The sequence below is a fragment of the Pteropus vampyrus genome, unplaced genomic scaffold, assembly GCF_000151845.1.
Source record: "Pteropus vampyrus isolate Shadow unplaced genomic scaffold, Pvam_2.0 Scaffold383, whole genome shotgun sequence".
NCBI lineage: Eukaryota > Metazoa > Chordata > Mammalia > Chiroptera > Pteropodidae > Pteropus > Pteropus vampyrus.
This window is the reverse complement of record NW_011889164.1, coordinates 1,487,075-1,611,118: the sequence shown is the minus strand read 5'-3', so window position 1 is coordinate 1,611,118 and position 124,044 is coordinate 1,487,075. Positions and strand designations below refer to the sequence as shown.

General features: G+C 36.9%; 2 protein-coding genes and 1 pseudogene across 3 annotated transcripts in view; 2 read left to right on the top strand and 1 right to left on the bottom strand.

The window, feature by feature from the left end:
• FMN2 (formin 2) overlaps window positions 1–7,049 on the top strand; it is a 402,924-nt gene extending 395,875 nt beyond the window's left edge. Inside the window, exons 17-18 of the mRNA XM_011380009.2 lie at window positions 4,001–4,082; window positions 5,526–7,049. Coding sequence (XP_011378311.1) covers window positions 4,001–4,082; window positions 5,526–5,552 — 109 coding nt within the window. The 3' untranslated portion in view covers window positions 5,553–7,049. The remainder of the gene's footprint in view (window positions 1–4,000; window positions 4,083–5,525) is intronic.
• Window positions 7,050–22,178: 15,129 nt separating this feature from the next.
• On the bottom strand, window positions 22,179–102,917 carry GREM2 (gremlin 2, DAN family BMP antagonist). Of its 2 annotated transcripts, none has more exons than XM_023523203.1 (2): window positions 102,906–102,917; window positions 22,179–22,699 (listed from the first exon to the last, which is right to left on the bottom strand). In XM_023523203.1, exon 2 carries the CDS (start codon window positions 22,696–22,698, stop codon window positions 22,192–22,194), a length of 507 nt encoding a protein of 168 aa, XP_023378971.1. In that variant the 5' UTR covers window position 22,699; window positions 102,906–102,917; the 3' UTR covers window positions 22,179–22,191. The 2 variants fall into 2 exon arrangements, with proteins under 2 accessions (XP_023378971.1, XP_011378310.1); XM_011380008.2 differs by lacking the exon at window positions 102,906–102,917 and adding an exon at window positions 100,642–100,703.
• LOC111731544 lies at window positions 57,512–57,630 on the top strand (annotated as a pseudogene).
• Window positions 102,918–124,044: the final 21,127 nt, after the last annotated feature.

Here is a 124,044-nt window from a genome sequence, read left to right as displayed (position 1 = left end):
AGGAAGGGAGGAAGGAGGGAAGGAAGGAAAGAAGGAAGGAAGGAAGGAAGGAAGGAGGGAAGGAAGGAAGGGAGGAAAGAAATGAGTTTTCTCAAATTTCTCAAAACAGAGTCATCTACTCTGTTTGCCAAATCTATTCCATATGTTCTTTTGGTTATTTTCCATAATTAAATTCTTCTTTAAAAGATAACACCTTTAATTATCATATTCTTTAATTACTTTTGGTTCTCCATTTAAGGAGTAAGTACATACTTTTGAAATTTATTCGACATAGCTTTTTTTCTGAAGTTTCATGGACAATAAAAGATATTAGAGCAAAATAGTAACATAAACATCAAATTTCATAGCCATTATATACCGTTTTGTATCTTTCTGTCTGAAAGATAATGCTACATTTCCTGCTTTCTAGTCTCTGCTTGCTGTGTTGTTGTTTTCCCGCAATCATTAAAAGTGCTGAGTGAAGCGTTTTCTTTTCATTATCATATGATTTGGTTTTGTTCACCTTTTCCTTCTGTTATGTAGATTGCTGATTAGAAGTTGCAATTGTTAGAATAAGCTTATCGAAGACATCATCCAAAAAATTCTTTCTTCCTTTTTCAGTTCTCTGAAAGGGTAAAATCTTGATTAAGAAATGCCTTGCCTGTCCCCTTTGTGTGAATGCAGCCATATTAAAAAGAAAGTTATCTTCACGAGTCTTGCACGAGAGAGAGCCACGTCTGTGTCTGCACCACCCACAGACCTCTCCCAGACAGAGTTTAAACTCAGGTACAGGCAAAATTTGGAAGCCAAGGACTCTCTTCCTTAAACCAGCCACGTTTTCCTCTCTGCATGGTGACTGCTTTCTTTCTTTATGAACAAAGTATTATTCCTCTTTTTACTCCTTTTCAAACAGAGTAATTGCTCACTTCTATTTATTACTTGAAATGTTATCACCGCCATGCCTTTTACTTAGCCTTTTCTGCCTAGTTGTGAGATGAGCATCTTTTTCCTGCTCGATTTAGGAAATTTTAGTCGTCACTGAATGAGGGGTGAGGCAGGAGAGACAGAGGATGGGACACATACAAGTCGTCACTCATAAACTTGTAGCTGACGACTTTGCCACAGTCACCCAAGGAGGAAACACAGGCTCACAGCTGGCTTGGTCCCTCCTCCCAGCTTCTCCCTCATTATCTTTCTCATTCCTCCCAACTCCGGCAGCGTATCTCGCCTCCAGGGACACATTCTTTTTTCCTCCCTAAAGTGTGGGGAAAAAATTTCTAGTTGTCAGAGTTTTATTGAAATGAGATTGGCATTCGGAAGAAGCAGCATTCTTTCCGGAGGAGCGGGACTCGCTCAGTTTCAGAGAGAGCAGGTTTTCGTAGTTTGGGGTTGTGACCCTAGTGCTGACACTGGAAAGGAGAGAAGGGTGAGGGGGTGTGGTTTTCCGGGGGCACAGTGTGGCCACCCAGTCCAGGCCTCGGAGAGAAGACCTGAGTTCCGGAGTGCTGTTTCTCAAAGTGTTGCCCACAGGCCACCCACATCTGAGTCTCCTGGGTGTTGCTTATAAATGCGTCCCAGGAGGACTAAACCAGAATATAGAAGAATGAGCCTGGAGAACTGAATTTTAAGAAATTCTCAGTGATTCTTCTCCTAAATTTTAAGAGCGAGTGCCCAAGATTCTGATGTTCAGTTTTCCAGCTCCCCAGATCATTTGGTTGTGCATATCAAGAGGTGCTCAGGATGCAGTGACTGACCCACCCCAGCCACACGCATAAGAAACTGAAGCATAAACCGGAAAGGCGGTTTGAACTTCAATCATTTACTGGTGTGGGGTGGGATCCTGTGGCAGCAGAAGGGAGAAGTGTTTCTAGTTCTTCAAGCTTTGGCCTTTGCATGTTGTTCTGGATGTAGTTCTCTCCTGTCACACTCAGTACTATTTCCCCTTCCGAGAAAAGTATGAAAAATTGAAAATTATCTTTAAAGCAAGGCTCGGCCATCAACATGCTCCAGAAGGGTTTCCATCACCCCTGCCCGCCCACCACAGACACCTCTGCCACCCCAGGTGTTGTGCTTCGTACACCGTTGTAAATCACTTGCTCCTCTGTGTATCTCTCCTATGAGATGCTGAACTTAATTGAGCCAGTCCCAGTGCCCAACCTAGAGTTACTGCTCTATAAATGATTGTCAGATGAATGGGTGAGCACGAGATCTTTTAGACCTTGTGAGGGTTTGTTGACGTACATTCTCTTTAGTTTTCACCGTCTCTGCTGTAAGGAATGGCCTAATTTGCTTTTGTATAATGTTAAATATATGTGACCTAAACTCGGCTTCCTGTGATCCTTGCAAAAATGTGTTTTAAGAACAAAATAAATAAGATAGTGAGAAAATTAAGATGCTTTGGTGATCTTAATACTTGTGAAGTACATTTTTTTAAATATCACAAAATGCTTTAAAAGCACTCCAAGTAAATTTAAGAGATCTACTAGATTTTGACTAAGTGCTTAAAAGAAAGTTTTCTTAATTCCCTGTCCAAATACTTCAAATTAAATTTACTCGTAGCAATTTCACTGGAAGATGGGGACTCTGCAATCCTTGGTTTGTTATAAAGAAAATATTTTTGTCTTCAGATGTTTGGAGGACAGATTAAAGGCAATTTATGACTCACGTAGAAAGTAATAAAAGTGGTAATACTGGAGTGTCTTCTAAATTGTCATCATTTTCTGGAATTACTAACAATGTTTCATGTCCGAAGGGAATTACATGCATTTGTCATACTTTAAGATAAACTATAACATCAATCTTATAGCTTCTATACTGGATTATTTGTTTCATTCTGTTGTTTAAAAAAAGGGATTCATTTAGCTGTATAGAAGATGAATTCTCTCATTAGATCTTTTGCCACAGGGCACAAGAAAATATATCTATAATTTATTTCTCTGAGGAAATAGGCTTTAAGATCTACATACAAAAAGTCTTTTATTAAGATCCATCATGGCCTTTTTAGTTTCTCCAGAAATACTCCATTTTCAAGGTAAATCATAACAAAAAATAAATTAACCTAATAATTTATTTTCCTTCTTATGGTATACTTTTTATTAATAGAAGTCCAGTTTGCAGATTTCTTATGATATGTTTAAAGTAATCACGTATAACTTTTTATAGTATTTTACAACTTATAAAGAACTATTTAAATAATTTTTTCCAATCTTTGCCACAACTCTGTGTAGTAATAATAGTAATGCTATTATATGTTATTGAGCCCTTGTACTATTAAGGGACTACAAGGGCCGGTGGTATCAGGACATTACCCAATGTCAAATAGCAAAGCCAGAACTTAATGCGGAACTTATCTCCAAATAACACCCTCTTTTAACTCCACCCCTGGTAAATGCAACACTGTTTTCCTTGGAGTTTGTGTTTAAAAAGAAACCCTAGTGGTATTACAATGTTATTGTTGCTCATTCTCTATTTTCTGTTTTCAATTAAATGATGGGTTCCCACGCTTGATGAAGTTCAATTTTTTAAAAACTACCCAAGTATTCATTGCAAATGACTTTCTTGCATGAGTAAGTGTGATGTAGAAAGTGAATCTGAAATCATTTTAAATATGCATTTGAGTTTTTATATAATGCGGCTAATTTAATTATTTTAATGCTCTGAGTGTTTTAATAGTGCCGATCCTATTTGTGTAATAGAGCCAATCTCAGTATACTCACCTGAAAATGAGGGATATTTCTTTACTTTCTTGTATATGAGTCCTTTAATATAAAATGAAATGTATACATAAAAATATTTACCTGTTTATATACTATTCCATTCTACTTCCTTTGATTCCAAGTTCAGAACCCCTGGATGACTTTGCTTCCAGCTCTAACAGTCTATGTTTTTAAGTCAAATGTCAGATAACATTCCTGTGTATGTGGTATGATTTTCTCCAATAAGTCACATGCTTCATGAGTTGATGCTCACTGACTAGAAGGTGGCTCGCAGTGATGAAATGCACGTGTCTTCTCCCACTCAGGGTAAAAGAAGCTGAAGAGGTGTGTAGGCAGAAAAAGGGAAAATCACTTTATAAGATAAAACCCAGACATGACTCTGGAATCGTAAGTATTTAACTTTTCTGTTCTTTAAACTGTGATTTTCTTTGGCTTTTAAACACTGTTTTCACTATATATACAAAAACATATAATAAATAATATTTTTCTCTTAAGTTTGAATAAATAATGAGCTTCTGACTTAAAGAATTTCCAATTCCTGATGTCTTTAATCAGGCCCAAAAGGCTAAGAGAATCTCAGTACTCAGCATTCGAAGCTTAAGAATTAAGATCTACTCAGGGAGTGCTTATTCGCGGGTATCTATGTGTACGCAAGAGAATCTCAGTACTCAGCATTCGAAGCTTAAGAATTAAGATAGATCTACTCAGGGAGTGCTTATTTGCGGGTATCTATGTGTACACACTTACTCATTGCCATCTTTCGTACACATAGATACCCGCGGGCCATCTTTCACTTTCTTCATTACCCATGATCACAGGGCTGCTTTTGAACCCAGAGTGGCTGTTATAATTGGATTAATGCCATTGGGACCTAAAACATAACGGGAAATGCCAAGTGTGGTGTTGTCCTTTGCTAAGACACAGGACTCAGACCTGGTTTGTACCCATAAATGGCTCTACGGAGTTGGCTGCTCAACATCATCAGTCAGTAAACTGAGTTTAACAAGCTGTTTAAGTTTTCTCCTTGCCCACTTCTTCCTTGAAAATGAAATGCCAGGTTTTGCACCCTGAGAGGGAAGGGTTTGGTGAAGATGATAAGTTTTCCCTTGTCAATGTTTTGTTGAACATTTTTAGGGATTATCACTTGGTGTCACAGAGTAAGCTGTTTTAAATGAAAAGTTGGATTAAGCCTTAAAATAAGAGCATTTTGAATTGGATTAGTCTAACATAGTCTAAATGAAAAAGATTAACATAACCCAAATTGGTATATAAATAAATAGCTCTATTTAGAAAAAGTTATAAATTATGTCTTTATTTAATAGCTGTTTTCCCTTCAGTTTCTCCGTATCAAAACTTAATGAATGACAAGTATTATATTATGGTTTACTATATTTTCTGTCTTACTGATTAAAATACACATTTAAAGTGTATTGAATGAGGAGGAGTAATTATTTATTAGTCAACCCCAATCATGCTCTTATAAGGATGAAAATGAAACAGCCAGTGATTCAGTTTTCATCTAAATGTATTTGCACAGAAAACAGAACAAGGAAGCTGAGTTGGCACTCTTTCACGTCAATAAGAAATTAAATTTTAAAACTTTTTTTTTTCTCAAAACATTTAGTGGTTTGTCTTGGTAAAAATTTCTAAAAGAGAAAAACATATTTTACTTATAAATATTATTTTTCCTTTATGGGTTGGTTGATCTTTAACCTTTCCCAGAGAATTTGATCCAAATGAAAAGGTCTTGTTTGGGCTACTCTAAACTCCATACATTTTTTAAACTTCTTGTTTCTAACTATAACTCTTATCTGGTGCATTTATTTTTAGAAAGCAAAGATAAGCATGAAAACCTGAACACAGGAAAGCAGAATGAATACAAGTCGCTCTAAGCACTTCCACAAAATTTAGCTGACCTGAACACGGGAAGGAAACTACATCATTTCGATCATTTTTCTTCTTGACCTCTTGCATAATCTTTGTGTTTTCTAGACAATTCACTGTTGAATTTTACTGTACATTCATATAAAAATGTAAAAGCAGTAGACCAGTGGAGAATTTAACACCTTTTCTTTTTGTAAAAGTTTATGATATTATACTGATAGGCTGAAACAGCATGTATTAGAGGCAGTATCTGCATTAATTCTGAACATGCTAAACTTTAACCTAAAATTTTCTTTTGTAAGAATATTTCTTTTCTTTCTACTGACAACCAGTACTTCACATCAGTGCATTTAGGTTTATGGTTAAAATGTTATTTCTAGTGAATTGTTGTATCAGTTTCACACCTACGTATACATTTTTATTCTAAAATTTAAATACTGTTTATATATTATAATTAAGGCTTTCCCAACTCTTTGGGTTGCTCTCCATAACTATATATTTGTGAAAGGAGATTATAGTTTTTCTCACTTGTTAGATAATGAAAGAAAAAAAAATATAGCAAAAGGAAACCCTTTTCCGATAAATCATTTAATATAGGCAGGAATCAGAGTTTAAGTTTAATGAAGGCTCCTATCAGACTGTGTCCTCTGAGACCCCAGGTAAAGGAATCTGTGGCAGAAGTAAATAAAACTGAAGGTGTGCCTCCCTGTAACTTTTGCCATTGCCTTTCACAAAGAAAATATGACTCAATATGTTGAAGGGATTTAAATAAATGGTACTCATAAAATCGCCAACATGACTAATTGTTGACATGAAAAAAAGTAATTTTTTGGATGGATTGGCATCTACCTAGAACCTGTTAATTAAACATACCTGCCCAAGTATTTTGACATAATTGGGGTTTTCTTTCTGTGTTATGGCAGGTGATTAAAAGCTGAAAAAATGAGTATGTAATGATTCATTATCTGAAGGGGTTTAGGAAAGGATTTTATATTACAACGAGGGAGAAAACATCAATATCCTCTTCTGAGAGTACTTTAAAGTTGACTTATGATGCATTGTGATGGTTTTGTCTAACAGTAATAGGTGCAGTTTTTTAAAATAATTTTAATGACATTTGTTGAAGGTTTTGGTTGTGGATAAAGGGGAGAGTTTATTGCTATTACAAACCAATTATGGAAAGCAACTTAAAAAGAAAGTTCCGAATCATAACTATGTTTGTATTTATATAAAATATGGTCTCTTACCTTTTAATTTGTAGTTTAAGTGCAAAGAAACAGTAGTGGTTTTTTGGTTGTAGTTCCGTAGTCTTCCTGTCCCTTTCACTCCCTCTAATGTGTATATTAACATTCTTCAATGAAGTAATAGGGCATTTAACAAAGATCGCTATGTGCAATACTGTATTTAGTGTTTCTATTCCAATTTTTTAGGATGTTAATTTATATGAAAATAAAGTGAGTAATAAAAGAGTTCTGTGTCTATTGTGTGCATTTGCCTAAGGATACTTGCAAAATGAAACCAGCATTTTTAAAACTGGAAGAAACATAAGTTAGATAGTCTGTGTTTAAAGATTTTTAAAAGTTCTTATTTCAGGCTTAACAGTTGTTAGTAAAGTGTTTAATGAGTGCTTGTTTTTAGAGATAAAATATTTATTATGCTACTTCAAAACATATTTGGATAAAGGTTGAAATTTTCCTAATGCAATTTTAAGGAAAAAGTGTTTTCTACTTATGAGCAACAATATATTAATATTTGAGAAGTCTTTTAAAATTTAGAAATTGGATGCAAAAATTCATTTGATACAGATTAAGTGGTGAAGGACTATTGAGAGATGATAAGTCAGAAGAAAAATGGTACAGAAGAGATGGATATAGAAGAGGAAATGTAAGAAATGAAAACTAAGCATGATGCTAATGGAGATGCATGAAAAGTTTTTTATATATATATAAATAAGCATTGCATTTAGATCTGATCTAATTTTTTAATGTAATGATCAATTTTTCTTTCATCACTTGCTTATTGGCTTATTACCTACTCTTTGCCAAGCCGTTGTGCTAATAACTGCACATTTAAACAGGAAAAGAGCTGAATGTTCTTAAAGAACTTAATACCAAGTTGTGGGAAAAGAGTGTAAAGTAACAATTGCAATTCATTGTAATATCCGATTCAGAACAAACAAAAAGCTAAATCTCAAGGTATTGAGTGGGAGTTAGGCAAGTGAAGGGGGAGAGGAGAAATCACAAGTGCAAATACAGTGCTCAAATGCACATGGAAACATCATCTCTTTTAGGAGTTGTAACTCCTTCAGATTATATGGAGGGAGCAGAGTGTAAAGGAGAAAGAATGGGGGAAATGTTGCTAGAGACATACAAAGGGATTTTGTGGTAAATACTAATGTAACTTTATTATAGTTTGGGGTCAGGAGTATCTCAGAGTCATCTGTGCCCTTGCGCCTCATAGCGGGGTGGCAGACTAGCAGCAATGATGTCATCTGAGAGCTTGTTTGGAATGCAGTCTTAAAAGTTTTCCAGATGGTTAGTGGGAAGGGGACGATGGCATATTTCTAAGAGAGGTAGCAAGGGAAGAAAAAGCATGGAAAACAGAGATGCGAAATAGCCTCCATGCCTGCAAAAGAATTAACTCTCCACAAATAATAAGGAGGTAGAGTATAAGGCAGAGTAAGGGATGCAGACAAACGTACGAGTAGTAATCAGGAGGATCAGGGGTTAGATTGTTAGACTCTAATAATAAGAAATGCTATACAGTAGATTACGAAGCTAATCATTTTAAGTTGCAACATGACCTGTTTTTTTGTTTATTAAAGCCCACTCTGGTACCATTGTGAAGGACAGAATGGAGGAGTATAAGCCTTGAGGCAGGAAGGCCTTTAAAGAGATTATTATAATTAAAAGAAAGATAAGGGAATTATGTAAGATATTGCTAGTAGAGATGGAAACTTGGAGCTGAAAAAAAAGATGTGTTCAGGAGGTAAAATATATGAGAACTTCTTGAACATTTAGATATGAGAAAAAAGAAAGCAGAATGAATTTAAGATGACAGTATGGTTTCTGGAATAAGTTATTTGGGGAGGAGTGCCTCTATGCCTTAACAAAGGTGATACAGGGGAAGTGCTTCAGTCACATTTCTTATAAATTTCAGTGCCTCAGAGAAGCCTTCTCTGATAAGCCTACCAAGAAAGGCAACTCCTGAGTCTTTATACCCTTAATCAGCTTTATTCTCTTTATAGGACTTATCAGTATCTGATATTATATAGTTATATGGTTATGAGTATATGGTCTGTCATCCACTCAAATTTAAATCCAGAAGGACACTGAATATTTATTAATTTAGTGAATAAGTAAATGAGAAGAGAAGGGGAAAAAATTCGTGAGTTACAGGGAATGAAGGATCCACAGTGTGTGCTGGACATTCAGTTGAGTATTTCTAGTAGATGGAGGATATTAATCAGGAACTCGAAAGAGGTTCAGTTCTGGAAATTTTTATATAAGAGCCATCTGCTTTCAAGTGATAGTGGAAATCAAGGAGATTGTTGAAATTGCCTAGGAAAACAGGAATAGATTTTTAAAAACAAAAATGCTACATTAAACTAAAAAGTTTTGCACATCAGACAAAACCATCAAAAAAAGATGACAACCTACCAAATGGGAGAAGATATCTGCCAAATGATACATTCTATATGGTGTTAATATCCAAAATTTATAAAGAACTCATACAGCTCAAACCAAAAACAACAGACAATCCAATTTAAAAATGGACAGAGGTAAGATTTCATTTTATATGGCTGAGCTATATTATATATATACATATAGCATATATATATGTATTTACCACTTTATCCAGTCATCTATTGATGGGCACTTAGGTTGCTTCCATATCTTGACTATTGTAAATAGTGCTGCAGTGATCATAGACGTTCATATATCTTTTCAAATTAGTGTTTTGATTTTCTTGGGATAAATACCCAGAGTGCAATTGCTGGGTCATAAGGTAATTTTATTTTTCATTTTTTGAGGAACCTCCATACTATTTTCCATAGTGGCTGTACCAATTTGCATTCCCATCAATTGTGCACGAGGGTTCCTTTTTCTCCACATTCTCACCAAAACTTGTTATTTTGCAGGGAGGTTCACTGAAAAAGGTGAAGGGATTAAAAGTACAAATTGGTAGTTAGAAAATAGTCACGGCGATGTAAAGTACAGCATAGGGAATATAGGAAATAATATTGTAATAGCTGTGTGTTTTGCCAGGTGGGTACTATAGCAATCAGGGGGATCACTTCATAAATTATACAAATGTGTAACCTCTATGCTATATACCTGAAACAAATATAAAATTAAAAAAAAAATGAAAAAGTAAAAGCAAAAGAAAAAAAAATAGGCAGAGGACCTATGTTGACATATCTCCAAAGAGGACATACAGATAGCCAATCGAAATATGAAAAGATGCTCGACATAATCATCAGAAAAATGCAAATTAAAACCACAATGAGCTATCACTTCACACCTGTCAAATGGCTATCATCAATAAGTCAACAAACAACAAGTGCTGGCCTGGCGAGGATGTGAAGGAAAGGGAACTCTTGCTTAGCGTTGGTGGCATTGCAAATTGGTGCAGCCACTGTGGAAAATAGAATGGAGGTTCTTCAAAAAATTAAATTCCATTTCTGGGTATTTATCTGAAGAAATCCAAAACACTAATTTGAAAAGATATATTCATTTCTATGTTCATTGCAGCACTATTTACAAAAGGCAAGATATGTGAGCAACCTAACTGTCCATCAATAGATGATTGAATAAAGAGGTGTGGTACATATATACAATGAAATATTAGCCATAAAAAAGAATGAAATCTTACCATTTGTGACAACATGGATGGACCTAGATGTTATTACATTTAGTGAAATTAGAGAGACAAAAAAACATAAGATTTCACTTGTAAGTGGAATCTAAAGAGGAAAAGCAAGCCAACAAAACAGAAACAGACTCAGAAACCGAGAACAAACTCATGTTTGCCAGATGAGAGTGGGGTTAGGGGACTGGGTGAAAAAGGTGAAGAGATTAAGAAGTACAAAATAGTCAAGGGGATGTAAATTACAGCATTGGGCATATATTCAATAATATTGTAATAGCTGTGTATAGTGTCACATGAGTACTAGACTAATCTCGGGAATCGCTTCATAAATTTTATAAATGTCTAATCACTGTGTTGTTCATCTGAAACTAATATAAAATAATACTGAATGTCAACTGTAATTGAAAAATAAACATGAGAAGCGACCGTGATGGAAGATAGGATGACTTGGGGAAGAAAAGGAACCGTTACTAATAATCTCTAGAAACCCTGAGCGACCAGTCTTCATTTCACTCCAGCTTGTCATCAGCATTTCCACTTCCCAGCCAACTAATGATCTCGGATTTTTTTAAGCCGTAGTTTTGGGGTTTTGTTTCCCATGAAATATATCTTCAATTACACAATCAAAAAAAACAATGGGAAAAGTTTTAATGTTTTAAAATGGTGTGATAAAGGAACATTTAGCTCTTCTCCTCTCAGAAATTATTCTAAACAAGGAGCAAGGATGTGAACTTCATCTTTCATGAAAAGTAGAAGTATCAATAACTCAAATCACAAAATATATAGAAGATCTTCCAAATGCGTGGGGATGGCAGAAGGCAGAGAGAGAATGCTCATGGAGGCAGATCTCAGAAAAAGTCAGTGGAGTCAGCTTCTCCAAGATGAGGTCATAGCCTCAGGTCCTATCACAAAACCCTTTGTTTGCTGTAGTGGACCTTGGTGCACCAATTGATATCAGGAGCTTCTCTGTATGTTTCACTTTTTTTTTTTTTTTTTTTCAAAGCAGGAAAGCGGCCTAAATGAGAAATCACAGACAAATCAGATTTGCAGGAAGACATGTATCAATAAAACAAGAGTGGGGAAAGAGACCCTGAATTGGAGTAGTAAATTGTAGAACAAGTCATGTTCTTCACCCTACTTCATAATGGAATATTTGCTAGCCTGAAACACAGCCTAGTCCTCTCCTTACTACAGCCTACCTGCAAGTAGTTGGTGAGCATAACAGTGCTACCAAGGCAACAAAGATTATTCAAAAACTCGTTTATGCATAACATTGCAAAAATACCAAGCAAAATATTAGCAAACACCAGAAGGACCATAAAAAAGTGGGACATATTCCTGGAATGCTAGGATGATCATAAGGTTTTGGCTTTGCATATTATAATATGTTTATTTAAAAATATTCCTATGTGGAGAAAAATTATGTGATTTCTTCTGGCTGCTGAAAAATCATTTAAGCAATTCAATGTCGTTCTTGAGGGATAAAGTCTGAATAATATGAGTTTATCCTTAAATGATCAAACACCTCCAGGCAAAGTCAGCCTGGAGCATAATGGGAGCATTAGAAGTGTCCCCATTAAAATCAGGGACAATCATTGCTATTTTTATCATTGTTCTGACAATGAAAGAAAAAATGGTATAAAATTGAAAGGGAGAAGGTAAAATAATTTCTATTTTGCTGTTTATGACATTACATACTTAGAAAACAGAAAATAATCAACCAAAAGTTATTTGTAACAATAACAGAATGTGGTAAATTACTAAGCAAAAGATTAATATATAGAAATTAAGAGATTTGATGTATACAATGTCTTATTGGAAGATACAACTGGGAAATGTCCCATTTAAACTAGCAACTAAAAATGATGAATAGCATGGAATAAATTTAATAAGAAATGTGTAAGATCTATATGAAAACAATTGAGAGACACAAAAAATAGAAAGGCCTATCACCAACTTCAGTACACCCTAAATGAATCTATAAATTTAATGCAACCCAGATGAAAATAGCAACAGAATAGAGGTTTGTTTTTCTGTTATTGTTGGGTTTTTTTGAGGGGGGAGGGGGGAGGTACATAAAAATAAATAAACAAGAACAGTCATGAAGGTTTTGGGAGAAAAAGAAAAATGTAAAGAAGAACTGGCCCAACTATATTAAACATATCAGAAAGTGACAGTATTTGTAATAGGAAAATATTGGATACTTCTAAATAATGAGGTAATATGCAAGATTTTAAAAAGAGAATGAGGAGTACTTTATGTACTGATATAGAAGATGTACAACATTTTGTTAAAGGGTAAAAATCCATGAAAAAGTTTGTGTCTGTCATGTTCGTGTGGAAAAAAAAGCAAAACTGTATAGTGCACACCCCTTTGTGTAAAAATGGGGGCAACGCGATTACTGAATCCGGAAATTTACACACGTAGAATATCTCTGGAGGCGTTTACGGGAAACTGCTAACTCTAGTCGCTCTGGAGGAGGGAAACTGGCAGCTGTGGGATAGGTGAGAGAAAGATCTCACTGTCATCTCCTTTTGTTCTTTTGGGTTTTGTGCAATTTTGAAGAGCAAGTCAATAAAGAGAGATTTCACAATTCACTTTCGAGAATGTATCTCACTTCAAATATCAAATGACACCCATCTGGTCAATTACGTTGAATCAAGGAGACGATGTGCTTTGGGCAGTTTATGATGCTTGCACATTATTACAGAATCTCTATCAGATATCCACCCCAAGGAAGAGCAGGGAAGTTCTCATGCTAGACCGCTATGCAGATTTGTAAGAGCAGGAAGCCAGCCCTGCTTGTCTGTTGCAGGAATGAAAAAAAAAAAGTCAGGGTGGTCTGTGGGCCACTTGACACATTTTCTCCTATGGTGGTCTGATTGTTACCGTAACACTAGGCCTTTTATTTCACAATGGCCTATTTTGGTAATTCTTACGCAAAACTCCTTTCACCTCAATTTTGGAGTTATTTCATACTGCCCTCACTAACTTTATGTAAATGTTTCTAATTTATGGCTATAATTCTATAATATACTGTTAAGTTTTCCAGAGATTAACAACAATTTCTATTCCATGCAATGGATCACAGAACCAACCCATACCTTACAGGCTAATCAACAATGAGATTTTTCTGTTGGTTTTAGGCTTTCAGAGTCAGAAACTGGCAATATGCTTTAACCAGGTTATAGTAAGCAATATTATAATGGGATTCGATTAACCCAAAATTGACCCCACAATACGTATTTCATATGTTTATTTCACTTTGTAAATGCTGTCTGTAACTTGTTAGCATATTCTTAAGGAGCTCATTTTTTTCAAGCAAAGAGTGAGAATCAATAATTTTAATATTTAGCTTACAGAATTCCAAAAGATATCCAGAAATAGACCCCATCAACACAGTGCCTCTAGCACATGGAAAAACAGACATGTGGTGCCTATGATAACACGAGTTGTATATTCTTTTGGCTTCTCAAATGATATATCACCATAAAATTATATATATAATTTATATATATATATATAAATTATACATAATTATATATATGATATATTTAAATTATATATAATTATATATAAATTATATATATAATTTTATGGTGATATATCACCATAAAAACAAACAGAAAACAAGAAGTACAGATGTAAATACCTGGATAATTCTCAAACCTTTTTGCTGAAATTTCAAACACAAAATTTTAGGTTTCAGTCTTGATTAGACACTCAATTTATAATTCGATTTTCTTCACCTCCTCCCTGCACATCAGCAATTGCATCCTTTTACAAAGCTGCAGTATTGTTAGATGAAGAATGTCCTGTCCGCAGACTTTTACAGGTGGCAGTGCTGGACAGGAAGACTTCGCATGCACCCGGTTTATTAAACATCTTTCTCCCTTCAGGAATTGGAGTTGGGGGTGGAGCTTAGGCCATTAGTACTTCATTAGGAAGAAATGACACTGCTCAAAGAACAGAAAGATTCATGGGGGAAGGGAAGGATTAGAGGCACTGTATCAGACAAGAAGAAATCAGTGAAGTAAAGGGTAAAAAGGCCCTACTTTTTATTCCAGGCAGTGGGAAAACATTGCCTAAGGAATGCCACTGATTTCTTCTTCTTCCTGTTCTTTTTAAGGAGTAGTGTCTCAGGTTAGTTTGTCTTCTATTCTCCTTTTAAAAGTCTCATCTATGTTATTGGATTTAGTCATGATCTCTGTTTCTTTATCAGTTTCTCCAAGTCCAGCTTCTCACTCAGATTCCAGTCCTATTTCTTCAAATGGGACCAATTTATTTAGATTATTTCACTATCACTTTGTGAGGTAGCTAGGCAGGCATGAGTGACAGGAGCGAAGGCCCAGCTCTGTAACCATAGAAACTTCCCTTGAAGATCTTCCTTAAGGAACTCCCAGAAATGCAACCCCCCTCTCCATTTACAGTTATAAATTGCCCCAAATCCTAAGGTACAAAGACTATAAAAGCTGCTGGCTTAAGCTACAAACACATGCACAGAAAGTACTACCCCAACCTTCCCATATCCTCGGCCTCTTTATACCATCATTATAATATCATGTGTATGCCTGGAAGATCGTGAATCTAATTATAACAGACTGGATTCTGGGTAAGCACATACTCAGTAGGCAAAGTGTTTTAGAGCAGCCAACTGTCAGTCAAGGTGACCTCCCTACTGATCATCTAGTACTGCTCTTGTACCCTTCCATCATAGCCCAAACATAAACAGACCTTCCTACTTTCTGTGCTGTTATAGCCCTCCTCGCTGAAAACCCACTCCTCCATTGGAGCATACTCTGTCTTTTATCTTTTATCTTTTCATCTCGAATTCTACAGGGGTGCAGCCTTCCTTAGAATGGGCCGTCTCCTTCTAAAATATTCTTTTAATAAATCTTACTTTTTCTACGTCTCTCCGACCTGTAATTTTTTACTGCATTGGCAAGGAAGAACTGAGCATCCCCTCCATGCTGCTGGAGTAGTACTGGATTTCACATCACCCCAGCGGTAACAACTGCAGACACAACAACTATAAAAACCCACGTCATCACCTTCTAATACCAGATTCTCACTTGGATTGACCTCTCCATCTCTTTCACTAACACATTTCTCTTTAGTCACCAAATTCTGCAAATATTTTGCATATTTGTCTCTTTCTCTCAGATTGAATTCTATTACCTTGCCTGACTCTAATCTTCAATCTAAATTCTTGCAAGAGCCACTGAACTGGCCTGTCTGGATGTGGATTCTGTTCCTTCCAATCATCTTGCATACTGTGACTAGAACAACCCTCAATCAAATTTATAAGCAATTTTGTATTTCCTATAAAATCAATGGAACTTCCTTTGCCTCTCTTTCAGTGTCATCCATATTCTTTACTTTCTCTTTTCATCCTCTCAACTTCATTTCCCCCATCGCCAACACACATGCTAAGGTGAATAATATGGTGTTCCACCCAGATACTCTCTTCAGAGTTGATGTGCCCATCCCATCTCATCCCACCCACTGACCCCACTAAAAAAATTAGCGGCTGATGGCTCACAACTGGATCCCTAAGCATCGTCCTTAGCGGGGAAAATGCATGCCCCCTCCTGAGAATAACCTGAAGCCAATGGCTAGCTGATGTGGGATATAAAAGCCTCTTCTCCTTGCTTCAATTTAGGATGACTCTAATATACCATTCCAGATTCAAAACTTACTACAGAATCAGATGATACCTCAATTGCAATCAGTTTGCTTTTTCTACCACACGCTCCTCTTCTCCTTGCTTCCTTATAGTTCTATGTTCTCAAGTTCTTCCCCAATAAACCTTCTGCATACAGTCTTTGTCTCAGAGTTTGAGAAACCAATCTAAGGTAGTTCCAGGAATGGTTCAAAGAAGTGTACTTTAAAACAGGATTTGAAGATAGATTTCTCGCTGGCCAGTTGCCATGATGGCCCTTGCCTGCTGTAGCAGTGCACCGTTAATATTTTTCCCAAGGATAAACAGAGGCGAGATGCTGGTGGGGGTACTCCTAGCTGGCGCAGTACTTTTAGTGCTCAAGAATTGTGAGGGATAGCATGACTATAAGGAGTTCGGAATTGAGTACCAACTTCCAAGTGGCATTGATTTTTTTAAGAGATTAAAAACAGACTCAGTGATTGATGACAAATTTGTCAGAACGTGAAAGCCATAGGATCTCTGGCAGCATTTAATTAAGCCATAGTCTCCTGCAGTCAGGCAGACTCAACTGTAGAAGTGGTGCTATTTCAGAGAAGCTTCAGCAAGTCTGTGCCAAAGTTAGGGTCCTAATATGAAAGGAGCAAAGCCTCTAAAATTGGGATGAGATGCCTGGGTAGATGCAGTTGAAATTGCAAACTCCCTAATTCCCCTGAACCTGATAGGCCTGTTATTAGCTTCCAGCCTTACTGGAGATGTACGGGTCAGCTAAGCGATGAGAGTAAAGTTGCGGTAGGAACCAGGAAAATGAGTGCGAGATTGTGTTCTCAAGGTGCTGAATCAAGGAGTGGGGGCAGACCACCAAGCTGGACATCACCATGAGAACATTCCTGTGATTCAGGATCTGACATTGTGGCAAATCCTCCGGGGATGGCGATCATGAGGTGCTAGCATAATTCTTGGTGGATCACAAAAACTATGATCCATACTTAATGAAATTCAAGTGCAGGCATTTCCATGGGGGGTGGTGGAGGAAAGGACCCACAGGCTCAGGGAAGTAGGCATCCTAGAGCGAATGTTCTACATAAAGCTAAAACCCCACCAGCCAACCATGATCACAGGAAGTCCTCTGTTTACCAAAGCGACGATGCCTGTGCTTGCGACAGGGGCAGCAGCAGCAGCACAGAGAAGCTCAGCCATGCCCATCACCCTCTGATGGACCTGAGAAATGTAAGATCTCAAAATAATATAAGCTAGGTACTAGTCCTTAGCTTTCTGGAGGAACATAGGTATAGTTGTTGCAAAGAGTGTTGGAACTGGAGTGACAGCCACAAGGTCTCAACAGGAGATCATTACTAGAACATGGTATTCCTGGAGGCAAGACAGATGGGCTGCCAACAAGGGCATTGTTTAATTTATACAGCCAAAAAAAAAAAAAAAAATCAGTGGTGGATAATCAAAGGCAGAGAACAGTATCTCAAAAAAAAAAATCACAATCCCTCACTCAGTTTCCAGATCAGATTTAGAATCCACTGGCTGAAGGAGAGGCTAATTCTTGATGAGTAAGGACTATAATACCAGGGCAGATATATTCATCTGTTACTCCCTTGGTACTTAACCAGGGAACTTAGGACTAGTTATTCGGGTAAATGCAATGCAGAAGAAATAGGAATACTCATAACTTTTGAGGATTATTTCATAGTGGGTCCGAATTGAAACTAATACCTGGAGACCCAATGGACCACCATGGCTCCCTATTAAAGTAGAAGCATATAAGGGCTACAAGAGTCCTAGGCAAAGTCTGGCTCTCAGAGGCCCCATTGGCCCATGGACAAAACTGGTGCTCCTTTCCCTCACCTCCAAATGCATAATTGAAAGGAATACCCTTAGTCCTCACATTGATTTTTTTTTTTTGACTTCTTGATAAGAACTATTGTGGTAGCAAGGGGCAAGTGGAGGCTTCTGAAGAGTCCAACATCAACAAAAAGAGTAAATCAAAAACAATGCTAAATTCCAGAGGGAATAGGGAAGATTAGTGAAATTTTCAAAGACTTTAAAACTGCAGCAGCCACTGTCATGTTCCCATGTATTTCACCAAGCCAGCCCCTGCAAAACTCAAATAGAACATGACAGGGCAAATAGAACATGAGGGCGGTTGTTTCTTTGCTATGGCAGATTAAAATAGCCTTAGCACTTCAACTAGCAAATTGTTTTCTGCCGTACCTATGAGGAAGGAGAAGCAAATGCCACTTATCAAGTTATAATCTGAAGTGACCTGGATTTTATGAATATTCTGTAAAATATCATATTAAACTATCATATAATTGACATATTGACATCAGATAAGAGAGATGGCGTCTTGGCTTATATTTCATATATACTCCATATTCTAGGGCATAAATCTTAGAGAATAGGTAATAAAACTTATAAAGATTCAGAAGACACCTGATTCCATACAAGATGGAGTAGACTCATTTTCCCTATTCATTCACTAAAGACTCTGGAGATTTTATGTATATATTCTAAAAGATGGAGAAAAGAAGGCAGACCAGGTGGGAATCTCAGGACTCGAGAAATAATATGGCAGTGGCTTTGTTTATTCCCTAATATATCCCAGACTGAGTACTAGAGAAGCCAGCAAGCAAAAAAATGCCAATGGATACAAACAACAACAACAACGAACTGCATGGGTTCATATATTTCACTTTGGGGAAAGGGCACCGGCTGCCCGCTGTGCTCCAGAAGCAGTGGCAGTGGGACTGAGTGACGAGGGGGCAGGGCGGGGTTAAAAACAATTCAGAAGATTAACTGATTACCAACAAGTTTTAATTGTTATCATTTATGATTTGGTCTTATTGGTTATCTCTCATGCAGACATTAATAATCAGTGGTGATAAGTCGATCATCACATAAGCTTTCTAGGAATACATACATTCTGAGTTGTTCACTCAATGGCAAAAATTCATTTTCATTGACTTCATAACGTAAAAATCAATCAGCCAACTTCAGAAACAAGTGAATTGGAATATCTTAGTCTCATTCAAGTGGAATATTGGGTCCCATTTAATAAACCGAAATGATTTATTCATTAAAGTTAAATTAAATTTCTATTAAATCAATACAGTGAATAGACCATATGTGATTTTATTAAAATTTTATTTTTTATTGGTAATTGTTTCTTGAATGACAGATAAGTCACTCTGTAGAAAATTAAGACACTGTGGAACTAAGAAATATTTAACTTAAGAAATATTAAAACTAGTGAACAGTGAATGTGAAAATGGACAAAACTCAGGACAAGTTCCGGCTTATGGAAGAGACGAGTGTGGTTCCCTAGCTGCTAAGGGGAAGGTGAGGTTTACAGCAGACTTCTCTTTGCAGCAGTTTCTAACGGCCTCCTCATTCAGTATTTCTTATTCAGAGAACACAATGAGACTGGGTTAAGAACCCTGGCTTCAGCTGCCTGGGTTCTGTAAGAGGCTTGGGAACTTCCCAAGACCAGGATCGAGAGCCGTCCCCATCACCTCTGCTCCATGGATGCCTGACTTTAATTCTCTTTTAAGATGCCAGACCCCAAAGCTGATTGCGTGACATAAGCTAGGCGTCATAACCTCTCCAAGGCTGGACAAAAGTACTCATAATGCACGATGCTCCTATGCTGCCCATTGAATCATGTTCACAATCCCACTTTTATGGCACATCACACCAGGATCACATATAATCCTAGAGTATCTTTATTTGTTCTATAATTTAATAGTACACCTATAAAATAATTATACTTATAGCTTTTCTTCATTTATAAACAACAACAAGACAATTAAATACAATTTGAGCCATTATAAAGTAAACTTTGTACATAGAAGAACCCCCAGAAGGAACTTCACACTGCAGCATTTCATATTGCTTCCCTTGCTATACCCTCAACTGGGTTCAAAGAGTGAGCTCATGTTTGTATTCTGTGTGTTCAGAGCTTAATCCTTCCCTTATCTGCTTGGGTTCTGGATTAATAAAATGACAGGGGTTCGCTTTGCAGTTTGGGAAGAGACTGCCTTCCTCTCCCCTGCGAGAGGCACTCCACTGGCCTCTCTCGCAATCCCATGGACCTCCTTCCCTCACAGCGTTTCTGCCGTGTGTTCTGCCTGAGTCTGATTTGAGGTTTTCCACTAAATAAAAATTTCCTGACTTAGGGCGTATATGCCCATTTTTGAAGCCAAGACCCCCTTTGGAACTGTACGTTCTGCTCAGGTCACATGGTGTTAACAGAAGTGACCGAAATGAAGCCTGCAGCACAGAGGCAGGACGTGGATTTGCCTACACAGCACATCCCACCCTATCCTTGCTCTCTAGGTGGGTGTCTCTAGATCCTCCACCACTGTCTCGTGTCAGGTGTCAGGAAGCTTCAGTTCCAAGAGTAGCCCCTCAGGGGGTTCTCACACCCTGAAATCGGGCCTTCCTGAGTCCGCTTGGCAGAGCTCTTGAGACTGAGTGCTTGGGAATGACCCGTGAGGAGTTTTCTGAGTACGCTTATACCACCAATCAGATTGGGATCTCATTCGCATCTATTAGATTCCACAAACATTCCTCACAGAGAAGCTTTCGGTGGGGCAATTTAACAAAAGGATTCAAAGTATAATTTTGCAGGAAAATAAATTATGTCGACTTCCTTATATCAAGAGACCGCAACATGAAAACCTCAAGTTTTTTATAAAAATGAAAGCTGACTTAATGTTTGTCCATCTTTTTTTTTTTAGTCCATTCTTTGAAAAGGAAGCTCATTTCTTTCTGTAGGTCATTTCAACTAGATTTTTATTCAATATATTTCAACTTTTATTTTCTCCTACACCACAAAGTGACTCGACTCCTTATATTTTTAAATATTTCTCTCTTAACAGGAAATAGTTTTTGCTTAGTGTCATGGCAGCGAAATAGTATGCCTTCTCGCTCCACGTGCGCATGTTAAATATTAAAGAGGCTTTTGAGTTTCAGGTTAACAACTTCTTGGTGAATCCCCCTCCCTAGGCCCATCCATCCCAACCTGTTCCTACAATGAGCTGCAATGCCTTACTATCTTCAACGAAATACTATTCGATGTAAAATCGCAACTCCGCCCGTCTCCCTTCCCAGGCTAAGAATAAAGGTACAAAACAGTGAGCTGCCGCCAGGCTTTCATTCTAAGTAACACACCTTTGGGGCCATCATCCCCTGCTCTGGTCCTTATTCAGAACGCTGCTGCAAAGCCAGAGTCAAAACAAGTGAAACAATACATGGATAGGTCTATAATACTTTTTAACAGCTCTTTACAACATAGGTCAATTACAAAACCAGCGTTAATATGGAGACCTTTGTGTGTAATAATATTCTAATTGCAGCGATAACAGCATGCACACCAGAGTTCATCTTTAGTACATAAACGGGTGGAGGAAGTGAGGGCGAAGGGGTGGTGGTGGCTGAGGGTGATAACGTGGCTCGCTGTGAGCAAGTAAGTCCCCAGGGAAGCCCACTTCGTGACCCAAGTGGCCTAAGTTCTCTTCTTGGGATCAGATTAGGAGAACCCGACAGCTTCATCACAGACCGTGTCCGCATCCGCAGCACAGCAGCGAGAGGTCAGCCCCGGCTCCCCTGCAGGGAAAGCTCCCGCCAGAGGTACACGCCCAGCAGCAGAGGGGTGCGGGGTGCTCGGAAGACTGACGCGTCCTTCACTTCGCGGAGGCGGGGGGCTAGCTGGAGTGCAGGACGAGGCCAGGAGATGCCTTTCCACATGGTGGAAACATCAGTGCGGGCTTCACAGTGCGTCACCTGAGATTCCTCTCCGACGGCTGGGTGGTGTGTGGTGCTTTTCCAGCATCTTCCTTCGGGCCTGAAACAGCCTGATTTGGGAGGCACAGGTGAAGCCCGGGGTCCGTCAAGAACACATCAGCAAAGTTCCACTTGCGGTCCGCGCGTGTGACGGGGACACCATCAGCTCCAAGAAACGTGCTCGCTGCCGGGGGCTGAGGGGGCGCAGCAGGCAGCGTGCGGGTGACCGGAGGCCAGGGACAGGGGCAGCGCGCGCGGAGCGGGGTCGCGTCCTGCCCGGGGCGCTCACTGCTTGTCTGAGTCGCTCAGGTTCACGGACATGCACCGGCACTGCTTCACCTTCTGGATTTTTTTGAGTCGGAAGGGAGGGTCCAGCCCGGGGCATTCGAGCTCCACAAGGACCGAGGTGACGCGCTGGGGCTTGCAGAAGGCGCAGGACTGGAAGGACTCCTCCTCCTTCTTCACGTGCCGCGGGATGTAGAAGGAGTTGCACTGGCCGTAGCAGAAGCGGTTGAGCACCGTGCGGCTGCGGCAGCCCTCCTCTCCCACCGTCTGCCGCAGCGGCTGCGTCTTGCACCAGTCACTCTTGAGGTACTTGCGCTCGGTGACCACCAGGGCCTCCTGGCTGGAGGCCAGCACCTCTTTGATTTGGTGCTGCCATCTCTCCGAGGTGTTACTGCTGCCGTCCTTGTAAGGCGACGGGATGGCGCCCGCGGGCCGGTTCTTCCGCGCATCCCCCACCTTCACCAGCACCGCCACCAGCAGCAAGGACAGGGAAAGCTTCCAGAACATCCTGCAATGAGAAAAGAATTAGAGGGGTTGGTTGGGACGGGTGATCGCGTGTGACATCGTTTCCCTTTTAACGTTTTATAGTTTTCTTAAGAGGAGCTGCGGTCAGGTGGGGCGAGGCTGGATGCTGGATGCCCAGGGGCAGCTGGAGATTAGAAATGGTTAAACAGCAAACTTACAGACAGCAATGACGCTGTCCTGAATACTGCTCGAAGGCAAGGAGGTGGACAGAACAGAAAACATCCATACGTTGAATAACTAGAATAGAATAGCAAAGCAAAGGCTGTCAAAATTGGCTCAGGCCAGTTTGCCCGAATATCAGGGATAGTTAACATCCAACATTTCCTGTGTTTCGGTGCATGCCAATTGCTGTCCTAAGTGCTTTACATGTATAGCTCATTTGATCCTCAAAGCAGCTTTCAGATGACATTATTTATTATCCCCACTTCATGGTGAAGGAAACTGAGACCCACAGACGTTGAGGAATTTGCCTGAGGCTGCACAGTTACTAAGTAAAGGCCCAGGATTTAGAGTCAGGCATCTGCCTCCAGAGCCATCAAAATTAAGCATTAGATGTGGATATGATCAGGAAAATTAATAAAAAGCAAAGGAAAGGTGAACATGGTTCACAAGTCTCTTAAAAATGAGTGTAGAAGTTAGAAATGGACATAGATTAGGAAAATTAATATTTGCACTTTGTGCCTCTGTTAATTGTTAACAAATAATAAATAACATTTAACATCTGCACAAAGATATTCAAATAACTCAAATGAGTCATGAACTAGATTCTTGCATGGGAAACCACTACCCAGGTATGAATTAAGATGTGTCCATGGCTATATGAAAACTGCCTTAGGCCGACGTGATGGTGACCCACATGGATGAATGACTTGGTCCATGACTCGGTCCAGCAAATACTTGATGGTCGGACTAGAGAGAAACTATTCTTACTCTAAACCACGTCTTGTAGAAAGCAAACCAAAGTCTGACTGACATGGACTTCTTTCGAGTTTAAGTCATAGTTTTCATTGTTTTACTTTCATTAATAGCATTGAGGAACAGCAGTACTCCTCAATAGGTGCTGGATGTTCGCTGTTGTGTTCTATGAGACAGGTGTTACTTCCTTTTACAAGTGGAACTCTCATTTCCACTCTTGTCACCATCGCCATCACCATCATACTCACATTTACACACCCCGTCTCTGTGGAAGTACATGAAACGCTCATTCCTTTAGCATGTGCAACCCAAAATGGCAGGTATATGCATAAGCATATATAATGACTAAGTTTTAATATTAAATATATTAAACTTCTTAAATTATTACAGATTTAAACATATTCATGCTAATGATAATAGTTAATATTTATTGGTGCTTGAAACATCAGACACTCTTACTTTCATGTATAAACAATTATCAGTGTTCTACGAAATAGGTATTATTTCCCCCATTTTATGAATGAGAAAATTTATGCATTGAGAGGGTGCATAAATTTCCAAGATCACACCGCTGGTATATTTGAGTATGCATCTTGGCTCCAGGAGAATATAGTTGCCTCTTTGTTAAAAAATAAAAATATTTGCGTTGAAATATCTAAGCTAGACAGATAGCATGATAGGAGGTCAAAAGGTACAAACTTTCCGTTATAAGATAAATAAATTCTGGAGATGTAATGTGCAGCATAAAAACATCTAAGCTAAGCTATTTCCCCGTGTCACTGTTATTAGTCTATGTTTAAGCCACAAGAGTCTTTTGCATGTCACCAGCAGGTGATTCCTTTAGTCATCAAGTATTTGTTGAGTATTTAATCTATAGCAAGCACTATGATAAGCCTTGTGAATTCCAGTAACTCCCCAGAGACAGAGTTCTTCCAGTGTCACGTGAACCCTTCCTTGCAAGATCTGCCCTCCTCACCCTGTTCCCGCAGGGCCTTCTCAGCGACTCTCACCTCCTTGCCAGCTTTCTGTTTCTAGAGTGCACTCAGCATTCTTCTGCTCTAGAGCCTTACATTGCCTTTCCCCCAGAATAGTATGGCCTCCAGTGCATGGCCTTCTCCCACGCAGTCTTCAAGTCTTTGCTCAATTATCACCTACTAGTTAGGCCTTAGTGGGCAATTTCCCACAGCCCTGGCATTCACGGTCTCCTTCCCTGCTTTGTTTTACTCCATGACACGTCACACGTTATAAGACAGTATTTAATGATATTTTTTCTTCTTTTTGTATTGTCTGACTCCCCCACTGGCATGTAAGGTCCAAGAGAGAAGACTACCTGTTTTGTTCATTGCTGTAGCACCTGCGTTCAGAACAGTGTCTGGTTCATGAGAGGAACTCAGATATGTGTTGAATGAAATAGGATTACCATTTGTTTCCGTGCCTTCAACGAGCTTGTAATTGAGAAGATAAAGGCATGCAAATGACAATGTGACAGTTACACAGAAACAATGGCACAGGCTCTCCGGGTAGCGATCCTGGAACCAATAATGTCTGAATCACCTGGGATGTTTTAGAATGTACATTCCTGAGTTCTACCCCAAAACGTCTGAATCGGCAGAGCTGGGGCAGAGTTTGAGATCTGTATCTTAAAGAAGTGCTCCAGGCGATTTCACGGCGCCCCAGAGGGTAGTGAAGGAGCGAGAAAAGAGCATCAGCTCTTCCCAGAGAGGGAGCAGGAGATGCTTAGAAAGCATCCCCCTTTTTAAACTATTTTTGGGGTGACATGGATTACTAAAATGATACAAACTAAAAAGCTTCTGCGTAGAAGGCATCTCTTAAGATCCTCCAGATGATGACACTGCCCAAAGTGCAGGAGCCAGGTCAACGTAAGTGACATGGACAAGGAAAGTAAAACAATTAAGATCAGAAGGAGGGAAAAAAAAAAGAGATGGTTTTCTTTTTTCTTGTGTAGAAACATTTTGTCCAATACAATTATTGCAATTTTAAGACCAAGTTTTTAAAGAGTTGTTCTCATGCCTCCTTATTTCCACACATGCAGTGTCGTATAAAAATGGCCACACTTCCAGCAGGCTCATGGCAAGCATCGAGTATGAGACTTGCTCAGCTTACACAACTTATTTTATATTTGCAGAATGATTTGTGATCTCAGTAGTCTCTTAAAAATAAAATATGTTGGTTCCATTTTAATAATTTCTGAAATTATTAATGTTCTGAGCAAACACAACCAAAAATTTGCAAGTCCCAGCCAGGAAAGATTTTCAGACTCAGCCTGGTCCTCAACTCCTCTTTCTAGTATCCGCTTCATGTGCATCTTCGATAGGCTCAAAAATGTGTGCTTTCACTCACAGGTCCTAGTTGTCATCAGGGAGAACAGAGCTAAAACATGTTCAGATTGATTTGGGGCAAAAGCTCTTAAGAGTTGACAGTATTAGATATGGTGATTAACAGCATGCATTTCAAACATTTTCAAAACATCTGGCAATCACGCTTAGAAGTTATGCCTCATAAGAACCTAAGAAGAAAAGCAAACTTCCCATTTTCAGGACCTGGAGAGGAGGCTGATTAAAGCTAGGCGACTGCCAGGCTCCTCTCTCTTTCCTTCCCACATCTTATTTCTTTTCTCTTTCACACACAGCAACGGTAAGATTGCCAATATTCTGGAGTCTCAATATCAAAACATGTAAGAAAGCAAGAGGTATTTTGCAGTGGTGACCGTTAGGCTGAATTCTCTTTGCTTCAAGGATACTAAAGCAATTGAGCCAGCTCTTGCTCACAGCACATAGTCAATTGACCCTTCGTTGGGTGGGGCTCATCTGGGGAGAGAATGTGCATGCCGCTTTCTTTGGTTCTCCAACCACCCATGCAGACACATGTCGGTGGCCCCACCAGGACCTGCTATGTCCTGAACCACTTTGCTACTCAGAGAAATGACTGGCATACAATTAACCTCTCAGGAATTCTGCCACACCTGCCAGTAAGGACAGCACAAAGATTCTTCTTCTTGCCCTCATATCTGGTGTTTGGCTTGTATCAGAAAAAAAAAAAAGAACCTTGTAAATAAATCCTGTTGGTTTTATGAATGATCTTTGTGGCCTAACAATGTTGTGAACTTATGAGGGTTGCCAGGACTGTAGTTGCTGATGGGCTAAGCAGACTGGGTTGTTCAAAGAGAGAGCTTGTGTTGGCGCCTTCTTCTTAATTGAATGTCCTGGCCTTTGTAGATACCAGAACGAGGGCAGAGCTAGTCCAAAAAAGTCTAGTATTTAGGTAACTATAGAATAACTGGCACTTTCTATCAGCCTTTCTGAGAAGTGTCAAGGGATTCTACAATAGGAGCTAATTTCTAGGAAAGGAGACAGCAGTGCTGAACCATCCTGGCCAAAAGATCTATGTACATGAGCAAAGGTCTAGGGTGCAGCTAAGCTGATGAACTCACTTCAAGTGACCTTGCTGAGTTTTAGAGGTCAGATCAAGCGGTGCTGGGCTGTTCATGAGTGGTGAATGGGATGGGGCTCAAACATTTTCTGTGACCTAAGAATTCTAGGGCATCCTTGGAAGATTGAAGGGATGTACCCCAGGGCTGAACCTAGGATAGACTTGTTCCCACAGCCCAAGTAAAAACAGAATCAAATTAAATTAAAAAAAAAAAACCTCCAATCCTCTGTCTCCCTCCAACAATGTTAGAATTCAGAGATTATTTTTATGAGTTTTACTACTAGAACCTCAACAACTAGAGATATTTCATTCGTGACTTGGATTCTTGGGCTGGGAGGGTAGAGTTTAGCTCCCCAGCTAGATACGAATGTTCCTTTGCCCCTGGATCATTCTTTTAGTGAAAGATAGGTTGTCTGCCGAAGCCACTTACCTTGAGCAACTGTAATCTGTGGCAAGCTATGTCCTACACGCTAAAACCAACCTGAAGTTGTTTTTGTTCTTGAAGACTACTGAACACAGCCATGCCTACTCACCTACCTCTTGTCTGTGGCTGCTTCTGTGCTGCAAGGACTAGTGAGTAGTGGAGACAGACCATACTGCCCATCAAGTCAAAAATATTTACTATCTGGCCTTTCACAGAAAAATTTTGCCAAATTCTGCTCCAAACTTTTCCTATCCAATCCAGTCATTGTCTTCCCTTTAGCTTTGGGCTCTTTTGCTAGAAAAGTAGCTTTGAATTTTAAAATTTCTAACTGTGAAACATTTCAAACATAGAGCAAGAGAGAACATATAACAGACCCTTTGTACCTACCACCAAGATTAAAACAATATTAATATTTCTCGTCTTTATTTTAAAAGAAATAAAACAACATAGATACAGCTAAAATTCCACCCTCCCATCCTTCTCCTACCCTCGCTGGGATAAACAACATCCTACAGTTGGTAAATGTCATTTCTTTGATGCTTTTCCACTTTTACTGCTTATGTATTGTTTATTAGCATGTGTTTGTGCGTGTGTATTTGACCTTTAGATAGATAGCACAGCATTCTTCTTTTGAAAATGTTTAATTCAAAAATAAGTACTTGAGATTTTATACATATAGATATTTTTAGGAGTCTATTCATCGTCACTAATGAATATTAAAACACAGTTTATGCATTCGTCATACCGAGAGACAGTTGATTCTGCATTTTCACTATTGCGAGTGGTGTTGCACTAAACATTTTTGTGTTTATTTATGACCATCTGTTAGTGCTTCTAGAGGAGACACCAAGAAGTGGGATGCTGGGTCCCAGCATAAGTACAACTTGAGCTTAACTAAGTTTTGCCAAGTTACTTTCCAAGAGCTTCTACCAGTGTTCTCTCCCCTGGGTAACATGTGAGTCCCTGCTGTTGCACATACTTGCTAACTCTTTGTGTTACCAAATGTATTACCTTTTGCCTATCTGGAAATTTTGATATGATATATTATTATCATTACTTTACTTTCATCTCTCTGATTATACCAAGCTCATATGCAGTTGTTGTATGCTGAAAAAGAATGACTGCAGCTTATTCTAAGTTAAAGAAAGAAACTAAAATGTTGGAAAGGAAGGATAATAAGTACTAACTATAAATCTTCTGAACTGTCATGAGAAGAATAGGAAGTAGCTTGCAATTTTAAAGCAGTATAATCAAGGCATCCCATGTGACTCAGTATGAAATGTAAAGGGATTCATTTACTTTTCCAAGGGACATTGACTATCATTTTGTTTCAAGAGAAGTTTATTTTCATCTGAAAAAATTATATTAAAAAAAATGTTTTCAACCAAAAAAGTGATTCTATCCTTACTTACTTCGACTTCTGGTTAGCAAGAGTATCATTTAGGACTTTGTTGTAATCAGAGTTCTTGATCTTTGAAAAAGATTGTTAGGATAAACTCAGTCTGGGAAATGTAACACTGAGGCAGGATGGCAGCAAAGCATTAAGTCGAATTAAAAAAATGGATGGGAAAGCTCTGTCAAATCTGTAAGATTATATATACGTGGTAGCTTTTCTCCAGAGCAGGACCACTTGGGAAATGGGGGTGAGAACACACATGGTTTCTGAGACCAGAGCTGCCCATCTCTCAGCCCAGTATGACTCACTTCCTGGGTTCCCCTCTGTAAAATGGTGTTAATGCAACTTGACGCCCCCTGTTTCATGTTGCTGTTGTAAAGAATGTAGCTCTGAAATCAAGTCATAGGCTAAAGTCTCTCAGTAAAAAGGACCAAGAGTTTTATTTGAAAGGAAGAAATTATGAGCGATCCATTAAGGATTTTATAGCCAATGATGTTGTCTGCAGCCATTTGGCTAAACCTTTTGTTTTGTTTGGTTTTGTTTTCAAATTAAGATTTTAGGATGTTGCTCAAAGGCCCCATCATGCTGCAGTGGCTCTGCAATCCCTTTCATCATCCTCTCCTGGGGCAGCCTTGTGAGTTCAGGGAGAGCTTTGAGAACGGCAGCCTCCCACCTCCCTGAGAGCAGGGTATAGATTTTCTGTATATGTGTACATGAAAATTAAAGAGGCTTGTCTAGAATGCCTTGAGCAAAAAACAAAACAAAACAAAAACAAACAAACAAAACAAACAAACGAAAAATCCTGCCTATATACTCCATCAACTCTTCCTGTTCATTCTCTACTTCAAGCTACTTGTACGATAGTGCGTAGGATAGGTGGCAGAACACACAGTAAAGCTTGACAAAACTGTGTGCCCCCTTTTTACTTCCTCTGGAATTCATGACCAAAGAATTTTTTTCCTTTTTCTCTCTTCACTCTTTCTGTCTCTTTTCCTATTTTTTTCTTTTTCTGTCTTTCTCTAAAAGATTGGTGTTCCCCAAAGATATTTTTCATAACCTTGTTTTCTCATTCCTTACATTCTTACTAAGAATTTTATTTGTGCCTGACTTCAGCCACTAGCTATCTGCTCATGACTCCCAGGACCCTAAACCTAACTGGCTACTAAGCATTCCCTAAATGTCCCGCAGGCATCCCATATTCTATATGTTCCAAATTTCATCCTGTTTTCTCACTTACCTCCTCTTCTGACAGTTCATATCCCAATGAACAGCACAACATTTATCCTTTCACCAAAACCAGAGAGCTGAGAGGCATGCAGACCCTGTTAATATCTAAGAGCCGATGTCCCCATTACTTCTTGCTAAAAGAAACATAATTTCATTCAGGTATTGGAGTCCAAATCTTTACAGGCCCTTCTACATACTACAGAGTAGACAGTTGATTGGTCCAGGACAATGAGCTATTCCACTCTCCTTGGGAGCAATTGATTTAGGTATGGACAAGGATATACTGTAACTACTAAGATGTGAGGGACAGCCTCGGGAGAAGGAGAGGTGTCAGGAGTCGTTATTGTTCTGATTTTGGTTGTGGTTATGCAAGGGTTTTATGACTGAAGATATGGCAGCCACCATCAGGGCGCAAGTATGAGATGAAAGTCAAATCTTTGCAGGATAGAAAAATGAAAAGCAATCAAATGCTTGATTATTAATTAACCATATACTAAAGAAATATGTTCACATAAACAGATTATCATAGAAATATGTTTTTAATAGCAATAAATGTCTCGATTTCTTAAAATTTTTCTAACTGTGAAAAATCATACAGTGATCAAAAATTTATTTTTGTTGATACGTCATCTGACAATTTAATTAGATCCTCGATTTAAAGCAAATTATTGGAAATAACCTAACTTGTACAAAGATTTATTTATTAGTCTTTTGCTTTTTGTGAGAACACCAATATTTAGAATTCTCCTTTTAGTTGGTGCCCTGGAGCCTTTGTTACACCTTGGGCAATACCCACAGTAAAAGTAGATAGGATGGGAGCAATATGAGAGAATACTGAGTCAGGAAAGGAGAATCTGCTTGTCCCATTGTAGATACCTTCCCGGGAAGGTCTCTTAGAAGAGAAGGAACAAATGGAGGCTGAGGACTTGAATACCGATTCCTCCAAAACTACCCTTAATCACACAACCTTTGGAAAGTCTTCCATAACTCCCAGGACCTATGTCAGTTTGAAGATCATTTACCAAGAAGAGTTGCTGGAGTAGTTAAGATGAAAGATGACAAAGAACATATTTCCTTACTATATATTGTATACATAATATAGTCATAGACACACACATGCATGTATACACACAAACGCACTCACACGCACATACACACGCACTCTCACACACACATACTCACACAGAAGAAAATCTCTGCTGAATCTTGTCTCTTCCTGGTAACAAGTAGTATCCATTTATAAACAACAAACAAAAATCTCCATGTATAGGTCATCTTTTTAACAGAGGTAAATAATTGACATTTACATTTTGTATTTAATAACTGCTTACTAATTTGTAACATTTTTATAGTATTTTGACCAAATACATTTAATGAGTAATCGGTCCAGAGGAAAAATTTAAATACTTAAAGTTTTATGGCAACAGAGTTAAAATGAAAACATATGCATATTCTTTGTCACAGAAATGAAAGAGTGAAAAATAAGGGAGAGCTGGGAAAGTTTTATGGGCAGGACTAGAGTAAATATGAATTCAAGAGAAAATGTAAATTTTTCTTTAAAGAATTATTTCTATGTGTATTTTTAAAACTGTATTATAGTGGGCATAAAATATCCATAGTATTTAGCTACTATGATATTTAGATTCCCCTGGAGACATTAAAAAAGAGTATTGAAACTATTTTATTTTAAAACATCAATTTGCAAAATTATTTATATTTTTGTCATATCCACAGCATATTTTAGATGTCAATTAAAAAGTCTGTGAGAGGTTATATAGATTGAGAACTAAAAATGTTTAGAGAATAGCACATTAAATATTGAAGTATACTATTCTATCATATTATTATTTCTAAGCATGAGAATTGTGTTAATGATATTGGGCAAAAAGAATAATCCATCCTTGAATTATTTTATACACAAAAATTTTATGGCTGCAAGTTAACATTATGAAGAAAGACCTCAGGCTTTGTTTCTCTCCTATTTGTACACTTGTGTCTCTCAAATTCTGCAACCTTTCTTTCCTGACAGTTTTTCAAAACACTCTGTTGGCTAATGGGTCCATAGAGATCTGGAAAGTCCCATATTAAGTAATTTAATTGAAATAAGAAGTCCGGTTCGTTTGGTGTTAAGTCCTATGTACTCTGGCTTATTCAAGCCAGATACTATTGACAACCAATGCTGAATTCAGACAAATTGGAGGGCAAATTCAGGGCTCTTGACCAAAGAAAACAAATATAACTAGAGACAACCAAGAGACTTAAAACATACCAATGAACATGGAGTCATGGAAAAAGTTTTTTAAAAAGTGTTGAAAACCTATTTAAAATGAATAGTAATACCAAAAACAGTCTCTATGTATGAGCCTATAATACACAGCACTTTTACTAATGATGTAAGCATTAATTGATTTAATCATTCATTCTATATATTCCATGAACTTTACTAGAGCTTGGGATACAAAGATGAATAAGACATTGACTTCATGCCAGGAATGAGATAAGTAAACAAAAAGTGACATTAACCCTAGGTGTAGGAGACTAGTTAATTGGTTATTTGAGTAATTCATGAACGAAAGGATGTGGGCCTAAACTAATGTGGAGTAATAAGGACATAAACATTTTAGATATTTGGACTTTAACATGTTGAAGTGATTGAATGGACATTAGGATGAAGAAGACGAGGATGAGGCTGGAGCTGGCTGGCATTCACCACAGCAGAGAATAAATGAGGAAGAACTGTTTGGCAGCAGGCGAGACCCTCGGGCACAAGTAAAGAAAGATGCGTGGTAGATGATGGGCCTCAGAGGGTGACTCTGAAGTGATTTCTCTTATCTGGGGACAGTAAGATCACTCTGAGGTAGAGTTAAGAGGAGAAGTTAAGGGACCGAGGGTGGAACTCTGGGGACACAAGCTTTTCAAGGAGGCAAGAAACAGAAATCTACACAAGTGGCCAGAGACAGGCAGAATAGCCAAGGTTGTCATAAGTCAGGTGAGGTGAAGGCCGAAACACGGGATCGATGGAGGCAATCCTGGCTGGAGGACTTTCAGAGACACGCTGGGGTGGGAACGAGATTACAGAGGGAAAGGGGTAAAGATAATGTGTAATGAGTCATGTTTATTATGCTTTGAAATGTGCTGATAAACCATAATTCATCAAGCTTTCCAAATATTTGATTCACTCTGAGTGAGGTAAATGGAATAACTGGAGAGGATAGAAATTACTTTCCGAACCACAGCACGAGTAACCCAATAATATCACCCTGAAAGGCCAAACATGAGGCAAGTGCTGAGTGGATGTCTGGGCTTGACATTTCTATACTTTTTCTGAGATTTCCCTTGGTTTGAAAATCATTCATCTGCCAAAATACCTAACTTACTACTCCTCTACAAAGGAAAATGCCATCAGAGTAGAGACCACATCTGTTTTAATCACCACCATATATCTTTGCAGCTCAGCACAGGTCCTGGTCCAGCATAGATGACTAATCAATACTTATTGAATAAATGAATAAATAGCTAATATTTTAAAGAAATTACAAATGTTGTATTTGCTAGTATTCAAAGAGCCAGAGTACAACTGATATTTGAGAAGGGAAAAGCCTGGGAGGTAGAGATCATTCCTTTGCCTTTTATTTGGAAAATAAAGCAAATTTAAGTGTACCATTCATGCAGCAAATATTTACTGAGTGCACATGTGCCCATGATATGTTTGGTGTCCATTCTGCTTTTTATAACTCTCTGTTTACATCTTTCCTCGGATCAGCCTAATTATAAATAATGTAAATAAAAAAGACTTCTACAAAACTTTTGAAGTATTTGTAGGGAATGTTTCTTGTTAACATCAAACAAAACCAGTTATACCTTAAGCCAAGCTTATCAAAATTTTCTAGCATACTGTTTTCAAACATAAGCATGGCACATTTTTCTATAGAGCAAGTTCTATGAATAATATCTATTATTTGTATTTAAAAAATCAATACAGGACTCTTTTTCTTTAATAAGTGGTCTTTAAACTTCATTATAAATTAGACATACCTGGGCATGTGTTAAAAATGTAGATCCTAGGACTAAAAGCAGAAAATCTGATTTTAAGGTTTGGGCTAGAACCTGAGAAATAGCATTTTTAATAAGCACTTCCTAAACACAATCTAAATTATTTGTTTATAATATAATGATCTGGACTCTGGTCCACTGATGAGGGCAAACTTCATTAATTATATCCTCATTAATAAGGACCAGAGGCTAATCTTTTTTCTTTGAGCAAGTCCCTATGTTTAGAGTAGATGAGTTCAATGGTTTGTGACAGGAAGATGTGAGGGAGATTATTTTCAGGTAATGATGATGTGTGTTTCCACTTAGGATGCCTTCCTTCACAAGCCTATGTGTTGTGGCTTCTGCAGCTCCATGGAGAGCAATGTGGAGAGAAGACATCCCTGTATAGGGCCCGAGGAGAGAGTCTGAACCAGGTATCTGAACCAGGCACCTGGCCCACAGTGACAGGAGGTTCCTGCCCAGGAACCAGATCGTCCGATTCTCATGAGCTGCCTGCCCCTCTCTCCTTCCAGGTCATGGAGTTTGGGTCTCTTTCAGGCAACACAGATTGAGAGTTTACAAGGTCAAGAGGATCCATAGCAGGTATCTATTATGAAGAAAGGGGCCATATAAGGAATTGAAGATATTTAACACAAAGAAAATCATAGGTATTTGGCAAAGGCACTTGAGATGGAATAGTGGTAAAGTGTCGAAGGGGCATAGTTTCTGAGACTTGCAGTCAAATATTTGAAAGGCTGTCATGTGAAAGCCACAATGAAGCCCTTTCTGGGCTACTCCAGAGCAGGCTGGGGCCAGTGAGCCAGGGAGCCAGGGGAACCCCAATACGATTTTTTTAAATAACAGCTGTAGCTCTTTAAAAGTGAATGGTATTTAGAACATGTAAAAAATCCACAGAGACTGAGCACAGATTGGTGGCAGTCAGAGTCTGGGAGTCGGGGGAGGGACAGAGACCTGTTTCTTAATGGAGACAAGACTTCCTTTGGGCGCAATTAAGATGTTTTGGAACTACATTGAGCTGGTGGTTGCACAACTTTGTGAATGTACTAAATGCTATTGAATTGTACCCTTTAAAATGGATAGTTTTATGTTATGTGAATTTTTTCTCAATAAAAAAAGTAGAGGAATTAATATAAAACTTATTTATGACAAAATTCAATTTAACCATAAATCAATAAAAATCAAATATTGTTCTCAAAAACTAAAAAAACTGTGTGATTGATTCATAGCACATTAAGCCCTTTTCAGAGAAGAAAATATATAAATGAAGGTTTTGTGATTATTCTTCAAGCATGTAAAAGAGACATCTGCCTTGGGTGGAAAGTAGCACTATGTATGATCCAAGTTAACTTGCTTTTCTTTTTTAAAAATAACCCTTATATCTTTAAAATAATAATTTAGTTTTGGTTACAAAAATACTGCTTGCTATTTGTAGAAAATTCTGAGAATTCAGAAAACATTAAAGAGAAATAGAAGTAATTTACAGTGACCATATAATCTTCTAATACATATGTGTTAGGTCGTGTCCAGTTTTCAACTTTGTAAGTAATACTGATGTGAACATTATATGTCAAATACTTAGTAATAAGGAAAATTTTGACATCAAGTGGGCCAACAGATATACATTAATATAAAATATTTAGAAAGTGATTTTCCTAGATAACTTACTAACAGGCAAATAGAATAATTCTGGAAATTGTGACTGAAATTTCCTTCTATATTCCTATGATTAAGGCCCTTTCCCTCATCACAATTAATTGTTGATTAATATTGATCAGAGATTCTTGAAATGTGGCACCCTGACAAGCAGCATCAACATCACCTGGAAATTCATTAGAAATGCAAATTTTTCCTCCCACTTCCACTCCCAGATCTACTGAATCAGAAACTTTAGGGATTAGATGAGGGGCTTTAGGGCCCAGCAATCTGTAAGCCTTCTAGATGACTCTGAGTTTTTTCATACATGAGCTTTCTTGTTACATAACTTATGGGCAGAGTGTGTTAATGATATGTATTTTTAATAATTAAATGCAATTACTTTGCTCCTTGCTAATTGCAATGCATTTCTCACTTCTCTGACACATTGATTTAAAAAGCGATACATCTAAGATACTACTTGTTTTAATGTTTTAAGCAGTGTATACAAAGAAATGTCTTAAGAATCATTTCATATAAAGTTTTCATGTAAAATATATTCATAGTTCATTTTGTTGATAGAATTTATTGAAAATTTTTAAGTTACTGTTCAAAAAACTAAGGCTCTGATATTAGTAGAAGTTTAATATTCTTTATAATCCCAGCTACTCTGCCCGAACTCACCATTAAGATGCTCCACTGCAGCATTTTCACCTGGACATAAATTCATTCATTCTCAACAAATACTAGTTGTGAACTTCCCGTGTGCCAGGTACTGTTGTAGGCCACAAGAACCAGAGATATAGTAGATGTGGTCCTGCCCCTTAAGGAAGTTATATTCTAGTGAAGGTGCATAAATAATAAACTAACAAGTGGTGCAAAACAAAGATATTTTTAGATAGCAAGAAATGCTATGAAGAACATAAACCAGGATGACAGAAGAGAGAGTGACTTAGGCTAGGATGTCATTAGATTGAATGGGTAAGGAGGGCCTCCCTGAGGAAGGTATACAACCTGAGACCTGAATAACAAGAAGTTATACTGTGATTTCAGGGAAGAGGGAACAACCAGCATAGGAATGAACTGAGATGAGAACAAGTTGTCACGTTCTTAGAAGAGAAAGGCCCATGTGGCTAGAGCATAGTGAGCTAGAAGGACAGTGTCAGTGGAAAGAGTTGAGGTAGGTAGGGACCAGATCATGTATGACTTATGGACTGTGATGAAGTGACTTTATTGTGTTTAGTGAGAAGCCAGCACAGGGTTTAAAGCAGCAAAATACATGACCTAATTTTATGTATTAAAAACTTAGAATTCTTGAAGTACAAAGTAGGACTTGATAGATCTCATGAGGATGGAGAGAAACATCTAAGAAACAGCTCTGGGGCCCTCCAGCCTTACAAGGTCATGCAGTGAAGGAGGAACCAGCAAAGAAGACAAAAAAGGAACGGCCAAAGCTGATTAAGGTGAATGAAGAAGGCCTGGTGTCACATAAGTCAAGGGAAGCGGGTGTTTCAAGAAAGGAGTGATCAACGCTTTGGAATGCCACTGAGATGAAGTAGGTGATGAGGGAAAAAGGGCCCATGGATTTGGTAATATTTAGGCCACTGTCAACTTAACAAGAGCAATTTCAATGGAGATGTTTAACAAGGAAGCCACATTCAATAGTGATGAGGAGAGAACGGGAGGTGAGGAAGCAGAGACAGTAACTTCAGGCAACAGCTTTAAGAGATTGCTGTGCATGAGGACATAGAAAGGAGATGATAGCTGGAATAGGGAGGGGTGCACATTGTGAGGTTATGAAAGGATTGTGGATAATTTCAGTGCGAGGAATGTGTGTGCCATTAAGCTTCAATGAAACAACAACAAATGATTCCAGTGAATTGTATAAGTCCTCGACACCATCATATTCTCACAAGTCTGATCAATTGAATTTTAACTTTTTCTCTACTCGGTTTTGATGATTTATTAAAAGCTCTTTCCTAAAGAGACCCATTAGTCCAACTTCTTTTTGCCTCTCCCTCTCTATAACTTAAAATATTAATCTCTATTACTTCCCTCCCCCCCTTTAATGAGATCAAAATACATTAGAATTAGATAATATCTCAGAAGTGCTTTAAGTTTCTTGGAGGTACCCTATATCAGCAAGGCTTTTATTATTTTTCCTCATTTACTCATTTCCTTTCTCTCTCTGGGAGGGCACTTCTGAGATTATATGAGGTTGGAATTTATGAGTTAAACAACACAAATACTTAACAACACTAGTACTAGCACTTAAAGAAAAAAGGATAGGGGTCATTGCAAAATATTGTAAATTTTGGGACTAACAATTTTGTTTTGTGGGTTTTCTTCCTGAGGCTGTGTTCCAGAGAGGGAAATAAAGGGTAAAACTCATTAGTGCATCATTATCTTTTGTCTGAAGGAAACAATATGTGGTTTCTGGGCAGCCCACTTGGTGTTTGCATTGGTCCTGGATGTATTTCAAACCAACTATATTGTTTGAACAATTCCCCCTCTTAAACATGAAAAGAACCACCACTAAACCACAGAGTTGATGCTAAATTACTAGGTGATGACTCTTCTGGCTCCTAAAGGTTTCTAGATCTCAGCCACTGAAATCATGGATCTTTCTTCTAACAAGAAAGATCTAAGCTTCGATGGCAGACCTCCCATGCAGTGCCCCCTGCTCCAGCCCCAGTATCCTCCGTGAGCTTCTGAGAAGTTTGGTTTGGAAGCAAGGTCACTGAGTTCGCTCCAACTCTGACTCTTCAGAGCAAGATTTTAGAAACTGCAGTGTATTCCCAGGTCAAATCTGCAAATTCGCAATTATCAGCAACTGCATAATCAATTAATATGTTTGATAATGAAAATCTAGTCTGTTTTCTCTTTATCAAAATGAAGCATCAAATGCATATTGGTGATTTTATTATTATGTTATTCCTTAAGCTTACTTCCCCTCCTTGGGGATTTCATTAGACTTTTTTTTTTTTCTTGGAATAGTAATATCAGAAAAGCATCGGTGAGGAAAACTTAAAAATACATTTGGGGTCATCTGGGAAGAAAATACTTCATAGGGATTTCCACTAAGTATCGTACCATATACTCTGTCCCCACTACCTAATCCCCTAACTTTCAAAAACTCAAATCCTGTGTGACATCAATGAAAGGCATTTCAGAGAAGCCAGGATAGTAAAGGTAATACCTTACAAAGCAGCAGTTTTTGTCATCAATGTTATTTCTCTTTGCTTTCACGGTAAAAACAAAATTGCATAATTCCTGTAAATCATGCCCATTAAACTCCTTTCATATAAGTCATACCATTGGTTTTCACATATCTAAAGATGTCAAACTTTCTCAATTAATACAGGCTGTAATTGACCTGCTCGTGCTTTGCAAAGGAATATATATTCTTGGAAGAACAAGGGAACACAGAGATGCTGGTGCAGAAGCAAAAACTGTTTTGAAATATTAACATCTATTAAATTCTGTCATCAGTTGGAGAGGAATAATAAAGTCTCTTGCAAAAGGCAAAAATTAATAATTTCTTTGCTAAATGTACTTGCTTTTTTGGACGAAAATTCTGAACAGGAAGTATACCCTAAGTTTACACTATGTGGAGAAAAATATGTTCTCCCCTTTTTTCACTTTTTAATTATTTATTCTTCCTATGTCTGAAGAGCAGTGTTGACAATTGAACCCTACAAATTTCTGGATTTGTCATGTAGATGACTTCATAATAGCTAACTCCATTTGAAAATTTGTTTTGATCAAAGAATTATATCTCATTCAGAAACATCTACCTTGGAAAAAGAAACATCCCTCTTTGTGGCAACAAATTTCACAGTGATCCTGCCCCTAAATTTGTGCTTTTGGTCAAAAGAAGTTTTGGGTAAAAAATTCCATGCATGGCTTGGCACTATTGAGCACCACTACTTGGAAAACAAAAACTCTCAGAGTACAGATTGTCTTTCCGAAAGACAGCACATTTTTATTTCCCAAATTTATTTCTTGACAGAATGCCAGTTAATTCTAAAGACCAGTGTTCTTGTGAGTTTTCAGAGTGCAATAACTTGTTGTTGTTGATGGTGTGTTGCTTTTTAAGTTTCCTAATTTTTGGAAAGGAACAAACCTGATTGCCATCTTCAAGAGATAATAAGTCTTTGTGGAAGCCAAATGTTAGGAATTGATTCATTTTAATCATACTAAGCTAAAAGCTCATAACTATATGAAGGAATCTTGCAATAGTTTCTTTTAAAAAGCAGATATCTTTGGAAGTTGAAAAATCACCCCTTAATTTTTCCAAATGTATGTTTCACATCTTAGTTTAAGGAAAACCAATGGTTAGTGATGTATATAGAGCTATTTGCTCATGCACTAAATACTCTTGGATTGGGGTATAATTGTAATTGGTATTTTTTCTCTCCCTGCCCATAATAATGGTTCTTTGCTAGTCACTGTTTGGACTGATTCTTCTATAACAACTTTCCTCTAGCGTCTTCATTTTTTTCTCTCCTTTTCTCTCTTAGTGACTATCTTTATTTTCTCATGCTTATTATTTTCAATAAGAAGACTTAGCTTTTATGACCATCATTTTCCAAAAATAAAATTGCTTTATTCTAATTGGTAAACCAACTAAAGTTAATTATACGAAGTTTCTATATCTATTTTTGAACTCTAGATTAAGGTAAACTGGATATTAGCATATATGGTATTCATTTAACACTTATATTTTTAAAATTTGAAGCCATATTTGGATTGATAAGAGATTAAGATTCTTCCTCAATCTTTTTCTCATAGTCTCCTGAAATTAATTCTAGGTGTTTTTCTAGTATATTCTGGGAAATATTTTGAAAAAAAATTGTTTTGAGTGTATCCCAAGCTCATGTTCTCTCTCTCTCTGAGGGGAGAGGTGCAACTCATCACTATTTTTACATTTTCCTTAGATTTAATTTCCCTAATTTGTTCTTAAAGTCTCTGAGTGTGGGAATTATGTATCACAGTTGGGTTGGGCCCTAGTGATCCTCTTGTCTGTTCTCCTTCAAACACAAGTATCAAAGCTACAGAATATAGTAGGTCAAATATCTACCTGTGACAGCTGAATGAGACTCGGGCAGTGAGTAGTGTAGACTCTGCTTACAGATAAGCTGCTTTAAGGAACTGCTATAAATCAGATGATTCATGAGAGTGTTCTTTTTCCATCTAGATTATAAATTCATTGAGGGCAGGAATTACATTTTTTCATATATATTTTGTCTAATATTTTGTATTAGTGGACACGAAAGTCATTTTGGGGGCCAAGTTTAGCTCAGAACTATCGATCTGGTTCAGTATGTTATCCATCATATTTTTTGGAAAGCAGAAAAGGTAGAATAAAGTACCAAAATGAACTCAATATATTTTGTGTAAAATTTGTTTTTGATCCCATTAAATCTCATCTTTGAGTCCCCTATTCTATTCTAATTCTTCTGCTCTAAGTTACAAAGGCTTCATATTTTCCTGTTTTGCCTTGTGAGTGATGAAAAAGCTTATAAATGTTCATAAAAAAAGACATTTGTATGCTCTTGCCTGTAGTCTCTTATTTTTTATGTATTTTAAACACAAAACAGGAAAAGGCAGTAAGTATCCTCAAGGAAATATAAATGGTGGGATATGAGGTGTTAATGACATCCGTTAGATTATTATCTATACATAGTGGAGAGCTTTCCTCAAGTCCCTCATATCGTGCTTAAAATGGATAACTCTTTCTATGTGTGAGGACTCCAATATTTAATATATGTTGGTGTTTACATATGTGATGTATTCTTTTACAATGTGTATTTCTGAATATAAGTTTAAACCTAAAACAATCATTGAAATTTTTCAGAAAATTTTGAAAGAGGGAGAAAAAGATTGAGAAAGCAGTGAAATGAAAATAAAAGAGTAAATAGAAAGCACAGACCCTTAGAATGTCTTTGCCAGGGAAAGCCATGAATAAGACAGGCCAGAGTCCTGCCTCAATCACATCAAATTAGATTTCTGGCACATCAAGACTCTGTTGAACACTTTGCCTTGGTAAAGTGGCTTCGGAACAGTGATAATCAAGGTAGCGTTTAATAAATACAATTTTACCACCTTTCAGTCAAGATCTAGTGTCGACATGGAGCAGGAGCCACTAATAATAAAAATTTATAGATTTATGAAATGATTCTAGAGCAATCTTTAGAGGTCCTTAGACCTTTAAAGTCACCGTTGTCAGGAGTTCTAACTGAAAGGCACCCCTACACTATCAGTTACCTTTCATAGGAATGTTTGTCCTTGCTCCTGAGAAAACATTGACTTACACATTTGTAACTTCTAATAATTTAGATTTTAATTTTCTCTAGTGTTTGCTAAGACCAAAGCCTGTTTGGTCAGATACAGTATATTGCAACTTCTTTCTTTTACTTTACTCTGTTGTTTGGAGTACCTTTCCAGGAGAGAACACTCCATCTACACAGAAACAATCAATATATATGTCCTTGAGCTTTTCAAAAGATCAAGGAACAATAAGGAAAGAAATATAGTGAACGGTAAAATCAAAGATTTTTCTTTGCCCCCCCTAAAGACTTTTTTATTGAAAAGTCAACAATGACTCTTTAAAAAAGGAAACATGCTATCTATTTATTTTTGAATAGATACAGGTACACGATTCAACAATTACAAAATAAAATGCCTGTTCCTGAAAAGTGTCTACCCATCCCTGTCCCTCAGCCCAATAGGCATGTAATATCATCAGTTTCTGGTCATTATTCTAGAGCAGTTTTTCAACTTGGGCACTGTTAACATTTTAGACTTGCATAATTCTATATATACTGTAGGGGTGTTGTCATGCGTATTATAGGATATTTAGTAACATCCCTGGCTTCTACTCATTAGTTACCAGTAGCATACTTTCTCTCCCTATGCCCCTTCCCAGTTGGGACACCAAAAATGTTACCCAGACATTCTCAAATGTTCTTTGGGGAGAGATTTAACCATAAATCTAGAAAAACTCCATAACAGTACATAAAAAGAGTTCCTACTATTTTGAGGAGCTGCATCACAACTCATTAATTAAATGTATTGTAAGAATGTATTTAACCAGTAACTTATTAATAATCCTTTAGATTTTTTTTTCTATATTATTTGCCATTACATGCAGGGTGGCGATGAAAAATCTTACACGTGGGTCATTTCAATAAATGTAATTTCACCTTTATTATAAATTCTTAATATAAATTCTTAGGTCAAGGTTATGTATATTTGCAATTTTATAGGTATTTCTAAACAGCTCTCTTTAGAGGCCACATTAATCTATATTCTCAGTAACTGTATATTCTTACAAAATTTGGATTTTTGCTAATCTCATAGGTTAAAAATGGTGTCTCAGTGTTCTTTTAATTTTCATCACTACATTAAGAGAGACATTAAGAAGCATTTCATTTGCTTAAACCTATATCCTCATTTATGAAATGTCTGTTTATATCCATTACTCATTTTATTTGACTTTTAGGAGCTCTTTATGTAGTAAACCCTTTGTGATATGTGTTGCAATTATTTTTTATCCAGTTCATTGTCTTTTGATTTGTTTTTGAGACAGAACTGAAAGTTTGGAAAAAAGACTCAAGTACATATTTAGGAAGTATTATTGTGTCATTTTACATAAGTGAGGAATGATAGGTTATACAATAAATGGTGCTGGGACAATGAAAAGTCATCTGTAAAATATGGAGTTGAGTCCACAGCTCCTATGACACCAGTATAAAGTCTCCATGGAGCTAAGATTGAACTAAAAGGCAAGCATATCAGAAAAAGCACAGAAATATTTTTTAACAATCTAGGTGAAACAAAAACCTTCTCAAATATGACACAAAACAAAAAAGCCATACTAGGTTAAAATATGTTTCCTTTTTGATGACCTTTCTTTTCTACTCTTTTTTCTCATCATGGTTTTCTGAACTGGCTTCAAGATCAGAATAGACGTATCAGCAAGGCCTCAGCCCCTTCGGTACAAGCTTAAAGTCACCTTATGATAATGATATTGAAGCAGTGGGAGTTAACAGCCATAACACGAGCAACTCAGAGTCCTGGAGAGCCCACGGGTTTATGGATTAGGCAGGCCCGGTTCTTACCTAGTGTCACAGCTACTAAGAGACTCTATGACCTTGTGCGAGTCACATAACTGCTCTGGGTCTTAGTTTTCTCCACTTTCTCAGGAACCTCTGCTAAATTAGATATGATAAGGCACGTGAAACCCCTAATGGATGGAGGCTCTAAATCAGCGGTCCCCAACCTTTTTGGCACCAGGGATCAGTTTTGTGGAAGACAATTTTTCTATGGACTGGGTGGGGTGGGGGATGGTTTTGAGATGACTCAAGTGCATTATATTTATTATGCGCTTTATTTCTATTATTATTACATTATAATATATAATGAAATAATTATACAACTCACCATAATGCAGAATCAGTGGGAGCCCTGAGCTTGTTTTCCTGCAACTAGCCAGTCCCATTTAGGGGTGATGGGAGACAGTGACACCCAGGGTGTGTTTCTTATGTCCAGTCTACTCCAATCTCGTTTTGGTTGCTGTCACTGCAGAAAACTCTGCTTCACAAAGATAGAATGTTGGAAATGGAAGCAGACTTTTTAGTGCTTTTGTGGCAATCTCAGGATATTCTGCCTTGTCTTTAATCCAGAATTTATGGAGATTTAAAGTTGTCACAAACATACCTTTAAGATCATCATCATTTGCAACCTCAAACAGTTGATCTTCTTCTAGCACGGACAAAGTTGATTCACCTGGCTTTTTCACAAAGGGGTCACAGATCCATTCCTTCCCAGTACAGGGCTCTTTTGTGGTTGAGAGGTAATACTCTACTCTTTTCAAAGCTGACATAGGTGATCATGACTCCGCTGGGAGAAAGAAGCCTCTGGCTCTGTCTCCTTCAAAATCTCTGCTAATGTTTGAAATATGTCAAAAATCCCGATGTTCTCTCGTCACCCTCATACTTCCATTTTGGCTTTGAATGCAGCCACTTTATCTGACAACTTGAACACAGTTGTCATTCTCCCTTGAAATGACAGATTGAATTGGTTAAGCAGGTTGTAAGCAAGTTTTGCCACCCATTCTGTGTCACTGAAATATACTGCAAGTGGTGACTGTTTTTCTAAAAGAAATCTCTGGAGTGGCTCTTGTAACTCAAAAACTCTGGCCAGCGATCTACCTTTAGAAAGCCATGTCACTTCCATGTATAAGAGAACACGTGTGTGCTCTGTGTCCATCTCACAGAGTTGCGTGAACAGACGTGAGTTAAGGCATGTACTTTAATGTGGTTGATAATTTTAATCATATCCTGCAAAATGTTGTTAAATTCAGGTGACTTTTTTCAGCAAGCCAATATTTCTCTATGGACACAGTGTGTAGACCCACATTCAGAAGTGACCTCTTTGACCTGAGGAGTGAAACCAGAAAGTCATCCAGTCATGGCAGCCACTCCATATGTGCATATACCAACACAAAATGACCAGTTCAGTTTTCCTGATGGGTAATCATTCGAAGACTTGAATAGTTCTGCAGCTGTGTGCTGATTGGCAAGAAAAGTGCAAGTAACATATCCTCATGCATATCCCCTTGAAAAATATATCACACAAAAATAAACATCGTTGCCTTGTTGTCAACCACGGACTCATTAATCCTCTCTAACAATTGTGCCTCAATATCCTCTGCTAGCTCATCAATTCATCTAGTTATGGTGCTAGCTGAGAGAGGAACACGTGCCACCTGTGAACTGCAGCTTCTCCTAAAAGCTCATGACAAGTTCCTTCGCAGCAGGCAGGATCAACTCTTCACTCACTGTAAAGGGCTTTAGCAATGCAGTTTAGTCACTAAGAATGATGCTCTCAGTGCAGATACATTTGATGAAGTGGTGGCCTTCGATAATTGCTTCTGTCCTTCGTGTTCACGGTTTTTGTTTTTTTTTTTTTCTTTTGAAAAACTCCAGCGTCTTGTCTTTTAATGCAAGGTGCTTGGTCTCCATGTGGCGAAGCAGTTTTGAAGCTTTCATGGCTTCATTGGACAGCCGGTTTCCACATACTATGCAAAGCAGGCTTTGAGAATGTGAATCACCTGTTGCAATGAACCCGTAATTTAAGTAGGACTCTTGGTATTTTCTTTTAAACACAGTTTTTTTTTTTTTTTTTGGTCATCAGTCTTAGAGTCTTCCGTTGTCTCATCTTTGGGTCTTTCCCCTTTTCAAAGAAGCTCTCTAGTGATGTTAGTTTTTTTCTCATTTTGGCTAGGGTTAGCTTCTATGCTTACCAAAACTGTGACTGAGACAGGTAGGTGCACAGTGTGGGAAAGAGGCATTGTTCGAACAGAAGTGGTAAAAATAAAATAAAATAAAATAAAATAAATAAAATAATAAAATAAATAAAATAAAATAAAATAAAATAAATAAAATAAAATAATGGGCAGGCCCTGCGCAGACTAAAATAAGTGTCTGATTCTTACTGTACAACTGAAGTACATCAACTCACTTGTCACTATAAAACCTGCCACCAGATACAGCTTAACTGTCCTTTGCCACTCACCGATAGGGTTTCGATATGTGTCTGCAAGCAACTGATTTATTACAGTCTCTGTGCAGTCAGACCTCTCTGCTAATGTTAATCTATGTTTGCAGCTGCTCCCCAGCACTAGCATCACCGCCTCAGCTACACCTTGGATTGTCAGCCATTAGATTCTCATAAGGAGCACGCAACCTAGGTCCCTCGCATGCTCAGTTTACAACGGGCTTCGTCCTCCTCTGAAAATCTAATGGCTGATGATCTGAGGTGGAGCTGAGGCAGTGATGCTAGCGCTGGGGAGCAGCTGCAAATACAGATGAAGCTTTGCTCACTCACCCACTGCTCACCTCCTGCTGTGCTGCCTGGTTCCTAACAGGCCACCGACAGGTATCCATCCACATCCCGGGGTTAGAGACCCCTGCTTTAAATGTCTGGTACACACTCCCCTACTCTCCCTTCTCTCTGTAATGCTGGATTTTGTACAAACTTCTTATTTCCCATATCATCTCCAATTACATACTTATTGGGTGGGAAATATCATGATTTCTTACCTTAAGATTGCTTAGCTGGACCTTTGTGCTGAGATCAGGGATGGTGTTGCAGGTAAGACTATGGTTCCTTCCCTCTGGAGTCCTTCCTTTGGAGAGATGAACAGCAAGTCCCAAGTATGTTTCTTAATATTCTCCTGGCTCTCAGCCTGGGGCCATGAGGAACTTTTCTAGAATCAGGGGCCAGGGTGTGGGCTCTGCCTGAAGCCTTTAATCCTCCAGTACTCGTTTTCTATTGCTGTCATAGTAAATTACCACAAATTAAGTAGCTTAAATCAACACAAACTTATTACCTTACAGTTCTGTGGAAGTCTGACATGGGCCTCAATGGGCTGAAATCAAGGTGTCTTCAGGGCTGTGTTCCTTTCTAGAGGCTCTAGAACAGAATCCACTTCCGAACCTTTCTGCTTCTAAAGGCATCTCTCTGACCATTGTTTTGTACTCATCTCTCTCTGATCACAGCCAGGAAAGGTTCTCCTTTAAGGACTCATGTGTTTATATTGGGCCCACCTGAATTATGCAGGATACTCTCCTCATTTCAAGATCCTTAATCACCTCTGCAAAACCCCTTTTGCCATGAGGTGAGCATATTCACAAGTTCAGGGACTGGGATGCAGACATCCTTGGCAGGATATTATTCTGTCTGCCACACTCTAACAACAATTCCAGGATCCAGGTGGTAGGCAGAGCAAATCATCCTTGCGACTTTAGAAGTCATATTTTGTAATAGTGTCATCACAATAAAAACATGGGATGGGTGGTTTGACATGATTTTGTCAAAATTAAGGCCTTTCTTCTAACCAGCACATGAGTTTAATATCTTGTTTTTTCCAGAAATCAAAGCAACTCAATCTCCTCTCTCTGCCTTTATCACTAACCAGCAAGCATTTAAACCCGAGTTCTCCCTGGCTTGCTCAGTCAGCCAGGCAAGCAGTCCAAAGGGCCCAGACACAGCTGCTCAAGCAGTCACTGGCGCCATGGCTCGGACCTCGTTACTCAGGTTCTCCTCTAACTTGGCTCCCCTAAGATGCACTTTGATTTAGATACTCTATTACTGATATATCAGGCACTCTCTGGCCCCATCTGTTTTCGAGGCAATTCCAAATATCTGCCTTACATGGAAGCACCTTTAAGAGCATATGATGGACAGATGCACATTGTTCTTTCGCTGCTTCACAAAAACTTCTGAGCTTCAGTGAAAATCTCTCAGTATCGACACATAGCATAAAAAGGGATGCATATGTTGGCAGGTTAAAAATTGCATTTCTAAATTGATTTTCTGGGCATATGAAGAGATGGCCTAAGTGTACCAGCTGGAGAGAAACTTGAGCCCCTAGGATGGGGTCAGTTATCTTGTTACCTTTAACCCTATTGGCAGATGTTTCACCAGCTAAGCAATACTCACTAATAGCAATCCTCAAAGCCCAGGCCAGTGAGATGGAGAGATGGTTGAGAAGTCAAGGAAGGGAATCAGAAAGGGAGCTGGTGAACAGGAAACAGGTATTAAGTCCACTTTGGGGAGAGTGGACATCTTCAGTGTTACCCATTTGTATCCATGTCATGCTTGCTTAATCTTATTCCAAGTCCATTGGCATTTTCTTATACTTGTCTCAGTAGCTCAAATATGAAATGCCATTAATTTTTATTAAAGAAAAAGAAATTTACTCTTGATAGGTTTAACAAGATACACAGTTGTTTATCTTCAATCACTCTCCATTTGAAACCATTTATAGGTCTCACAGAGTCTTTAAGATAACACTGCATAAAGATAATTAGGGCAATTGCATATCATTAAAAAAGATTTAGTGTCTTTGCTTTTGGACCAAATTCTTAGGGTATACTCAGATTTTATAGAAAATGCCTTCTTTAGGACAATCAAAGAGAACAAGGGAGAAAATAAAATTATTTCATAATGTTGTATTTCCTGTTGACAGTAGAAAGTGTTTTAAATGTGTGTGTTGGTGGGTTTGTAAGAGCTGTTTAAAAGGAGAGAGAAAAGGGAGGAAAGTGTAATAGAGGAAGAAGAGAGAAAAGAATGCAGATCACTAAATCATCATTTAATGCCCATTGTACAACTGGACTAAAATTTTTATAATCTCTCATAATAAGTCACACAAATATTATCCCTACCTCACAGGTAAGCAAACTTATGCTTTAATTACTTGTCCAAGATCACAAGATCACACAGCCACTAAGATGAGGAGAAAAAAGTCAAATCCAAAAGTGTCTGAATTCTGTCTTTGCATATTTCACTATGCAATATGTAAAATTACCAAAATTACCCGTGGACTTTTTTTTGGTTTATTAGCACCAAAGGAATATGAAATTATAGAAAAAAAAAGTTAATGTAGAATTTCCCCAAAATAGTTTTCAGAGAGATACAGAAAATTTAGGTACAGATAGCACTTATAATAGCTAATTTGCAATGCTATATGTCTGGTATAGTGCTAACATCTTTACACAACATCCTCTCATTTTGTCCCTACAGGGACCTTCAGAAGTACAGTAAGCTTCTTATTCCTTTGTTATATTTGAGGAAACAGAGGCTCACGGAAGTTCAAACTCTATTCGAATATCTAAATTTCAAATTTTACTCAGAGGGATACGATCGCCTTTCAAATAATGAGATTTCTATTGCTCAATGATAGAACAGTAATTGATACTATAGAATTGTAAAAAGAAAGGGACTGAGTTTTGTTGACTTCATATCTGTATAACATTTTAATTCTTCAATGAAGTGTCTACATTTTTGTCTCTGTAAACTATATTTCTTGTTCGTTTGTTGCTTTCAGAGACTCATGGACACAGACAACAGTTCAGTAGTCACCAGAGGGAAGGGAGGGAGGGGAACAGATAGATAAGGATAAAGGGGGTCAAATATATGGTGATGGAAGGAGATTTAACTTTGGGTGGTGAACACACAAGGCAATATACATATAACGTATTGTTGAATCGTACACTTGAAACCTATATAATTTTATTAACTAATGTCACCCCAATAAAAAATAAATAATGAGATTTCTTATGGAATTTTGAAATTTCTGGGATTGAATTTTACTGTGTGATTTTAGTGAAGTAAGCCTTCAATAATATTTGTTAAATTAGTACATTCTAAACATTAAATGACTGGGATTCTCACTCTTTCCTTTATTCATCCAGTCCCTGATATTTCACAAACATTATTGACCACAAGGAGAAAGTTGTATCTGGATTGAAAAGGAAATATTTTAGGAATGGTATACATTGTTTTCTCAGGATAAATCTAAGAGCTATAAAATGACTACATCAAGTTAATTAAATAAATTAAGTAAGTAATTAGTGCTAAGCCCATTCTCAGTTCGTTCGGTCAATTGCTGAATCAAATCTGGGTTGAAAAAGTGTCTCAGTGACCCCCTGCATGCCTGTCCTCGATGTTTGGGCCCCTCAGTTCCAGCACCACCCAGGGCCTCAGCAAGGAAATGATAAAAAGCCTGTCTGCTTGAGTTTTATGTCTTTTTAGCCTTAGAACAACCCTTTATATCCAAGTCGAGCTTTGGCTTTAGCATCAGGCTTTGTCAAAACTGTCTAAAGGAGAATCATTTAATCTGAATTATTTCCTATCTCTGTCATCCACAACCCGGTGAAAGGGCTCTTGGGAGCAACTTTATTTGATGAATCCTTATGTTTAGCAGCCAAAGTTACGCTAAGGTGAAACAGGATCAAAATTGTTTGGATTCAGTTTCCTTTATTACCTGACCACTTTTGATAATGACATGAAACTTTAAGCTTTAGTTCAGTAGGTGTGCGAGTGTGTCAGGGAGAAATTTTTTCTGTAGGACTTTCTGGTGAGGTGGGGGAAGTCGACAGATGGGACAAGAAAGCACAAGGTAGATTACAAAGTTGTGTCCCAGCGATGTCGTAGTAATCTACCTTGTGCTTTCTTGGTTGACTCATTTGAACCTTTGGATAGACTTCTCTTTTTAAAAATTGCTTATGACTATGTTTTTTTTCTTGCAAAGTTTGTTAAGCTGGTAATTGAATATTTACATCAAAGAATTTAGAAAATGACAACAAAGTATGGAAATTCAGACCAGAATGAACATAGAAAAGTGACTGCTCATTTAACAAAATAGCAGATTTCTCCCATAATACTGTTCTCATGACCCTGGCTAAAGAACCATCTCATCATGAAATGACTTTCCAGCCGACTAACATATGTGGGCTTTTACTCTACAGCAAGCTAGTATAAATATCTACCTGACGTATCTCTTTTACAAACATGGTTAGTAAATGAACATATCAGATGAATAGAAAATACAACAGAAAAACAGAAATAACAGAAATCTGCACAAAACTCTGCTCATCGCTAAATTCCAGGATCATCAGAAAGTCCTACAAATATATATTTAATAATTTAGAAAAATGGTGGTGGAATGAGTTCTATGTCAGTTCTACAAATTCCCCTAAGCGGTCAGAGTAGGTGCTTCGGTGATGCATTTCCTAAGTGATGTCGGCGCATTATTAATCCCTCTTAGGCTCGTCTTTCACAGGTTCATTTGTGCACCCTCTGAGACACTGACACTATTGGGACAGCAAAAACAATCTAAACGTGAACGCAGAACCAGCCCTTACATTCGCTGCCCACGGACTTTGACAAAGTGGTCTTAGGGCGCAGATTATCCCTCAATGCTCATTTACGTTTCAATTCCAAGGTTCTCGTTTTAGACGATAATTGGCTACTTGACAACCTCATTGAACCCCAAGTTACTCAAGGAAAAGAGAGTAGCTCGATGTTTCCTAAAACATGAATTTCTGAATTCTAGTTCCATGGAATAATAGAGTTCTATGACCAAGTCAATTACAATAAGCAGGGTTAACATAATTGTAGAGCCTCCTTTTCTAGAAGACTTAAAGGTGACTAATGTGATATGTGAGTTTCTAAAAGGCAGTTATAGTATGGAAGATTTCCTAACTTCTCAGATAATGAAAACTTTGGAGAAGAGTACCTCACTGAACTGGTGTTACAAATGAAGGACATACTTTGGGACTTTCTAGACAAGATGATTTCTAAGACTCTTTCTTGCTCTAAATTCTCTGATAATCTTCTGTTAACATGAAAACCATAGTATTCTCCAGATACTTCCTACATACCTAGCCCTCAACATTCCTTTCTAAAATATATGCATCCTTTATGAATGTAAGGATCAAAAGGATCACATGTGGCTTCCATGAAAAAAAAGGTATCTTGAAATTGTAATGCATAAAAAAATACAATTCAAAGGGAATGTTACACACAGTTTTAAATAATATCACCACTAATGACTCTGATGTGGAGTAATGCCAAATGAGATCACTCTTTCAAAAAATGAAAAGATCATGCTATATAAGGCAATGCAGTAATAAGCTCTATGAAGAGCAGCTACTACCAAAAAGCCCAGAGATTCTTTCTACAGTAGTTATGTATAAAAGATTTCAAGTTGAATGCTGTTCTTTCTGTTGTATTTATCTTCAAATATAAACGACAAAAATTGAGCTTCACAGTTTGAGAGAATCATTCATTTTGTCTAGCAATTAGATGCCTGTGAACAAATGAACTAAATGGAAAAACACAATGCTTTCTAGAGCTAACTTTTGCTGTTTTAAAGAAATTTCAGAGCAAAACCAGACAATCTCATAAACTTTGAAATGAAGACAGATATCTAGGAGCCTGTGTTATTAAGGGCTTTATTTTATTCTATTAAGCCTTCAATCGGATTTGGTGACAAATAATTGGGATAATTGAACTTATTATCAAGAGGCTCATGAAATTAGGAAACTCCTTTAACCAAGAAAGACTCAGTTAGAAACTTCTTTTTGGATTCCCGTTAGAGGAAGAAATATTCTCACCAACATAGCAATTTTTTCCCTGTCTGGCATAAACTGATATTTTTCTTTCATGTTCTCTCAGCTGTCTCCACCTCTATTTATGGAGAGTATCTTTCTTTACCTTACCCTGCTGGAGTACCTCAAACAAATTGGTAATATAATTAAAAATTTGATTTTTCTGGAAGATAACTTAATGGGGAAAAGGCAATATAGCTTAAGCTAGACAAAATGGTGAAATTAAATATGATCAGAGCTGCATGCCAGCCTTGGGAAATGTGTCCGTCTCAACTCAGTGTTTACAGTCATAATTTTAATCAGATTTATATGTAATAGTATTTCATAATTTTCCACATCATTCTTTTTCCTTTCTTGGGAAAAGAAAAACCTCCCAAACAAAGGAAATAAAGACACAGAATAGTATAGTTAGTGTCTGGTTATGTGACAAGGCTACTTCACCAATTTGGCATTTTCTTTCTCCTTACATGGACTCAAGGGTCTCTAAGTGCTCTCAGTCTTCTTAAAATCTAAATAGTCATGTGGATTTCATCAATGCATGCAACTGGAAATAATAAGCATCAGTGGAGACTTTGGTTCTAGTCCTGGATCTTCACTATCTAACCTCTAGACAAGCTCTATGGTCTAAATCTTAATCTTTTTAGATCACTATTTCCCAATATATAAAAAGTGAGGGTTTTGAACTAAATGATCTTTATCATTTCTTCCATCCCTATACATTTATTAGGCTTGAACTTAATGGCAATTTTCCAAAAATAACCAGTTATACAATTGATATTCATTCTTAAAATAATTTTTAATTAAAAGACTAATCAATTAAAAAATACAATTTAAAGCAGTCTGCCAGCCACAAGGTAGTAAAAATAATAAGTGGCATTTACTGAGGGCCAATCTTATGTCAAGTACTGTTATAACCATATTATATAAGTTACATTAATTGATCCTTGCAAGAACCACCACAGGTAATCATTATCATCATCTTCATTCACATCCTTACCATTTTACAGTTAAGGAAGAAATGCTTAGAGAAGTTAAGTACCTATCTAAATATAGATAATTAGTGAATAGCCAGATAACTAGTAGAATTCAATTCTTTATCTTCCAAAGTCACACTCAGAACCAATGCAGTTTAAAGCCTCTAGCATTCTTCTTCGAAGTGTATGCTGGTTCCCTCATACTTTTCAAGTTGTTTAACTTTTCTGAACTTTATTCGTATTCCTTCATTTATACACTCATTCAACCAGCAATAATTAAGTGCAATGATTGGTAGGTACAATGATTGATATTACATTACAGAGGTGACTATGACATAGAGCCTACCAGAAAGAACTCACCGTTTTATTAAGGACTTGGGCAAGAAGGGTAGTACTTACAATACAATAAACTAAGCATTAAAAGATATATGAGACATGATGCATGGAGAAAGGAAACCTGGAAGTAGAGATCAGAGAAATAAAAGTCAGTTCCTCAGAGAACAATCAGAAATATCTGATTTGGTACTTTGAGAACCAGTGGAAATGAGCTAGTTGAAAAGGCTGAGAAAGGGAAAGACATTCCAAAGAGAACAGTTGAGATCAGTGGTTTGTGAAGGTTTTGCATTTCATGAGAACATAATAGGTCTCCATAAGTGAAGGACAAGGTGCATGACAAATACTGGGAGATGAATCTGGAAAACTCTGTAATTGGGAAGACCTTGGTATATTATACTAAAGATATGGAATTCTATCCTGAAAACATGAGAGAGTCCCTTTAGAATTTTAAACACAACATACTTATGTAATAGGAAAGTCCCTTTAGAAGCAATGAGAAGGTGCAACTAAGGCAGGGAGTGTAGGTGGCCCTCTTCTAGGCCAAAGAAATTGGAACCTATTGTAATATATGCAGCCCCATGTTTGACCCTCTAAAGTTAAATGAAGAATCAACTATTGAGAGATAGAGAAGCAAGTGGATCTGAGAGATGTTTGGGGGGTAGATGGGCAGACAGAAGAAATTTTGGTGGTTGAACAGATATTGGAGATGAGAGAGAAGGAGATAGCATTAGCTCTGCCTCCAGAGTTTCTGTCTTGGATGACAAGGTGGATGGTAACTGCCTCTGTTCTTAAGAATCTAGTCTATAGAAGGAGGAAAGATATTTGAAAATGCTCGGTTCAGTCTAGAGCATGTCATTCTTGAGTTGACCAAGAAGTTTCATTCAGATAAATAAATGTACTACTTTATGCCAAATAAGACGTGGTGCTACCCTTGGGTGGCATATATTTTTTGGGAAGACAGATTTGTAAACAGATAACTTGCATTAGGTGGAAAATGCACCAAAATAGTTATGCACAGGTTAGTCCAAAAACTACGAGAAGCTGCAATTAGCTCAACTTTGAACTACTGAGTGCGGGAAGCAGGGGCAATGTGAGCAGGATGTTTGAGAATGTAGAGATGTGGGAAACTCAGGAAGAGTAGAGTGAGGCATCTCAGGCAAGGGGACAGCATGAGTAAAGAGGTGGTGTATGAGGAGAATAAAGCAATCAGTCTTCACTGAAATGAAAAAGAGAAGGCAGAGACTGGGTCATGGAGAAAGCCACATATGCTTTGCTCAAGAGCTTCAGTTGTATGTAAATTATGAGCTTGGGTTGTATGTAAATTATGTATGTAAATTATGGACTGGTTTTGTTCTGAGAACTGAGAAAAGCACCTTTGCAGTTAAGAGAGCAGCAGCAGTTTGAAAGATGAACTGGAATGAGGAAAATTAAAATTAAGAACAGTTAGAAACCCATGGCAAATGAAAATGAAAGCCTGAACAGGGCATTAGCATATGGGTGGAAAGAAAATGTTTAGAAAGGCAGAACCTTTGTGTATGAGAAACTTGGTGAAACCAGATATGCAGCTATCAACTGAGAAAGAGAATGCAGCAGGACCAGTGGGTCTTGAGATGAAGAGAACAATGACACATCTGCTTCTCTAGTTATCTTTGAGGTAATCTCTATCAGAGTAGAGATTTCCTGTAGCTATGATATGAATCTGAACCCTAGAAGAGAGGGCCAGGCTGAAGATAACAGATTTTAGAGTCCATGACTACAGGCATTAGTTAAAAATAATTACAACAGCAATACTATTAATAAAACTATAGTTTTAAGCACTTATGATGTGTAGGCATTAAGTAATGTATATTTACATTAATGCATACATTTTCTCCATTAGTACCTCTATAACTATCTGGATATGAACATTTTCCTTTATCTAGATGATAACTAATAGATTATGTGATTTTTCCTGGGTTATGTCGTTAGTAAAAGTAAGTTTAAGAGCTGAGATTCAAACTCAGGTTTGTCTAAGTCTTTAAAACCAGTTTTCTGTTCGTTTGCTTTTGTTTTTTAACCACAATATTTCTTTGAGTTTATCAAGAAGATTATAAAAAGGAGAGATTACATAAAAAAATAAAAAAAACAAAGGGCCACGAATGACAGCCTTGGGACATCAATGTTTAAAGGACAAATATGAAAAAAAAAGCGCATTTGTACAGGAAATTTAGGATAAAAAGAAAGCAAAGCTCAGCCAAGGCTTTCATGGAAATCAAGAGAAAGAAAATATCAAGAAGTACAGAGTGATCTACAGTTTCAGCTGTGGCCAGGAGGAATAAGATTAAGTACTCAAGTGAGTTCTCTGAATTTAGATATGAGTGATCTTTGTTAAAGCAATTTCACCGTGGCAGGTGTCACAGCAGCCTAAATTGCAAGAGGCTAAAGGTTGAAAAACATGTGAGAAACTGGCAACATAGTACAGGATATTCTTACAGGAAATTTGATTAAGAAGGGAAAACAAAAAGTCAGACCTCAGTTAGGGTGATTAAAATGAAAGCAGCTCCAATGGAGATAATTTATTACTTATCCATTTATTTATTTGAATGAGATATATGTACCTATATGTCTTTTTTTAAGTTGAGGAGGGAAAATTAGCAGACAGTAGGAGGTTTAAATCATATGAGTAAGAGAATATAATGGATCCTGGAGCAAAGTTTATAATGAAATTGGAAGGAAGGGGCATGTGGTCAAGTGCACAGGTGAATGTGCTGACCTTGAATTGGCTAATGGTTAATTTGCCTTTGACCCTAGAAAAAATGTGTAAGGATGTACATTGGTATGAAGAAGGGTGAGAAATTGATGCTTGTGTTTGAGTGATTCAATATTCTCAATACAGTAGGGGGTGTGGTAGTTTTTCCTAGGATAAGGGAGTATTATGTGTTGAAAATATGGGTTTGGAATTTAAAAGAAAGTTCCAGCTGGGCCTAGATCTGGAAGCCATCTGTAGTTATGTGCATGAGGAAAAGATCTCCCAGGAGTAATGGGTTTAAAAGAGGCAAACACTGAACCTTGGAGAAAACTGATTTGGGGATGAACAGAGGATAAAATTTCTTCAAAGGAGACAGAGAAATTTAGAAGGAAGAACATCTAGAATCCAAGAAAGGCAGAAGTACCAAGGATCTGAGTGTCGAACAAAATATGATGCTACATGTTAGAGAAGATAAGGTTGAAATGACCAATGAATTCCTAACAAATTAGTTATCTTAGTTAAAGCAGTTTGAATTATGCTGTCGGGGAAATAAACAAATATAGATTTTTTTTTTCCCAGAAGCTACAATAGGCCTTAGAAATTATAACCAGCCTCCCACCCTCCCTCCTTCATTTCTTCTTCCTTTCTTTTATTGTCTTTTTTTAAATGTTAAATTTAAAATAGAAGCTATTTGACTATGGCCTTACCACCCTGAACAAGCCCAAGCCCGTCTGATCTCGGAAGCTAAGCAGGGTCGGGCCTGGTTAGTACTTGGACGGGAGACCACCTAGGAAGACCAGGTGCTGTAGGTGTAAAAATAAAAAAAATAAGGGATTGTAAGCTGACAAGGTCCTTGCAATCTGTGAGGTCAACCAATGGTTACCTCGCCTAAGTAAGTAAGTAAGTAAGTAAGTAAGTAAGTAAGTAAATAAATAAATAAATAAATAAATAAATAAATAAATAAATAAAATGGAAGCTATTTGAATATATTTGAAATTGAAAGCAAAAATACGGGATGTGTGAAAATTGAGGAAAGAAAGAGAATGCTGGACAAGATTAGATATTTCATTCTCTGAGATGGAAAATAAGGAGAAAAGAATTATTAGTTGCAAAGGAGATAAATTTGAGGATGAGGCAATTCATGCGTAGTCACTTTTCTGTTCTCTGACGCTGTCTACTGAGAGAACACAGATATGAAAAACAGGATAAGAGCTTAAGAAGCATGGTGAAAGCAAGAAACTGCACTGTAAGAAAAGGAAAAGGGAGCTAATGGCCGAGGAAAGAACAAAGAGTTCAGTCACCTCTATAAAAAGTGAGGATGTACTACTCTATTATAAACATGGAAAACAATAATGTAAATCTTGTAGAAAACTCATGATTTATGCAATAATTTCCATAATGTCCTCTATAGAAATTTGCTTCAGATATTGAATCCTGAAATGATTGACAGACTCCACCGCCCCAATAAAAAGACTGAGTTCTGTTTTAATAAACTAAAGAAACATTAAACCTCAATAGATGTCATATGTTCGAAACAACAGAATTCAAAATTAATTTAATAAGTAGAGAGAGGGACATGTTGAAGTAGAATTGTCTAGAAAGTAAAATTCTTGGCCACACTGACCTTAAATTTAGTTACTCTTATTACATATAAACTAATCTAAAAAGTTCAAGAGTTCAGATTGAGTGTGCCCCAGTTGCTAAGGTCTGTAGCTCTGTCTTGACTCAGACATTTTATCTTCTCAAGAATGCTTCTTCTTAGCTCTTTCTTGATTGATTACTCCCCTAACGATGTTAACCTATTTAAGTAGAACTAAGATTTGGTAGCTTCTTTAGCTTTGGTAACCTGGGAAAGGTTTATAGGAATCATTGAATCTGCCACCCCCACCCTCAAGCCCCACCATATTTATATTAAGGACAGTAAAAATATTTTAGAATGGAGTTTGATAGATAGCATGTATTCAGTATTACTTATTTAAAAAATATTAAATTGAGAGAAATACAATGTGTATGTGGCTCTCCCAAAATGAATCTGAAACTTGGCACACTGGCTAAAAATGCTTTGAAACATCTCTCAAATGAACAATTTTTAGATATTGCATTTTAGAAATGAAATAACAGTATCAGATAATTGGCAGCAAAGTCATTTTCCCAACTACTGATGCCAAGCGCATGGCAGACATCCATTATGAGTTGATGTAGATCAAAAGGGGCTGAGACACCATCTCATGCTTATAGAATTTCAGAATTAGAGACATTTGGACGGGGAAAGTTAGCATCATTTGCCATGTTAAAGCCAAGCCATGTGCAGAGCTGCTTTTCCCTACTAGCCAGGCCCCAGTCATTCTATCCTTATTTACCACCCTTTCTGGATTTCTTATAATAGCCTGATTCATGCCAAATTGGTCAAGACTAAGTGCCTCGTTCCAGTTACATAAGCTGACTTAGGATCTTCCTGTCGGTGACAAGCATCCTTTATATGTGCCTGACCAGCCGGGATTTTTTCTTCTTCTCCAGATCCATTCTCTGAGCTTGCATGAGTAAACCATCTAAAATTACTTAGAAAAAAAGAGAAACATATCTATCTACTACTTCTAGAGGAGAGAGAAAGTAAACATCTCTCTTCTTTCTTGGACCCCCACCCAAGACCCTAATTTTCTTCTATTTTTAGATCTTACCACATTCTCTGATAATTCAGAACAGAGGTTTTGTTTTTGTTTTTGTTTTAACAAAATGAATTTATGAGCTAATACATGGCTTAAAAATATGCATGAGCACTTCTAGGACTTTGGAAGACCCTCTTGAAATAATGAATTCAGACTCCCTGGAACTCATAATTCATATGCACATGGTGAAGAAATGACTTGGAGCTGTTAGGGGGCTTTGAAGGGTGGGAGGAGGAAAAGAGCAATTGACTCGTCATGTTAAATTCTGTGTAACATGAATGAAGTGGAATTTTTAAACTGCAATGTTATTTTAAATTTTCCAGTAACCTAGATCTCTGAATTGCAAATCCTGGAAATTGATTCTGCCTTCCTGCTTCACACTGACAAGGACACTTTGCTTGCCCACATCTGAGATCTTGTGGCTTTTGGTTCATTCTGTTGTTGATTCCTCCTCTTTTGTTTTCTTAAAATGTAAATATTTGTTCTGTCTGCATTCTAATTGCAGTCTTGGGTGTCTTATTGAGTATGAGGGCTGTGGCAACTCAAATGCCTCAGAATCCCTTCTATGTGCTGGGATTTCATGTCTTATGACATTAGCTTGGCATAGCTGTCAGCTACCATGTTCTACACCCCTAACTAAATTGCAGTTATGTCTCTAATTGAAACCCAGCATTATTTTATTCATCTCTACAGAGAGGAAACCCAGAACTATCATTCTGTACACACACCAAACCACAGGAGCCTGGGCAAGAGTCCGTAATGACAGGGCCTCCTACACAGTACATTTGCAAGTTTTCTACTAATTACATTAATTTTCTTTGTCTAGACTAACTTATTGCACTGAAGAGTTCCTTTTCTAAAGAGGGGTTGGACAGAGGGGCATCGTTAGTCCTTTGATTCCTGCCAAGTGAAGAGGAGAGAAAAACACAAATAGAACCAAGAAAACAAACAAAACAGAACCAGAAGATTTGCCCTTCAATGGGCTGTTTCCTCAAGCACATGCTGGTAGAAAATTGATTTGAGAGTCTGTGTTTTCGCAGGAGTGACATCGCTACCATTCACAGCAGAGAACACTGTAAACAATATACAAATCCAAAGAAGAAAGGTCCTTCTTAAGATTGTTAATAAAGAAGCAAATGGCACTAGTCAGTTTATTTACTACATTGCCAGCAAGAGTGAGAATTCTTTGGTTTTGTCCTTCTGCTTTTACGGCATCTTCATAGTTTATCTTTTCAGATTGAAATAAAATGGGCTTGTGTGGAGTTTCCTGGCTTCCCTTTGGCTCATGCTTATAGTGAACACCAAGAGAATTTGAATATCTTGGCCATAAGTTGTTTTGAAAACGTTCCTTGGACATAAACGTGAATATCAGCAGGTCATATTTTCATCATACTTAAAAGCCTAAGATGAAAATGAATGTGGCTATTTCCAGATGTATGTCCTCGAGGATAGGGAAAGGAACTTCGAAGAGGTGCAGAGATTGCCCCAGTAGGTTGAGAGACCATGGGGCAAGGCTGGCACCTCCTGGGCTGAAACTGTACTTTGGTTGCCAAGTAGCCAAGGCCTCAGAAACATCAGTCCTGGCCAGGAGCCCTGGAAGCTCTATTCTTGTGGGACATTCTCTTCAGCCAAATTCTCAAGTCCCTGCTGGTTAACTCACTTCCTACTCTTCTGGTCAGTCATTGCATTTTTTCCCCCTACTTGCCAAGTTCAAAGACCTAATAGTTTCCTAGCATATGATGATGGGTTTTACTTTACTGTTGTCATTTGTCTCCACTATGTTTTCCTTAATGGACCTACTCTTGAGTTTGGTCAGACTAATTCTCAATAGGCCAAAAATTTGAAGCTTTTCCCCGCCCCCCGCCCCCCCACCTCTTTACAAATTGTGCACGATAAGGATATTTTTCTAAAATAAACATACTGATAAATTCTCAAACTGGGGATGAATTGAAGAACTGATGCCATGTTCTTTCCAGCAGGAGAAGAAAATGACTTGAGTTTCTGTTTCTAAATCTGAGAGACTCATTGAGACAGATGTCACAAAGGGTCCAGAGTGTGTTTTGTATCACTGGTTCTAGATCGAGTGCAAATAATCTGGGCTGGGAAGATGCACCCATGGAAGCAAGCAGTGCTGTCACTGTCTTTATCACTCATTACTCCATGTTGCTACTCTGGGCCCCCTTTCTGGGAGAGGAAATTGTGCATTGATTAGATCAGTGGTTTTTAGCCAGGCATGACTTTTCCTCCCACAGGACATTTGTCAATATTTGGAGTCATTTTTGGTTGTCACTAATGGAGGGTGGAGTGCTACTGAAGGGTAGAATTTAGAGCTATCTCTCTCCACTCCATAGTAATTCAGCATTTTAATTTCTCAGGAGCTGATGTATTTTTTTTCATATAATGATGAATAACTTTGGATTTTTTCACTCTGTCAGAATTAGAGTCATCTGAAGCTTTGGCATAAGAAGATCATAAACAAGCTAATCTGCCATAAATTTTTGCTTATGCTTCTGATATGGGACAAGACCTCATAATTTTTATGCTTTGTAAATTTTTATCTCTATCTAACATCTATCTATCTATCTATCTATCTATCTATCTATCTATCTATCTATCATCTATCTATATTTATCTATCAATCATCTATCGCCTATCATCTATCATCATTCTATCAATCATGCTTATAGTGAACACCAAGAGAATTTGAATATCTTGGCCATAAGTTGTTTTGAAAACATTCCTTGGACATAAACGTGAATATCAGCAGGTCATATTTTCACCATACTTAAAAGTCTAAGATCATCTATCTATCTAAGCAGTCTAATAAATTGAAGATTCTTGCCAAATTATTCATATCTCTGAGGAAGAAAGAGCTCCTTCCACTCTTACAAATTCTACAAGATTCCACCCAAAATTCACTTTCTTTGTGAAGTCTCTTCTTTTCCTTCCTACACATTCTCAAGATCCCAATAAAACATCAATTTCTCTGTGAAGCCTAAAATGTCTTAGACTGCTTTACTTCCTGAGGTTCAAAAACATTTTCTGGATAATTATATTATAATTATTTGTCTATAATTTTACCTACACCATCAGACCGTGAATATCTATGTCTGGGCCAGGCTTACTTCACCTTTGGATGGCTCTACAGATCAGGAGAGTAAGCAGAGAAAGCGCATTGTGAAACATGATGGAAAATTCATCCAGCAATTATCACAAATAATCCATGTCAGTTTTAGGGACAAAGTGTACCTTTTAGAAAAAAATATTAGACAGAAACACAAAATAAGTTATCGAAGGTAGCTTCTAATAATATTAACATACCTTGGCAATGATCTTTCATAGGAATAACCATGTAACTGTATTATTGATATATAAGCCTAGCACTACTTCTGAAATATCTTAAGAGAAATACCACATATAATTAAGATTATTATAATTTTAAAAAACATTAAATGCTTTTCTATGGAAACACAAACAGAACTAATGGGGGTTTATATATTCAAAATGCTCCAGTGATGACTTGAAAAACTCTTCAACAGTGTTCTGTAGTTTCTATTATTATAAGAAAAATGATTTCATTCTTGTATTTTTAACCATTTCCAAATCTGTCTAAACCACATTGACACATCTCTTTCACTCGTTTTGTGATTTTTGGAATTTAAAAATGTGTTTTTAGCATCCTGAATGCTACTACTCTATTCTTTTTTCCTGCCTATATCACCAATGTTATGTTACGTACGATTCATGTATGTGTTGTAAAGAGCTAAATTATCAGGAATCTCTGGCTCTTCCTATTCCTTCAGCCTATAAAATGTTATATAATTCCCAAAGTTCAAAACTAACATCACCCATACCAATTCATTTCATAGAGAAAATAAGATGGAATATTATAATTACCAAAATTTAGTGAATTCAGAACATGACTATTTTGCATAAAACAAAACAAAACAAAACATTGACAAAATTGTTTAATTAACCAAGTAATAGTTATCAATTAGTTACTATTTTAAGACTCAATAAATGTTTAAAACAGAACTAATTCATTATAAACTGTTAATTTTCTCCTTGATCTCTCTGCAGAGGCCTTCAATTTCTCTAAGCAGAATTTATCACTTAATCATTTGCATTGCCCATTTTGTGTATGTCTTACGAGACCACTCACTGCCAGCTCTAGAGGGTAGGAGCATATGTACATGTCTTTGCAAGATTGTAGTTCATCCAAGAGAAGATTATCATATTTATCTCACCAGTCCCACAGTACCTACCATAGGGTTTTACACATAATTCACTAAATTCAGTAGAGATAGAGACTACAGAGAAGTTTGAAAATGCTACTACTTGTATCTGTGTTTCAAAGGTGTATATCCTTTTCATAGATTTTTAAAAACATAATGTAATATATTGGCACTGTCCATAGTATTTTGGGAATTGAAAGAGTAAATAAATTTTGATTTGATAAAAAGAAGTAGTTGTTAACACCTGCCTTGTCTGCTTAATGTTTTTAAGTACCATCTTAAATGTTGCTAACACAAAGAAGTAACTTGTCTTTCATGGGTTCATGATATGGTTAGGAAGAGAGAATACATGTGTGAAAATACATAACAATATAGAATATCATGTGGAAATTGCTGGTGGAAAGCACAAAATAAATGTTTCGTGCCACAAGAATTTAGACAGGAGAAAATACCCTGAAGACTGCAGTCCCTGTAGTCTGCCTAATGAGGGATATGGAATTGGCCTGGCCTTAAAAGGAAAAGAAGTATTTAAAGGGATGTGAGGATGAAAGATTTTGAGAGAAGTGTGAAGGAATGCTTTGGAGGGTGAAATACACAAAGCATGGCTACAAAACAAGGGGTAGATGGAAGAGGATAGGATTATTTTTTATGTAAAAGAGTGGAAGAAGGTTAGAAAGGTGCATTGAGGAGATAAGGGTGGAAGTTGGCCATTCAGACTTTTAAGAACCTCAAGTATCAAACAAAGGAATTTAGATTTGATCTTGATAAATGAAAAGCTTTTTAGCAGAGCAGTGATGTGTATGAAGAGGTGTTTAAGGAGGATTAATATGGCACTTAAAGGAAATTTCTGGGGACAGAAAGATCTTTGGGAGAAAATTCTAATTGTCTACTTATTATATGAAAAAACCACCAAAAAGAAGTCAGGCGCCAGCATAGTAAATGCTGATTAACCAGTTATTAAATAAGTGAGTAAAAGGATGAGAGAATAATAAAAGTTATCTGACAGCAGAAAGAGAAAGGAAGGTAAGCATATCAAATCAGTGTAAAGAAAGGCTCAACAGGATTCATTTAGTACTAAATTGTTTTGTTTTTTTTTTTAAGGGAAGAGATTATATATGTATTTTTGTTTATGTTTCTGTATAAGACATAGAAATAGAATTGTGGCCCTCATTCTTATAAAATATCTAAGATTTTCTTCTGAAACTTCCAAATCTTATATAATTGCTCAAATTTAATTTCTTATTCATATTTTTTTAGAACATTGCTTGTAGTTCTCTTAAAGCTCTTATATTCTGGTCTATATTGTATTATTTTTGTACAAGATTCAAAATGCTTAGGCTTCAGTTGATGGAAACATAATGTTTCCAACAACATACATATAAAGAAGAAACTGGTTTTGGTAAAAAATACATGACTCTAGTTTAAAATATTGAGCATCTGAAGTAATTGCAGGATATTAGTAAGAGGTATCTAATTGACAAAGAGTGAGTTCATGACTGAAAATTTGGGAAAGTTGTCTTTTTAAGCCATGAGAAAGAGAAAAAGCAAAAAGGTTGTAAAAAATGAATTTTCAAAGAGAAATAAGGGGGAACAGTGAAGCCAAAGACTTTCATTTTAATGAAAACTTGAAAGGTAAAACAAGAACTAGATTCAAGTGGAATCATATAAACTAAACAAGGAAAGGAATTTTAGAAGAAGATATAGAGTAATCTAAGAGAATAATGACTGAAAGAAAAACCTTTGGATTTGGTATTTAAGGAACCATTGGTATTCACTAGAAAAAAAAAGATCCAGTCAAGGAAGCAACCAAAGTCAGAACAAACTGTTAAGAAGTAAAGCAAGGAGTGTACAGAGAGAAATATATGTAGACTGAAGATAACTTGTTAATTATGCAATCAAACTAAAAAGAGATAAATCACAATAAGGTAAGAAGCTGTATGTGTGTAGCAGGGTGGGTTAGTAGGAGATTTGAGTAGATTTGCAAGGTAAAGAACCAGTATAGAGTGAAAGATTAAAGATACAGCAAAAATAGTGTGCATCAGAGCATCAGAAAGTATAGACTTCAAAAGCCTATGGAGATTTATAGGACTAGGATGACCAGGAAGAGAGTAGCTGTATGAGAGAGAAGGTGAAGCTCCTTCTCTGAGATAAAATGAAAGAATGAGAGGTTCAGGAAGCTCTGGGTATGTGCTTTTAGATCATAAGAGATGTGGCTCTGAGTCATGCAGAGAAGACAGGGAGTAAAGATGGTAGAGAGTTGAATGTATGAAAAGAAGTGAGGACAGTAGAGGGGTAGAACTGTGAGAACAGACTCTACAGGCAAATTAAAGCATGATTAAGAGATATATTAAAGGCATGAGGACCTAAGTGAGCTAACAAATTAATAAGTTGTAAAGAAAAATGGCACAATTTCCTGCCTTTGTCCAGCAATGTTGAGAACACTGAGTAATGGCAGGTCCAAGATAGTGCATAGGAGGATGTGGAGCTTGCTACCTTACAACCACCTCAAATGTACACCTGTATTTAGAGTAATTCCTTCTAAAGATAACTGAGGGCCAACTGAACAGCTTTTGCATAACAAATAAGAGAGAGACCACATAGAAAAAGCTGTAGAACCACAAAAGCTCTCCAGGGGCTGAGGTAACTCTCCAGGACTAGAGAAACCAGTGTGTGCCATTATTTATATTTCCCCTGGACTTGGATAGCAGGCAGGAGCTCTAGCCAGGTGCTCTGGATGACTTGCAGAACTGTTATAGCACATCTCCAGTCTCTTTTCCTCGAGGTGATTCCAGCAAGAACAGTAAGACACTATAGCACGTGCACACGGGGCCTTCCACCTGAAATATGATCCAGCAGGTACAACAAGGTATTGTTGTGCACGCCCAATGGGCTAGGTGTGCACATGGGGCTACTCTGCCAGGATAAAATGTGGAATTAGCAGGGCGCAGTGGTGTACACACACAGAGCAGGCCTGCCCAGACCCAGCTCAGGCAACAGACAATTAAAGCAACAGGGTGAGCTATGCATGCATGGGGTAACCCCATCCAGATAAGAAGGACAAAGAAACATGCAAATTTCAGGCTACCATGCACTGAATCTGTCTGGCTGTGGACGGCCAGAAAAACAAGGAGCTATACTGCACATGTGTTCTATGGGAGGCTGCCTCCCATAGAACACATGGAGCTATACTGCACATGTGTTCTATGGGAGGCTGCCTCCCATAGAACCTGTTCCTTCTGGCCAGGCAACACCCCAGGAACTGCATGCACCCTGCTTCCGACTATGACTGCCCTGCCAAAATCATCTGGCACACAGTCTACACAGAGCCCACTGTTTCAAGATTGGGAGAGATAGCTATTTTATCTAACTCATAGGAAAAAACACAGGAAATCAAACAAAATTGAGAGACATAAGAATATGCCCCAAATAAAGGAACAATAAAAAGCCTCACAGAAAACTCTAATAAAACAGAGAGATAAGAAATGTGCCTGATAAAGATTTCAAGGAAATGGTCATAAGGATGCTCAAAAAACTTGAGAATAGAATAGAGGAACTCAGAGAGAACTTTAACAAAGAGTTAGAAAGTATAATAAAGAGCCAGTCAGTTTAAAGGATACAATAACTGTACTGAAAAGCACATTAAAAGGAACTGACAGCATATTAGATAATACAGAAGAATGGATTAGTAAGCTGAAAGAAAGAATGGTAGAAATCACCCGATTAGAAAAGCAAAAAAGGAAAAAGAATGAAAAGATATGAGAATAGTATAAGAGACCTCTGGGATAACATCAAGCATACTAACATTCACATTATAGGAAATTTAGGAGAAGAGAGAGCAGAAGGGGCAGAAAGTATGTTTAAAGATATAATGACTAAAAACTTTCCTATTCTGGGGAAGTAAACAGATATCCAGGTTCAGGAAGCACGGAGAGTTCCGAACAAGCTGAACCCAAAAAGGCCCACACCAAGACATACTGTAATTAAAATGGCAAAAATTAAGGATAACGACACAATCTTTAAGGCAGCAAGAGGAAAAAAATTCACATACAAGGGAAACCTCTTAAGGCTGTCATCTGATTTCTCAGCAGCAACTTTACAGTCTATCAGGAAGTGGCAAAAAAATATTTAAATGACGAAAGAAAGAAACTTACAATCTAGAATACTATACCTAGCAAGGTTATCATTCAGAATTGAAGGAGAAATAGTTACCCAGAAAGCAAAAACTAAAGGAGTTCACCACTATTAATTGGCTTAACAAGAAATGTTAAAGGGTTTACTTAATGCAGAAAAAGCCATAATCAGAAATAAGAAAATACAGGAAAGAAAAAAAATCTCACTGGTAAGAGCAATATATAATGAAAACAGTGAATCAAATTCTTAAAAAGTTATTATGAAGGTTGAAAGACAAAAGTAGCAAAATTAACTATAATCAAAAATAAGAAAATACAGGAAAGAAAAAATGTCCTGGTAAAGGCAATGTATAATAAACATAGTAAACCTACGTTTTTTTCTTTCTTTTTTTTGCAGGAAAGCACAAGTTTTATCATAGCAAAAGTACACACTTAAGCAAGAAGTGTGGGCGAACTCAGAGAAAGAGTCATGCTGAGGCTGTTCGAATTATGAGTCTTTGTTTAAATCTACCTCTTACAAAGCTAATTCGAAGGTTGAAAGACAAAAGTAGTGAGATTAACTTTACAATAAACAGTCAGTGATACACACAAAAAGATACCAAGTATGATGTCAAACACATAATGTGTGGAGGGGTCATAGAAATGTAGTGCTTTTAGAATATTTTGAATTTAAATGCCTATCAGTTTAAAGTAGACTGCTTTAGATATAGATGAATAGATATGACCCTCATGGTAACCACAAATTGAAAAACCTACACAAATATACAAAAATTAAAAGAAAGGAACTCAAACAAAACACTAAGGAAAACTGGCAAACCAACATGAAGGAGATTAAGAGAAGAACAGAGAAGAACTATAAAAACAACCAAAAAATTAATAAAATGACATAAGCACATACCTATTAATAATTACTTTAAATATAAATGGATTGATGTTTCAATCAAAAGATAGGGTGGCTGAATGGATAGAAAAACAAGTCACATCTATATGCTGCCTAAAATAGGCTCAGTTTAGGTCGTATGCCAGAAGCATACAGGAAAAAACTGAGGTGTGTGGATGCAGGACAAGATCTGGAGGGACAGTCGCCATTGTCCCTTTGTTAAGCCCTCTTCTTACTCAGCCGGCAGGTGGGTCCTCTGCTGAGTCTTCCACCCACATTACCAAACCTAAATTTGCATTAGTCTGGTGAACAAACTTGCCCCAACCTGATGACTCCCTGAGACCCTGATCCACACAACCTGCATACCACCAAAGGCCCTTTAAGAGGCAGAGAGCCAGCCTCAGCCCCACTGAAGTCTACTTTAAAAACTGAAAGATCCTTTTGCTGAGCTTCCCCAGGCTGGGTACTGGTGACAGTTGATCTTAGTTCAGCTTAGAAAGTGACCAAACACACATAGTTTTGTAGCTCCTATCAGGTAGCCCTGAGAAGATCACAGGCAGCAGTTGATATTGGCCTGCACAGGCGTCCCTCCCAAAGGGCTCCAGAACCAACACACCTGGAGGCTAGAGTTAGACATTAACAGAGCACCACCTGATTAGCCTCACAAGTGGCACACCCAAAGAGTGGTATTAACAGGAATATGAACCCGCTGGGGGAACCCCACTCTGGAGAGTCAGCCCCCACACCACAGCTCATACGCTGTGGGTGTGACCAACCCTCACATCCAGTCACCTGGAGAGTCAATACCATTCACCGATGTGCCCAAAACAATCAAGATTCAACTACAGCAGGAGGGCACAAATAATCCACACAGGGATTACTTCTGGAGCATCCAGTGCAGGTGAGCAGGGAGACTACATCACTGAGCCACACAAGACACATATTACATAAAACCACCCAGCCGAGACTGGGACATGTAGCAGACCTACCTAATACATAAATATGAACATAGAGGCAGCCAACATGAGAAAATAAAGAAACATGTCCCTAATGAAAGAACAAGAGAAAACTCCAGAGGGGGAGAAAAAAACAAAACTAAATGAAATGGAGGCAAGCGACCTACCAGAGAGACTTCAAAACACTGGTTATAAGGATGCTCAATGAACTTAGGGGAGGAATAGCTGAGCTCAGTGAGAACTTCAACAAAGAGATAGTAAGCATAAAAAAGGACACAGAAATCATGAAAAAGAAACAGTCAGAAATGAAGACTGCAATAACTAAAACAAAGAACACGCTAGAAGAAATTGACAGTAGATAGGATGAAACGGAGGATTGAATCAGTGATTTAGAAGATAAGGTAGCAGAAAACACCCAATCTAAACAGCAAAAAAAAAAAAAAAGAAAAATTTTTTTAATGAGAATAGTTTAACAGACCTCTGGAATAACATCAAGTGTAACAACATTTGCATAATAGTAGTACCAAGAAAAGATGAGAGAAAGCAAGGAAGTAAAAACCTATTTGAGGAAATAATGACTGAAAACTTCACTAACCTGGCAAAGGAAATAGACATACAAGCCCAGGAAGTGCAGAGAAACAAGGTAAAACCAAACAGACCCACAAAGAGACATATCATAATTAAAATGGCAAAGGTTAAAGACAAAGAGAGAAGCCTAAAAGCAGCAAGAGAAAGGCAGCTAGTTACTTATAAAAGTATACCCATAAAAATATCAGCTGATTCTCAACAGAAACTTTGCAGGCCAAAAGAGATTGGTATGAAATATTCAAAGTGATGAAAAGCAAGGACATACAACCAAGACTACTCTACTCAACAAGGCTATCAATTAAAATCGAAGGTGAGAAAAAGTGCTTCTCAGGCAAAAAAAAAAAAAAAAAAAAAAAAAAGCTAAAGGAATTCACTACCGCCAAACTAGTATTACAAGGAACATTAACAGAACCTCTTTAAGAAGAAAAGGAGAAGGGGAAAAAACCCATAAACATGAATAATGAAATAGCAAAAATTATGTACCTATCAATAATCACTTTAAGTGTAAATGTAAATAGAGGAAATGCTCCAATCAAAAGACATAGGGTAGCCAAATGCATAAGAAAACAAGACCTATGCATATCTATCCACAAGAGACCGACTTCAGATCAAATAACACACACAGACTGAAAGTAAAAGGATGGGAAAAGATATTTCATACAACTGGAAATGGGAAAAAAAAGGTGGCATAGCAATATTTATATCAAACAAAATGGACTTTAAAACAAAGGATATAATAAGAGACAAACAAAGACATTACATAATGATAAAGAAATCGATCCAGCAAGAAGATATAACTCTAGTAAACATTTATGCACCTAACATAGTAGCAAATATAAGGCAAATATTGACAACCATAAAAGGAGAATTTGACAGTAATACAGTCATGGTAGGAGATTTTAACACCCCATTGACACCAACAGACAGATCTTCCAGACAGAAAATCAACAAGGAAACAGTGGCTTTAAATGATACACTAGACTAGATTGATATAATTGATATTTTTAGAGCAATTCACCCCAAAGTACAGAATATACTTTCTTCTCAAGTACACATGGAACGTTTTCCAAGATAGACCACATTAGGCCACAGGACAAGTTTGGTAAATTTAAGAAGACTGAAATCCTATCAAGCATCTTCACTGACCACAACTGTATGAAACCAGATATGAGATTCAGTTTTTTTTGTAACTAGATTCAGTTATAAGAAAAAAAATGAAAAATACACAAACACATGGAAGTTAATTAGCATGCTACTAAACAATGAATGGGCTACAATGAGATCAAGGAAGAAATCAAAAGATACGTTGACAAATGAAAGTAAAAATATAATGACCCCAAATCTATGAGACAAAGCAAAAGCAGTCCTAAGAGAGAAATGCATAGCAAATAGGCCTTCCTCAAGAAACAAGAGAAATCTCAAATAAACAATCTACTTTACACCTAAAGGAACTAGAAAAAAAGCAAATGAAGCCCAAAGGAAGTAAAAGGAAGGAAATAATAAAAATGAGAGTGAAAATGGAAAAAAATAAGAGTATAAGAAAACAATATAAAGATCAGTGAATCCAAGAGTTGGTTGTTTGAAAAAAATAAAAATGGTAAACCTTTAACCAGACTTATCAAGAATAAAAGAGAGAGGACACAAATAATGAAATGAAAAAGTAACAAGTGACTCCACAGAAATACAAAGGATTATAAATAAAAAAATACTACACGCAATTATATGCCAACAAATAAAACAATCTGAAATAAAAGGATACACTCCTAGAAACATACAATCTTCCAAGATCGAATTAAGAAGAAACAAAATATCTGAACTGACAGATTACTACTAATAAAACAAATCATTAATCAAAAAACTCCCAACAAACAAATGTCCTGGACTGGAATGTTCCACAGGTGAACACCTATTGTTCTCAAACTATTTCAAAAATTTCAAAAGGAGGAAAGGATCCCTAGCCCATTCTATGAGGCAAACATTACCTTGATTACAAAAACCAAGTAAGACATCACACACACACAAAAAAATTTATAGGGCAATATCCCTGATGAACATAGATACAAAAATCCTCAACAAAGTATCAGCAAACCAAATTCAGCAATACATTAAAAATCATACATCATGATCAAGCAGGATTTACTTCTGGGATGGAAGGTTGGTTCAATATCTGCAAATCAATTAACGTGAGACACCACATTAACAAAATGAAAGATAAAAATTATGATCATATCAATAGATGCAGAAAAAAGTGTTTGGCAAAATCTAGCATCCATTTATGATAAAAACTCTTAGCAAACTGGTATTAGAGGGAACATACCTCAATAATAAAGGCCATATATGACAAACCTACAGTTAACATCATACTCGATGGGAAAAAACCTGAAAGTATTTTCCTTAAGATATGGAAGAAGTCAAAGATGTCCACTTTCACCAGTTTTATTAAACGTTGTATTGGAGGTCCTAGCCACAGAAATCTGACAAGAAAAAGAAATAAAAAACATCCAAATTGGAAAGAAAAGGAAAAGCATCCAAATAATGACAAACTGTCATTATTTGCCAAAGACATGACACTGTATAAAGAGAACCCTAAAGACTCCACCAAAACACTTTCAGAACTGATAAATGAATTCAGTAAAGAAGTAGGACATAAATTTAATATTCAGATTGCATGTTTATACAATAGTGAAATAATAGAAAGAGAAATTAATTATCTCGTGGAAGACTGGGAAAAATGGCATAGAAGATAGAGACTCTGTTCATCCCTCTGGTGACCAAATCAAAGTTGTGACAGAAACAAGGAGCAAACAGCAAGGAAAATCGCCTGGGATCTAGAGGAATAAGTCATACAACTAGGGAGGAAACCAAGAAAGCACCCTGCAACAGCAGAAGGTAGGACAGAGCTAGGACATGGGGATGCCAGGTCCCCAGCGGCTGAATGAGACGGAGGGGTGATGGACCTGCTCGCTCTGAACACCAGTGCCTATTTGGCACCAGGGACTTAGAGAGAAACATTGTCGGAGTGAGGACGTAGATGAGATTCGCTCTGTACAGAAGTGCTGGAGGTCTCCATTGTTCCCTGTTGAGCCCTCCCCGTCCCAGTGTGTTGGACACAGCATTGCCAGAGCCATAAGGTCATCAAATTGGATAACAGAGGTCACTCTGCTGACAGGATTCCCTGAAACCCCGCCTCCCCCAACTCACGGCTCCACCAAAGTCACATTTAGTTGTGTTCTCAGGGAGTCCTGTGTCCTTTGCTGAGCAGTGCCAAGATTCACACTGGTGGCAGCTGACCGCAGTTTCTGGTGTGGCCTCTTGAGGCAACTATAATAAGCACAGCATCTGTGGATTGCTTGCTGAATCTTAACAGATGGCACTGGAGGGGCACAAGCTGGGGCAAAACTTGGCCTGCAGCTGAACCCCTCTCAGGACTGTGCCTCTGGACACCTACTACACAAAGCCACATTAATAAGACCGGAAGACTTAGGAGCTTTGCTTAGTACATAGGAACAGATACAGAAAAGTAGCCAAAATGGGAAGACAAAGAAGCAGAAACCATATGAGAGAAGAGAACAGAGAACCAGAAAAATGGAGTCAGCAATCTCAGATATAGAGTTCAAGAGTTCAAAATACTGGTTATAAAGAGGTTCGATGAACTTAAGAGAAGTGTAGATGAATTTAGTGAAAACTTTAACAAAGAGATAAACCTAAAAATGGAAATGGAAATTATAAAAGGGAACCAGTCAGAGATGAAGAATACATTATCTGAGATGAAGAGTATATTAGAGGAAATCAATAAGGTGGATAAAGAAGAAAATCGAACTGTTGATATAGAGGATGGGGAAGCCAAGGACACCTGGTCAGAATGGCAAGATAAAAGTAATCAAGAATATAATAATATAAGGAGCCTATGGGCCAAAATTAAGGGTAATAACATTTCTGTTATAGGGTTACCTGAAGGAGAACAAGAAGTTGAATATATATTTGAAGAAATAATGATGGAAAATAGGAAATAGACATACAATCCCAGAAAGATCAGAGAGTTTAAAAAAAATTGAACCCAAAGAGGCCCACACCAAGACACATCATACTTAAAATGCCAAAGGTTAAATATAAAGAGAGAATCTTAAAAGCAGCAAGTGAATAGCAATTAGTTACCTACAAGGGAGCTCCCATGAGACTGGCATTTGATTTCTTAAAAGAAACTTTGCAGGACATGAGCGCTTGGCACACAATTTTCAAAGTGTTGAAAGCCCAGCATCTACAATAAAGAATACTTTATCCAGCAAAGTTATCACATAGAGTCGAAGGACGGATAAAGAGCTTCCCAGACAAAAATAAGCTAAAGAAATTCATCAACACCAAGCCAGTATTATAGGAATAGTAATTGTTGGAGGGACTTCTTTAAAAAGAAAAAGTATGTATCAAAAACATGAAAAAAAAATGGTAATAACTACATTCCTATCAACTACTACCTCAAATGGAAAAGAATTAAGTGCTCCAAACAAAAGATAGGGAAACTGAATGGATAAGAAAACAAGACTACTACATATGCTGTCTATAAGAGACTCACTTCAGATTAAAAGACACATACGGACTAAAAGGAAGAAGATGGAAAAAGATATTGCCTTGATGGACCTAGAGGATATGGCATGATTTCACAAACATGTGGAATCTAAAGAACAAAATAAACAACAACAACAACAAAAACGTGAACAAACTCATAGATACAGAGAATATTTTGAGGGCTACTAGATGGGAGGGGGTTTTTGAGGATGGTGAAAAAGGGCAAAAGGATTAAGAAGTACAAATGGATAGATACAAAATAGTCATGAAGATATAAGGTGTAGCATAAGGAAAATAGTCAATGATGTAAAAAATATGTAAGGGGGAAGAAGGATACTTCATTTAGAAGGGTGACTACTTCACGAGTTATATAGATCTCTAAACACTACACTGTACAACTGAAACTAACATAGTATTGTATGCCAACATTAATTGAAAAAGAACTCATTGAATTGTGCAATGTAAATACAAGCAACTAATTATTATACTTAAATAAAGCAGGAGGGGAAAACAATCCCATTTGAAATTGCATTTAAATTAACAAAATACCTAGGAATAAATTTAACCAAGGAGGTAAAAGACCTGAATTCAGAAAACTATAAGACACTGAAGAAAGAAATTGAAGATACAAATAAACGGAAGCATATACTATGCTCATGGATATGAAGAACTAACATTGTTAAATGTTTATACTACCAAAGCAATCTATAGATTCAATGCAATCCTTATCAAAATACCAATGGCATTTTTCAGATAACTAGAACAAATAATCCTAATATACATACATACATATATATATATATATATGCATACATACATATACATATACATATACATATACACATATATAATCAGAAAACCACTAAATAGCAATAGCAATCTTGAGAAAGAATAACAAAGTTGGAGGTTTCGTGGTAAGTGATATCAAACTATACTACAAGGTATAGTAATCAAAACAGCATGGTACTGGCATAAAAACAGACACATAAATATAGAACTGAATAGAGAGCCAAAAAATCAAACCCAGGCCTATATGGTCAACTAATTTATGACAAAGGAGAGAAGAATATACAGTGGAGTAAATACAGTCTCTTAAATAAATGGTTTTAGAAAAACTGGACAGACACATGTTAAAAAAATGAAACTAGACCACTTTTTTATGCTATATATATATAAATAAACTCAAAATGCTTTAATGATTTAAAATTCCCAACCATAAAACTTGTAGAAGAAAAGAAAGGCAACAAACTCATTGACATTGCTCTTAGTAACATTTTTTTTGATATATCTCCTTGGACAAAGGAAACAAATGAATAAACAAACAATAAAACAAATGGGACCTCAGCAAAGGAAAAATTTTTATAAGTAAAGGCAACTAGCAACAAAACAAAAAGATAATCTGACAAGTGGGAGAAGATATTCCTCAATGATATATCCAATTAGGGTTAAAAAACTAAATTCATAAAAACAACAACAACAAGCAACTCATACAATTTAACACCAGAAAAACAAACAATTCAAATAAAAAATGGATAGAGGATCTCAATATAAACTTCCCCAAAGAGGCCATAAAGATGGCCAATAAACATTAAAAAATACTCAACATCACTAATTAAAGAAATATAAATTAAAACCACAATGAGATATCATATCACACCTGTCAGAATGGCTATCATCAATAAGTAAACAAACAACAAGTGTTGGTAAGAATGTGGAGAAAAGGGAAGCTTGATACACTGTTAATGGGATTGCAAATTGGTGCAGACACTACAGAAAACAGTATGGAGAGTTAAAAATAGAACTACCTTATGACTCAACAATTCCACTTTTGAATGTTTATCTAAAGAAATCCAAAACATTAATTTGGAAAATTGTTTACACCTCTTTGTTTACTGCAGCACTATTTACAAGAGCCAAGATATGGAAGCAACCCAAGTGTCCATTGATAGAAAAATGGATAAAGAAGAAATGGTACATATATACAATGAAATATTACTCGACCATAAAAAATAATGAAATTTTACCATTTGCAACAACATGAGTAAACCTAGAGGGTATCATGTTAGTGAAATAAGTGAGACAGAGAAAGACAAATACAATATAATTTCACTTATTAGTGAAATCTAAAAATTAAAATAAATTAACAAACAAAACAGACTCATAGATGCAGGGAACAAACTGATGGTTGCCAGGTGAAAAGGGGGTTAGAAGGATGGGTGAAAAAGTTGAAGGGACTGAGAAGTGCAAGTAGGAAGTTACAAAATATTCACAAGGATGTAAAGTACAGCATAGGGAATTCTGTCAATAATATTGTAATAACTATGTATAGTGACAGGTGGGTGCTAGACTTATTGGAGAGATCGCTGCTTAAGTTATATAAATGTCTAACTGCTATGCTATACACCTGAAGTGAATACAATATTGAATGTCAGTGTACTTGAAGAAATTAAAATTAAAAAAATAAAGCAAGATTACATAATGTAGAAGTGACAATCTCCTCAACAAGTTCTGTTGTGGGAACTGGTCAGAACATGAAAAAAAAAAAAAAGATACTGAAGCACTCTCTTATACCATATACAAAAATAAACTCCAATTGAATTAATGACTTAAATGTAAGATCTGAAAACATAAAACTCCTGGAAGAAACTATTCAGAGTAGACCATCTTAGTAATTTATTTTTGGATATGTCTCATTGAAGCAAGGGAAACAAAAGTAAAAATAAACAAATGAGATTTTATCAGACTAAAAGATTTCTGCACTGTGAAGAAAACCATCAACAAAACAAAAAGCAACCTCCTGAATAGGAGAATATACTCTTAAAAGATATATCCAATAAGGGGATGATTTCCAAAATATATAAGGAACACCTATGACTCGATAACAACAAAAAATAAACAATGTGATCAAAAAATAGGCAGAGACCATGAGGAGATTTCTCCAAAGAAGACTTATAGATGGCCAACAGACACATGAAAAGATGGTTAATGTCACTAATCATCAGGGATATGTAAATCAAAACAGTAATGAGATACCATCTCACATTTTTATTATCAAAAATAGAATAAATGTGTTATAGAGGATGTGAAGAAAGCAAACCCTTGTGCTCCGTTGGTGGGATTGTAAATCGGTGAAGTCACTATGGAAAACAATATGGAAATTCTTCAAAAAAATAAAAATAGAATTACCATATGACCCAGTAATTCCACTTCTGGGTATTTATCCAAAGCCGGGGGAGGGGTCACTAATTGGAAAAGATATGTACACCACTATGTTTATAGAAGCATTACAATAGCCAAGGTATGGAAGCAACCTACATGTCCGTTGGTAGATGAATGGATAAAGAAGATGTGGTACATATATATGGAATGGTATGGAAGGTATGGAAGCAACCTACATGTCTGTTGGTAGATGAATGGATAAAGAAGATGTGGTACATATATACTGTGTATATGGAATATTACTCAGCCATAAAAAGAAAGAAATCATGCCATTTGCAACAACATGGATGGACCTAGAAGGTATTACACTAAGTGAAATCAGTCAGATAAAGACAAATATCATATGGTTAAACTTATATGTGGAACTTAAAAAACAAAATAAATGAACAGTCAAAACAAAACAAAAACAGACAGAAACAGAGATCAAATGGATGGTTTCCAGAGGGGAAGGAGATGAGAGATTGGTGATAAAGGTGAAGGAGAATATAGTCAGTAGCAGTATGATAAGCTTGCACAGGTGATTGACAGGTGATTACCAGAGGTAGTGTGGTGATCATACTGTAAAGTATATAAATGTCAAATCACTATTTTGTACACCTGACACTAATATAATATTGTATATTAAGCATACTTAAAGAAAAATAAAATTAACTAAAAATACATACATACATATTCCTGCCATTTGGGGCAATATTGATTGTCTTAGAGTATATTATGCTAAGTGAAATTAGTCAGATAGAAAAAGACAAATATTTCATGTCTTCACTTATATGTGGTACTAGAAAAAAGACAATTGAACAAAGAAAACAAAACAAGAACAGACTCATAGAAACAAAGAACTGATGGTTGCCAGAGGGGAGGGAGGGAGCGGGGTGGATGAATGGATGAAGGTGACTATCAGCAATACTGTGATAACTTTGCATGGTGACAGATAGTTACTAGACTTAGTGTTACTAGACTTATGATATCATATCATAAGATATGTAAATGTTGAATCAGTGTGTTGTACATGATAGCTATTATAAGGAAATTAAAAAATGAATAGTTTAAAAATTAATATTGCATAAATGTGGGTGTGATTCAGGACTGGGAACAACATAACCAAAGGCACAAGGATGAGATTTGGTGTGGGGGGTTTGGAAGTAATGAGAAAATAGAATAAAACAAAACTGTGTCAAGTCAAAAGCGAGAAAAGACTGTTCTCTGTTAAAACAGAAAGATGGAAGTAGAATTCTATTAAATATCTTTGATATCCAGCTTATATTTTTTGATGTTTTGCTTTATAATAACATTTCCTTTTTCATTCTTACATTGTACATCCATCTGTTTAGTCAGACTGAAAAGAGTATAGTGATATTTTTGTTACATACTAATTCAAAATGGCTTTTATTGCATGTTGCAATGTTTTGAATAATCAAAAGCAGGTATTGCACTGAAATATGCAATCAATGGAATTTTCAAACATTCACAACCTATATTATTTAAATTATGTCCTTCTATCGATCTCCACCCTCTCCCCGCTGCCCCCAGTAACCACTAGTCTAATTTCTATCTGTGAGTCTCTATTTGTCATGTTTATTTTGTTACTTTTAGTTTTATATCTCACATCTGTGTGAAATCATATGGCTTCAACTTTTTCTGTCTGACTTATTTCACTGAGCATGATAATCTCAAGATCCATGGGGTCAAATATTTGGTGGTGGAAGGAAATTTAACTTATCCATTGAGTGATGCACACACAATGCATTATACATATGACATATTATTGAATTGTGCACTTGAAGCTTATTTGATCTTATTAACCAATGTCACCCCAATAATTTTAATAAAAATAAATAAATAAATAAATAAATAAATAAATAAATAATGTCCTTCATACATTTGGATATATTTCAATTACTATAGCAAGACCATGAAGATCAACTAAAATAGAAACTTAGAATTTAAAAAGAATAATAATTTTGAAAAAAATTCTTCCATGGTTAAAAGAATCTATTAAAAATGTTCTATATGGGCTAAAAGTTTTGAGATGTTCTTTAATTTGATTTATTTTGTTCTATTCTGAAATTTGGCTGTTTTTTTCATCTTCCTCATGTGTTCAGTGGTGCTTATCCAAGCAGTCTTCTTTAACACTGGAAGAAACTTTGCAGTTCGATCTCCTCAACAAAGGTTCAAAGTCAAATGAAACATTGGTTCTTGGGAATAAAATGACTGTGGATGTTAAATCCTCAACATCTAAAAAATATTTGGTTGATTTGTGTTGAAATCTGAGTTAAGTAAAGAATGTATATATATTTTTAAAAATAGCAACTGGGTGGCTAGGGTATACAAGATGATTCACTTGTCAATGTTTATTCTCTGTTTCTATTAAATTTTGTACAACTACATAGAACATTTATTGTCTATTTAAAGAAATAAACCTTAAAACTTAAAAAAATGTATATTTTGAGTATTGAGGTTTAATTATCTAAACTTTTAAATGAGCATTTGAAAGAGGTACTTTTAAAGTATAAGCACAAATAAAAATGGAAAACAAAACAGACAATATGTGGTTTTCTTTTTCTCTACTTAAATGTTAAGTCTGGCATTAGGTATAACTATTGAAGGCAACATTTGTTGAATTAATGGAGACAGGAGGAAGAATCACTCTACAAAATCGTAACTTCTTAGAGTCAGAAGGGACCTGAAAGATTATGCCACCCTTCCTTATGAATTTTATAGATTAGGAAAACTATGATTTCAAGAATAATATAATGTAGCTGAGCTTACATAACTACTTAATGAATAATCCAAAACATTAGGCCTGAACTTTTGGTTTAGTCAATGTCTTCCATTGCACCATGGTGCCTCATAAATTTTTCTTAATCTGCATAATTAACTGAATGACTTTCTATATAAAGCAGATTTTTTTTTCTTGTAATAGCATTAGAATCCTAAGGTATACGTAATTGTGTGATATTTAATTTAGTTCTCTGCCTTCAGCAAACAGCTGCATTTAAAGAGTAAGAAGTACAAATTGGTAGTAACAAAATAGTCAAGTAAAGTACAGCATAGGAAATATAGTCGATGATATTATAATAACTGTATAGTGCCAGGTGGGTACTAGACTAATAGAGAGGATCACTTCATAAATTATGTAAATGTTTAACCACCATGCTGCCCATCTGAAACTGTCAACTGTAATTAAAAATAAATAAATAAATAAATCATAAAAAATAAAGTGTTCCACTAAAGGAATTTCTAGTATCTATCTTTGAAAGTGATTCCAGTTTTTAGTCGTCACTTTTTTAAAGACTTCTTTTTTTTCAGAGCAGTTTTAGGTTTACAGCAAAATTGAGAGGAAACTATAGAGATTTCCCATATATTCCCTGCATCCATACATGCATAACCTCTCCCATTATCAACATCCCTCACCCGAATGGTCCTTTTTTAAAACCAAGAATGAACCTACATTAACACATCATAATCACCCAAAGTCTATAGTTTACTTTAGGGTTCATTCTTGGTGTTGTACATTCTGTGGGCTTGGATAAATTGTATAATGATCTGTATCTGTCATTATAATACAACTTAAAAACAAAGTAACAAACAATCCAATTAAAAAATGGACGGAGGACCTGAGCAGACACTTCTCCTAAGAAGGCACGCAAATGACCAACAGACATATGAAAAGATGCTCAACTTCACAAGCTATTAGGGAAATACAAATCAAAACCATAATGAGATACCACCTCACACCTGTAAGAATGAGTATTATCAGCAATACAAGTAATAGCAAGTATTGGAGAGGTTCTGGGGAAAAAGGAACCTCATACACTGCTGGTGGGAATTGTACCAATGCAAATTGGTACAGACACTATGGAAAACAGTATGGAGGTTCCTCAAAAATTTAACAATAGAATTACCATATGACTCAGCAATCTCTCTAATGTGTATCGACCCCAAAAATTTGAAAACATTTATCTGTAAAGTTATATGCACCCTGATGTTCACTGCGGCATTATTGACAGTGGCCAAGACAAGGAAACAACTGAAGTGCCCTTCAATAGATGATTGGATAAAGAGGATGTGGTACATATGTATAGTAGAATATTACTCATCTGTAAGAAAAGTTGAAATACCTCCATTTACAACAATGTAGGTGGATCTTGAGATTATCATGCTAAGCGAAATAAGTCAGACAGAAAAAGTTGAGAACCATATGATTTCATTCATATGTATGATCTTAATAAAACTGAAAGCAACAAATGAACAAGGCGAACGAACAGAAATTCATAGACACAGATAACAATTTAGTAGTTACCAGAGGGGATTGGGGGAGAGGGAGAGGTAGATAAGGGTAAAGGGGTCAAATATATGATGATGGTAGGAGATTTAACTTTGAGTGGTGAACATACAATGAAATACATGTATGATATATTATTGAATTGTACACATGAAACCTATATAATTTTATTAATCAATGTCACCTCAACAAATTTAATACAAAATAATTGATTATGTATGTGGGGGTTTTCAGCTGCGCTTTCTATTCTGTTTCATTGATCTATTTGTTTTTATTCAATATCATATTCTTTTGATTACAATAGCTTTGTAATATAGTTTGAAATCATTAAGTGTGATGCCTCCAGCCTTATTCTCCTTTATCAAAATTGTTTTGGCTATTTGGGGTCTTTTGTGGGCCCATGCAAATTTTAGGATTTTTTTTTCTATTTGTGTAAAAAATGATATTAGAAATTTGATAGGAATTATACTGAATCTGTAGATTTCTTTGAGCAGTATAGACATTGTAACAATATTAATTCTTCTAATCCATGAGCATGAAGTATATTTCCATTTCTTTGTCTTCATCAATTTATTTCATCAATGTCTTATAGTTTTCAGTGTGCAGATCTTTCATTTCCTTGGTTAAATTTATTTCTAAATATTTTAGTTTTTGATACTGTTGTAAATTGAATTATTTTCTTAATTTCTCTTTTTGATAGTTCATTGTTAGTGTATAGAAATGCAACTGAATTTTTTATATTGATTTGCATCCTGTAATTTTACTAAATTTGTTTATTAGTTCTAACAGGTTTTTTTTTTTTTGGTGGATTCTTTAGTGTTTTCTACATATAAAATCATGTCATCTGCAAATAGTGATGGCTTTACTTCTTCCTTTCTGATTTAGATGCCTTTTATTTTGTTTTCTTACCTAACTGCTCTGGCTAGGATTTCTAATACTATATTGAATAAGAGTGGTAAAGGTGGGCATTTTTGTCTTGTTCCTGATCTGAAAGAAACATCTGAGTATGATCTAACATCTGAGTATGATGTTAGCTGTGGGCTTGTCATATATGACCTTTATTATGTTGGGGTACATTCCATTTATGTTTAATTTATTGAGTTTCCTTTTTATCATGAAAAGATGTTATATTTTGTGAAATACTTTTTCTGCATCTATTGAGATGATCATATATAATTTTGATCCTTCATTTTGTTAATGTAGTGTATCACATTTATTGATTTGTATATGATAAACCATCATTGCATCTCAGGAATAAATTCCACTTCATAATGGTGTATGGTTCTTTTAATGTGCTGTTGAATATGTTTTGCTAATATTTTGTTGAGGAGTTTTGCATCTACGTTCTTTGAAAATATAGGCCTATAATTTCTAGAAAATTCATATTTTTAATTTGGAAGCTTTTAGCACCTAAACTCAAATTTAGATTTTAAAAATCCCTAGTTAATTTCAAAAGAAACATAAAACTGTAGGTGATCACTGAATAAGCTTTAAAAATAAGTTTACATGTTCTATAATTTTGAGATATGTAGTTCCTGAATTCTACTTATTTCATTTTGAGAATCTCTTTAGTTTAATCTCAAGAATTTTCAGACTTCAGCCCAGGAATCCCGGGTAGAAAAGCTGGTGAACACAAATATTGGATTAGTTCAGAGTACTGAAATTTATTTCAAAATGGCACCTCCAGAAACATAGGTGCAGTGTGATAATTTTTTTCCCATAGAGTCTACACTATTTGATTGTAATAGTGGTAACTCCCAACTCCAGCTGAACTCATCCAAGTAAGCAATCATTTTTATGAGTAAATGTTGACATGGACAAACACATTTCCATAGGTAATGTATTATTAAGTTTTTTTAAAAATTGAAATTTTTACATTGTCATATTTCATATATATAAGAATATAAGAATATATTTCATATATTCTTAACAGTTATATCTCAATTTAATAATTACAGTATGTTTTGTATTTTGGAATTTGAGTTAGCATATATTGCCCCCTTCCTCCCACATCCCCCCATTAGTTACACTAATGTTAAGAATCAATCACAGTTTAGGAATTATGACAATAAACTGGGAGTTCATATTTTATAGTGTTGAAGAATGATAAATTGGGGGGTTGGAACAGGACTGGGTTCAAGTCCTGGCTTCCTTGTGCTTTGGTTTCACGTCTCTAATAATAGGTTGCTATAAAGGACTGAATATAGTTAATATATGCAAAACACCTTGCACAGGCCCTGGCATAAAACTTGAGGCTAAAAAGTATTAGAATTACTTATGGTTATTGACAATGTGAAAATGTGTAAGGGTTGTTTTATAAAGTGGGGTAAATAATTTAAGTATTTGTAAAAAAAAATTAAAATGTTTAGGACCAAGATAAATCAGAGTTGAATCATGTAGATGAAACTGTAGCAGTGTTTGGTATGCCCTCCTACTGGATGGAAACGAAATTGTATGAACTAGAATTGAGTACGTACTCCTGGAATGTTGATGGCACCCATATTTTGAAATAGATGATACATTTAAAGGACATTTATCAACAGATCAGGAGATTAGTGTAAAATGGGTCTTAAATAAGTTGAGAGTTTAAAAAGCTTGTACTGGGAAGATATTTAAAGCATTTTATTCATTAACTACTCAACCCTACTATCCTTGCAGAATAGCATGATGTTAAATAAATAAAGTAACTGCAGTTAATTCATAATTACCGCAGAACAGATAGATTTCAATCACCAGGATATTTTAGTCACTTTCAATTTAATAGCCATAGCTCTTCTTTATCCTGTCAAAGTTTTCTAAGATATGACAAAAATTAGCTCTGTGACATCTCCTTGCAGTTTATAAGAGTTTCTATTAGAGTATATCCTAATAGTATATATTCAATAAATGTTGTTATAAATAATGAGATTGACTTTAGCCATCATTTTTTAATTAATTCCATTTTTCTCTGTCATTAGATTCTAATATCCATAAGTGGCTTCACATAATATACTCATTTATGTTTAATGCTTAAAAACTAAATAAATATTCAGCTAATGTTATAAATCAGATTTAATTTTAATAAAATCTTAAAATTTTTTCTTATTCTTTGCTAATGCTGAAATACAAAATCTCTGAAAATTTCTGGAAATTTTGCCAAACAAGGAGCAATAAAAATCAAAGTGGACCTTTATTTAAAGACAGCAAATTGAACATGCACAAAAATTGCCACTGCTTCCCCTAAAATCACTTAAATGACAATTAAGATATTAAGAAAAGGAGGAGAGTATTAGATTAAAGAGAGATATAAGCCAAAATTGATATAAATCTAAATAGGATAACAGATGATAGCAACAAAATTTTGTAGACTGCCAGTATCAGGGTTGATAATTCTCTGAAGCCCATAAGCCAGCATGGAAATGTCAAAAAGCAAATGAGTGCATAAGTAATCTTGCACAAAGGGGTGGATTTGGGTCTTAAAAATAAGGAAGTTGAAGGCCTGTTTAAGAAGGAATTAGAATTCCAGCACCCCTACATCTCTATATAGAAATTGTCCTACACCAGAGTGTGATACATATTTATTTTTCTGAACATGCACACACACATACACATACATATGTATGTTCAGTCTTTGCAGATGGTCAAAGCAGAGAGTCTCTGAATGATAGAACACTACTTAAGAGTGAGGACATCAGCTCCCAGAACTGTGTCAGCCAGGCTTATACCTCCCAGCCAGGATGGAAAGAGCCTTTCCTGGGAAATCTGCTAACTTACTGGAAAGTTTTTAAAAAAGGCCTAAAGATACTGGCTTTGGGGTCTCCCCAAATAAGAAAACTAAATTAGATCACTTCACAGCACATTCCACAATTAGCGAGTCTACCCATGGTATTGTGCTGCAAATCAGTTTTTTGTGCCATGATTTTAAATACATACTACTATCCACCAAGCATCATTTGGCAGACATCTAAGAAAAGCAGCTAACATTAAACAGAAAATCTCAAATAAGCCAACCAATGGGCAAAAACAATTAGAGGAAAGAGAGAACCATTCAGGGAGAAGAAACTTCAAAATTCTCAGGTAATATAAGTGTTGCATCCATGGGAAAAAAAGAAGGCACAGCCAAGAAAGGACTCTTTAAAGAACAAATGAGAGGTCTTGGAAATTAAAATTACTACAGCAAAAAAAAAAAAAAAAAAAAAGAGAGAGAGAGAGGAAGGAAGGAAGGAAGGAAGGAAGGAAGGAAGGAAGGAAGGAAGGAAGGAAGGAAGGAAATGGGAAGATAAAGTTAAAGTACTCTCCCCTAATTAAAAACAAAGTGACAAAGATAAAAAATAAAAGAGAGATGATTAAAAAAAATTAAAGGGCCTGTCCATGAGGTCCAATATCTAAATAAAAAGAATTACAGAAAGAGCGGAAGAGAGAAAATTATCAACAAAATAACTGAAAAAATGTTTAGGCACATCAGAATCCACCAATATTTAGCACAGTGAATGAAGAATACATCCCCAAAACACCTGTTAAGAATTTTAAAAAGTAGGACAGGTGAAGATTCCAAATTCTTCCTGAAAGGGAAGACAAACAAACAAGTCAGAATAGTTTTTATACAAAGAACCAAAGGTAAAAATAGTATTACATTTCTCAACAACTATGCTGAAAGCAGAAGATAATGGAACAAAGACTTCAATATTCTGAGGCAAAATGATTTTCAAACTGAAATTCTCTTTAAAACTAATAAATCTATTTTAATTCATTAACTTATAATTTATTAATATATATTTTTCAGACATTCATATATATATTTTTAGAAAATTTAATCTTCCATATACTTTCTCTAGAGATACTTCCAGAGTGTGCTGCATAATTAACTAAGAAAAAAACTAGGAAAGAGAAAGACACGGGATCAGAAACAGGCAGTGTGTGGTGAACCATGCTTGTTAGAGAGATTCCCAAAGATGGTTGCTATGCAGCTGACCTGAGGAATAGTCACCCAGGTCAGAGCAGGTCAGAGGGTGCTCAGACACACTACCTCAGGAAGATGAAAATCTGAGAATATCTAATGTAATTAAAATATGAACAGAGATTATGCAACTAATGAAAAAGGCACTTAGTAGAAAGAAAATGAAAATAAAAATAATTCAGGGAAAACAAAAACTTATGCAAGAAAGACAAATAAATAATAGTGTACTATGTAGCTTAGTTATGAAGTATGCATACATACTTATAATGTTATAAGCAGTTAAAATTTTTTCTAATCAAAATTTTGTATTAGGAGAATGGAGGCATGAGGAGTGTGTGTGTATTTGGGAGGTGGTAGTCATTGGTTTTGGGTGGCATGAGATGACAGAGAGCTCAATATTCATCTTCCACAGTGAGGAGTCTGTAGATATTGCTGACAATTGAAAAAATAAGATTTTGTAATAGCGGCATGTGTTATAGAGAGATAGAAGTAAATATCAAAAGTATCAGCTAGAAACATTGGGAATAATTGCCTTTGGGGAGCTGAAATTTTGGGATTAAGTTGGCAGCTGAAGGACTTTGGATTTCTTTATCAAGCTTCAGAGAAAAATTTGCCTCTATAATATGAAAGTGCAACTTTAATGAAATAAAAAAATAAACTTAAAAAGAAAAATGCCTGAGAAGCATATATAGCATTCAAATTACATAAATAAAGCCCATATAAAAACAGACTGAGGAACTTTAGCAAGTTCTGAGTTATAATTGCAATTTTGATAATTAGTGAAATACATCGATTTCTTTTTTTTTACTACATTTATTTCTATTAATAGAGTGGGCAAGGAAGAAACTGAAAAGTGGGAAGGGCCTTCCTTGGACACTCCACGACTGGCTTAACCAGCAGTTCTTGAACTTGATCTTAGAACTTATTTTACTCTTAAGCAGTTTTTGAACTTGGTCTTAGAACTTATTTTACTCTTAAAAAATTATTAAAAGCTCATGAAGAGCTTCTGTTTCTGTGGTTTATATTTATCCTATTTAACATATTAAAAACTACAACTGGGGAAAATTTAAATAGTAATTTATTAATTTATTTACAAATAATAATAAATTCATTGTGTGTTTTTATGAAAAATAACTATATTGTTGAAAAAAGAATGGTGATTTTTATATAATTTGCAAAACTCTTTAATATCTGACTTAACAGAAAAAAGCTGGATTTTATATCTGCTTCTATATTCAAGCTCTTGGATTGTTTTGGTTGAAGCATAGGAAGAAAATCTGGTCTTACAAAGATATGTAATTATGCAGCCTTTCTAGATAATTATCGTGGATATATTTGGTAGCAAACCATAACTTGGCATGAAATAGTTTCATAAGCATAGTTGAAATGTGAAATTCAAAATGATATTAATAAACTTCTTGAACTCTGTTACGTTAAAATTCTTTGAGAATTCAGGTCAAGATGGCTTCAACTTCACTAAACTGATTTATAAGAAAAGTTATAGGACTTTTTTAAGAAGAAGAAAAAAATGTGAAAAATAAAATCGCAATGGTTATATATTTATCAATAATTAATTTAAAAATAAATGGATTAAATGCTTCAATCAAAAGGCACTGGGTGGCTGAATGCTTAAGAAAATAAGCCCCCTACATATGCTGCATACAGAAGACTCACTTCAGATTGAAAGATACACAGAATGAAAGTGAAGGGATGAAAATAGATATTTCATGAAAATGGAAACAAACAAAAAAATCTGGGGTGCTTATATCAGACAAAATAGACTTTAAAACAAAGGCAATAACAAGAGACAAAAAGGACACAGTAATCCCACTTACTGGGTATTTATCTGAAGAAACCCAAAACACTACTTTGAAGAAACATGTGCATCCATATGTTCACTGCAATATTACCTACAATAGTCAAGATATGGAAGCACCCTGGGTGTCCTTCAGTGGACGAAGGGATAAAGAAGATGTGGTACATATAAACAATGGAATATTTCTCAGCCATAAAAAAGAATGAAATCTTGCCATCTGCAAAAACATGGATGGACTTAGAGGGTATTGTGCTGAGTGGAGCAAGTCAGATAGAGGAAGGCAAATGACATATGATTTCACTTATATGTGGAATCTAAAGGACAAAATAAACTAACAAAACAGAAACCAACTCATAGATACAGAGAACATTCTGAGGGTTGCAGATGGGGGAAAGATTGAGGGTTGGGGGATAAAAAGGGGTATGGGATTAATAAATACAAATTGGTAGTTACAAAATAGTCCTGGGTATATAAAGTACGGCATAGGGAATATAGACAATAATATTGTAATAACTGTTTATGGTGTCAGATGGGTACTAGATTTATCAGGGTAATCACTTTGTAAATTACATAAATGTCTAATTAGTATATTGTGCACCTGAAACTAACATAATGTTGTATGTCAACTATAATTGACAAATTTTTTAAATTATTAAAAAAAGAAAATTAAAAAAGACTTTTTAGAAAAAAAAAGCCACAATTTGAGAACATAGCACACCTTGATTTGTACATTTCTTAGTCTTTCACTCACATATGAACCTGATGACTTTGGGTATGAAAACATGAAAGAACCTATGCGGCAGTCTAGTTCCAGAATTTCCAGAAAGATTAACTTTCTTGTAATTAAAAGGAGAGAAGCTTGACCTTCAGAAGTTATTTCAGTTTGCCTGTATGTCCTCAAATAATTTTAAATAAAGACAGTGTTGAGAGTACTTTGCCATAGTCACAGTCAGGGATATATGAAATCATCTTTCGTGACCCCGAGATTTGGCCCTACAAAAAGTTAGTCAACAGTGACTGTTCCTCTTAGGCCTGGCAGTTGGCATTTAACATCTTCCCTTCTTTTGAAACTCAGAAAACAATGGCGATACTGTCTTCCATTTTCGGACCTGTCACAACTCTCACCAAAAGATCCCCGTGAAGAGGTTTTTATCTAATGTACTGATTGAAGTATGTCCAATTATTATTACTTCTCCTCAGATTGGCTTATTAAAAGACATATCTATAGGAATCATTAAACAACTCCTATTTGGAGTTCATCAATCTATGCTAGGTAAAATTTAGCTTCCAAGCACAGACACTTTCCATAGAAACAGATATGTTTAAACAAACGAACAAGCCACCAAACTCATAGAAAAAGAGATCAGGTTTGTGTTTACAACAGGCAGGAGGCAGAGGGAAGGGGAATGGAGGAAGGGATGTAACATACCACACGGTGCCTATAGTTAATGTTGTATGTTTTACAGGAAAGTTGTTAAGAGAGTGGATCCAAAGCGTTCTCGCCACAAGAAGAAATTTTTTCTTTTCTCTTTATTGTACCTATATGAGATGATGGATGTTAACTAAACTTATTGTGGTAATCAAACCATCACGCTGTACACCTTAAACTTATACAATGATATACATCAACAGTTTCTCAATAAGACTGAAAAAAAAAGAAAGAAAATATGAATTGTCACCCTACTAAATGTCTTAGTATTATTACGACCTTTCGGACTGACAGAAACTCTCTCAGGGACTCCTTCTGGGCTCAATGGGTTCATTGCAGCATTATTTACAATAACCAAGATATGGAAGCAACCAAAATATCAGCTGATAGACAACTGAATAAAGAAGATGTGGTACATATATACAAGCAAATATTATTCAGCCTTAAAATAATGAAATCTTGCCATTTTCAAACAACATGGATAGACCTAAAGAGTATTATGTTGAGTGAAAAAGTCAGACAGGTAAAGACAAATACTATGTAATTTCACTTATATGTGGAATATAAAATATAAAATAAATGAACCAACAAAGCAGAAACAGACTCATAGACACAGAGAACAAATGAATGGTCACCAAATGAAATAAGCCTGGGGGAATGGGTGAAAAAGGTGAATGGGATTAAGCAATACAAATTGCCAGCTATAAAAATAATCACAAGGATGTAAAGTATAGCATAGGAAATACAGTTAATAATATTGTAATAACTATGTTACAATATAGTTATTACTGGTGCTAGACTTATAGGGAGAGACTCCTTCATAAGTTATATAAATGCCTAACCACTATTCTGTATACCTATAACTAAGATAATATTGTTTGTTAACTGCAATTGAGAATTAAAATAAAATAATAATTTAAAAATATTCATTGGTCTACCATTCACTTTGAATAAATCTTTTACCCATGTATGATTTTATCATTACCATGCATTTGCACACTGAATTGCTCAGATCTTCAAAGTGTTGACACATTTATTATAAAACATGAAAAAAAAAATCAACCTTTATATCACCACCAACTTCATCAGGAAATTCTTTAGCAAGCTCTCAAGGTACTGGTGGTAGGTAAAATTTGCCAAAATTTTGATATTCACGTGAAAGCTCAGATTTTTTTCATTGGCAATAAATACTGTCAGTTGTTTTCTTTGAAGTCATTTTGCTAATATTTAAGAAATTTTCTTCTAAACACTCATGTTGGACTAACCCTAGTTTGTCTTGAGGTCTTTTTTTTTTTTTAAAGTATAAATATGTTCCGTGACACATAGTGTTTAATGGTGCTCAATGATGTTCAGCTCAGTTGCACACATGCTTTACTTCAAAGCAGTCATGATGTTTCATTGTGCAGCAGGAGTACTTTCTGTGTGCTTCTCATTTTCCACATAGAATATTAAAAAAAATCTACTCAAGGATTTAGATTTAATAAAATTAAGAATTTTTACCACTGTAACAAGAATGTTTTTATGTGAAACTGACTATTTTTATTCTGTAAGTGCATGGCAGTATACGATTACCAGCACAGTTTGGAGCCACTGCTCTAAATGGTGCTGAGACACCAGCAGTTTTATTCACCACTTCTTTATACCATCATTGACATGTCAACACAGTTATAAAAACAAATAATGTCTTAGTATTATTATGACCTTTCAGACTGACAGCGACTCTCTCAGGGACTCCTTTTGGGCTCAGTCATAAGCTGCTTGAGAGTGGGGATTGATTCTTACTCATCTTGGTTTCTCTAGAACTGTGTTTAGAGCATAATAAGTGGTCAAAAGTGTAATGGACTGAACTAAACTGAATGAGGAGGATAGTTCAATAAAATATTTTTCACATAAAAAAACAATGGGTAAATTAATGGGAGAACATTATAAGAGGTGGATCTTTGAAAAATGAAGTAAAATTTCCATTTGATATTTTGTTTACTATTCTCTTTAAAACTCAAACTTTTGCTTCATCGCCCTCCTCCCACTGCTCCCTCAACTGGCATGACATTGTCTTACAGAATGAAATAACCTAAAGCCAAGCCTCGCATTCAAGCTTTCCCCATCTAGCTAAAACCAATGTCTCCATCTGTAACTTCTTCTACCTCATCCCCAGTTAATCATCTTGCTCCTTTCAAATAACTGATGATTCAGTCCCCCCATTAGTAATATCCTTTCACTATTCCCTAGACTCTATTTTTTTCCCTTGCTTTTAATATCCAGCTAAAACCCAACCATTTATATAATGTATTTCCTGGTGACCTAACCCTAGTGATATAGCCCATCCCTGACCAACTATTTAGAATAGTTTAGGTCACATGATTTAACATTTTATTAGTAGGTAATCATCAATTGCTTGCTAATTGATTCATGTGTATTAACATCTTATTTCTCTTGATATCAAGTTCTTAGGGTATAGACATCATCTCTTTCAAGGTGAGACAAAAAAGGAAGGAGACAAGTTCAATATGTGGCTTGAGAACCAATAATTACTATATAATTTGTCATCACTTATTTTTCTTATAGACCCCATACTGTTTAATATGGTATAGGCTCACCATAGGTCTTCAGCAAACACTTGTGGACTAATTGAATGCAGAAAGCAAGGGTTGCTATTTGGGAGAAAGATTACCCACAAGGGAGTTAAATGGCTTGAAGGATTATATGTGGTGAGTTTGAACAAAGCAAAGCCAAGTAAAATTTTCAGAATTCCAATTTTCCAATTGATTTCCATTACATTTTATTTGTCACCATAATAGGCTCAGACAAGAGTGGAAATGGAGAATGCAGTTACAAAAAGAATAAAATCTTTGGTTTTATAAATAAATGATTTCACATTAAATAGCTCTTTTAATAATAATAAAATAAAAATTTCTCAGAGTCAATCATTTAAAAGTCTTGATAGAAGATTTTCAAAAAAGAATTCATTGAGATGCCAGCTGAACACAGATTTTCTCATCAATCACAAAAATTAATGCTGCATTAAAAAAAACTGCTATAGGAACTGTGAAATGGAAATATATATATATATATATATATATATATAACTTATTTTTCTTCAGATATATGGATTATATAACTTATTTAGTCCTCCAAGCAAGTTTTCAAAATAGGTATTTTCCTCTTTTAGAGAAATAGTAACTAATATTTAAAAAGAATAAGGAACTTGTCCAGAATCACAGAATGTCTAAGTTGTGGGTCCCACACTGGGAACTATTATTGTCTGAACCCTAAAGTTACCTCTCAATCTTGTAAAGTGATTGCTTGTTTTAATAAAATATCAAATGGATGAAAAATAGACTAATTAAATATTTGACAAGCTACTCTGTGAATATTTAATGCAATACTATACTCCTTTTTGTTAATTCAAATATTTTTTACAAGGGAAAAAAATAAAAATTTTTTGAATGAGGTGTGTGTTTGGGGTCAGTAGTTACTTAGAGGGGAGGTGATGCAATCACCTGCTTGTTGCTGACTCAGAAATGTAGAACAATGGTAAATATAAACAGATGGTCCCAAAGTCTCATTGTGTTTGTGTGTGTGTGTGTGTGTGTGTGTGCGTGTGTGTGAACTATGTGCCCCTAGCTTAAAAAATCTATAGATGTGGCATTAGATGCCCTTTTACTATCGTCCTTTTACCTTGTCAATCTAATAAAATGACTGAAATTGAAAAATGACAGAGCCACTTGTACACTTTAGAAGCAGCCCCGCCTCTGAGACACAGCCATTTTGTGCTCCAGGGATCAGGATTCCTACTCTAACAGGTGGTGTCAGAAAGACAAATCTAATCCTCCAGGGGCTGCCTTGGTGTTCAGTTTCGCCTTTCACAGTAGGTGTAATCCATGCCGTCAGTTTAATATTTCTCTGTGGGAAAGACACCAAGAGACAGGATACTGGAGAATGTCCTGGGATTTCCAATACCTCTAGAGAAAGTTATTTATATCTGATGTAGGGTTTTCTTTTTAGGATTTACTATGTAGACATTTGGATAACTATAGGGTTGCAGTGTACATATATGTGTGCATGTGCAGACACATATTTCCTTTTATTTTAACATCTCTTTACACACCCATTGCAATGTGCTAAAAAAATGCAAAGATATGACTGGAGAACACAGTGCTCCTTGGGCTAAATTCACAGTAGATGGACTTCTGTCTTTTTGTTACTACATATTAAAGGGTAAGAAGTAGGTTAGCAAAACTTGCTGTATGAATATATTCTGTAACATAATGGCATAACAAATTGATTTAGACAAGAACAGAATAGCTGAGAATAGAAAAAATGTTCTGTACCCACCTATTAATCCAAGTATGGTATAGAATTGCTACCTTTTGTCTAAGTTTCCTAGAACATTAGTCAAGGGGATCCATGTGAAACTTGGGCAGTCCCCATAGCAACTGCTGAGGAGCTTGGTGCCTGAGAGTTAGTGGATGCAATTAGAAAGACCAGGTAGACCTGGAACCCAGGTCATTTTGTAAACCTCTCTGCTGGCAGGGCCATGTATCTAGAGGACCTTGTCTAGCCCACCTCTCCATCTTACCCCTGTGTTTCCTTTAATCTCTTTCCTTTTCATGTTCCTGGTTAAATAAAAGACATAGGAAGACTTGTTCCCAATGGCCTTTATATCTTCAGTGTTTAGGGATATATTAAAGGCAAGATTCTTATGAGTACCCAATGTTGAGGTTTCTGAAATAACTTGTTTGCGGAGAGGTGGAGGTGTGACAATTTTAAGTCGTGTTATTCTGTACTTCCACTCTTCCTTTCCTCAGAGATGGATTTAGAAAAAAGTTAAATAAGTTTAACCCCAGGGCCCTTTAGGGGCTAGCAATATGTTCACATGGTTATATGGTATTGTAACATTTGCAAAGGTAAGATATACCAGCTGCAATTGATTAATACTGAATATCTTTCTATTTCAACTTGTCCCACTGCACGCTTTCCTGCGTCAGGTCACTGATGTAGCCATGGGCATTTTTTGCACTTTTCATTTCTAGGGGAACTAGAGTTGGAGATACATTCATTTTGAGTTTAGTAGGCTGCATTTATGTGGTTCACACTCACTCTTGTACACGAGTGAATGAACCTTGAGTAATGGAATACCTTTCAGAAATACTGGGTTGACTTCCTTTTTGTCAGTTATATATTCATAATTTTGTTTTTTGTTCCTTAAAGAAGTTCCCCAAATTAAGTTTCAGGATGTAAATCAAATCCTGAGTTTCTTTTATATGTCTCTTGGTGTTTATCTTATGTTAATGTTTTATTCTACTTGGATAGAGTATAACCTGTTGTTGAATGTATGGCTGTCAGATACTTATTACACTTTTTTCAGGTCAGAATAAAGTTCTGTTCTTGAGACATGCATAGCCTATGTATATTATAATGTCAAATTGTCATTTGCTATGAAATGATAGTGTCAAATCAGCAATATGAATTATTAAAATTAAATGCACCTTTAATTTGCTCAAATTTAAGTATACCATTTTTTCATTGTACTTTATAAATTTGTGTAAGAAAGGTGTGAGATATGAATAACACTTTACAGATGATTCTGTAGGCTCTGTTTTTGCCAACTGTACTTATTAGGTACAATCACTTCAAATACATATATTACGAAGTTATTCCTATTTATAATTTCCCCCACAAACTTAATATCATTAAAGTTTTCCAAAGTTTAAGAGATAGTCGTCTTTAACTGATATAAGAGACTTCTGCATGCTCACATAAGATTTTTTTTTTTGTAGTAGTAGTTTCATCAAGGACACAGATAGACACTAAATCATTTACTCTCTTCAAGTTTTTGTGGGTTTTTTTTTGAAGCTAGGGAATATTTTTCCTTGACATTTCAGCATTAAGCTTTAAATTATTGGTTAAATATGCTAAGAAATACAAATATACAGCATTTTTCAACAGACATTGTAGACTAGTTTAATAATAGGTTACAAATTGAGGACTTCTACTACTGCCCAAGATGAAAAAATAAAAAGTACTGAATTAATGTTCTTGTCTGAAACAACCAAAACCAAAACCAAACTAAAACAAAACAGAGTATTTGAAACAATGGTTTTCAAGACACAGAACACAAGGAAACAAAAGACAGTGATTCTTGAGAAATGGAAACTAACAACATGAACCTTATGATTGCCCCAGATTACTTATTTGAGGGAAGGGAACACAGGTAGAGCCCAGTAGACTTTCTGAGTTAAGAAAATAAAGCTGAGAGTCTGGGGGAAATCAAAGCAGTTAGATTTCTCAAAAATAGAGTCTATAAGAGGATAGAGCAGCACTTCTAGAAATGAAAATTACAATATATGAGATTAAAAATACACTGAATAGGGATTAATCAGAGATTATATATTGCAAAGGAAAAGATTAATGAACTTGAAAACATAGCAATAGAAACTACACAAAATAAAACAGAAAATATTTAAAAAATAAAAAGCATCAGTGAGATGTGGAAGGACTTCTCAGGTATAATATATGTATAATTGAAATCCCCAAGGGAAGGAGTGTGGCAAAAAATAATTTAATAAACAATATCCTAAATTTCCCAAATTGAAAAATGTATAACCAACAGATCTGAGAATTTCAAGAAACCTCAAGCACAGAAATATGAAGAAAATTACTTCAAGAAACATCATAATTGAATTGCTCAAAAGCAGTAAAAAAGAAAAAAAAATTACAAAGCAACAAGATAAAAAAAGACATTATGTACAGAGAAATAAAGATAAGAATGAGAGTAGATTTCTCTTTGGAAAGAATGCAAGTGAGAAGGCAGTGGAGCAACATCTTTAAAGTATTGAAAGAAGAAAAATTAATCAACCTAGAGTTCTATATGCAGCAAAATTATCTTTCAGAAATAAAATACAGACTTTCTTAGATATGCAAATATATAGCTGAAAGAATTCATCACTAGCAGACTCACCCTATCAAAAATGTTAAAGAAAATTCATCAAGTAGAAGAGACGTGACACTAGATTAATATATGAATTTACACAAAAATATAGAGCACAAATGGTAATAAAATGAGAAATTATACAACTTTTTTCTTATTGTTTCAGTCACTTTAAGAGATAAGTTACTGTTTAAACAAAAATAATGCATTGCTGTGTTTACAACATATGTATAAGTTCAATATTTAACAATCATAGCACACAGACCAGAGGGAAGAAATGAGAGTATACTATTTTAGGCTATTTTGTCATACATGAATTGTATACTATCACTTGAAGGTAGAATGTGATAAGTTAAAAATGTGTACAACAACAAGGATTATAACTATAAGCCAACAAATAAGATAAAATGGATTCATAAAAAAGTTCTTAGTCCAAAAGAAGGCAGGAAAAAAACTAAAGGGGAACATAGAAGAGATGATATACAAATACAAAATAAATTGGCAGATGATAGACTTAAACCTAGCCATATATCAATAACTGCATTAAGTGTAAATGATTTAAACAACAGATTAAAAGAAATATATTTCCGGATTGAAAGAAAAAGCAGCTCTATGCTGTCCCCAACCCCTGGGCTGCAAACCAGTATCAGTCTGTGGCCTATTAGGAACCAGGCCACATAACAGGAGGTGAGCATCAGACCAGCATCGAAGCTTCATCTATATTTGTAGCCGTTCCCCAGCACTAGCATCACCGCCTCAGCTCCACCTCAGATCATCAGGCATTAGATTCTCATAGGAGCACCAGTCCTTGGTGCCACAAAGGTTGGGGACTGTTGCATGAGGACATTTTAAATATAAAGACATAAATAGGTTAAAAGTAAATGGCTGAAAAATGATATGCCATGGTAACACTAATCAAAAGATATCCAGAGAAGCACCTAGATTGAAAGGAAAAAGTAGCATTATCTTTGTTCTCAAATGACATAATTGTCTATGCAAAAAATCTGATGGAATCTAAAAAGGTACTAGAACTAACATGTGATTTAGCAAGGTTGTAGGATATAAGATCAATATATAAACATCAATTGTACTATTATATACGAGGTACAAATATAGAAAATTAAAATCCAAAAAGCAGTATTATTTATGATAGCAACAAAAATATGAAATACTTAGGAATGAAACTGACAAAATGTATACAAATATGTAAACCGAAAACTATAGAACATTGCTGAGATAAATTAAAGAAGACAAGTAAATAGAGAGACATATCTTGTTCATGGGTTGAAATAATATTAAGATGCCAACTCTCCTTAAGTAGATCTACTAATTCAATTCAATTTCAATAAAAATCCAGCAAGTTATTTTTTTTATAGATATTGTGAAGCTGAGTCTAAAATTCATATGGTAATGAACAGAACCTAGAATAGCCAAAACAATTTTGAAAAAGATCAAAGTTAGTATGTAAACACTATCTAATTTCAAAACTTCTTATGAAGCTACTATCATCAAGATAGTGGGGTATTGGTATCAAGACAGACAAATTAACCCAAGTTAAAGAACAGATTGAACAGAAATAGACCCACACATGTATAAAAAACTGATTGAATTTTTTTTTATTTTTCAATTAAAGTTGGCATTCAATATCAGATTAGTTTCAGGTGCACAGCATAGTGGTTGGACATTTATGTAATTTATGAAGCTATCCCCCCGATAAGTTTAGTACTTATCTGGCACCATGCATAGTTATTACTATTATTGACTATATTCCTATGCTGTACTTTACATTCCCATGACTATTTTGTAACTACCAATTTGTACTTCTTAATCTCTTCACCACTCCTCTAACTACCCCCTACCCCCAGTCTGGCAACCATTAGCTTTTTTACTATATCTATGAGTCTGTTTCTGTTTTGTTTGTTCATTTATTTTGTTGGACCTAGAGGGTATTATGCAAAGTAAAATAAACAACTGATTTTGTCAAGGTTGTAAAGACAATTTAGTGGAAAAAGTATAGATTTTTCAACAAATGGTCCTGGAATAATTGGATATTTGTATATGAAAAAAATGAACCTTAATCTGTATCTCATGCCATATGCAAAAATTTACTTGTGACAGATATAAATGTAAAACATAAAACTATAAAACTCTAAGAAAACACAGAAGAAAATCTTTGTGAACTGGGATTAGTCAAAGATTTCTTAGATATGACACACAAAGTATAACTTATAAAAGAAAAAAATAAATTGTATTTCATCAAATTTTAAAATGTCTGTTCTTCAAAAGAAACTGTGAAAGATGTGTTAAGAGAATGAAAAGACAAGCCATAGACTAGTAGGAAATATTTGCAGAACATATCAGATAAGGAACTCATATCCAGATTTTATCCTGAAGTCTCAAAACTCAATAAGAAAACAACCCAACACATGGGCAAAAGATTTGAATCACCACTTTACTAAAGAAAATATATAAATGGCAAAGAAGCACATAAAAAGATTCTCGACATCATTAGTTATCAGGGAAACACAAATTAAGATCACAAAGATACCATTCTATACCTATTAGAAAGGCTAAAATTTAAGTCACAGCATTATTCATGGTGGCCAAGACATGGAAACAATTGAAATGTCTTTCGATAGATGATTGGATAAAGAAGATCTGGTAAACATATATAATAGAATGTTATTCGGCTATAAGAAAAGAGGAAATACTGCCATTTGTGACAAGTCAGAAGAAAAAGCTGAGAACTATATGATTTCACTCATATGTAGGATATAAAACTGAAAGCAACAAACAAGACAAACAAAAACTCATAGACACAGACACTAGTTTAGTGGTTACCAGAAGGAAAGGGGGTTGAGGGGAAGATAGATAAAGGCAAAGGGGTCAAATATATAGTGACAGAAAGATATTTGACTTTGGGTGGTAAACATATAATGCAATATGCAGATGATGTATTATTGAATTGTACACTTAAAACCTATATAATTTCATTAGCTAATGTCGCTCCAATAAATTTAATAATAATAAAAAAAGAATAGCTAAAATTTAAAAGGCTGACCATATTTAGTGTTGACAAGTGTACGGAGAAACTGGAACTGTTATTCACTGCTGCTGCAAATGTAAAATGATGCAGCCACTTTGGAAAACAGTTTGGCAATTAAAAAAAAATTTTTAATTAGTACCTACCATATGATCCAGTCACTCCACTCCTCCTGCTGGTTTCTTGGCTGTTATGTTAACTTTTGATCCACAATGTTCTTACAATTTGATTGGAAATCTCTTGTATTTCTTGGATGTTGCAAGTTGCAAGTTGCAGATATACAAGTAGAGATGCTTATTTGAGTTTCATAGGCATTGAAATGCTTTTTATTGGAAAGCTTGGTGTTGTTAGGTCCATGAGATTGTCTTTTAAAAACTAAATTAATTAGAATATGAAGGTTTTGTGAATACATTTCAGAAAGTTGAGGAAACTCTCAAAAAGGACAAATATATCTCACTTTAATAAAATATCTGAGACATTTGTTGTCCACAGACAACAATAGTCTGTTGATGGAATTGTGTTCTATATAGGGAGTCTTCAGAGTGTCTTCTTAGAGAAGATAATTTGATACTGACAATTTTGTATTGTAGTTTCACTTCTTAATTAACCCCAATAAAGTCATTCCAAAAACGAGGGTGTTAGGTGATCTAAGCAATCATATATTTACAAGTCATGTCATGCATCCTTTTGAATGAGTAGATTAATCATTTGTATACGATATGTTAGATTTCTCGCTCTCTTTTGATATTAATCATTACGGCACCGAGCTTAGTGTTCCACACTCTGTGGGCACAAAATTAACCAAGGCTGACTCCGTGATTTAGGCAGGAAACAGTGTGTACAGGAGTCAATTGGCACATCCAGGTTAAACAGTTACATATTATCAATTTCAGTCATGTAATATTTCAACATTTGGAATCTTTTAAAACCTGTAAGGATGATTTTTGATATAGAACCAGTATATCTATAACAGAAATATACAGACTCTTTTTTTATTTAAAATTTATGCAAATATTTTTCTACTTTGTGTGAAAAAAAAATTCCATTTATATTCCATGATAGTGTAACCATATTTAACTTAACAAATAACATTCCCTATAAGTAGGTAGAATTAAGTAGTAGAAAAAACACTGGAAAAAGAAGTCTTTTATATCCGGGTTTTATTTTAAAAGGCTGGGTAACCTCGAATAAATTTTATCCTCTATAAAATGAGAGCTGTTTGATTGAACTAGCTGATTTCTAAGATTCCTCCCAATACTAAAATGTCTGATTTGAACCAATCTGTAGAGAAAGATTTAGGTCAATTTCTTATCTGGCATGTACAGTAATTCCTGCCCTGCAATAAACTTTTCAGGGATGCTAAACGAGCCCTCGAATGGTGCTACCAATCATTTCTCGGTTTTCAAATTGAAGAATTTGAATTATTGATTTTGTATGAGCACCAAAAAATTAATGAAGCCAAATGCAAGTGTCAGATCCACTATCCATTCTCTGGGGCCCAAGACATTCTATCTGCTAGAGTAGGCTTCTACATCAGCACTGCAACTCAGAACTGGCTTATTCCAGAAGAGAATCTGATTACCTCCTCAGGCCCCCATGAGGATTTTGGCACCTTTCAATCCAAGATGTAATTGACCCTGAACTAATTAAAAGTTAATTTATTCTCCCCTTTCTCTTGCTGTCTTCTCTAGATTTAATTATAGCTAGAATACGTCAACATATTTATTAGGATCAAAGAAAACCCAGCAGCTTTGTTTTTTTTAACATTAAAAATAAATGTGTTTGAGTTCTGGTATATGGTATATTCAGACAAACCCTTTACATTGCCTGTAGTTGTAGAATAATTTCAAGCAGTAGCTAATGAAGGAATCGAGTCTATCTCACCAGTGTGATCCCCTCATTTTAGCTATCTATAAAGTGACACTGAATCTGTAGCACTAGACCGATAAAGTTAACTACTTTCATTATTGTTGACATTACTTGACAGACAAGACAAGAATGACTTTCTAAACCTTATTTTTCTGCATTCTATGTAATTAGACACACCATTGGTAACTCAAATTACCTTAAAGAGTACAAAGTACTCCCCATCAGCTGACAAATTAAGTCTTTATGTCAATAAAGGTGAGACATTGCCAATATTTAGTCCATTTTCTTTTCTCCTGGACTTTATCTTTGAACTAATGATTATAGAGATTTAAAAATCAAACTATTTTTTTCTCAGTTATGAGGTAGTCATCCCTTATAATTCTTGTTCTTTGTAGATAAGGCCCTGTTTTTCTTAGTGGATTGGTTGTATGAAAAACCATCAGTTCAAAAATGTTGACAGAATAGCCTAAATATTTCAGTTAAGCACTTGACTGAAGTGGTTAGTTGGATAGTCATTGAATTAAGCATTTGTTTTACTCACGTGTCCAGACTGGCATCTAGACTGGCACCCACAATGAGGTACATGCAAAAAAAAAAAAAAAACCACTCTAAAAAAGGATTCTCACTGTGATAACATGACTGGAACTAATTCTAAACTTGTTTTACTGGTAAAATAAAATAATGTTTCTCTTACATGAATCATAGACTCTTTATTCTTATATTAGAATTAGTCATTGGGCTTTGGAAGTAAATCTATCAAAATAGTGCTAAGGCGAAGGCGGAGCTGGGACTAGGGTGAGGCAAGTGAGGTGCTTTCCTCAACTTCAAAATGAAAGTGGGAGCAAAAAAATTGAGTCATTAAGATAAATACTTCAGTAAAATGCTAAAAGACAATCCAAAACCAAATAAAATACCACATCAATGTGAAAAAATTCATGATGAATAAAAGTATCAGAATTTTAAATGAAGATAGATTCATTATTACTTAACTGATTTTTCCTTTTGGCTCCACACAGCATCATTACTGATGCCATCTTTATTTAATTTTTTTACATTTTGTTCATCATGGACTTTTTGCATTAATCTTGATTCTTTAAAAGACAGTATTAAAATAATATTTATCTTGATTGCTTAGATTTTTGATACTTTTTAAATATTGCACCAGAGGCATTTTCATCTTGACCTCATCCTAGCCCTGGCTTTCTTCAATCTTGATGCCTAAAGTGAGGTATTAAAAGTCCAAAGTCCCAACAAATATATGAAATATGCTCAACATCACTAGTTATTAGGGAAATGCAAATTGAAATCACAATGAGACACCATTTCACACCTGGTAGAATAGCTATAATCAACTGGACAAGTAATAACAAATGTTGAAGAGGACGCAGAGATAAAGGAACCCTCGTACACTGCTGGTGGGACTGCAAATTGGTACAGCCACTATGGAAAACAATATGGAGGTTCCTCAAAAAACTAAGAATTGATCTACCATATGATCCAGCAAGCCCTCTACTAGGTATTTACACAAAGACTTGAAAACTCATATCCCAAAAGATATTTGCACACCGATGTTCATAGCAGCATTATTCACGGTGGCCAGGACATGGAAGCAACAGAAGTGTCTTACAATAGATGATTGGATAAAGAAGCTGTGCTACATATGTACAATGGAATAAGAAGAGATGAAATACTGCCATTTGCGATAACATGATGGACCTCGAGGTAATCATGCTAAGTGCAATAAGCCAGACAGAGAAAGTTGAAAAATCACATGATATCACTTATATGTGGGATATAAACCTAAAACAACAAACAAACAGGACAAACAAACAGAGACTCATGGACATAAACAATAGGCAAGTGATTACCAGAGGGTAGAAGGGAAGGGGAAAAGTCAAGGTAGACAGGGCAAAAGGAGTCAAATATGTGATGACAGAAAGAAATTTAACTATGAGGTGAACACACAACATAAATACATATATACTTTACTGTTAAAATGTACAGCTGAAACTTATCAGATTTCATTAATTAATGTCACCATAAAAAATTAATTAATTAAAAATAAATAAATAAATAAATAAATAAATAAATAAATAAATAAATAAATAAATGTCCAAGGTCATACAGTCGGTAAGCGATAAAGTGTGAATTCAACACCAGGCATCACCAGACCTTCCTTTGAGGACTGTGCTTTTATGATTCCTAAGGTGGCTGTGGAGTCTAACGGCTCTGTAGGAACTAGCTTTTTTCTTTCTAGGCTGGTAAATCCTGTGCTAGTGATCTCAGAACTCAGATTAAACTTTGACAGGGATCCAGGAATGAGTCAAGGATCACAAATAAGAGGAATGTTAAAACATTTTTTTGTTAGATAGGATTCAATACTAAAGAGACAGAAAAAAGAAACTGGTAATGCAAAATATTATCATCTAAGGAATAAGTTCTCGGAGAAGAACCCATTCTTGTTTAACCTAATGATAGAGCAATAACTTCTCTTACGTAGTCCTGGTGCTTTTCTTACATTACCTCACTTATTTATTTATGCGATGCAATCAGGAATTCTGGGACACAGATGTAATCCTTGGAAGAGGAAGAAGCACTTTTTCTTTGAGGCAGGACAGAATGAGGAGTCAATGGATAAAAATAAGGGGAAATGTTTACTTGTAGAAGAAAAGAGAAATATCAGGTATATGCAGGTAGGACTCGTAATGTAAAAGGAGCTCATGCCAGTTAGCTTAGAACCCAGCGAAGCAGGACCTTGGAACTACTGGGGAGGAAGTGGGGATGGTGAAGATGTGGAAAGAGAAGGCAACAGTGAGTGGACAGTTTTGGAAGTCTTTGTGGTAAGTGTGTCATATAGTCAACAGTACACAACACAGACAGGAGTGCTCTAAAATACAACAAGATCTATTGATATATGAGTCTGAAATTAAAAGTTACATTTTGATCATCATATTACCATCCAACTCCATAATCTGCTCTTTGATCTGTCTTCTTTGTTTTATCTAATTATAACAGTATTCACCCCTTTGCCTTAGCTAGCGGTTTCAGGGTAAATGTTGGTTCTACCTTGCATTTTAATTTTTTACAGCTAAAGTTAGTCACTAGTTTTGTTCCTTTGGTTTCTAAAATGGGGGCTGCAAAGCCAAATAGTTCACAACAATCAAGTAGGTAAAGTTAGGCTGGGGGTGTCACTGTGATGAACTGGAACTTTACTGGCCTAATTAAAGCTGTCCATCACTAATGACTTTCAGAAAATGGGGAAAAGTGGACCTAATTTTTCCAAATCTGCTTCTGGAAGGGAAATCTTTCTGTTGGCCAAAGTATAATACCGAGGACCTCCCGTGTTTATTCTTTATCTCAATCTCTCTCTCTCTCTCTCTCTTTCTCTCTCTCTCTCTCTCTCTCTCTCTCTCTCTCTCACACACACACACACACACACACACACACACACACAAATTAAGTCCACAAGGTCATACTCGAATGGGAACAAATCTGAGAATGCATAGTAGAAGTGAATGCAAACCTAAAGTTTACTTAATAAAACTTTTCAATTACTTTTGTTGGAAATTTTCTAAAGAGTAATTATTTTCTTACATATACTGTGTGGTTGCACTTATATTACTAGGTTGTTCATTTCAAATGCCATTATAGCAAGATTGTTATTATTTAAAAAAAAAAAAAAGCTTACATAGAAGGAGAAGAAATGATAACATCAGAACTGTGTTGATATATACTATACTGAGAAAAAAAGAGGAGAGAACAAAACAATTTCTGAAAAATCACAGAACATTATCAGTGGTAAAACCAAAGAAAGAGAGGAGATCTGTCCAAAGGAGAAGAATGAATCAGGTTTAAGTGTCCAATGGAAGTAATTTTTTTAAACATTTCTTTCAACTTCTCTCCATGGCAAACAACCACGTATCTTGTAGAAATGAATTCTCTGGAGAATACAAGCCACAAAGAAAACTTGTGAGCTAAATTATGTACACCAGCAAATTCATCAAGGTAGCATGAAAGCTTAACTGAAAATTCAAATTTATAGGTAACTCGGTTTGATTAACTCAGGACAACAAGAGAATAGGCTAAGTTTTCTGTGCACCTTGGTTTACACGTCCAACTCCTTTTTCCCAAATGTAGTCTTTTACTAGTGTTGTAAATGGATCTGTCTTTTCTTTCTTGACTGAGCTTCCTGGTTTCATTTGGGAAATGTAATGAAACCATGTGACAGCTGGTCATGTTACTAGCATCACTAGTGCACATTTCCTGTTCAGATTTCAGGCAAGCCACAAACCCTGGAGAATCATAGCTTTGGTTTGATTTAGTTTGGTTTGGTCACAAAACTTTCTTTTAAGAAACCATGAAACCACACAATGAGTCCATAATCGCAAAGGCCGCCAACCATCCCTGCTTGACCTAGTTAGTACTGTAGTGGAAAATGGGGGAGGAGGAAAGACAAATACAACTCTAATTAAAGTATTCAGAGAACTTAAAAAAATTTAAACTTAACTCTTTGGAGTAAAAACAACTGACTATTTGGTCTCAATATATAATATATCAAAAATTGTAACAATTTCTTCTTTAAATTCCAGGTAGACCCAATGAGTTTACACTCTGAATTTAAATTAAGCTCTATAAATTGAGGTTGATTAAGCTCTGCCAGTTCCTTTTACATTAGTTTATAATATACTTTTTTTAATTTTTAAAACATGTAATCAATATTACAGAAAGCAATACACAATAAGAATTTTCTTAGAAAGATTTTTAAATTTTGTTTCTGCCTGGTTCTCATTGCTCATTTTCAGTACTTATCTAAGAAACAGATCAATGAGATTCATATTTGGGACATTTACACACATTTTCCAAGTGAATTATTCTCTGTTCATATTTACAGTAGGCATCAAAATAAGTCTTTGGTTTAGAGTGGATCTTTCTTATTTTCCTTTACAAAGTTATGCAAAGCCAAGATCTCTTCTTTAACTGCACTTTAAAAACATTCCTGGCAGGGTCAATATCAAAATAAATACAAGTTCCATTCCTGAAAACTAACATGGAATGAAGTCGGCTGTAAAAGTAATGTTGTCCCAACTTATTTCAACAAAGAAAAGTTCTAAAATTAAAAACACGTTTCTTCTGTAATGTGTCATACAAGAAAAAAATGGAAAGAAAAGGAAATCTTCGTGTGTTCCTAATTTAGATTCCTCTTCTTTACTATAAACATAACTTTCTCCAACAACTACAAACAACAAATATGTCGTGCTACCCTTAAGTATTCAAGTCATTTTTTTTTTTCAGTTTTGGTTCCTGCCATTGGATGTAGCATTAAAAAAATAAAGTTTATATATGCATTTTTACAAATATAATGGGAGATGGGTCCTCTATTTACATGAATGTTTCTTGAATAGGGTTTTGGTCCTAACTTAAAAACCAAAGCATCATGAAACATATTTCTTTGAGAAATTACAGTTTAGGATACTAGTCTTAATGTCAAGTTTGTAGATGTTTATCAATTCACAAACTATTAAGCTGCCTAGTTAACAATATCAGCAATTTTAAAATCATAAACTTATGGTCACCTTTGTGTATATTCTGCATAAAATATTTTGTAACTTTAGCCAGTAGATTTATGAAAATTCACAATGAAAACGAATCAGGCAGAGACTAAATATATGTGAGGAAATCTACATTTTTAGAATAATCCAACTAATACATTACTTTATAAAGACAAAATGTTCAAGAATTCAAAGTCGACATTTTTTATTAAAAATTATTGAGGCGACATTGATTAATAAAATCAAATAATTTTCAAATGTATAATTCAATAATTTGTCATATACATATTGCACTGTGTGTTCACCACCCAAAGTTAGATTTCCTTCTGTCACCAAATATTTGACCCCTTGTACCCTTGTCTAACTCCACCCTCCCCCACTTCCCTCTGATAACCACTAATCAACTGTCTATGCCCATAGGTCACTTTGTTTTGTCATGTTTGTTTGTTGCTTTCAGTTTTATATCTCACACGTGAATAAAATCATATGGTTTTCAACTTTTTCTGTCTGACTTATTTCACTTTGAGGTCAATATTTCTTGAGAGCAATTCATAAATCTTTGTAGATATGTGGCATTAAATTCAAAGAGCAGAAAGCTGAACGTATTGTCTAAGGAATGTTGGGTGTGGGGGAGATGAGCCTACTCTTTTTTTTATGGCTTCTTTACTCCTTGTTCTATGGCAAGAAAATTCTCTTTCTCTTAGTTTACTCATCTAAATTATGGGTATAAAAGCACTTGCTACTCTACTGTTCAGCCTCATAGAGGCTTTCTGAACAATTCTTCTAATTGGTATATAATATTTCCCAATATTTTGTTTTGATTTGTTTCTAATCTGCCTCTACCCAGGCTCTGAGATCTCACTCATGGTAAAATAAATGAAACTGGAATTCTTAATAGATGCTATGCCATAAATTCTTATGGGCTCCAGCAAATTCATGGCAAACTTTAAGGCTGCTTATGGGAGTTGATAAGATAATCATCTATAAAAGGATCTTGGGTGAAAACAGTAGGGTTGGAACACAAATAGTCCACATGCCAGACTCACAGAAGCACATTATATCTCATTGTTTCTCAAATTGTGATCTACTATTCATTTTTATTAGAATCATCTGTGAGTTTATTTAAAATGCAGATTTCAAGACTCTTCAGTGGATTCTAATGAATCAGAAGCCCTAGGCAGAGATTGAGCATCTGCATTTTTAAACAAGATCAAGATGGGGGTAGGGTGGGGTGGAGCGGTGTATCTATTTAAAATTTTTTTATATCAGACTTCCTATATACAGTATGGAGAACAAGCTTGAGCCAAGAGTTTCAGAGCAGAAAGGGTTCGCTGCTCATACATTCCTACAATCCAGCTCCTCCCTATCTTAGTTAGACAGCAAGTTTATAATTCTCAGTTGAGATATCCAATTAAAATTATTTTAATGGGATAGTAGGCAATTGATTATCAGGATGATTATGTCTAGAATGAAAAAAATATGTATATTCAATCTCACAAAAGGGATTTGGACTGGGAATGGAAATTTTTTATACTCAGGTAGGCATTCACCCACTATTTGTCACTTTCTAGACTAGAAGACTCTTCTCCTTTCTATTCAGACACTTATTGTCAAGTTCCTCTTAAAATTTCAGAGAAGGGGAAATGAGTTGCCTAGGCCACAGCTGCAGATTCCATATGGCAGTTGCAATCCCATACCCATTTTCCCTGTCACCACTGTCTGTGGAAAAGCTTAGAGATCTGTAGAGAAGTCGATAAGGTTGTGGAGAAACTATGAAAGGCTGTAACATCAACTCTGCATTAGGGTCCCTGATCATCTCTGGACCGATTAATTTTAATTTTTTAATTGGTCAATTAATCTGACAAATATTTGAAGACAGATGCGCATTGGAAGGAGCACAGATTTGAAGTCAGAAGACCCAGAGGGACATTAAGCAGAACACTTTCTCAATCTTACTCTTAAATTCTTTATATATAACAAGAGAATAATATACCTACTTCACAGGGTAGATGTGAGGATAAAATAAGACTTGTAGTGAAAGCACAGTATAAACTGTAATGGCTGAGCAAACGTTTTTATTGTCATGTGCAAGACACTGTGATAGAAGTTATAGGAATGCAAAAATGTTTAAGACATGATTGCTTCCTTCAAAGAAATGAAAGTGTTGTAAGGGTGATTTTTTGCCTTTTATGACACTCAAAGAAATCCAAAGTGAGCACCTTACTGCAGGAGGCTCTTTCAGCAGCAAACAGCCAGCCTCAGCACCTGGGCCAACAGAGGCACTTTGGCGGCCAGCAGTCAGCTCTACCCTTGCTGCGGTCTTTCTTGGACAACTCTTGGGGATCTGTGGGCCCCAGGTGGGCAGTGGCTGGCCTTTTACTGAGTGGACTCAGACTCAGCACTGACAACAAACTGAATCTGCATTAATCTGGTGCACAGACCTCTCCTGACCCTGGTGATTCCCTGAGACCCTGCCTCACCCAATTCAAGTACCTTAGCAGGCTCTTTCAGTGTCAGCCAGCAGGCAGCAGGAAGTCTTGAGGTACCCTGGGCCTTTTGCAGAGCTGCCTCAGGCAGCTTGCCTCAGATTGCAATATGACCTTTCCTATGCGCCCTCCAGGTCTAGCACAAGCAGAGACCAACTTTGAATAGCTTTGTAGCTCCTGCCTGAAAGCCCCAGGCCAGTCACTGGCAGCAGCTCAACTAAGCTTGAATGGGAACCCCTCCCAAGAGGCTCCAGAACCCACACACCTAGAAGCAGGCTTCGATCACAACAGAGCACCACCTGATTAGCTCCACAAGTGACACGTCTAAAAGGAGGTCTTAGTGGGCACCAAAGCCATCTGGGGTGAATCATGGTGTTTGGGATCAGCCCTCACATAGCAGCTTGTACGCTGTGGGTGTGGCCAGTCCTCACAGCCAGTCATCCTGAGGGTTAATCCCATCCACTGAAGTGCCAGTGAGGCAGGATAATTGGCCTGCAGAAGTCCCCCCTTCCCCAGGATATGGTTCTAGATTTTTTTCATTAGTTCCTTACTCAATCCTCTCCCCGGGGCTCTGAAATTTCTCCCTGGTCTCTTACTCAGTCCTCTCCATTTTGATTCCAAGCATGGACTCCAGCATGAGAAACAAGCCAAGGCCAGGAGACCAGATAGATGGCCTCTGGACGCCCTTTCCTTCTCCAATAAGACTCCCGAATATTTCCCTCGTCCTTTGTTTAGCTTTGGCTAATTATAATATCATTATTGTCTCCACCATCCACCCCCAAAAGAACAAAAGCCATAATTCAGACAACTCAGGGCAAACTCTCTCACTCTGTTTGCCCACACTTTTGCCTTAAGTGTGTACTTTCACTTTAATAAACTTGTACTTTCTCGTTTGCTGTTTGTCATGCCCTTGAATTCTTTCTCGTGGCATAAGGCAAGAACCCAGTCACCGGAGCTCTAGTGTCCCTCTTTGTACTCCCATCCTGTCAAGCTCTCGGCCATCTTTGTGGTGAGCCAGCCAGAAGCGGTCAACATTGTTGGCACTCGGCGCCTCCGTGCCTGCATCTGGGGTGAGTTACACCCAGAGTCACTGTGCCTCTTCTTTTCTTCGATTCCTAAGATCATGTCTGGGGAACCCCAGTCACACTGCGGGCATGGATCAAGTACTTAAAAGCCATTAGGGCCCTTGCCGCTGAAAGACTCTAGTGACAGAATAATTCAGTCATGGACCAGGGTAGCTCTTCATTAGGCAGCCCGCCAAGCTCAAGGCCATGCCTGTGCACCCAGGGACATAGTGAAAGCACGCTCATTCACTCCCTTCACCTTCGTCTGCCATCATCACACCCAGTAGGTCATTTTCTGGTCCTCCTAGACTGGTTGTTCTTTACTTTGTCACAGCTTCCTCCCCCTCTTCGTGCCTTCTTGGGACTGTTTCTTTGTTGCTGTCTTCTCCATTTCGCTGGTCCCGATACTCCTTTGTTCTCCTTTGCCTTAACCCAATCGTCTAGTCTCGAAAGACTTGTCTCCACTGGAGCCCGCCTGTCTAGGTCTCTATACCAGTCATATCCTGACCTTCTTGATTCTGCCTTTCCCGTTGATAATATTATTTTGTTCTTCATTTGCCATCTCCTTCTGTCTCACAGACCATCATATTCAAGCCTCTAGGGGAACCTGGGAATGCAACTGGTCAAAGAGGGCTCCCAAGTAAAAGTCTACTCCGTAAGAATGATGCCTTGTTTTGTTTGGTCTGTTTCAACTATGGGGGTCCTTTAGAGAAATCTATATAGCCTCTAGACTCTGACCCTCCTGTCCCTATTCCAGGCCATTACCCAAGAATCTGAAACCTCCCTTCGGAGGAGAGCCAGCCTCCTCATTGCTCAGTCTCACACCATCCATCCCACCACTCAGTCTTCTCTTGCCTGGAACCCTCCATTTTCTGTGAAACTCCAGAGCTGCCAGGTGTCGAGGCCTGAGTTAACTTGGCCTCCTAGTCTAGTCTGTCAACTGGATGATAGTGGTAAGAGGGCATCTGTACCCTTGAAATCTGGTCTCCTAGTTCTCGTTCTTCTCCGGTTCCAGGCACCATGGGAAATACTGCATCTATACCTGAAAACTCGCCTCTCAGCTGCATTCTAAAGTATTGGAAGGCCTTTAAACTGGATGGCTTAAAGTGGAAGAAGCTGATCTTTTTCTGCAATACAGCCTGGCCCCAATACAAACTTGGGGACCAGGAAGTTTGGTCAGAAAATGAGATCTTAAACTATAACACAATCTTATAATTAGACTTCTTTTACAGACAAAATGGAAAATGGATAGAGGTCCCTACACCCAAGCCTTTATGGCCCTATATCAGGACTCAATAAAACGAGGCTTCTATAAAATTTGTTATGCCCAGTCCTTCTTCATTACTCCCCCACCAGACAGCACTGAACTTCTTGATGACCCTCTCTTTTCAAGGCCACCATTTCCCAGGCAGGGGGGAGGGGGAGACTCATAGCCATTGACTCCTCAGTCACCCTCCACTCTCTCCTCTAGTTCTTCTACATCTGCCCCTCCTTATGCTCCTATACACTCACCTCTGCCAGAAGAAGTGGCTGGACCCAGCCCTGAGGAACATACCTGGAGTGGGGCCTCTTACCACCAAACTCGTCTGTTTAGAGAAGTAGCAAATGGGGAAGCGAGAACCCTCAGAATCCATGTCCTATTTTCTATGACTGATTTTGCCCATTGTAAAATCAAACTGGGGTGTTTCTCTAAGGACCCAAGTAGATGAACTAATGAATTTCAGGCCTTCGATCTAACATGGAAGGACATTTATGTAGTCATATATACTTGCTGCACCCTGGAGGAAAAACACAGGAACGTGTGGATGAGATGGTTACTGCCTAACCAGATAGGCACTCAGTGGGAGCAATTGCATTCCCAAGTCAAGACCCCAACTGGAATTATCAGGGAGGGCAGGGAGATCTACTAACAAGAGACCATGTGGTACTTTGCTTAATGGAAGGAATGAAAAAGTGCATAGTGAAGCCAGTCAACGATGACAAGATCAAGGGGGTGACCCAAGACTGGGGAGAAAACCCAGCCTTATTACAGGGTTGGCCGGTTGAGACTTTCTGGAGATTTACGAACTCCGACCCCTCCTCCTCTGAAGGACGGTCTCTGCTCCACCAACACTTTATTAGCCAGCCTGCTCCTGATATCAGGAGAAAACTCCAAAAGCTTCAGTATGGCCCTCAGACCCCGACTGCTCAGTTAGTAGACAGGGCCTTAAGAGTCTTTAACAACAAGAATCAGGTTGAGGAGGATAAAAGGACCCAGTGCGAGACCAGATGGGCCAAGCGGCAGACTCAAATGATGGCATCCCCACCGGTGCTGCCTTGCAGCCTCAGAGCCACCTGGGAAACAAGACACTCAGAAAGGGTGAGTCACTGGAGCAACTAGTGCCCCTGCTCCAGGAAAGAGCCCCCTGGGCCCTGTCCTCAATGCAAAATGTCAGGCCACTGGAAGAGGGAATGTCCCTAGCTCCGAAGGGAAGGGGAGGCTCCCAGACCTCTGATGGTTCTGTCTGAGGGGCCCAGGGTTCCAGGTGGCTCCTCACAAAGGATATCTCGTGACTACGGAAGAACCTTAGGTGACCCTTGCCATAGCAGGTAAATAGATCGACTTTTTCATTGATATGGGAGCCACCTACTCAGTCCTGACATTTCACGCTGTGCTCTTAACCTCTAAGGCTTGTTCCAGTACTGGAGTAGATAGTTGACCAAAACAGAGGCACTTCACCCACCCCTCTGCAGCCGCCTCCAGGACTGCCTAATTTTCCAGGAGTTTTTAGTTATGCCAGAATGCCCTACCCTCTTAATGGGAGAGATCTAATGATGGCTCTAGGGACAAGCCTCTAGCTCCTTAAACCCTCCCAATTGCCCAGCATTTAATGTCCCTCTTAGCCTTAGACCTTGGCTCAAAGGGGGCACCTGCAGATCCCATCTCTGCTCATATATGATCAGCTATTAACCCTATAGTGTGGGATGAGGGAATGCCTGGAAAAGCTACTCAGCGTCTACCTAAAAAAATCAGGTTGAAATCAGGATGTTATGCAAATGCCAGTATCCATTAAGGCCAAAAGCTCAGAAGGGGCTAAAATCCCTACTGGACAAATTGATCCATTATGGACTAATAGTCCCTGCTAGTCTCCCTGTAATACTCCTATTCTATCTGTAAATAAAACAAACAAAACATCTGGAGAATATTGTATGGTCCAGGATCTAAGGGCTATTAATGAAGCTGTAATTCCTTTCCACCTTATTGTCTCAAATCCTTACACTGTCTTAACTCAAGTTCCTTCAAATGCAAAATGGTTTGCAGTGTTAGACCTTAAGGATGCATTTTCTGCATCTTGCTTCACCCTGACAGCCAACCATTGTTTGCCTTTGAATGGACAGATCCTGACACTCATAGAACTGCCCAGTAGACTGGACTATCCTTCCACAGGGTTTCAGGATAGCCCCCACCTCTTTGGACAGGCTCTAGGATGAAACTCTGGGAACTCCAACTACCCAGAGGAACAATACTCCAATATGTCAATGACATTTTAATTTGTAGCCCATTAAACAAGATTCTGATACTAATACTATCTTAGTCCTCAACTTTCTAGGAGAGAAAAGGGCTATCGAGTATCCTTATCTAAGGCCCAGATCTCTTCTCCAACTGTTAGGTATGTAGGTTATCATCTCACTCATGGATCTCCATCCTTAATCTGGCCATTCCCCGAACTAAGAGACAACTAATTGCCTTCTTGGGAGTGGCAGGTTTTTGCAGGATTTGGATCCCCAGGTTTGAGCTAATAGCAAAGCCCCTCTATGAGGCAATGAAGGCACCCGATTCAGAGCCATTTGATTGGAACCAAGGGCTACAGAGAGCCTTCTGGACTCTTAAGCAAGTCTTGACTGGAGCACTGCCTTCAGATTCCCTAGTCTAGAAAAGCCTTTTATTACATGTGGCAGAGAGGGAATTGCTTTAGGAATCTTTACTCCAAAGCTAAGAGATATCCTCAGTCCCGTGGCCTATTTTTTTAAGCAATTAGATCCAGTTGCTAACGGGTGGCTTAGCTAGCTGTGATGGCCACAGCTCTGCTAACAGAGGAACCCTCCAAGCTCAAGCTGGGGCAACCCCATGAGGCCCAGACCCCATATCAGGTCTAAACTGTCCTCAAAGAGAAAGGACACCATTGGCTAACAGGGAACACTCACTAAACTTCAGGTCCTCCTCCTCAATCTCCCTGATCTTACCCTAAAAGTATGCCAGACCCTAAATCCTGCCTCTCTGAGCCCCAAGGGAGCTCAGGAAGACCAGGAGGTCATTCACTCCTGCGTTGAGACAACCGAGCAGGGTTTCCTTGTTGGCCTGACCTGAAAGACCAGGCTTTAGACAACCCAGATGAGGAGCAGTACATCCATGGGAGCAGCTATGTTGCGGGGGGGTGGGGGGTGGGGGGGAGTGGGGAGAGTGGTGGATTAAAGGGCCAGGTGTGCTACAGTCATCCTTCAGCAGACTAGAAGCCAATCCTCTCCCACCTGGCACCGCTGCTCAGAAGGCTGAACTTACAGCTCTAATCCATGCACTCGAGTTAGGCAAGTACCTGAGGGCTAACACATACACTAATTCTAAGTACGATTTCCTTGCCCTACACACCCATACTGCTATACGGAAAGAAGGGGGACTTTTAACTGCATGAAATTCCCCATTAAGCATGGTCCTGAAATCTCCAGACTTCTAGAAGCTGTAACCCTCCCTCAAGAGGGAGTGGTACTCCACTGCAAAGGACGCCAAAAGGATGCCACGGATATCTCCTGGGGGAATTCTCTTGCTGATAGATCAGTGAAGAAGGCCACTAAGACAAGTATCCCCATGATGGCTATAATCCCACAGGCCATTTCCTTGCCCAGAAGGCCCAGATACACCCTTGGTGAAAATTCCTGGGCAGGAAAACAAGGCTTCACTTTAAACAGTAAAAATTGGTGAACGAAAGATCAGAAGTTGTTGCTTCCTGCTAGGGATCAATGGAAAGTTTTAAAAGCCTCCCATGATTCCCTCCACCTAGAGCACGATGCCACTCAAACCCTATTAACTAAACTATTTCATGGTAAGAACCTATCTAAGACCATTAAAGAGATCACCAGGCTTGCACCCTATGCTCTGTCAACAAACCAGTGGAAAGACAAAGCCCCTTCTGTTCTTACATCCAGTACAGAGCAAGGCACCTTCCCAGGAGAAGACTGGCAAGTAAATTTCACTCAAATGCCCCCTTCTCAGGGTTACAAATACTTGTTAGTATTTATCGACACCTTTGCTGGGTGGATAGAAGCCTTCCCCACCTGGACTGAAAGAGCAAGTGAAGTGGCCGAGGTCCTCCTTAAGGAAACTCAGAGCCTCCAGGGTGATAATGGTCCTTCCATCACAGCCAAAGTCACCCTAGGGCTATCTCAGGCCTTAGGCATCAACTGTCACCTGTATGCCTCCTAGAGACCTCAATTTTCTGGCAAAAAGGGCCAACTAAACTTTAAAGAAGATTCTGGCCAAATTATGCCAAGAAACCTCTGAGACCTGGCTCTGGCTTCTCCTCATAGCTGTGCTAAGGCATGGAGAAGGTCCGAGATCCAACTTAGAGTTAAGGCCCTTTGAGATGCTCTGTGGGAGGCCCTGCCCATTCTCCCACATATATTCTGACTCAGATCAATTAAAACATATCAATCTGGGAGAAGCCAAGCAGGCCCTCCAGAAATATGGGAACTTAATCCTCTCCTCCCAGACACCTCTGGACATCCTTTAACCACATCCCCCAGAGATTAGGTTCCTCTTAAAACCTGAAGGAAGGCTCTGCAGAGGACTGATTAACCTCAAATGCAAAGGACCGAATCCGGTTCTCCTCTCCACATCCACCACAATCAAGCCATAGGATCTGCAGTCCTGGGTTCATTTGTCAAGAATAAAACCTTTCTCCCCTGAGCTCTTACAGGAATATCAGAAAGACAATTACACTACAACACCCTGGAGGACATAGACTACTCTTCAAAAAGCAGAAGCAGAGGGACCCTCTACAGAATAAGTGGATGACAAACAAAAGGGCCATTGAGGTCCTGTTCCTTCTACTCCTGTTAGGGTTTCTTTTAGCCCTTATCCCTCCTTTTACCTGTGCCCCCGGCACTTCTCTCAGTAATTTCCTAGATTTCAGTCAGACCCAGAATGCTAGCCTATTTCCTCCATAATATCTATCACACATGGCTTGTTCTCCCTGGTCATTCTTGACAGCCTTCTGGACTGTGATTATAACCAAGTAACTCTATCAATATGATCCTAATCCTTTTAATTCTAATCTCTACTCAGCCCTTCTGAGGATAATGGGAATCCAATGCTTTTGTAAACTTTTTTAATGGAATAGCAAAGGGAAAAGCTCTCTCTAAATTCTGTGTGTGTTATAAACAACCCCACTATGGTCATGCCCTTCCCCAGTTTCAGCCTGTTGACCCCAACCTCATCCTTAACCTCACCTTTACTACTGGTTCCTTAATGACCCTCTCTCCGCCCCTAAAGGTTTCCCTCTATCCTCCGCCTCCCTCAGTTCCATCAACCATACCACCCTTTTCAACCATTCCTCTAAATGGGGTGGTCTCATTCTTAAATGTTCCTCTCTTAATCATCCCTGCTTAATCATCAGCTCCACTAAATACTCCAACATTAAATAGGACATATTAGCCAAGTTTGCCCAGTTCTTCCCATTTTTCTTTTCTTTTCTTTTTTTTTTGACACGTCTAGCTCTACATACAGACCCAATACTACCCACTGGTGCCCTATAAGGGAAGATGCTTATCCTGATCAAAAAAAAAACAAAACAAAACAAAACAAAAATCAAAAAACAACAACAACAAAACCATATAAACACTCTCAAAGGTCATTGTTCCTATTGGCAAGGACAGATGCCTATAACTTGACATATCACCCATCCTTCTCCCAAAGGGCCAGTCAAGGGGTTTCAAGACTCTCATTACTAAAGGGGGCCTCTTTCTCTCAATGGCCCTCCTTCCTCTTCATGGAGAGCCTCCTTATTGTCCTGCTTAACTCCACCAGCCCCCACCAAACCTGCACCCCTCCAGATATTTATTTATCTGTGGAGACTACAAAATTATTCCCATGAGGGAAATCTAGGCAGAGCCTTCCAGGGGCCACTTCTTGCCTATAAGTGCATTGATAATTTCCAATTTATAGGCCAATGTGGTCTGGGACTCCATTGGTCTGGCAGCCCCTTGGGGATGATTTGCCTACCATGAAGCCACCTTAAAAACCTGACTCAAGAGGACCTTTGAAAAAATGGCTTAGATGATAAAGGCTTTGTTCATCCTTCTTACGACCAAATGAAGGTTGTGACAGAAACACAGAGCAAACAGCAAGCAAAGTTGCTGGGGATCTAGGTGAATGGAAGCACTACAACTAGGAAGAGAAATAATTAATCAACCTACAACCATAAAAGGTAGGAATGGGCAAAGACGTGAGGCTGCCCAGTCCCAATGGCTGAGTGGGATGGAGGCTGCGGCAGCTGCAGACACCTCTTAAAGGGGCCCTGTCTGCGACCGGACTTTCGCAGTGACAGACTCACTTGCTCTGAACACCAGCACCAGGTCAGCTGTGCAGGGGGCACCAGGGACTTACAGGGGGACATTGAGTTGTCAGAGTGAGGGCTGGAGGCGAAGCTTTCTCCAGGGCAGAAGTGCTGGTGGTATCTGTTGTTCTTCTGTTGAGCCCTCCCCACTCCCAATGTGCAGACTGAGCACCAGCATAGTCCATACCTATGGTCATCACACTGGCTAACAGAGGTCACTATGCCCAGAGGATTCCCTGAAACTCTGCCTCCCACAACTCATGGCCCCACCCAAGCCACATCTAGATCTTCTGCTAGTCCGATGCTCCTTGCTGAGCAGCGCCAAGATTCACACTGGTGGCTGCTGACCGCAGTTTCTGGCTTGGCCTCTTGAGGCAACTATAAGCACAGCATCTGTGGATTGCTTGCTGACTCTTAACAGGTGGCCCTGGAGGGGCACAGTCTGGGGCTAAACTTGGCCTGCAGCTGAAATTCTCTCAGGACTGTGCCATTGGACACCTACTTCAGAAATCCACACTAATAAGACCAGGAGACTTAGGAGCTTTGCTTAGCACATAGAAACAGATATAGAAAGGCAGCCAAAATAGGAAGACAAAGAAGCAGAAACCATACCAGAGAACAGAACAGAGAACCAGGAATAATGAAGTCAAGCAATCTAACAGATGCAGAGTTCAAAACACTGGTTATAAAGATGCTCAATGAACTTAGGAGAAGAGTATATAAATTCAGTGAGAACTTTAACAAAGAGATAAAAAATATAAAAATGGAAATGGAAATGATAAAAGGAAAACAGTCAGAAATGAAGAACACATTATCTGAAATGAAGAGTATATTAGAGGGAATAAACAAAGTGGATAAAGAAGAGGATCGAACTGCCAATATAGAGGATAGGGAAATCAAGGACATTCAATCAGAATGGCAAAAAAAAAAAAGAGAAGCCAAGACTATAATAATAATTTAAGGAGCCTATGGAAGACAATTAAGTGTAAAATCATCCATGTAATAGGCGTACCTGAAGGAAAACCGACACTATGGGGCTGCAAGAACCGACACCATGGGGCTGCAAGAGCTATTGTTGAAGAGCTATTTGAAGAAATAATGATGGAAAACTTCCCTCACTTGGTGCAGGAAATAGACATACAACCCCAGGAAGCTCAGAGAGTCTCAAAAAAGGTGAACTTAAAGAAACCCACACCAAGACACATCATAATTAAAATGTCAAAGGTTAAATGAGAGAATCTTGAAAGCAGCAAGAGAAAAGCAGTTATCTATAAGAGCGCACCCATAAGACTAGCAGCTGATTTCTCAAAAGAAACTATTCAGGACAAACTATTTGGCACAAAATATTAAACGTGATGAAAACTTAAGATCTATAACCAAGAATACTTTATTTAGAAAAGCTATCATTTAGAGTCGAAGAACAGATAAAGAGCTTCCCAGACAAAAATAAACTAAAGGAATTCATTAACACTAAACCGGTATTACATAAATTGTTGGAGGGACTTCTTTAAGAAGAAAAAACATGTATCAAAAACATGAATAAAGAATGGTAATAAGTACATTCCTATCAATAGGTACCTCAAATGAAAAAGAATTAAGTGCTCCAACCAAAAGATAGAGTGTCTGAATGGATAAGAAAACATATGCTGCCTACAAGAGACTCACTTCTGATTAAAAGACACACACAGACTGAAAGGAAGGGGATGGAAAAAGATATTGCCTTGATGGCTCTAGAGGGTATTGCACTGAATGAAATAAGTTACAGAAAGACAAATATTGCATGATTGCGTGTACATGTGGAATCTAAGGAACAAGATAAACAACAACAATGACAATAATAACAACAAAAATAGAGACAAACCCATAGATACAGAGAATATTTTGAGGGCTATTAGATGAGAGTGGGGTTGGGGGAAATGGTGAAAAAGGGCAATGGGAATAAGAAGTACAAATGGATAGTTACAAAATAGAAATGGAGATATAAAGTGTAGCGTAAGGAAAATAGTTAATAATGTTGTCATAAGCGTGTAAGGGGAATTGGGGTACTAGATTTAGTGGGGTGATCACTTTGCAAGTTATATAGATCTCTAATCACTATATTGTACAACTCAAACTGTTATATTACTGTATACCAACTATAATTAAAAAAAAAACTCATTGAATTGTACAATATAAATACGAGCAACTAATTGTCTATTATATTTCAATAAAGCTGAGGAAAAAAAAATCCTGACTCAAAGTCTGGCCATTCTAGCACAAAGTACTGGAAACACTTTCTAAAACCTACAACATTCGCTTGATTCAATGGCAAATGCAGTCCTTGATAATCTATTGACTCATGACTATTAGCAGAATAGGGAGATATGTGCGCAGCTATTAACAGACTTGCTGCACTTATGTTCATACCCCTGGCCAGCTAGACAAAAACATTAAAGAAATCTATAACCAAGCCTATTGGCTACACGAATTCACCAAAGGAAGCTCAAGAACCAACACTATGGGGCTGAAAAATAGACTTCACCACCCATCACATGGTTCCTCCCTTCATTAGAGCCTTTAATAATATGCATGCTACTTCTAATGTTTGGTCTATGCCTCTTTAATCTTCTTGTTATTCATCTCCTCCAGATTAAAAATGTTCCACATAAAGATGCTACTGCTGCAGGGATTCAAACCCATTCCTTCAACGAAGACCATCCTGGAGAGAAATCAGGACCCCGTGGATCAGGCAGGCAGAGGTTATCGGTCACGGGTTAGGTAGGAACAACACTCTGTTTCAGTCTGATCTAGCTACAGAAGCCTGACCTCCAGTTTGTCAATGGTCCATATGATAATGGGTCCAAAAATCTATCAGCGGTAATTTATGAGGCAGGATAGTTAGCCTAAGGAAGTCTCCTCTACTCTAGGATACAGCTCTGGAATTTTTCCTTAACCCCTTACTCAGTTCTCTCCCTGCAGCTCTGGAATTTCTCCCTGGTCCCTTACTCAGCCCTCTCCCAGTTTTGATTCCGAGCATGAGACTGCAGTGTGAGAAACAAGCCAAGGCCAAGAAGACAAGATAGATAGCCTTGGTCTGCTCCTCCCCTCTTTGATAAGGCTCCCAAGTCTTTCCCTTGTCCTTTGTTCAGCTTTGGCTAATTATAATATCATTATCATCTCCACCCCCTACCCTCAAAGAATAAAAACCAGTAATTCAGACAGCTCAGGGAAAACTCTCTCTCTTTCTTTGCCCATGCTTTTCCCTTAAGTGTGTACTTTCACTTTAATAAACTTGTGCTTTCCCATTTGCTGTTTGTCATGTCCTTGAATTTTTTCTTGTGGTATACGATAAGAACCTGGTCAATGGAACTCTGGGTTGGGATTCCCTCTTTGGACTCCCACCCCGTTGAGCTCTCTAGCATCGCCAATAGCAATTGAGACACAATTACAACAAGAAGTCACACACAACTCATACAAGGAACACTCCTGGAGCACCTGGCACAGGTGAATATAGAGACTGTATCACTGGGCCTTACAAGGCACCTATTATGTATAAGAGAACTCAGCCAAGACTGGAAGATACAGTGGATCTACTTAATACATAGGAACAAACACAGAGAGCCAGTCAAAATGAGAAAAAAATAAAATCATGTCTCAAATGAAAGAAAAGGAGATAATTCAAGAAAAAGAACTAAATGAAATGTAAGCAAGCAACCTACCAGATACAGAGTTCAAAGCACTGGTTATAAAAATGTGCAAGGAACTTAGTGAGAACTTCAACAAAGAAATAGTAAGCATTAAAAGAAACATAGGAACCATAAATAAGAACCACTCAGAAATTAAAAATACAATAACAGAAATGAAGAATGTATTGGAAGGAATCATCAGATTAGTAGAAGCAGATCAAACCAGTGATACGGAAGACAACAGTACACATCCAATTAGAACTATAAAGAAGGAAACAGCAAAAAGGTAAAAAGAGAATTTTTTTTTTAAATGAGAATAATTTAAGTGACCTCTAGGACATAAAGCATAACAACAACATTTGCATCATATGGGTATCAGAATGGGAAGAGAGAGTGCAAGGAAAAGAATACCTATTTGAAGAAATAATGATGAAAAACTTCTCTAACCTGGTGAAGTCCAGAACGCACAAGTGTCCCCAAAAAGATGAACCCAGAAATGCACATATCAAGACACATCATGTTTAAAATGTTAAAGATTAAAGACAAAGAGACGTTCCTAAGAGCAGCAAGAAAAAGGCAGTTAGTTACTTACAAGGGAGCTCCCAAAAGACTGTCAGCAGATTCCTTAATAAAAACGTTGTAGGCCAGAAGGGATTGTCACAAAATAGTCAAAGTGATAAAAAGCAAGGATCTACAACAAGTCTACCTTACCCAGTAATGTTAGCAATTAAAATTGAAGGTGAGATACAGTTTCTCAGACAGAAAAAAAAAATCTAAAGGAGTTCATCGCCACCAAACCAGTATTACAAAAAACATTAAAGGGACTTCTCTAAGAAGAAGAAGGTGGGTGGGGGGAAGAGGACATATGTATGAATAATAAAATGGCAATAACTATGTACCTGTCAATAATCAATTTAAATGTAAATGCATTAAATACTCCAACAAAAAGACATAAGGTAACTGAATAGATAAGAAAACAAGATCCATATATATAATGTTTACGAAAGACCCACTTAAGATTGAAAGAAACACACAGACTGAAAGGAGATAGAAAAAGATATTTTATGCAACTGAAATAAAAAAACTGGGGTAGCAATACTGATAGAAGACAAAATGGACTTAAAACAAAGGCTATAACAAAGGACATTACAAAATTAAAAGGATCAAACACACAAGAGGATATAATCATTGTAAACATTTATGTACCCGATATAGGAGCAGCTAAATACATAAAGCAAATATTGACCAACATAAAGGGAGAAATCGACAGTAATAAAGTTATAGTAGGGGACTTTAAAACTCCATTGACATCAATGGATAAATCTTC

Excerpts from the sequence above, each read along its gene's own strand:
- GREM2 (XM_023523203.1), bottom strand. The coding sequence starts at position 22,698 with ATGTTCTGGAAGCTTTCCCTGTCCTTGCTGCTGGTGGCGGTGCTGGTG.